This window comes from Clinocottus analis, unplaced genomic scaffold (genome assembly GCF_023055335.1).
Source record: "Clinocottus analis isolate CAN_PGR_092001 unplaced genomic scaffold, fCliAna1.0.p SCAF_22, whole genome shotgun sequence".
NCBI lineage: Eukaryota > Metazoa > Chordata > Actinopteri > Perciformes > Cottidae > Clinocottus > Clinocottus analis.
The window spans coordinates 5,305,129-5,432,500 of NW_027175954.1; the positions used below are offsets into that span (position 1 = coordinate 5,305,129).

The 127,372-nt window shown below is 42.1% G+C and overlaps 2 protein-coding genes across 2 annotated transcripts in view; one reads left to right on the forward strand and one right to left on the reverse strand.

The window, feature by feature from the left end:
• Positions 1-5,710: 5,710 nt before the first annotated feature.
• cntln (centlein, centrosomal protein) lies at positions 5,711-89,822 on the reverse strand. The gene is made up of 27 exons (XM_068589372.1): positions 89,485-89,822; positions 89,101-89,182; positions 86,030-86,118; positions 82,083-82,167; positions 78,280-78,414; positions 77,097-77,276; positions 74,914-75,047; positions 73,826-73,988; positions 72,976-73,221; positions 63,647-63,787; positions 59,244-59,363; positions 56,307-56,428; positions 52,616-52,732; positions 45,584-45,684; positions 42,866-42,963; positions 41,365-41,894; positions 38,253-38,328; positions 36,450-36,531; positions 35,820-36,091; positions 31,295-31,510; positions 29,892-29,989; positions 26,990-27,116; positions 26,591-26,728; positions 25,485-25,670; positions 20,236-20,433; positions 16,166-16,240; positions 5,711-6,559 (listed from the first exon to the last, which is right to left on the reverse strand). Exons 2-27 carry the CDS (start codon positions 89,173-89,175, stop codon positions 6,449-6,451), a joined length of 3,915 nt encoding a protein of 1,304 aa, XP_068445473.1. The 5' UTR covers positions 89,176-89,182; positions 89,485-89,822; the 3' UTR covers positions 5,711-6,448.
• Positions 89,823-99,081: 9,259 nt separating this feature from the next.
• bnc2 (basonuclin zinc finger protein 2) overlaps positions 99,082-127,372 on the forward strand; it is a 154,843-nt gene continuing 126,552 nt past the window's right edge. The window contains exon 1 of the mRNA XM_068589024.1: positions 99,082-99,160. Within this exon, the coding sequence (XP_068445125.1) occupies positions 99,158-99,160 (3 nt within the window). The 5' untranslated portion in view covers positions 99,082-99,157. The remainder of the gene's footprint in view (positions 99,161-127,372) is intronic.

The following is a 127,372-nucleotide window of genomic DNA, read 5'->3' on the forward strand; positions in this document are numbered from 1 at the left end:
ATCTGATGAACCACATATTTTGTATCCTCAGACGTGAAGCTGTGTGGTGTCTGAGCTCAATGGTCCCATGAGGCCCACATACCTTAACCTTTTGGAAATCCTCCCACGCCCATTTTAAGTCCCAGCATGCCCCATTCAGACAATCTTTTGGCATAAAATACGTAATTTTTACATTTTTAAACTGAACGACACAGTTTTTTGACTGAAACTCCTTTGTAACAGGCCAAGGCTTTTGTTTTATTGTGATTTTTGTTGCAGATTCTGATTCTTTAGGTCCTCATCTTTCCAAAAAGGTGTCTTATTGACCGCTCAAGGAGGCATTTTTGGGGAATCTGGCTCATATCATGCTGTATGTTCATAGTTACAATTAAAATATCTTTTAAAAGTGATTTTTTTTTTTTTGCAGATATACATTCTTTTCCCAAGACTTTGCTGAACAAATACATACAACAAACACAAGTATTGGAAATAATGTGTGGTTCCTACAAAAACTCCTACACAGGGGGAAAACACTCAAACGCGGAGAAAAAACCTCTAATACAGGAAAAAGGAGGTCTGGAGCCAAAATTGGTTACACAGTAAGTCACCTAAGTGCACACTCCTCATCGGAGACTAGACTGTGTGTTCATCTAAATCACCGATAAACTGGATAGGTCAACTCCCTCTCCCTCTTCTACCTCTGCAAAAGTAGAGAGCTAGTGTCTCCTTTGCCTCGGCTATGATGGAATCTGCAATTGGCCAGGTCATCCCCTCCAGCATCCTGGTATTTCATTTTCGTCGGGAGGCCGAGCAGAGTGACACTCTTTATTATTGACAACCCAATTATTGGGTTCCATACTTCCCTCTACTTTTATTTTTTTTAAAACAGGTACACTATTCAGATCAAGCACTGATCATGACCTCTACAATCTGTAAATCAAGACAGCAACATAAACTTCAGAGCTCTACCGACAGCAGCTTCATCAACTCTATCTTGTCCACAGTGTTACCAACAACATCCTAATATTCCTGGTTGAGGTCAACGGTTCTCCGCCACGAGTTCCCTTACTGAGTCGCCAGAACCTCTTTCAAGCCAGCCATCAATCATGGGCATACAGACAGGCGGTGCAGGCAGTGCGGCTGCACTAGGGCCTGTTGGCTGGGGGCAGAACCCATAAAGAGAGCGGGACCTCGAACAATATGAAGGCAGAAAATGGACCTCAGTGTTCATTGAAGAAGGTTAAACCATTTGGTATATATCTCTATCTTGGTTTTCACTTTTTTCAGCAGCAGTTCGTAGCAATCCAGGACAAAATCATGTGCTTATTCTATATAAACTCTAAAACATAACATTAAATAAAAACTTTAAATGAAATAAAAAATGTCTTAGTTTCTTTGGTATAAAAATAAATAAATCATATACAGATATGTAATGATGATTATTGGATAATATTAATGTTGTCAAATGTCAACTTTCTAGTTGATCATGTGACGAGACGATTCGGTTTAGGCGAAACATCTGTCAATACTGACAAGGTAAGCACATCTGCAAGACGAGCGAGCAGTCATGTGTGTGAGCTTCATAACTAACAACTAGTGTGCACAAGGGCCCATCATAATGTTGCGCACTGGAGTCCGTCGTAACAACCTTACGCCACTGAATTCAAGTTCCAACCCTCACGTATGATCATGAGCCACAAAAATGAGACCAGAGGTACACGTCTTCTTTGCAGGGCGACTGAGATCCTCATATTAAATGTCTGCTTTCACTCCTTTAAATTATCTTGCAAACATTAGCAAATTGTTATGTTTAGACTTTATTACACAAAAGCTGCAATTGTATCTGTGAGGAAAATGTGTGTGTAGGTGCAGATGGAAAAGCCAGGATGGGCCGGGGCAGCAGACCAGAGGTCATTTGTCACACATATGCCAGTTGTGTTACTGGAGACGAACCACTAACACACACCAGGCCATGGTCATGTGTTCATGTGTTTCATAATGCCTACCAATCCCCACGCCATCCCGCTCCACTCAAACATGCTAATGTACCTGTGCTCTGCTCTAATTGGTCCCAGTGATGCTCGCCCTGCTCCACCTGTGTTCATGGGAAGCCTCCAGTCAGTCCTGCAGTCAAGCCCCCGCCACTGTGTGCGAGCGTGCAGTGCTAATATTATGCAAACAAACACGTCTTTGTTGTTTGGCACTCTTTGCACCGACCCGCCACTGTGGAAGAAAGGGAGAAAGTAAGTAAAGGGAAAAGGAGAAAGGAATAAGGGGTGGGTGAATGGGGGGGGGGGTTGCTTGAATTCATTAGTGTGATTACCTGAGGTGTGCTACTTTACAGGGGGTAATCTGCCAGCCCGCTTCATACCCTCCAAACTTCAGCCAGTCCGCTAATGAGCGCTTGGAAAAGTTAGCCAAGGTGGAGAGGTGCTTTGAGGAGCTATACACCACAGACTAAGGTGTTATTATATATATGCTGGAGCGGAAAACAAAGGATGCTCTCTATATTAAAACAGCTAGGACCAATGAAGACTGATACAGTTTGAGCTGTTTATTGTGATTCTGAATGCACATAACAAAACGGTCCTCTGGATAGTGTGCCAATTGATGAACTCAGAGCCTCACAAAAAAAATCCCCGGTTTCGAAGCTCGGCATATCTGACAGCATGGAATCTCTGATAGCAATATAGTCCACCCGAGGATGACAGTGGGACTGACCTGTGGTATTAGGCGATACATCTTCTACACCGCTTGAGACAACATCCCAGATTAGACGTAAGGACACCAGAGGGTTCAGCTAGTCACATTCAAAGAGTCACTTCTCTCTGAGGTGATGTTGTGGACTGTAGCTTCTCTCTATGCTGTAAGAGAAGGTGGATTAGAGACCAGATCAACCTCTCTCCCATTCTTTTTTCCTCTCTTTTTTTCTCCCCAGGAGCTCAGGCCATGGCTTTAGAGAGACAGCCGCCATGAGCAAGGCTTAGGACAGTCCATGGGGACGGAGAAAGTGTGAGTGTCAAAGAACAAGAAAAGTGCAAGAACAGCTTGGTTACGATGGACAAGACAAAGAGACATCCAAAAAAGGAAGCCAGAGGAGATAAAATAAATAAATAAATATATATATATATCTATATATAGATATACCTATATCTATATATACACATATATATATGTGTGTGTATAGATCCTGTAACTATCCCCTTCCTCTTACCCTACGCCTCTGCTTTATCACACAGCATCAAAACATAGCTTTAGTCCCCTGAGTGGCTGGCCTTTTTATCTGCTCCCTAGCTTCCCACGGCGGGCCGCATCCACCCATAATCTGCTGCTGTTTCATGTCTGGAGTGCTGTAGAGGAGGATAAGGGACTTGTTGAAGTGAAGATCAATGAGGTTGTATACATAGCATATGTGCATCAGGAGAGTGTGATCCCTTTTTTCTTTTTAAGGTGGCATCTGATATAATGAAAAAGAAAATAATACATGGAAGCATTGAGGAATCACAGATTCTGTGATCTACAAGTAAAGAAAAATAATCAGGTTCTTGACAAAAATTCCACACAACAGTCAGAGATAAATACAAAAGCGTCATAAACTGAGCATCTACTTTTTGTTTCTGAACCTTCTCCCTGTGGATCAAACATGAAGGATAGACACAATGAAAACAGTAAACATGTTGCATTATACATTTGTCAAAAACACATTTGGCTGTATGTCACAAGTACCTTGTTATTGAGTGCCAAGTGTCTGCGCGTGTGAAATCAAAGCAGATTGGTACATTGGCAGCAATAGTCGGATGTGAAACTGTGTCAGTGAAGTAAGGGAGATCACCAGAGGCTGTTTTCTACTCACTCCACAGCTGGTTGACGAGATCTGCAAGGACTAATTGTGCATCAGATGGAGACTGCAGAGATTCTTGGTTTGGGCTTCGACTGTTCTTTGTACTGTGGGCTTCCCGCCTTCCCACCCAAGTGGCACGCACTCACACCAGACTGAGGGAACTTAAAAGTACCACAGAGAAGCCTTGGGACACGAACACACACGCAAATACAAGACAAACACACACGCATACACAAATCATCGATCGACCCCAAAGTCAACCCGTGACCCTGACCTCCTCTACCCCTCCAGGAGCAATGTCCTGCAGGAATCCGTGAAAAGAAGAAACAAATACAAGAAAGTTGGATTTGAAAAGAAGTCGGGGAGAGAGAAAGAGATAAAGACAGAGAGAAAAGAGAGCAAAAAATGACACCAAGTTGATTGTGTTGGAATGAATAAAAGGGGAAGAGAAGAAAACTTTGCATTTGGAACTACTGATCAAAGTGATTCCCACAGGAAAGCACTCTTAATGAGAGCTGTACAAAAAAAGAAGGGTGGAAGACAAGGAGTGTGAAAGAGAAGAAAAGAAGGGAACAGTATGCCATTCCTACACAGAAAATAAAGAGATGAATCATATACAGCGCCTAGTGGAAGACATGGTGTGTGTGTGTGTGTGTGTGTGTGTGTGTTGGGTGGGGGGTTGTTTGAAGGGTGTTTTCAAGATCGTTTTAACGTCTTCACTGAGGGAGCGTCAGAGGCAAGGCCAGGTTAATTAAACCCAAGGGAGTACCAGCTGAGGGGGCCCACATTTGAATATGTCATAGAAATAGCACGAGTGTGTCAGCCGAGGCCGGGGCTCGGCGAGCAAACATGTTGACTATGCATTACACGCTAAAAGGGAGAGAGAGAATTAGAGAGAGAGAGTCAGACAGCAAAGGGTGGGGGCGCCGACATAATTTGCGTGGCACCACTGCTTTACTCTTTTATACCCACAGCGCCACCGGATTTCTCTGAGTTATTAATGTTTGTCATTAGCCGCATTACCCTGGAGGACAGTGACTGGGGGAAAAAACTGCAGAAATTTATATGGGACAAATATTGACAATAGCTGGCTCCTGGGTATTGGAGAGGAAGAAAAGATGCAAACTATGTTAATGAATGGTAATTAACCACAAGGGTTTGTCTCTCCTGGATCCCAGCTAAATTGGTCCCCGAGTTGCAGCTAGAGACAGTCCTGGCCTAATCCTTTATTATAAAAAGATAAAGGAAAACGACATCATTAGCATATATTTGAGAAGGGAGGGGGGATTAAAAAGTGGAATTATTTCTTTTTAATTCCTGAACGGAGGATTCTTCACACCATTGTTAATTATACATAACACAAAGAAAAGGAGGAATGTGATGAAGAGGAAAACAAAAGCTAGGAGAGGTATAGAAGAAATACAAAAAAAATGTAAAAAAGCATGACTTGAAGGGAGGTGTGTGTGGTCTCTTGTGTAAGATTCCAACTCAAGGACAGAAGAGACCAGGATTATGGTTTAATATTTAAAATGAATAATACGAGTGGGAGGAAAAGGGAAACAGATAAAAGGGGTTGGAGGTAGTTATGTCAAGGATGTAACCACTCCTCTCATACACCCCTGTACTGGGCTGTGTGTGCTCATGTGGACCCTTGTTAATGATGCCAACAGCAGGGGTCACTTGTTACAGGCAGGAACCATGCCAACAGTCAGCTGTCAATCATGAGAGGTGTGAGCACCCTGCTGTCCACCAGAGCACCTTCAGTTACCATCACACTCTGACTGACAGTCCTTTGAACTGATGGGAAAATAAGAGAGACCATTTAAAAAATACGACCATGAAATTCAGAACAATAATGCCGTCTTTGAAGAACAAAATATAGACACAAAAAAAGAGGAAGTGGATTTTTATTTTGAAATTAGGAAAAGCTTTTCAGCAGACATCATGGATATTTAACATAATTAAGTAATACATTATCAACAAATAATTGTAATACTAGATCAGATGCTAGAACAAATTGTATACATCCACAAAATCATTTCTTTTAGTGCATTTGATGAAAATACTTCAGCGGGCTTCGATCCTTGCATATGTTCTCTCAGGGCAGTGCAGTGCTCTGTTAAATGGATCCAACTTTACAGTGAATATTCTGCTCTGTGCTGCACTCTTGACTTTCTCAAAGTGTTGACTTGGCATTGCTAGGTCAAGTCCCTGCATCCCGAGGTCCTTCAGGTGCCAAATAAATTAGGTGGAGAGGTAAAACAGAGCAAAAAAAAAAAAAAAAAGAGTCTAACTTAAACATTAAAGTAAGCATTTGCCTTATCACCCCAGGTCTGCGTTGAGAGTGGCTGCATTGTAAATTAGCTTGGCGCTAAAGGGCCCTGTCTGATAGACATAGTGCACTGAGCGCTAACACAGATGTCGAGGGCTCATTTACAAAAGCCAGGCTGCTGAGTTGAGCCAGTGGTCCAGAGTGAGTCGACAGCGCTTTTCTTACAAATATTGGTTCTGCTACCCCGGCTCAGCTTGGCTCAGCCCAGCTCCCACTGAGTAAGAACTGGGGAGGGAGAGAAGAAGGGAGGGAGAAAAAGAAGAGGATGACAGTTTTCCCAGCCTCAGCCCAGGGAGTCAGGCTTTTTCGCTGACTGGTGTTACGAGCGTGGCCAGCTCTTCTGTCAGCACTTTCCTCTCCTTCATCTTCACGCGCAGAGCCTCCATTAGCTGGCCGGCAGAGGGGATCTGCAAGGGAGGGAAAGGATAGAGAAAGGGTGTGGGGGCGGTGGTTGTAGGGGTTAGATAAAACGGGGAAAACACACAAATGCACCGCTTTTAAAAAGAGTCAGATTTTTGACACCTGGCAGCTTTTCAGAGAGCCTTTGTGCTGTTTTGTGAAACAACAGAACCTCAAATTGGGCCTGAGGACTTGTGAAACTTTTGAGGGACCGTCCATGTTGAGTGTTTGGACAAAGAAATTCACAAAACAGGTTACACAGCAGTAGCTTCAACACCTAATCCCACGCTTTACTTTTTCCCCCTGAGAGTCCCTTCTTAATCGGTGGTACAGTAATGTTAGATTGTTAAATAAATCAAATTTTTTAAATCTTTTTTTTTTATTTTTAAAACACTTGCATGATCATATGTACATCCAAACAGTTCTAGTTTACTATAGTAGATTCAATATTCAAGATATTTGTATTGGCATATGCACAGATAACAGGCAGTTCACTGTACAATGAAAAGCTTATTTTGCTAAGTCCCCTTATATAGTATAATTGTTTCTCTTGCTCATAGTGGCAATGAAGACGTCCCTTCTTGATTGAATTTAAATGTAAGAGAAAACCCTCTTAGTTCTGCGGAAAAAATGATTCTTAGATTCAAGCTAACAGTAGTCAGCAGTATGAGTCAGAATACTCCAGGGGGCATCTGCCAAATTCATCTTTTAAGAAAAATTAAATTCCCTCATTCTGTTACCTCCTCTCCACGGCACTATTTAAAACACTTCTGCATAAACTGTCCCACGTTTGTCCCACGACTCGTCCGTGTGCAGTGTCCAAAGGGTTTTAAACAGTAATATTTTAGGGAAAATGCTTGGTGGTACTTGCATAAATGAGACTTTGATTATGCTGCACGAGTTGTGTGAGAGTTTGTATACAAATGTTTTGATGTAGTTTTGCTGTTGGTGGCTCCCATCTATGTAAATTCATCAAGACCTTTTCCCGTTTTGATGCTTCGTTCACCGCGGAGACATCCGAGAAAAACATTTTCTTCCAGAACTAAAAAGGTAACATGGGATGAATTACAGACATATAAATGGTCAGTTTGTGGTTGAAGTATTCCTTTAAGAAAGAAACAAAAGGGGAAATGTGGTCAAAAATGGCTATAACGTTGGATCCCCACTCAATTTAACAAACCTCATAAGAGCGTCAGCTAAATTTGAGAATTAATTTTGCATTGAAAAAGGTCTGTGGATTTTGTCTCTCATCGTACTTTGTAATCGTGTCGGATGTCTCTTCCTGGCCATTAGAGACAAGGGGAATGATTACGGCGTCTTGCAATGTACATGCGGGTGCTGTGAGTCGTGTTCTGTGACAGAAGCACAAGAAAATGACAATCATTCCCCTTTTCTGGTGGGCTCATGACACACTCCCCTCTCTCCAGAGGGATACGTTGATCACTTTTCAGCAGAAACGCCTCAAGGCATAATTAAAACATCAAGAACATCACCGGGGACATTTAGAGCATTGTTGTGTTTTTATTGGGCTGTGTTTATGCTGGGAATGTGAGAGGATGGGAACTGATGTCCACTTAATCGTACAGCTTTATAAAGGTTGCGTATGAAGGACCTATATGTGTTTGGCAGGCTTCTCCTCTGAGTTCTGGCTAATTTTGTTTTTCCTCTGAATCAACACAAGGATTTTATGGTCATTAGGGCACCTGATCAAAGGCAGGCATTCAAAGGCAGGCATTCATACTGTATCACCCATAAATATTCACTTCAAGTTATGTGCAGCCTTTTACAAGCGCCTTTTTCATGCAAGGGAGACAAATTCATTCCCTGAGCAATTTTCTAAGTCACATGGCGTGAGATGAGATGTGGACTGGCCAAGCTGAAAATAGTGACTTCTATATCATAAAACTTTTGCTTTTTATCTCTTGAAAGAGAATGTGAAAACATAAGCTACTGAAACATACACAGAGAAAACAGGCTGACTCAAGTCTGAATTGCCGTAAAAAAAAAAAACTTCACTGAATAACACCTGCATCTGGGAATACAAGGTATTGTTGCTTTGAAGTGATTAACACAAACACATATTGGAATTAGGTCTGCAGCTGACATGTTTTAAGGACATTTGAAACTATCGTCTTATCAATTTCAAATACGTCCGGAGAGTAAGAAGCTCAGGAACTCAAACACAGGCGGTCCCCATGCCCCTTGACACATCTCTCCTCTTCATTAAAGGTAACAGGAGCAGAGAACACAAGGTCCCATGTGCCGTTTGTGTGTGTGTGTGTGTGTGTGTGCGTGTGTGCAGTGGGGAGTCAGTTCCAACAGCACTGGATGCATCAAACACACGGCGCTATTCCTCAGAGAACCACTACACTGAAGTAACTGCTGAGACATCTCCCTCTGCCTCTGTCCTTCAGGGAGAATTCACCCTCCCTGTCTCACGCACACATTCACATCGGCATGCACAATCTCCCAATCAGCTAATTGCACTTAGAGCCACTAACTATGCAAACAAACTAACTAAAATAGAGACACAGGCACAACACAAGGCTCTATGGGACAGCAAAGAGGGAGACTGGATCATTAAAAGTACTGATATGGGAATATGGGTAAACAACACTAACAGGTAAACATGGTCTAGATAAACCAAATGGAGTGTAATTTAAGTCTGAAACATATTAAACCTTATATACTTGTAATCTCTTTATTTGTAAGTATAAACTGGACATTCACTTTTTCTTAATCTTAGTCAGAGACGACAAGACACAAGAGAAAGAGAGAATAAGGGATGTTGCAGGATATGGTTGGCGTCTTAACCACATGTAAAATTATCCCCATCTTCATAAACCTTTATGAAGTTGATTTATGCCAAGTACATTGAGAAAATCTCTCTCTCTCGCTCTCTCTCTCGCTCTCTCTCTCGCTCTCTCTCTCGCTCTCTCTCTATACATACATACATACATACATACATATTCCCTATTGGTGTGTGACTTACATCAGCAGCTTTTGGCGCAGGGAAACACAAGCACTCACACACGGGCTCACGGACAGGCCGAGCAGCAGGACCATCCTTTCCATCCTTTCCATTCATCCAACAGCCACATTTGCTGGGGACCGATACCCTGCAGGATGGTTGGGGGTAAGCTGTAATGCAGCTGCTCGACTGGATCCCCTGGGCTGCTTAAGGCAGTGTTAGGAACTGGCACTAATGTTATGCTACAGTTGATTTAGCTGGGCCTCTGTCCCCTTTGGCAGAGCTAGCCAACACCAGCGCTAAGCAACGCTGCCGCTGTCTTGCAAGAGGCCCTGTCCCCTATGGCAACACTAAAAAAGCTACTGTAGCAATAAGCCATGCTAACTCACATCATTACTATTCAACAGGCCCTGCAGAGCAGACCTTTGTCTAGGTGTGATTTCATGAACATGTTTCAGAAGTGAACTGACAAGTAAAGCCACTGACACTGACAAGTGTGTGTGTGTGTGTGTGTGTGTGTGTGTGTGTGTGTGTGTGTGAAGACAAGAATAAGAGCTGCAAGCAAAAGGTGTTTTTATGAGCCAATTAAATGACATTGCTATTCTATAGCCTGAGGCACACCCCAAGGCGAGGTGCAGCTCAAAGTTGCAGCACTCCAGTGACCATTGTCTGGTAGTGGCATTACACACATCAACTTTTCTTTTTTCCTAAAAGATCGATCATCCCAGCTCTTTTGTCTTCTCCCTCAGAACAGGTTAGAGCAATTATTTCCAAGGGCCCAATTTGTGAGTAGATGTAAAGATCGTGTCAGGCTGCTGGGTATCTAAGTGGGTCCAAATGAAGGAGGGAGAATCAGTGAGCCTAACAGTGACAGAAGGGGCTGCTTCATTCAAATTTCTGCATGAAGTCATCATGTGACTACCAAGTGTTATTTCTCAGTTATTCACTGGTTAACCACCTTAATAATATAAATGTGACAGCCCCGTATAATTAGGTAGATGTTGCCTCTTGAAAAAAGTGACATTTGGCTCCTTCAAATGTCCTACACGAGTGACTAACTGTATACCTGTAACAACAGAGTACCTTACCGTGTATATTTTCTACTGTAGCAAACTGTCCTCTACTGGTTGATTTGATCATAACCATAAAAAAGTTAAGTTTAGGATCCAACTGTATGACAGGAGCATTATCAGAGTGGTGACTGATTCTTGCTATAAATTTTGGTCCCTGGCTGGTGAGCCGTCTCCAATCTAGGCCACTACTCAAGGTAAGGGAGAAGAAGTAGTTACAGTAGTTTTATTACAGTGGGGGGAAAAAACAGCTCTTTGATCTTTGATCTTCTCACTTTTGTTTGAAAATCAAATTTATCAAACGGGGGAATAACAACAACAACAGCATGATAAATAGATTAAAAGCCCAAGCACAAAGGCACCATACTAAAAAGTCTTGCATTTGATTATCTCTGATAATGAATATGTCACATTTGCAAAGAGGGGCTCAGGTAAGAAAATCACGAAAGCACCGGTAAGCCTATTCTCTCCCTCTCCCTCGTAATTACCTACTCCTGCAGCGGAGCAGATCCCTCTCTTTTCTCCCTTAAGGTCACTAGAGACTGATATGAAAGGGAATTGGACACTTGGGGCCACAAATACTGTAATTAAAAATCTCTCCTTTTCTTGATACGTTGTTTGGAAACATCATTTCAGTGTGCAACATGCATTTGTTAGGGATCTGACCTAAATACACCCTAGATTAAACACAGGAATGCACCGGGTCTTTGTTTCAGGTTCCTACTCATTAGGTGTGAAAATGAGATGATTCAGGCACGATTGGGGTATAAATATAGAAAGGTGATATCCATACAAAACAGGAGCAATCTTTAGGTGGATTCAGCAATCAAGAACACACCCGTGATTAACAGTAGGGCTCATTGGCCGAGGTAATGTACTGGGAAGCAGTTACAATCAACAAAAGTGTCTGTGCCTGCAGCAAACTGTCACCTATAAAGCAAGAAGGTGCTAAGAATTGTTGCCTCTCAATGTTTGTTCACTGATGTTTGGGAATTTAACACATCTCGTCATCCATTTAATGAGGAAATGTCTACTTTCATCATTAATTCTCTTCTTGTCGTAACATAAAGAGCGAAAGTCCACTATGCTCCAAAGGGTACAATCAGACCAGCAGTAACCTTAAAGCTCCGAAATAGCATCACGACTCAAGAATAATAGATTATTCACCCGGACTATTTGAAGTCATCTCCTGAAATGTGGTTAAGTAATCGCTCCAACAGTTTAATGGCTAAGAAACAGACGCAAAAGGCTGCATCTGCTTTTTCTATTAATGTGAAATGCAAGTTGAACAGTGTGCTCTGGTATTAGTAAAGTCTCCTCTGGGGGTCCCTCCCCCCTAATCCCTGCCACTGTTCCAGTGACATATTTACAGTACAAAGGCTGGTCCTCAGTCCCCTACACACACATACAAACACACTCACAGAGACAGAAAAAGACTGGCTGATTTAATTAGCCCAATCATTAAATAAGGCTTAATTAGAGTCACTTTCCTTCAGAGAGAAGTGTGGGACTCATAGCTTTTCCTTGTCATTACAGCAGCATAATGAGCCACACAACACAACACACTACTCATCACCCTCACAGCATCGTAACAATAGTAAACTTTCCCACTGCATTAGCACTGTAAGGCATGGAGCCTTTGATATCTTTAATACCACGGTTTAATGATGTAATGCCCTGGGGAACCACCAACATGATGAGAGGCTTTGACAAGAGGTGACATGAATAAAGTCTGTTATTTGAATTTAGATAAATGGTGCCATTAACATCATAGCAATAAGCAGCAGCAACACCTCCCCAAAGTTCAATAAGGTTTTGAAATTACAGGAAAATGTTCAGCCCTGTAGTCCATCCATAAACGCCTTTCATGTTTTATAACAAGTCCAGTCCAGATGGGTCTGGCCTGTCTCTACTACTGTCTTAATGTAATGTTCACCTGCTTGTTATAGTTTGGAGGCTGATAAGAAGTGATGCTTGTACGTCTCCCTCGGGTGTGATTGTGAAGTAAATATTAGCAGGCCCTCAGCGCCACCCCAAACCACTGTCCTCTCATAAAGAAATCAACAGAGTCAATGACTTTTTAAATGTTATTATGCTGTCATGAGGCTTGAGATGGGTCCGTGTGTGTGTACAAAATGAGTCTGAAAAATGATCTGGAGGGAACGTGTGTGTGTGTGTTTGCATTCATGTGCACACGCTTGCATGCACATGCTCCTCCTGTTCATTATTGGCCAGCAGCAGAAGCCAGTCATTTCCCTGTCTTCATAAAGACTTGGCCCATTAAATTCTACCTCCAGTCAATAATTAGGACTCCACAAATAAACCAAAGGCAATTAAATCAATGCTTCCCCGGGCCGGTGCCTGGACCCCATGGCCCACATGGACACTCCATCTTCTCCGCTGGCCTTATTCATGGTGGGTTGCGGTGGAGCCATACAGCACACCCCCTGGCCTGCTCATGATTATTAGATAGCACCGTCCCTCGATCCTGACTATGGAGCGCCGCTTATGGTGGCTCTCCACTGAGAGGCGTAGCGTTTGATTTCATTAACTCACCAGTAGAGGTGAGAGACGAGGAAATGAATGCAATGTTTCATTTGCCACTGCTTCAGCATGAAGGGAGCAGTAATTCAACGCATTCACACACACCGTTTGCCAATGTGTTGTGGATGTCTCTCTTTCTTGTTACGTTGACATGTGGCAGTGCACAACAGTGATGGTGAGCAACAGCCCACACACGGAGACACAGATGCACACATACATTCCACTCCTCAGCTCTTTCACATCTGCACACACACAGACACACACACGCAGAGTGAGTGATGGGTTTTCTATTGACAGGGCCACTGAGATAATAAAGTGCTGTCCCACTGGCAGCTCCATTAGGCACTGACAGTGACAAGATGAGGCTGTCGTGAGAGTGCACATGCACACACGAATACGTACACATTTCCAGAAATACACACCGATGGACACATCCTCATCCTCTTTCAGTGACAGCCAGCCAGTTAAGGACATGGATCTCTCTCTCATCTTTTCTTTCACTGGGTCTATTTCTGTCGCTGTGTCTTTTTAACCGAAGAAGTGTGTGTGTGTGTGTGTGTGTGAGAGTGCAGCTCAGGGGTAGGATCATATCACTATTAGGGGAGTGTGTTATTAGTGTCACAGGCAGGGTGACAGGCCAGGCCATTCCACTTCACAGATGTTCTGCTTGGTGAGCCTTTTATAAGCTATGACAGAAAGTAGAGAGGCAAAGGGGTTCCAGTATGAGAGTTCATGAAGTATATTCCCTCACTATGAAGACACTCACTTCTCAGCATCAGCAGACATTTGTAGTTCAGGCATGTTATCATCGAGGTCTTCAAGGCTTCACATTAGGAGATCTACCTTAATTAACCGACAGACAGGCACTAAGCGCGTCTTCATAGACCCTTCGCCTGGTCTCTCTCTTAGTATGTGAGATATCACACCAGCCCTGTCAGAAAAAAGACGAGCGACACATGCAGACACAGAGTCCGTTGTCCCCTTGATACAACAGCATGCTTTTAAAAAAACAGAAGAGATAGAGAGAAGATGAAAAATTAAAAATAAATAAATGAACAAAAAACAGAACAAGATGGACTTGAAAGGGGATAGAAAAAGTCTGTTGCGGGGAGGGGGGATGACTGCTGTGGTCCCAGCGGTCCCCACAGAGACCTCGGGGCGAGTCTCAGCCTTGTCATACTCCACTCTTCTCCTCCACTCCCCACATCAGCTCCTCCGCTCCCTCCCCTTCCACCACCCCTGTTCTGCCCACGGAAAACGTCGATAGCAGGCTGCTGGTGCCGAGGTCTCTGGTGGACACTAGCTCATTCTCCCGGCATCGACAGGCCCGCCAAATCAATATTTAGTTCCCCACTAACAAGCTGCCTCGGGGTCTGAGCCAGAGAGAGAGAGAGTAAGAGAAAGAGAGGGAGAGAGAGAGAGAGAGAAAGAGAGAGAGAGAGAGGGAGAGAGAGAGAGAAATGCAGGACAGTGGAGGATGGCAGAGAGAGACAGAGAACAGGGACTGAGAGCTGTCCAGCTAGAAGGGAAAAACATGGATTCAGTAGAGTGTGTGTGTGTGTGTGTGTGTGTGTGTGTGTGTGTGTGTGTGTGTGTGTGTGTGGGAGGGGGAGAGGAAGGTGGAAAGGTCAGAAGAAGATCTGGGGAACAAGAGAACAGTGTCTGGTGTGTGTCGTGGTGCGGAGGCGACGCATGAGTGCCTGCGGCAGCCGCTGACAAGAACACAGACAAGACACACATACACACAGTCGACACTCTCAATCATACACATATCACAGCGAGCAGACGTTGACAGCACTCGAGTAAAGCTCCAGCAGAGCACTCACAGATGAGTGGCTGTGCGCGCACACACACTCTCTCTCACTGCACTCTCTCTCACACACACACACACACACACACACACACACACACACACACACACACACACACACACACACACACACACACACACACACAGAGGCTATAGTTGCTTTTCTTTGTTTTATCCTTTACATCATTGCTTTTTTTTGGGAGCCTGGAGCAGGACACATTGGTGTGGGAATGAAAAAAGGGTGAAACTGGTGCCCAAAATTTTCTCGACTGACAAAGCAACACATCTTCAATGCTGGGCTAAAATAACATCCAAATAATTATGTAAATGCAAAGATAATGCATTCATTCAATGCTTCAATGGAAATAAAACTTTTTCCATTTAATTCAATTAATTGTTTCTTGATTATTATTATTATCTTCAACTAAATTATCGAACAAAAAATGACTTTTTGTGTAAAACATAAAACTTAACCTTGGTAACAATAACTTTTAAAGGAGCTGTATCTAAAAAGATGAATATTATTTTAGCAGCAAACAACTGTTAGCTATGAGTCCGCCGGCTTGCCAAAAACCCCTAATCTTGGTTCTTGCATCTTCAAAATTATACTGTATAGTTTATTAATATATAAATCTAACATCTGACCATGTGGAAAACAATCAAGAGAAACTACCCACTAATGATAAATGAAGAGAATAATATATATTGAAACAGTGGAGTGATAACCAAACCTAACCATTATCCTTTGTACTTCTATAAAGCACATATGATTATACTTTCACTTACATTCTTTTGGAAATAAAACCATGTTTTCTTGCAAGTTTTTTTTGGAGAATTTGTTGATTTTAATAATATTTCTGCTCGATTTCGATTCAGTCTCAGAAACTTTCAAAAGAAAAATCTTTGTGCAAGTTTTATGTTACCATTTGACACTGCAGACAACAGTTGTTCTACAAATCTACAACAAATCAGCAAAGAGCTTGCTCGGCCAATGACTCGCAATGTAAATTAAGTGAAAAAATAATTTCTGTATCCGTCCCTTGATTATTCCTTCGGGCTTTTCATTACGTTTTGAAAATGTACTTAGTAGCCCATAATCTTGTTAAAAAATAAAATGAACCGAAGAGAAGCAGCTAATATCTATTTTTTTTTTTTTACTCCTGCACACACACTAGAATCTAGTGTGTGTGCAGGAATGAGTAACCTTTGTGATCCTGACCTTCTGCTGAAGGATGTGGTTGAGGTGGTCCAGCCACTCCTGGTCACTTGGACTCGCTGAACGGGTCTCTGCTCCCTGCAAACACAACAGCAAAAACATTTTAATGACAGGATGGAGGATGCACAGAAAACCATGCCAACGCTGAGAGAGAATACCTCCAATAAATCCTAAGAATGTTAGCGTTTTGTACGGAGAGCAAATGTAACATTTCAAGTGAATCCGACAAAAGTCACTTGACGTTTCCAGAGAGAACCTGCTGCTGTATCTTTAGATTGGCCTCTGTGAGTATCCTGCTTAAGGGCAAAATTGTAGCATCACACCAGCCAGGACCTTGAGGCAGCTCTCTGGAGACTCAGTGGCGAGGTACGCCGGAATACGTTTGCATGCTACTCATGTATAAAGACCGAACAGAGTGGTAGCCTTGTTACTGCTAATGAACAGAAAGAAGAGCGACGGCGTGGCCATGTACACCTCAGCACTAATGCGTTACCTCTTCACTTCAAACCCCAGGTGTAGCTGCTGGAAATGATGTGACGAGCCTTGTACCGCCTCACAGGGAAGCGGGGAGGGCAAGAGGGGGAACAAAAGTGTGTGTGTGGCAGAATCTTAAAGTCCCTGCACTTGCAGACTGCCTGACCTAACAGGCTGCTCCTGTGACGTCTGGGACGGCAAGGGCTGTCCAATGCCAAAAGTCCACAAAGGGGCTCATGCAGACTTATGTGAACTTTAGAGTTCCCTTTAAGGTGGCGACCTCACCAGAGTGTGCTCTGAATATCACACAATATTCATAGCGCTAGTAATACTAGTCCGGCCGGGAAATGTTGACAACCCATACAACTAAAAAAAAGAGCTTTTCACAGTCATGGGAAGTGCGACCATGCCGATTAATCATTATATTACATCTATTATTTCATCTAAAGCAGCTGATGACACAAATGTCTCAAGTGTGAAGAAAATTCAGCACCATAAAAGTAATATAAAATACATCTCTATGTTCAATACATGGTGTATTTAATGCTCATTTGTCCTTTTTTTTAAAAATTCTTTTTTATTTTAACTCTACAGCCACAATAAAGATGTGTTGTACTAAACAAAGCAATGTGCCCCTTTCTTCTGAATAAAGCTCAAAACAATTTACAAAGATAGACAGCGACCAGGCTGGGACTGTTAAGATGTGGGCATTGGTTGTATCCATGGCAAATTAGTAAGGATGTCTTTCTCCCTGGTGTGCCCCAGCTTCCTGGAACCCTTCATGTGTTATCCTTGGTGGTAGCAGTTGGTCTCGGCTAATTTCAGTGCATGCCTAATTGTGCTTGGTGCTCTAAATAACTGAGAAAGTAGGTAGTGATCAGGGGCGGGAAGAGTGTGTGGTTGTTTTAGCAAGTGATAAAAAAGAGGGTGAGAGAGTGGGCCATTCTTGTGACTACTGCCCTCAAGCCAGGGGGGAACACGGTGTGTGAAACAGTGAATGTGCTTGAGAGGGAGTGTGCTGGCCCACCCTTGGTAGATATATAACAAAGCACTGACCCTCCATCAAACATTAGGTGCAAAACAAACTGGTCTGGCAATTACAGGCTTATTACATCTGGATCATTAACTCCACAACAAGTTGCCAGGGGAGCCCGGAGCTGCTCGGCCCTCTCTGGTCCTCTGTTACCCACTGTGGAATGGACAGAGGCAAATAACTGTGTGCAGCGCACTACATGTGTGGAGCACTTAAGTTTGAGCCCACTTTGATGCCTTCTTTGCATCTATATACATCCATCGCATTGATTTTGTGGGCTTGCATATATGTGTGTGGGTAAGAGAGCAGCTGTACATTTCTGTATGACTCTTTGAAAATCAATTATACATTAAAAAAAACAAAACACAAATGAATACAATCAACACGAAAAGATCATCTATTAGACAAAATTCTGAAAAAATATAACCACAACAAGGAATCATTCATAAAAGAAAGGTTTTATCGGCATTACATACAAGAGTACATTGATTTCAAAACCCACTACAATGTTAAAAACTTCTGCTCACATTGTTGGCATGCAAAATCTGCCAAACTAAAGAGATGTAGATATGTTGCCAATGGAGTATTCTCATTTAAAAGTAAAAGTGAAGACTGAAACCAAACCCTATTAAGCCGTGGGTTCTAATTCAGCACACTGGCATCGCACAACCCAGTGAATAAATGTATTCACTGTGGTATGTGTTGGACTTGTTGAAGACTGCTGGGACATCCTGATAACCTCGTGTCTCGTGACGTCCTCAAGTCCAAAAGAAATACACACAAATTGACAAGGGTTGTGAAAAAGGTCCGAACATTTCTTTGACTGAGGGGGGAAAAGATATCACATTTCTGAAACAAGTATGAGGAAACTTCAACTCTGTGCCAAACTTTCAAATTGAGTTGTAGGCAATATATTCACAACTAGAGAAGCATCGTGTGCACAGCTAAAGCAAAGTTAGAGTTCAGGGCGGACATGTAGCGAGTCAAAATAGGGCGCACTTGATTGTCTCTATAGAATAAACTATTAACGTCACTGTGACAAAAAACGTATGATTATCTGGTGAATGTGTGCCTTCTCGACAGTGCTGTGATTTAGGGATTAACTATCTGATTTAGTTGGTCCTAATGCAAATACCTGAGCTTTGGGTATTACCTGATACTGAGTACCAATCCAATACTCTTGTTTAATTGATAAGCTGTAGCCTCACCGTGTGGAAGTGACTGGGATCATTTTTCATCAGGTTTTACTTAAACATCACTTTCTGAACTTTGTAAAACATAATATAACTAACAAATACATGTACATAAATGTATAAAATGTGTATTTTATGAAAATAATGGTATCTCATACCAGATTGCCCCATTGTCACAGTACTCAATCCAACTATTTGAGTCAGTATCAGACCGACATTCGTATGACTATGGATGCATCTCTACTATGAATGTTCAATTAACGAAACAGGAAGAACACAGGCAGCATGTTAGGGCACCAAGCAGAACGCCATTAACCACCATTAATATGAGACAAGTGGTGTACACAGTGTTTTACAGGCAGATGTTTCAGCTCCAATGAGGGGGACTTTTTGTCAAGTGAGAAACTGTTCCCTGTCATCTCCTGGGTGGAGCTGAGCTGCAAAGGGCTAAAATTGGTTTCAAGTGTGAGTAAGTGCCTGCAGGGCCCTCTCTCATCTTGTGATAGATGGGAGGAAGTCCCCAGGGGTGGGTGGTTGATTGTAACATGGTATTGCTAATTGATGACATAGCTGGGTATGATCTATGGTAGAGAAAGGCCCCACCAAGTTGGAGAAAAGTGTGAAACTCTTACTTTGGCAAGCAGCCGATCGTCAATAGCAAAGATTTTCAGTTCAATGACTGCTTTCAGCCGGAAGAAAAGAGTTGTACTTACTCAACTTGTGCTGTATTAAATCTCATATCAAGTTGATAGGTGCTGAAAGTGTTGATGGGTTTTTGAGCTTGTCGAGAGCATGAACACCAGCTTTAAACATGAAGCCACATCCTCCTCTGTTGCACTGCAACTTACTTCTCAACTTATTAGTGACATATTTGAAGCTTTGGAGCTCTGATTGAGCTGCATGATTTGATGGATTGGTGTGAGAATATGTGGTGTGGCCTTTACAGTGCTGGACCTTGCTTACTTTCCATGATCCACCTACCCATCGATAAGAGATGGTGAGACAAAAGCAGAGCATTCTGTCCATCATCGGACGCTCATCAAAAGATACTTAGCACCAGCCCTTATAACCCTTCTGGTGGAAATCTTGCATCTGTCGCCAAATGATGGCCACAGTGATTCGAGCACCACATTTAGTCCCAATTGACCCAAAGATACCTCGAGGCTACAAGACGATATTGATGATATGTCTTGTCAGTCCTATGGTGCAATCACTAAGCTAAACTCCCTGAAAACTTTTAGCGCGTTTTGAAATTTTACAGCACATAAAATCTATTATAGCTATGTTGCATGCTCTGGGCATAATATAGACCTGATACAGATCCTCAAGTAAGCGTTTCTATAAAATGTTGACCCACTGTCCCTTGGCCTTACCTGGTCAGTGTCCATTATGTCTGCCAGATCATACTCTGACATATTGAGGATGGAGGCAGCGATGGTCTTGGCTTTGATCATGGACTTGGCTGAGAGGCGGCCCTGTGCTGCCACAGCATTGGCCTGCCTCAACCTCCTCCTCTTCATCAACTGCTGCTTGACCTCTTGAACGTCTAAAAGTATTTCACTGGCCAGGGCCTGAAGGGGGGGAGGAGAAGAAGGAATAAAAAAAAAGAGAGATGATGAAATGGATATAGAAAAACAAGAGGGATAGCTCTGGCTGGCCGATGAATAAATGAAATTGATCAAGCATGCGCCAGAGAGGCCTAGTACATTATGGAAGAATATTGAGTTTGACACACTCAGATTCTCTTCAGTTTCGCCTCACGCTCCCTTGTAGGAATGTGGACCTGAGGGTTTGTTGCCCTGTCGATTGAAAGCTGAGGGAACACAGCTTTGATACCAAACGTACCCCAAGTTTTGCTAAAATCTCCAAAGACAGAGAATCATGCATCAGAGGGAGAGAGACAGTGAGCTACTGAAAATACAGCCATTCATTTATTTATTTGCTTTCTGAATGTCTCTCAGTACAACAGCGCAGCATAGCACTGTTAATAATTAAGCTATGAGGGGCCGTTTCAAATGGTGCCCGAGTGAATGGCAAGCGAGACGAGGAAGGCCTGGGATGGCACAGTTGTCGGGCACTAAATGGGAGTTTGCGCTAAATACAGAGAGACAATTAAATGTTAAAACTGCCACTGTACACGAGAAAGTCAATAAAGTAAACTCCCCTTTGCTTCATTTTGAGCTTATTGATCGAGGCAATAATCTTCTGTATCATTCCCTTGTAAGCCTGCTGAAAAGCTGACCTTGGAATAGATGGTCAGATGAGAGAAAGCTAGAGACAGAAGAACTCACTGTACACAAAAACAAAATAAAAAAATGAATAAAGTACAATTTACTCTTGGACAGTACACAGTATAGCCAAGCAAGAGAGACGTACAGTGTGTACAAACATACGAAAACACTCAAGTGCATTACAGTAACAAGGGTAATCACACATAAACAATGTGGAATTGAGGCAAACACCTCCACTCCGCTCTCTTAATTTCACACAGGTGGACCAGGTGCTGTTTACAAAGCAAGTGGTGGTTCTCACAGGAGAGAAGGAAATGAGTGGTCGGAGGCTCGCAGCTGGAGTATGTGGAGCGTTGCTATTTGTCTGTTAGCAACATGAAATATACAAAAGCAGAGCAGAGACATTTAGAAATGCAAAGGAGGCATGTAGGAAAGCCAACAGGATCACATTATATAACGCCGATACGGATCACATATAGGTTATATACATTGACTTATAGAGCTAACACTATAAATACTTTAAAACAAGAAAAGTGGGAATTTTCTATTCAAGATGCTTTTGACCTTCTGGATAATAGAAGGGGGAGCAGTTTAATCATATTTAATTTTAAATCAAGTTTCAAATGTGGCTGACTAGGACGTTGTTGGTGTAAGGAAATCAGAATAGCACTAATTAAACAGGATGTATAAAAATCATAACCATCGTCAACCTCCTAATGAAGGAAGGCAGCTTCAGCTCTTTTTTGGTGATCTTACAGCTGTTTACCCTCAAGGAATACGCTGCTCATTAACTAACAGTCGGAGATCCTATTCTTTTATTTACAGCCTAATAGATATTCACTGTCACTATGCAAGGGTTACATTCAATTGACCTAAACCCTGCATGTGGAAGAATCCAGAAAGAGATTAAGGGGTGAATTTATCACTCATTCTGAGCCCTGGGAGAGACAAAGAGTGGGAGGGGGATATGCAAGCATTCACACACAAACACACACGCACAGACTCACACAAGCTATTCAATTGCATACATGGAAGGTGTTGCGTCTGTGTGCGTTTGCCAGGAGCTCTGAGCTCGACCAGTACACAATCACAATTGCCAGAGGAGCAATTTAAACAGGATGAGGATTAGGGCGAAGAGATGGGGATCAAATGAGCAGCAAAAATATATCCTCTTTAATAACTAGCTACCTCTGAACCTCTTCACACACATGAGGACACAAAGGGCTATTCGAAAACATGAAGAGCAGAGCGGGAGAAAAAAAAAAAGCTTTTATTTTGTTAGATTAGGCAGGCATGGCTGTAAAAATAAGAGAAGCTGTTTACTCTTGTTCACATACCCTACAACCTTGAGTAAGATCTTTATTTATGTACAGGTATATGGAAGGTACAGTATACTCTAAGGTAATCGCAGGTAAATGTGTTGTGACATTATTGTTGTATAGGTTACTTCATATCTGAGACCTACATCAAATTCCAGTAATTATAAAAAGAAAAAAACTAAAACGAGAACTCTGCACAATCCCCTACTTTCAGCAGGGATGACAAGCCACAATATTATTTACAAGAGAACTATTGGAACCTTTAGCATGTGTGTGTGTGTGTGTGTGTGTGTGTGTGTGTGTGTGTGTGTTGAGAAGTAGTCACTACATGCAGGGCCACTGTTTAGCAGTTCAATAGCAGTGCTTGCAGCCTGAGGCGTGTGCAGGGGCCAAAAGGTTTGCTGGCACACAATAAAAAATAAAAAAAATCTAAGGACAAAAAAAAACCAAGCTCATAAAGACACACACAGAAACATCTATACACACACGCGCGCGCAGCCCTCCGGTCCTGATCAATACATGACAAGAGTAAATCTCCTCCGGACGTCAGGCAGTCCAATCAAAGGGCTTGGTGTTCTTATAGGGAATCACAGGAGCCAGGGGGAGGCAAACAATGATGTGAATACTCAACAACAACACAATGGCCCCACCAGCCTTGGGTTATGGGAACGGAGGAAAGCAGTTATAAGAGCGTGAACTGTATTTCTATGCATTTTTAGACACGTGTACTTTCACTTGTAATACTATTTATAGGTTATTTGTAGGTTTCATGCATGTGTGTCTTTTCATAAATCCGTATGGTTATACTGTGGGAAAGAAATGAGAGGTTAAGAAGAAAGAAACTAGATAAAACACATCCTATCCACCTACAATTACCCTGATATGTAAGTGATCCATACAAGGACAAGAATAATGTCAGTAATTTCTTTAGGCGTGCGAGGACTAAAGATAATCACCATGAAACTGTGTCTGTGATCTGCCACTTGATTTATGGGTGTGTACAAATACACTTCCATCACTATCTATCTCTGCCAAGCTGTTTGCTCCTTTGATAGACAGGTGTCAGCTCAACAGAGTTGATGGACAGTCTTTATCAGTCTCTGCCAGACACACACGCAGACTGACACAGACACACAAACACACCTCAAGGTGATGGATTAGGCCTAGACAAAAACAATAGTGCGCATTCCCTGTTGGGCACACAGTATTCTCATAGTGGTGGCCTGTGTCTCCCTACGTGATAGAAGAAAGTGCAAATGCATAATGGCACATACACACATTGTTACAAATCAATCCATCCATCCATCTGCTGACATTTATGGGGGATCCGGTTCTGGTGTCTGCAGAGCAGGCCGAGGAAGGCAGTGCTGACGTCCTTCCCCCTAACCACATCTCCAAGCCGCTCCTGAGGGATCCTGAGACTTGCCCAGGCCAAGTGGGATGGGTTGAGGTTTTCTCCCAGTTGGACATTCCAAGAATTTGTCTGGAGCTGGAATTCTCTCAACTGGTTCCTTTTAATGCAACGTAGCAACGGTACAAATCTGGACTCCTTCCGTTAATCAAATGATCAAGGCTTCTTCTTTTGATCACTCCCTTGAACTAATGTGACTAATGTCATTTAAATTGAGAGCTTCGCCTTGAGGTTAAGTTCCCTCTGCACCACAACGATACTACCATACTGTTCTAGCTGTTCTACTATTTGCCTTTACCCATTTTGTCATTATATCCACATTACTAATACATATTTATAAAAAATATCCTCATGTAAATATTTTGTGACAGCACCAAAGCCTACACAATTGAGGTATTCAGGAATAAATATTGTGATTTTCTCCATATTGCCAAGCACTATCAAAAAGTAAAGAGTATCATAAATTCTAGGGCTGATTGGTGGCTCAATTAGATGTCAAAGCGTCAAAACATCCTGGAGCAACATAACAAGCTCCAATTTATCCTGATGGTTAAGCTTGTGCCTGGCATGGGTGAATGAGAGGCAAACTGTAAAGCAATTCATTTACTTCCACTTATGAACAAGCCTCTGAGGAACTTGGAACTTCTTCACGAGTGACAGTGACTCGCTCCCAGGCACAGGGGCCGATCCACTGAACCATTACCTTGGACATATAGTATAGGTGCTGATCCTCATTCTAACCAGTGTAAGCTGTACTGAAGCTCACTGTCTAAGAAAATACATCCTCTATAAAAGAAATCCTAAGGCCAAATGGACATGCTGCACTCCTTGGAATAAAACCAGTTATTGCAATCGCCCTAAATTAATCAAGACATCCCACAAGACATCACAACGCCTTCTAAGAGAAAACAATACATGCAAGTTGGATTGCTACCAATCTGCATGTAACAAGGCCCCGCCTCCTTTTACTGTGTCTTTCGACTGTTTGCCAGAGACAGAAGAGGAGAAGGATATTAAGCCGGTAAGTCAGCTAGCGGCTTGGCTGATATAGTTTAGTTGGTGAAGTGAATTGATAGAGCTATGGACTGATCTAACGTTGGTTTAATTTAAAACCTTTAAAAACCTGCAGAACTGATTCTGCCTGTGATTGCTGCGCTGCCCTAACTTCTGTGTCCTGTTAGAAAGGGTTAAAGTTTCAAAGCGAGGACACGGACTGGATGATGGCGTGGAAGCAACCAGTCAATCACAAGGGTGCCTCCTCCTAAAGCATACCCTGATTTGTTGCCTGTTTTACAATAAATAATAACATCATTTACTCAATGAACATTGTGCTGTATTGAAGAATACTTTAAACTAACAACCAGTTGGACCCTTTTATATCAGGTCACAAGGTACAAATCAAAAAAAAAAAATGGAAGAAATCAAAAAACAAAACATGTTTGGTATCAAATAAACATAAAAACCAGGGCTACAATAATATATAATCCCCATGTACAACCTCTAAACACAACTCAAACAATAAATAGGATTTAGGGTGAGGGATTATAGAGTTACTACCATAAACTCATGATTGAAATGTTCACTGCCAGTGAGAAGTAGAGTGATTTTCTCACAGAGATCTATACATCCAGACTTCTTTTTGCAACCCGTTGGTACAGTACCTTGATGAAAGAATGAAGCTGCTCCAGCTGGGAGAAGGCTAGGCTTAGCTGTCTCTGAATCCTGTCCAAGGCATGGGAGCTCTGCTGGGTCAACCCCTCCATTTGCTCAGTGGCTGTCTGTTCCAGTGCAGCCAGAGCCTGCTCACTGGCTCCCACTCGAGCCTGCAAGGCATGCATGCGCTGCTCCTGTAAAGAAACATTGCAGGCAGAACTGGTGAGCTGAAGGCAAACAATCTTTTGAAGAAAGTAGAGCGTCTCCATAGGTCTGAGAGACATTTGTGGCGATTGTAGAATTTGCAGACTCCTACTGGTAGTGTGTAATGAAAACAACATATAAAAGGGTTTTTCCATTGGCACTTTGCCGAATAAAACCATGCAACTTGATTGGCTGTTCCATTATCAGTTTTAGCGTGTTGAGTTGTGTTAACCGGTGACGACCCTCTTGATCCCCCTCAAACAAGTGCGTGTTGCGAGCCTCAACCTAGTCTGTGCAGGATACCAGAGAGAAAGACGTGTGTGTGATGTTGTGTATTCAGTTCTCAGTACATTTGTAGCTACTCACAGAATCTCTGTGGTTTGAAGTTTACTTTCTCTCCTGTGTTCCTGTTTGTACTTCATGTTTTATTTTACCGTTTGGCCTCTCAGCCGTATAGATGTAGTTGCATTAAGTTGCTGAAAATACAACATTTCTTAATTTTGCAGTTTTATAATGAAACCTTTTAAGCAACAAAATAAATGGGTGAATTCAATTGTGAAGAACTTATAGAAAATGAAATGTGTTTATCACCAGACTAGCAAAACTTTGTCCGTGGCTCTATTTTAATAGAAACAAGACTAATAATACGTCAGTATTAAGAGTGGAAATACAGGCTATAAGCTGCAAATATAACAACAAACGAAGCCAGCACGTTTGGAAAAGTAAATATAGGTACAACAGGCTTATTTTATTGTTAAACTGACATGAGATTCATTTTAAATATAATAATATTATTATTATGGGCCTATGAAAAGAATTTTGCCCACTCTGAGCTAATTGCTCAAAACTAAATTTAACATTTCTAAAACACAACAAATGCTTCATATGATATTACTCTAGTGAGAACTACCTTTTTTTCCAGGTCCTCCTTCAGTTTTTTACAGGATGTTTCATACTGGCTTTTCTCTCCGGTTGCTACATTCAGTCTCCTCTTCAGAGAATCAACAAAGGCCTTCCTGTTGGTGGCCTCCTCTAATAAAGTCTTCACCTGTGGAAAGTTGGAACAAAGATGCAAAGGTAGAAAATAAAGCTGAGCAATGGTGTGGAGGCACTGCAGTTCAGTTTCATTAGTTGATGTAACAGAAATCACAATTCATTATTTTCCTTTTAAATCATAGAGGAAATGCAGTACCCGGGATATGAGGAATACCGAGCATTACAACACCTCATTCTCTTTGTCATTCTACAAAGGAGCATCAAACGATGCTGTTGGGTGACATGATAATGGTGTCCACTGTATTTTGTGTACCTTCTTCTCCAGCTCCTCCACCTGTGCGCGGTAACTTTTCTCCATCTCCTGCAGGAACTTCAGTCTTGTCTTCAAGTCCTCCACCAGCTGCCGCTTCATGATCACATCTCGCTCCGTGTGGCTCGCCCTGGGAAACGCACGCGGTATAAAGAATAAATGAACGTGTATTTTTCAGATCACAGTCACATCGGTCGACTGTGTGAGGCACACACTCGCGTAAAGTAACAAACACAGACACACACTGAGACAGAAGCATGCACATACACACAAAGCTGGCAGGCGCAGTGTCCCCATGCAGTGCATCAGGCATGACAGCTCATTATGACAACTAAATACACTGGCATGCTGTTTGGGTAAGTGGAGGGGGGGATGTGAAATAAGGATGCATATATAATTCTAACTGGCATATATTAGAACAAGTGCTCTGGCGGGGAATGCCACACTAAGTGTGACTGGGGAGTCCTTTTGACAAACGGCGTTTCGAATCAGCAGTGACACTACTTGAAAGACTGTTAACAAGTATTTAAATGTTTATTATTTGCAGCTCAGCGTTACACCAGTCACATATAAAAACACGTCAGCGGGGGGACTTGGCTTGGGAAAGACTGATTATGGAGGAAATATGTTCTAAAAGATATTGTTTGTTTGTGTGCTGTACGCTGTGCTGATAATACTTCCCTAAAGAGAGGCAATGTCTCTGTATTGTAAGCTATTCATGTTGTAACTGTTGCAAACAAGCACCCTGTGTCACTTCCTATTTTGATAACTTGCCGTATTGACATGCTTAATATTCCAGCATCCGTGAGGCCTTGTACTAAATGGGCTCAGTATGTTTGTATGTTTTATTCTGTTTTCATAAAAGGCAAATATGAGGCATTTTTCATGGTTGTCTTTACCTTGGGGAATTAGAACAAATAGAATAAAGATCATAAGCATGCAGTTAATTAAAATGTTTTTTGCCGGGTTTTTTTTTATTTCAAAGATGTAGTGGATCTCTTAGCTCCCATACACATCATGGCTTGTGTGTTTTGAATAAACAGATGACGAAACGTTAGAGCAAATGCTTTCGTGTAAGTAAATGTCCCTGGCTCCCTAGGTGGATGAATGCCTGAGGGCAGACTGGCTAAATAAATGTGAGCTTGTCCTATTGGAGTGACATTAAATTAAATGAGAGGAGTCTAGCCTGGGGTCTTTGGGGGAAAGTAGCGCTGGCTGGTTACCCCATGGATTTGGCCATTAATGAGAAAACCCATATTGAACCTTTCAGATGACTGTCTGGTGTTGACTTAAAGACGGAGAGCAGCAATAATAGCTCCAGCCAGTTCCCTATGTCCCAATGCTAATGGCAATTAGATCGACAACATTTATTTTAGATGTTCTCGTCTTCTGCACCCCAAAAAGAATAGAGGATAAAAAAGAATGCAGGATATGTGGTGCTTCTGCCAGAGCGTGTGATCTCTATTTATGAGTGTTAGTGGATAGAGAGCCTCAAACTATATCCCAATCACTCACACGTTTGTTCCCTTTGTTCTGCGCTTGTTGGCAATATTGTTCATCAAACATGCGTGTATTGTAATGATAACAGTCAGTGGTCTGAACTGTGAGTGCATAAGAGAGAGCCAGAGCGCACATTTCTGTGTATGTTGTTAAGAATGAAGTACGGGTGGACGTTTCATGTGGCTGATAGACAACAGGGCTAAAGATGAAAGCAGTTGCTTCATAAATAAGGCAGTGCCATAGTGCCGGATATTGACTGAGGACATGCCGGTATACTTTGAAATTCATTTCTCCCCCCCCTCTTCTCTTCTTTAAGGCGAAGCAGCCTTGCTCCCTGTGTGTGTGTGCTGAGATGTATATTTCAGAGACGTCTAGACATGTCTTTCATTCTGAGAAGGGGTCCCTCCATGGAGGCAAATGGTGAGGTTGGCAAGAAAAGATGGCAAGTTACATGTGTGTGTGTGTGTGTGTGTGTGTGTGTGTGTGTGTGTGTGTGTGTGTGTGTGTGTGTGTGTGTGTGTGTGACACGAGCCAGAGGAGAGGCTAAGGCTGTCGTGGAAAGCTCAGGGATGTTCACTCTGTCTGGCTGTGATCCGCTGTGCTTTGGTCACACACAAACATGTACCCCCTGCGATAGTACACATGCCTTGGATGCATTATTGAGAATGGCAGGCAGAGGACACAGCATACTAGACAAAGAGAACGAGACGGAGGAAAGCCAAGTTGTTCTTTGTACCTTTCTCTCAGTTCAAAGTTTAGACGCTAATGCAGAATGATGATATACGCCTTTCTCAACACTGTTTAAATCTTGACAGTTTCCCTGAGTGAATTGTTTATAGCTATACATACTGACTTTGTAATGCAGCGATAGCTCCAGTAGGTGAACCATATAACTCATTAGGGCTTGTGGCCCACAGGCCAGAGTGATACTGTGTGGGTTTTAGTGTCATGGGCCAAAATGGTCCCTCCTGCGGCACACAAACAATCAATACACTGCTTTGATCAGCAGTCCGTATCAGCTACCCACATAAGTAACATCGCACTACATGATACACGAGACACCCACATGCTCACATGTGCATACACACCAATTCTGTCAGTAATTTTTATTCACTCGCTCATGAGATCTTGCATAATTTCACAAGTGATTTACGCAGAGGAGAAGCATGCCTAAGTGGAGTGCAGCAGACAGAGTGCTGCCACATGGTGGAATCAAACACTACAGATGGGAGCTGCAGAGAATGTGCAAACACTCAGACAGGCATCAAGGGAGACGGGAGAGACAAAGAAAGAGAGAAGGATGTAAAAAGAAAACACTAAAAGTAAGAACTGTTATGCTGTGAGAAAAAAAACACAAAGAGAAAGAAATAATACTAATGAAGAAGAAAAAAAGTGTGAAACTAACTTGTCCTGCAGCTGACGGAGCTTGTCCTCCTTCTCCTGGAGTTGGCCTCGCAGGGCTTTGTTAGCTGCCACCTGCCTTGTGACCTCCGCACTCGCACTCTGGGGGGAGGGCACACGGTGTGTGTGTTTGTTAATGTGTTGGCGTGTGCGATCGGGGTTGGGGGGAGGTTTTTGCGACACGGCTGATGACAGGTCAGGCACAGCATGCCTCCTCATTATAGTTACAGCGGGAGGGTAGAAGGTGCTAAAAGAGGTTAAAAGGAAAGCTGTATTTTTCAAAGTGGATGAGAAAAGGGGAGTAATAGCAAAAATAATAATGTATAGACTTAAATTACGGTTTTAATCTCAACGGGGACTATACTGTATATATGTGAAAAAATCCAACAGCAACAATTAATGTTTATTATTAAAATGTTTTTCTTGTTTTGATCTTTTATATCTTTGCATTGCGACATATTAATTAAGACACACGCCTCATGACAACAGCCTGACTTCTGATCACCCGTCTGATGGATATTTAAACGTGCATGTTCACTTTGATTTCAAGGGCCCCCGTGTCTCTTGTGGGAACTGTAACAGTACAAGCTTTTGACAATGTGCTCACTCACTGCGTGCACCCCCACAGTGCATCCCGTTTGCTGTCACCTGACATGACTTCCTTGGCTGTGTGTAATGACAGCCGCAATCTGCTCGGTGACACTGACGAGCTGGCTGCAGAGAGGAGGATAATACCGTGGTACCACTCACGCCTCATTCCCTATGATGTAGGGCACGTCTCTACTGCTATTCCCCATTTCTCATCTTTCTGACAGGTACCCCGTAATAAGATCAAATGATAAGAAATGCTAATTCATGTCGGAATCACATGCAATTTCAGGTGATGTTGAGTGTAGATTGGAAGGCTCAAGATTTTTTTTTATGCTGTATGATTTGAAAGTAAAAAACCTTGTTTCTTACAGAGTTTCTAATCTCCTTGATAAAATCTGGCAAGAGACAAGTGAGGTGTTAAAGTGACTGAATGCTATAAAATACCAGGGAACTGTTTTTTTCTGAATAAAAACATGACTGTCAAAAACGAAGAAAAGGGCATCAAGAAGAAAATTCACTGAAATGTGCAAAATTCATAACCATTACTTTCATACTTTTTTTCCTATTAACCTGCCTGTCTGGACAGAAATTAATTATTTTACAAATATCCTTTAAGCCATACAGCAATAAAACGTGTTTTCAATTCCTTGTTATTCATGGTATTATCTACTCAAGCTTCATAGCGCACAAAATTGGAAATGAACACAATCCTTAATACCATCATCCTATTAAGAGATTTATCTCATAAGGCGTGCACAATAAGACAAAGCATGCGGCCCGTTCATTAACACCAGACTTCTGCTCGTAACCACTAACCTTAAGTCTGGCTTGAAGTTGCTTGACCTCAGCCTCCAAGGGCTGGGGGTCCGGATTAGCGGGGGCGGGCATGGTCCTGCCCTGGCAGGAGCACTCTGCATGTACTGCAGCTGCTGGTACAGTTTGTTGGGGTAACGCGATCTGCCTCCACTGCTCCAGCTCCATCTTCAGAACCTTTTTCTGCTGCTCCTTACCAGCCAGGTCAGAGGTCAGCTTCTGCAACCGACAAGAGAGAATTGGTGGTCTAGGCTACTGCTAATGATACTTCAACTAAAAAGCTAAAAAAGTTTTGTCTGCTGTTATTAAACCAAATCTTTTTGGATGTCAAGTGTAACAGTAAAAAGTAAAGGGAGACATGAAATAATGCTATCAACCAAAAATCTCAGCTTTCTGTCCTCTCTCCTGTTGTAAAAAAAATACTTAATTTTAAATTCATATTACATGAATATGATAGACGCAGAGACAAAGTAAACACAATATGTTGGAAATACTGTATGCGTTAGCAGCAGGGGGCATGCGGGCTCTGCTTTAATAATATCTAGTCTGTGAGAAATCTTCTTTCTTTATGCTAATTAGGAGGCAGATGATGCCGTTGCCCGGTCAATAGGGCCTAATTCTCACTGTGATTGGCATGCATAATAAAGCCATCCTGCAGAATCAGAGAGCACTCTGGGACGAAGTGAGTTCAGTATTTTGGTGAGAGGATGGGTTTATAGTGATGAACAATAATGGCACAAGCTGATCATGTACAACATACAGTGTATCAACAATTCAAAACATAAGCATCCGAGGTGAACACTTGTAACCACATGTGAGCGGTGAAGCTAAAAAAAAAATCTCTTTGTCTGCTTATTAAGAAAATATGGGGCAAAAACACGTCTGTTTGGTTCAATACTGCCACAATTAGCTGACCTGGTATCATTTCAAACATCAAGAATACTTAATGGCACAAATAGGAGACATGATACACGATGCTGCACACATGGGGTAAATGCTGGAACACACACAGAGACACACGCACACACCAAAGTGAAACCACAGATTCCCAGGAGTTTGCTCTCTGCTCTGCATACATGGAGGTTATTGATATCTGGTTGCTGGCTGACACCTTTTAATAGAATCCCTCTTGTTTTAGGTTTCCTCTGCTCTGTTGAAGACGCACAAGCCACATCCCCGGGGACGGTGGGAGAGAACGAAGTAGGAGTGATAGAGTGGGAGAGAGAAAGAAGTGGAGAGTGAAGAGTGGGGCTCTGGCTGCAGCACCAGTGGTGCACGAATTAAGAACGGCATTGATGACAGTTCCTGTAATACAGGCTTTGATTTCACGGGGCATTTTCAGCCCTGGTGAGAGATGACACTGACATTGGCTGATTTACTGGCGGTCCATTAGGCTGGAAGAGAGGACACCTCTCTCTTTCTCCCATCGGAGCATGGGTCTTTCCAAGTGATACTCAATCAGTAGCAGGATAAATTAGCAAATGGACTGCTGTAATAGCCACATATACACATGCAAAAATCACAATGTAACAACATAAACAAACCCAGAAAGACACGAGTGTAATGTCTTATTGTATACGTTTCTCAAATCACTTTGTATGGCCTGTCGGCCAGGATATTTATGTGATTTGTTGTGCAAATATCATTAAAATTTAAATAATGTCTTGTTTTTTTTTTAAATTCAGAGGGTTGTGTCATGTTGCACCCACTAATCCTGTGATAATCCCAGCCCCTTACATGTTAGAGGAGGGTAGTGCACTCGACACGTCAAGAGATAAAGCTGCTAAATTTGCGAGGCAATGTCACAGTACACTGCAAAGTGAAGTAAACGGGGAAGTGATGAGTGAGTGAGGTAGATAATCCAAGCAACAAAATGATCCTGTATTTGGATGATACGCATGGCGAACACATTTAGTCAAGAGCCAGCCTTGGTAGAAATAGGAGGGCATGCTTCACCTGTCACCTGAGTTTATTAAGCTTCTTATGCCACCTTAGGGATAACTCAAGTTTGTTACAGGGTGGGTCTCATTTTTGTAGTTTTTGGACATTATTTCTATCGGTAATAATAACATTTAGAGCCAAGAATAGTTGTCATATTCCTAAATCTCAAAGTTAATAGTTGGAATCTAGGAATATGGCACATTACTAATAGAAAAACGGCTGGTCATACAATCTGGTTGACGGTAACGATTTTTACAAACACCAACAGGTTAGACAAACTTATATGAAAGAGAAAGCTAAGGTGGACATTGTAAACATCAATCATCGTTCACAGATTACCTTTATGTTTCAAATTTGATCTACAGTTTTTGCCGTCGTCGCGAGTGCAAGTTTCGATCAGCAATGATCATTACTGACAAAGCAGGGGACCTCACTTTAGCTTTTACCTCCAAATAAAGTGGTGTAGATATTCTGGCTCAAACTGTCTGATTGTCTGACTGTTCGATGGACTTTGTTGCAGTGATATTGCCATAGTCCCTAGATCTCAGCAATGGCATTGTAACTGAACCAAGTAATAATAAATAAAAATCATCCTTTGTGATTAATATATTAGAAAATAAGGTAAGAAAGCAGCTACACATTTCTGCACTGCGAGTTAAAAAAAATCAGGGTTACATTGGGTTGCTGATTAAGACATCTGTCAGGATACCGTTGTGCTGGGGACTTGGTGATTAAAGTTTCACCATGCTGTTGAACACATGTCCCCCCGTAGGCTGGGACATGGAGAGCTGAGTGCAGCATTACAAAGCACATCACACCTATCCAGCGCAGGTCTATTCCTCTCTCATGTTAAAGATTTGAAAGCAGCAACATGTTGTTTAAATAGCAGCTATTAAATGCAGTTATGAAGACGGTTAGAAATTCAAAATCCAAACTCATACAAAGACCACAGAGAGAAGGTAGGCTTAATAATGAAGGGATGTAAGGAAGGAAGCAACAAGGTAGGGACAGAATGGCTGAAACATCAGGAAAACATGAGGTCAACAGATTCATCGGTTTGAGATAAATGTGTGACAGACCTTTTTTTTTTTTAAATGTAAACTTTTATCAGTGACACTTTTCAGAAAGCATTCTCCAAATCATAAAAACTGACAAATGGGTTAGGAAAGGTGGACCACATCATTGCGGTCTCAGTGATTAGCTGATTTTGCAACAGGCGCAGAGAAGATGGTTTTGGTGAGTTTTTAGATTTAGAGTCTGTCGAGTTTGAACTAAGTGTGTTTTACAACGCCCTACTGCTGGAACAAAAATGGACAATTAATCTTCAATCAGCTTTTTCCTGCTCCAAACAAATTATATCGGCCTTTAAAACGCCACTATTGCTCGATCTCTGACAGCAACACAGACAAGTTTCTCAGAAAATGCCATGCTACTTCTCACATGATGGCCCCTGTGGAGGCTGTCCTAAGCCAATTACAGGCAGAGAGTTTTTGTTAGAAAGTTGGCAAGGACCGCCTGGAACAAGCCCAAAGTCCATCACCTCTTGCCCTTTCCAGAGAGGGCAACAAGACATGGCTTCAGCCAGTCAGTCGGCTCCAACTTTCTCTGGTGGAGTGGCATTAATACTGCAGGAGGGAAGAGGAAACAAACAGGAAGACAACAATTCCCTCTCTGTCCACTCATTCACAGTGCGTGTGTGTGTGTGTGTGTGTGTGTGTGTGTGTGTGTGTGTGTGTGTGTGTACATGTGCGGCTTTACTGCTGTGCCTGAGTCTAAGGTCTCGTTGGGCTTTAGCAATCAGATGCCTGGGTGGGAGCACAAGGGCCACTTCCTAGGTAGCAGTACTATGAGGGTTGGACTCTGACCTTTGTGTGTACAAGTCTAATATACTGCATCTGTACTATTCACTCAGTAAACATACAGACACATGCGCCTAATCAGACGTCCAGTGGGACCTTGCAGGTTGCTGCTATGTCTGAATCCACCAAAAGAAGTCTCCTGCCTGTCCGATTAACAACTGTACCTGTCTAGGTGTTAGTGTGTACAGTATGTGTGTGTGTGCATATGTTGGTTTGTACAAGGAAACCCTGGCAGGCAAGGTACTGTTTAGGGCCAAAGTGCTTGGTGTTTTATTTATAGTCTATACCAAGTCTAAGAGTTTCCTACCTGGAGGCAGGTACTAAATAACTAAATAAGTGTGTGGCAGTGGTCACCGTGTGTGTCAGCACACACAGGTGCTTGTATTTGGAGAAATGTAACTGTTAGTGACACAGATTGTTGTGGAGGACTGGCTCGTTGAAACATTCAGCGAGACGAGACAAGAGCAGGATCGGACAGAGGCAAAGAGAGAGAGAGGGAGATTTTTCGTCCTCGCTTCTGCTCCGTGGTGCTGATTCACAGACGAGGCTCGGCCTGTCAGCCACACTTATTAAGCATGATAAGTGCAAAGGACCTGCTGCTGCTGCACTCTCAGTCCTCAGCAAATACAAAAGAACCACACAAATAAAGATAAAGACAGTAAATTAACTTCCCAACACTTACAACCGGCTTTCTGATTTACTAATTTCCTTGTTTTTCCCCAAGTTACCTGAGTGAGCTGCTCGCTGCTGCAGAGTTTCTCAGTGAGGAAGTTGAGTTGTGCAGTGATCTTCTCATTGGCCCTTCGCAGCTCTCTGGCAGAAAGCAAAGCGTCTTTCCTGGCACTTCGCAGTATGTCAATGTGATGCTGTAGGGACTCTATGCGCTGCTGCAGAGAAGAGGAGGAGTAGTGCTGGGTCTTCATTAGCATCCTCTTCTTCCTCCTCCACCTCCTTTCCTCTCCACCCGTCCCTCGGTCCCAGGGCTCATGCTGTTCAACGTCTAACAGGAGGAAGTACACGCAGGCACCTCAGAGTTGACAAGTGCACCGAACAAATCCCTATTTAGAAGCTACTGGTGGGAGTTAACAGGCTTATGTAAAAGTGTCTCTGTGTATGCACAAGTGAAAACTGTGATATATTTAACTACTTGAATGATTAACATTTCCCATTTATAACCAATTCAGGAGTGTCAAGTTCTCAAAACAAAAAAACAAAGAAAAACAAAGCTTGTTAACTTCTTAAATACTTGTTTCCGATCGACAGCATGTACATACATTGAGTGTTCATCCTGCTTCAATTAATAGTCGATTAGGCTTTTGTAGTTTTGCATGGGTGCGAAAAAGGAAAACTCATGCTACCTTGGGCCAGAACATCGGGTTGTTTTCTGTTGGATTTTGCTGCCGGTGCCGCTGTGTGTGAGATCAGTGAACACTTGTAGGTCTGAAAAAAGAGAAAAGTGAGAGACGGAGATGAAAAGCAGCTGTTAGATGTAACACAACCAGTTGACATGTTGTGCTTCCTGAAACGCATGCTCATAATGACACCATGATCACAGGCCGTGCTCAGTTTAATGCGACAAGACGAATCACCCCACGCTTTAATAATTCACCTGAGCGCGTTCAATTGACTTCAACGCAAATGCTTCTCCGCACGGATATTATTTCTGACAGACGCTTGCAAATACCGCCTTTGTTCAATAAGGGCGGAAAACATGTGATGCACTCTTACAGTATGACTTGTGTGTGTGTGTAGTCATTTGCACGCATCAGTGTGTACTGGTGTGTGTATGTGTGACACCTCCCAAGCGCACCGCATCGTTTGTAGTGACATCAAAGGAAGGCACCCCCTCGACTGCCACCCCCCCTTCTTTTCTGCCTGTTTCCTTTGTATAAAGGGTCAGGTAGGAGTTGATCAGTGCCAGGTTTGATCACACAGTGCCTTGCAGAGAGAGGAGTGGGGGATGAACCCTTTGGTTTGTGACATAGCGTGTCGTGAGGGGCCAGGGCTGTCACAGAGATGAGCCCGGGAGGAGCTGATGGGCACATTTAGCGGATCTGGAGCAGTGAAACTTAAGGGGATCTGAGAGTGAGGGTCCTGACGGCTCCCTGCCTACATGTACAACAACAACCCTCTCTTCGTCTCCACCTTCTACCTAGCTCCCCTCCTCTTGAAAACAATACGCGAGGGAGACAGAATATCTTTAAAGGTCCCCTTCTTTTTCTACTTCTTCTCTCTTCTTGACGGACATATCTCTCTGGGGTTTGGAGCTGCCATGTCCTGCTATGAAGTAGTTTGATATGGACAAGAAAAGGGTCCAGGCCTATTGATTTTAATGGTGTGGAAAGGAGATGGGAAGAAGGAGCACCGACAACCACACATGGGCAAGACTTTGTGAATAGGGAGCAATGGGAGTCGAGATAACGCTCATCCGTATGCTGATTAATCACATAAACCTCTATAATTGTATTACCTCTACAGTAAACATTTGCCATTTAGTAGGCTTATGAGATGGAAAATGTAAAGTTGTAGTGGTATAAAAACGAAAGAAGAACACTCTTTTCACTGTCAACTCACTACAAAAATACATCATCTGCTCTCCGGTTTCTTTCCTACAACTCTAACAATCATCCTGTCAGAATAAATGAGGCGACATTGAGGACATTTTAGTAAATAGTACATTACTTGAATTATTGCACAATAAAACACAACACAGATTGTGTAGCTGTAAATTAAACTTAAATTAAATACAATTCTACTTGTAATTTTGTTTGGTAAGGTACATCTTAAAAATATGTATCCGTTTATTCTAAATATGCTGACTATCACATTGTTAACCTATCTTAAAATGTTGTATTGTAAATCAAGATCCAACTGTATTATTTTGAAAACTGTACGGATACAGCGTATGCTTCAATAACCGAGTTATAGTTTAAAATCAGTGTCAGGCTTCAGAAATAGTTTGTATGATAGTCTTAAACCACGGAAATAATGGCACAATTAAAACAAGCCTGTCACAGCTTGAACAAATTCTGGATGGGCTCTCGAGCTATTCATGAGCTGGATATTCACTTAAATCCTCCTAAAATGTTACTCTTACAGCCGTCTGCAAGGGAATATACACATGATATGACTGCAGAAGGGCATTATTTTTTTTTACTAACCATTTCGTTCGAGCGTCGTCTGGAAGGCGTTGTCCCTGTAGTCCCACTGTTGAGACTGTCCTCGTACTCTTCATCACTGCCCGTGTAGAGAAAAGTAAGAAGGGTTATTACAGGCCAGAAGTGGAACCCACAACCCTGCCTCTGGAACTACCACAACTGGACAAAAATCCAATTTACCTTTTATGGTTGATTTAGTTGGCATCAAGCAAAAATATGTGCATGCATCCCCCCCTCCTCTTCTTGCCTTCCAACAGAAAATCAATGTCCCATCCAATTTCTGAGCTGGAAGTGTAAATGTGGGTGTAAATTAAGTGAAAAGCTGCAGTGTCTGGTGCTGATGGTGAATGCATCAACATGTATGAGAGCGGCTGTGGCCTTCATTAGCCCTCTGTGTGTGACAGACGTGTGTGAGAGGCACGGCTGAGCGGAGCCAAGCAAAGTTGCATCTGATGGACACACGGCAAGGGCTTCCTGGGACACACATACACACACGCTGACACACACACACAGGTTTATTGACAGTGACCTTTGACGTGAAGGTGGAAGCCAGTGACATTTACGCTGGCTGGTTTATTAAGGTGGGGCCTCGGAGAAGCAGCGGAGGTAAAGACCACAGAGAGTGGATCTAACTGGAACATGACAGGGCTGTGGGGCTAGTTAGGGTTAAACCCGATCTGGAAGGGGCACAGGGACTTTCTGAAGATCACTGATCACCACCAAAGACCAGGGTTACAAGCGTTTGGTGAAAAATGAGACCTGTTTCATAGCAGTAAAGGCAGCTAAATCGGTCAGACTTAAATTGCGACTTGTGATCACAAGTCTAAAGTCGTCTTACTCATAATTTAAAAATACTTTTCTCCTAATTTCGCATCACAAGTCCTTAGTGAATATGAGGCCAATCAGACAACAGAAGTTATGGTAACTGCACCAGCAGTCCATCGTTTGCTGGGTGTGTTACTACGAGCAACCCAGTTCAGGATGTTGTGCAGTTACAACACATGCCTGTTCATTTAAAGCCTGGATGCAAAATAGTGTGGGTCAAAAAAGATTCATCGATATGGGATACATGGGGTGTGATGATTATAAAAATTAAGTGAATCATATGATTCATATGATTCCTGGACCGTCGCCAGATCTACCGTGTTGAACATTGATGGCCGCCAACATTAAAAAACACCGTCTTTTGAGAGATATACTACTTTTCACATTTTCAAGTTGAGAAAATGTACTTAGAAATTCTAAAAGAAGACAGACTGAGCTTGTTCTGGAGGCCCGTCACCTCAGCAAGACACTGTATACTGGTTTTCCCTTGTGAATTCTTTTCTTTTCTGTAAATTGTCATCTGATGAAGTGAAGTCCAAAGATCATTTTACCGCAATTGTGAACACACTAAATATTCCTACTCACAAAACAATTCAACATGTTTCCGAGCCATATTCCTCTTGCCCCCCTGCTCTCATTCTGTCCTCCTTAACAGAACTGCTGATCTGCTCAAAATGGTCAGCTGCCTCCAGCAGCTCAAAACTTGAGAGAGGGAGCCAGAGGCAGCGATAAAAAGGAGGGGAAAATAACAAAGACTTGTCAGTAGCCTTAACGAGTCTGACATCTTTATTTGACACTATTTAGGCCAAACCTCCTTAGGCAAAAATACTGTATTTCCGGGAGAGCCTACCAGACATATTGCTAAAGAAGACCGCTGTGAGATAAGAGACGCAGAAGGCTTTACAGTAACAAATCAGTTGACAGGTGCCTTAAATAAGACAACATCTCTGAAGGATTTACAGTAGCAAATCAGTTGACAGGTGCCTTAAATAAGACAACATCTCAGTTTAGACCCCTTCTTCACAAATCCACTTAGATCCTGCTCTCAGGTAAAGCTTACAGTATATTAGACTGCTGCTTATTAGCCACATGGAGAGGCATTAGGAAAGCAGGGCATAGCTGCACCCGGTCCCTGTTAAACAGCCTCATGTGGATTGAGATGGGGTGGATTAGAGCCTGATGAATTAGGTGGTGAAGAAATGGGGAGTTACTCGGATCGAGCAAAAAACGAGAGCGTATACAGGGAGGCATACGGGGAGAGAAAGTGAGGGGAAATAAATATCAGCGATAGCTCTGAGTGTTTGAAATCAAATCATTCCGACCATCACTCAATAAATGTTGGCTCAGTGGCTTTTTTGCATAAAACATACATGAAATAATTACTGTAGATGGTTCTTAATTTAGAGGGTGTTAAACAGCTTGTAGACATCTGGTACTGAGCCGAGTAGGGTCATTCAAAATTTATCCAACTAAATTAACGCGAGGAGAGGAAAGAGGAGGGTGGGTAAGATGGAAGGGAAGCGTGTGTGTGTGTGTGTGTGTGTGTGTGTGTGTGTGTGTGTGTGTGTGTGTGTGTGTGTGTGTGTCTGTGCTTAGAGGGCTTTATATGGGTGGTTGGAGGAAATAAGAGTAGCGCGCACACATTTGTGAATTGACATACCACAAGATATCCAACATGACTAGAAGCAGTGGTGGGGTTACCTTCTATACATGTATGCTGGTGTGTACGTGCGGAGGGTGGGGGGGGGCTTGGTACTTGCAGGGGGATCCTTAGCGCTGTCAAGGGGGGGGTTAGTGAATATGCAAAGGACCAGTAAATTAAATCAAACTGCCAAACTGTCAATTTCGAGGTAGCGTGACTAGTGCATGAAAATGGCATCACTGGAAGGTATCGGGGCTTTGGCGGCCCCCTTATCCCTGGGCTTTCCTGGCATCGGTTCAACTTTGTGTGGAGAGGTGGCTAATTTTGCATGCAAATTTCAGTCAATAAGCTCCAAGCAAGGCATCCCAGGATATTTCAAAGGATCTGACAGTAGTTTCCCCCTCCTCTCTCCTTCTCTCTATCATTCTTGCTCGCATTCTTCTTTTGGCTCCTGAATACCAACTAGACAGAAGATGAAATTCAATCACCCATTTGCTTACACTTTGCATATGCACGTTGTCCCCTCGATGCTGCGTGGGCCCCCCACATATCAGCCAACCCATTCGCTCTACTCCTACCACCAAAAAAATAATGAGGAGGGTGCCTGTGAGAATAAGTGCATCTGTGTGTGTGTGTGTGTATCATTACCTATCGACACTCATATCCTCCCACTCGTCCTTAGTGGGACTGGGGCTGCGGCCTTGCCAGCTGATGGCTTGATTGGGGCTGACTGTTCGGTGGCTGCGCTGGTGTAACGGACCTCTGAGTCGAGTTGTTTTGAATTTGACCTTGCAGCTAATGTTGCTTGGGATCCCACCTGCCTGTGCTGGCGCTGCTGCACGTTTCCTGTGGAAGTCCCTGGCTGCCCTGAGGATCCCTAGATCCTGTCTCAGCTTCAACACCTGATGATGAAGTTTGGTAGCCTCTTTTTGAGAGCTAGCCAGCCGGCCTTCTAAAGCCATGATCTCGGTGCGATGGCGCATCTCCTGGGCCTTGGCCTGGGCCTGGGCCTCCTCTTCACGGACAGCTTCCTGGGTTTGCACATGATCCAGGGAGGCTTGCAGTCTGCGGCACTTGTGGGCCAAGTCTTCCCTGGCCTCAAGTAGCTGCTCTTTCTCTTCCCTCAGCCCCTCGGTCTCCTCCACCAGGGACACCATCCTCCGCTCCAGCTGTTCTATCTGCAGAAGTCAGAGATATGGGGCCTCAGTGGAACAACATATTTAGTTTATTCCCTTGCATATCTGTTGTTTTTACCATAAATACTCAAAGTTCTGAACATGCTGCTCTTGGAATGCTAGTGAAAACAACATCATGCAAAGTTGTGAGTTCACCCTGTTATTGGTATCAGTATCTTGTGTGTTATCAAAGAAAATTACTATTGGAGGCCAGTTCCTCATTTGACCTGTGTGTGGTAGCATGCACACAGTGGTTTCCCTCCCCAGACATTTGCCAAGAGGGTGTGTGCCAATGAATATATGCTGTGTGGATAAACCTTTGAGGGTTATAACACCCTCCTCTCCAGCCTGGCAAGGTTATGGACATCTGACTGGCACCCCCGTACTCTGATCACCCTCATCAACCAGGAGCACTTAGTCTATTTGTTAGATCTTTGGTGGAGGCTGTTTAAGAGAACAGTGGATGCCTGCTGGGTTTGTGCCTCCAGGCAATTTTTCCCTTTTATTTGGTTCCCACTCTGCCTGCTGGTGAAGCCTGGTACCTTTCAGACAAAATTAGAAGACTATCCCCACCCTTGATGATTCACTGACATGAAGGTAGAAGGAGGAAGGAGAAGGGGGAACATTCAAATTCATGCAAGCGGGGCTTTTAAAAGAATGTGTGCAGAAACATGTGCAACCAACAAACAGCTGTGATTCAACATTTATGTTAAATTACCAACTGTTTTCTGGGATAACTTAATAAAATGTCCTCTGCTCCACCCCTACACTTGTTATTTGTCGTCATTTGTAGAATGTTTTTAACTGGGAGAAAAAAACTAGTTCTAAGATGAGACACAGAGTGAGAACACTTTGGAATCGTTCTTGATAAAGAAAAAAACTCTTTCTGAGAGGCATTGTGCTTAGTTATGGCTCTGTCGGGTTTCCTTTATTGGCAATGACAAAGACCACTTAGTGACGGCATAGTGCTGTACCTTTTTAAATGACTGTTCCATTCGCTCTGAAGAAACAGAAAGCTTTTTCGGTGTGCTGCTTTTGACCTGGCGCTCCTCCAGCACTTTGTGAAGCAATTCTGCAAAAGGGAACAAAGCTCGTTATTGTGACGCGACGTGTCAAACTCAGGCGGCTCAATCAATAGAATGATAATAAAGAGGGTACATTAAATCAATTAGCATTACTAAGGTCTAATTCACTTCCAAAGGTCCAGTTTCTTTTTTTCTTGCTTTGTCAATCAAATCAGAAGGAATGCAGGATCACCGTTGCTCTTGATGGAGTTGGACTTCTTCGCAGTGCTAAAACCCACCACCTGTTTCTAAAACCTTATCAAATAGCCTTTTTTCCTGCTGATTAACAGAAAGTGTTTTATTTAGTAGTCCACGTGGAAATAGGAAAACAGTTTTCAAAAGCACACACTGGTACATGCTATGTGCAACCTCTCTCGAGGGATCTGAAACAAACGAAGAGAAGTGCTTGAATCCCTCGTGAACACACAGCCCCAGGCTGCACTGCTTTGTAGTCCACTGTGTTTCCCCAATGGACAACTAATCTCTGCAGACTAACATGCTGCTTTATTCTGAGAACTTCAATAGTGGCCTTGGCAAACATATGATTTAGTCTTTATGATAACAACAGAATGAATGCAGCGCTTGGGGATTTGATGCAGACATATTCATGTGCGCATACACAATCCAACAAGCCCCAGTGTCACCGTTTGACAGTATAAACCTGCAAAAGTATCGGATCTGCTCACCTAGACGTAAAGGGCAACAGAAAACAATATCAAACTTCCTGGTTTTCACTCTTTCCTGTTAAACATTTATGACGGGACGACCAAAATAATTTGTACAATGAGGCTGGAAGCATTAAAAATTCAGCACCTTGACTTTTCAGGTCAGTTGATCTTTTGGAGAGCGAGTTGGCAAGAGAGGCCTTAGAAGGGAAAGCTAAGGAGTGGCGGGCTATGTTGTGAGGAGCTGCTGCTCCCTTGCTTTGCATTTGACGCTTTGCCCAGGGAAGTTTGTTACTTTGAATTAGCTGGCTCTTTTGTCTTCCCAGCATGTCACATCTAATCAGACACAGCACCAAATAGGACAGGAGGGCTGCTGTGTTCGCTGGGTACATAACCAGGTTGGAAGACAATTATCAGGCTCCAGTGCGGGTGGCTTGGGAGTTGGCACCTCAGCACTACCTTCATAAGAAGACGTGGTGGCTCCCTAGTCACCCACGGTTGGAGGAGGTCCTGGCACTGCGGCATACATTAACGTCCCTCCCACGTCTCCTCATGGGCTGCAGCACAAAGACCCTGTTCCTTTCATCTGCTGCCTTTCGTTAGTGTGATCCCGGGCGCGAGCTTTTCAACCCGCCATCCCTTTGATCGGGTCACAGAGGTTCTTTGGGAGCAAATGTTTTGGCCATTCACAATTTTCTTTTGTTAAGAATGTGGAGCTTACTTCCTATTGACTCTATACATATTAGTTTTAGTTCAGAAGTAAATATTGCAAATGATATTCACAACAATACAGCCTTAATTTCAGTACAAAATTAGAAGCACAGCTGATTTAAATTTATTCTTATTTTACACAGATTACGGTAGGATTACCGTCTCCAAAATCATTTTGACAAGTATATAAAACTGAAGTTGCAATCAACTGGCAGTGCCTCCATGACCTAACACATATCGCTAACTGTCTTTTATATCACTACATTTACTGTGAATGGTTTTGTATTATGCCAAGAGTGCAGTTTTTATACAGAGACACTGCACCTTTAACATTAGTGGTAATACAATCAAAAATAGCAGTACTGGAGAGCACATTGCATAAAGCCAATCTCTGCAGTAGGCATGGATTTTGTTAATGCTTGGAATTTTTACATGATAGAAACTGGAAAAGGATTTGTTCATCACAAAAGACACATATTGTCCGCCTTTTGTGTAACATTTAGATTCAGTGATTATTTGTCTCACAAGATGTGAAACTAAGTATGTCCTTGAGAATGAGCTCATTTCCTATTATTCCTGACTAGACTGTCAATAAGAGAGGATCCACTATTTTAATTAGTGGCATCCTTTAAATCACTTGCATCTCAACAGACACCATCATTGGTTGTGAAGAAAATTAAAGTGATAGAGACCAGATTTGTTATTGAACTAGTTAATTAGGGCAACAGTTGGTCAACGCCTGACAAAAGGTTGCAGATTGGATTAAAAGTGATGTGCTTTTCAACATCGGGAATGATATATGCAGACAAGAGGAACACTACTTGATCTCTCAATCAATTTGCAAGGACTTGATCAAGTCTTAATTGAGTTTTCATATTAATTCCACTGGGAGTTGTCTTATTAATTCTGCTCACTAATAGACATGGCCCAGAGGTAAAAGGTTGGCTTAAAGGTGCCGTCATTTAACCACTTCCAGGTGATATATCCAGTGCCTTTTTTTTATTTTTTATTTTTAAAATCTTTGTATTTTAAGACTGTGGCAAGAGCCTTGGCATTGTAGAGGATACAGTAAACTAATGCAAGAATAATTGCGTTCTCAAAATTTTGAATTTAAAACATTTAATTGAGGCAAAATATTTTCACACCAACAGAAAAGGAAGAAAAAAAGGAAATGGGGAAAAAAGGCTGAAGACACAAAGTGACTTCAAAGCGTCACGTGCCTTAAAAATGTATAAAGACAAAAAGGGTTCACCTTGGTGTTCGTTAGCAAGATACAAGTGCAGCTCCTTCACGGTGGCCCGGTCCATTGCAGCTTGGACCCGCACCACGTCCAGCTCCTCTTCTACGCCGGCTCTGCAGTTACACACATCGTTCACTTTTCTTTGCACAGCTCTTAATGTCAAATCTATTATTCTGCAAATATAAATGGCATAACAATATCTTAAATTGGTAAATATGAAACCACTGCCAACACAGGCATTGTATAACCAGTACCTTTCTGGATTCCCCTGCCGACTATCATTTATTAAAGAAACTTTTATAAAAACATTTTAACTTGAATCTTTTTCACTGGCTTTCTCTTCCAACAGAAAAGACGACATTATTAAGAATCAACTAATTAAAATGCTTTTTAATTCATCTGGAAATCAAAGTGACAAGCAACATGAAACGCCAAGGTAGAAAAGTACAGTGTGTGTCTGTGTGTGTGTGTGTGTGTGTGTGTGTGTGTGTGTGTGTGTGTGTGTGTGTGTGTGTATCATAACAGACAAACAGACTGGAAAGTGTGCCCAATTACCTCTCTGCAATTAGCTTGATTCCTGCTAAAGGCTAATTATGTGGAGCCATGCTCGAGACTTTGCACTTTCAAGTTATTATTAGGACCCCAACTGAAGTCTACTGAGGATACACACAAGCCCACTGAGACAACCACACCTGAAACACACACCTAATTTCCCTCCCCTCTGCTCCACAGAGTCAGAGTGAAACACTAGAAACAAGCTACTGCTACTGGTGGCATTCTTCCCTCAGTTAACCTCATTACAACACTGGGTCTTCCTTCTGGCTCACTTCTTAAAGGCATGCAATGAGTGCAGCAATGCACGATACACTCTGAAGGGTTTGAGGAGTTACAGGGCATTTGTGGCTATGGTGAACTATGATGAGCATGATGGCAATTAACTCTAACTAGACACCTGTTTCCACCAATCTAATTTTGAGAGATCAACCAAGAGATTTTTTCCATACGTATGCCAAGAAAATGACTTGGGAAAAGTTATCGCCATAGCACAGGGAAGAAAATTAATTAGCTTTTTAGCCCACACAGTCCAGTCGAGGCCTTGTCTAACGGCTGACCGCAGCTTAAATAAGTACACAAATGACTCTCCCTGAGGGAAGGAGGGGGGGGCGCGAGGAAGCAGATGGATATGTGTCGCTTCTCTATAGATTTTCCTCCATAAATGAACTCAAGTCGATGAGACACCGGCACTGCCTTATGTGTCCGGGCTGTTAATGGGACAAATGAGCTGAAATATGCAATATGTGAAATGAGCCTGTTCCATCTCATGTTTCTCTTTTATGCCGTTTGGGATGCTGATGGTATTGACGCTAAACCAGAGTTCATATGCAAAACATTCAATTTTGTTGAAAGATAAGCATACTTTGTTAGATGGAGAAGGGATTAGATTGCAGATGGGGCTCATTGGCCAGCGGCCTTTGGTTTCCCATCATAACAATTTGGAGCTAGAAGAGTATTGCTTCCTTATTCAGTAACATCCAGTTGTTGCAGTGTGTGCACAAGTCTCCCATAGAGTGGGAATTAGCAGAGCGTGGGATGTTGCAAGAACAATAATACAAATTTGGTGACTTATCTTCAATATCTGCCACGGTTATTTAGGGGAAGTAAAAATGAATAAAAAACTAAAACAATTAATACATTTAGACCTTGATGTTTAGGCCAGTTTGTATTTTTAAAACTGCCATTTTTCATTTGCTTTAGTTTTGTAAAGATCAATGATGTGAGTCACAATGTTACTGTGCTGAGAGTTTACATTTAGAACTATATTTAGAATTTAAAAGGATCTTACATTTTTGGGCTGGATTGATCAATAACATAAAATTCTCATTGTTGCCTCCTTGTGCGAGTGCATCACTTGCTAAACAGATGCTTACTCTCTTCAACCTATTGGGGTCACGATGACGAGAGAAGAGTAGCTTTGAGAATAAAAAAAAGACAAAACCTTTTTTCAAAACTCTTTTCACTATGTTAGACTAACCCCAGTTACCTGCAATTGATGTGATATGATACCATGTTTTCCTGTCATATCCTCGCTATCAGACAGGAGAAAAGGTTCTCGACAGCCACACCTTTTATAGCGCATGTCAAGTCTTTTCTTTTCTTTTTATCTGAATACTAAATCAAATGAATCGAATGAATTTTCAATTCCCTCTCAACTTGCCGCTTCACCTAAGGTAGAATAACACTCAGCAGGCATAAAAGCAAAATAAGTTTCTGTGCAGAAAGCAAACTAAAGGCACTAGACAGGTGTTACTTTTGGTAATGATGCGGTCTGCAATGTAAGTCTGTGTCTCGCGCCGCTCTTTTGGCCCCTTTTTTTTAAAAACATTTTCTCTCTTGTGCAACGCTAGAACTTCCGCCCTAAGCTATCCACTCCATGTCATTTGATCTTGTCTCTACCTGTGTTGCACCTAACACAGCTTAGAGCACAAACTGCCAGCCTCCATCCACAAGGGTCTACAACACAACATCATCTGCAGCCATTGTGCTTTCACAAGCCAGCATTCTCTCAGTTTCTTGCTCGGCACATAACAATACACAGGAACAACAGGGAATAGGGTGAGAAAGTGGGAAAAAAAACCTCTGGCATTTTTATAGCTGGGGAAAGAATCTTGTTTTGGGGTGTGTGTGGGGGGATTTCCCTCTGGTTAAACTCCGGCTAGAGGGCTGTTCATTCATGGAGGGAGTTTGGGTGGATAAGCCACCGCTGTCAGCAGAAATAGTGACTGGTGGAGTTTACATGGATCAGCTCTGTATTTTTGCTCTGGGCGAGCAGCAGCAACAATGAGTCTAAGAGTTAGGTTCTCCTGCCACAGGCCACTGATGTGAGCGGTAAATGGGGATTCATGTAATAACCACTGGTGGAAACAACCGATGTCCACAATATTCTCTGTTCAAGAGGTGTTCATCCTGCAAGGTATCCTTAATATGGAATAAAAGCAATTTAATAATGTTGTAATTATTAAACATGAGGAAAAACTAAAGTGATGCAGTTGATGACTATTCAAATATGAGAGAACATAGGCGCGCTACATTCTCTTGTCTACTGTATGTGTGAATAGTGTTTCTGAGCTTTGGTTCTTTGAAATAGTGTTCTTTGTGCTCAAATTTCATCTCATTATGGGACTACTTAAGAATTGATGGCGCACTGAAGCTTGCATCAGAATTATTAAGTGTAAAGCAAGTTTTTTGCCTAATAATTAATTTCCCAAATAATTAATGAAGAAAAAAACCTTAGTTGTCTAATTAAAAAACATGCATAAAACATTATGTTTGTGTGTGTGTTTGTGTGAGCAAATGTGTCCCTCCTCCAACTAAGCCCTGGTCCGGGGGGCAAAAGACTCTCATTACTTCTAATACCTTTTAGCAAATCAAGATGAAACGAAAAGAAATAGAGGAATATGAGGAACATCGGGGTAAAATGTATTAAACTTAATTAGTGTCAACGTCGCTTATTGGGGAGGTTCACGTTCGTAATGGTCACTCTCTATAGAGGAGCTTCCACTGCCGCGCAAATGATCTCAAAGGCTTTTTCCCCAGTAATCGCTAGCTAATTTATGCTTTGATGTCGTCGGAATATAGCATCTTAAGTCTGAGGGTGCACTGCATGTGTTTATTCTGTTTATGGTGCCTAAATAATCCCTGCCTCTTTTTACCAACAGACCTTTAACAACAATTAAGAAGCACAGACATGGAGTGCCGCAGACAGATGCATAATGAGGCAGATAAAATGATCCCAGTGCACATTTTCTTGCCCACCCTGCCCATAGTTGCTTGCCAGAGCTATCTACTACAACCAAATGGAAATCTCAATTGAAAATCAGCCTTGGTGTCAACTAGTTTAACTGTTTGTGTCCTTTGACTCAAACACACTGTAGCTGAGAGATATTGTAAACTGATGAAATGATGAGGTATAAGTCTTCATATGAGATCCTGTCAGTGCTTAATCACGTGACTATATAAAGGAGAAGCTATTTTAGTTGTGTGATTGTTTCCTGACTAAATAATGAAAGCAACAAAACTGCTATTTAATCTAGACAAATTTCACTTGGGTATTATCATTTCTAATCCACGTCAATTTCTGAGTTTCAAGCGACAGATATATATTAAAAGGTGCTCCAAAGTGTGACTTGTTTGGCACATGCGGCCAAACAGTCAAGTGTGTTGCTACAACATACTGGTAACTAAAAATAAAGACAATTATTTATAGTTTTTTTTGTCAAGAAAAATTCTACAGTGCCCATCACAGCTGTTACCGGACCTGAGAGGTCCAGCAATGTAATGTCTAATCCATGTGTACCTTAAACAGACCAAATAATGAGCATATCTTAACAATGTTCAAAGAGACACAAACCCACAAAACACATTATTAGCATCCTGCTAATAATTTTCGATCATTTTTTTGGAAAAGGGTTTCAAACAAAGAGCAAGTTGTTGCTTACTGCATCCCCAAGTCGTTGGGATGAGCTGCAGGAAGCCAGTAAATCTGCTAATAGAGCAGACAAACAGACCTGTCTCACCTTCTTGCTTATCCTCATTCTCAAGTACAGAGATTGGAGGGGGGCCTGGGCTTCATAAACACATCTTACCACCGTGGGGACCCACTGTGCAGGACTTATACAAGCAAAACGGTCATTTGGGCCTCACGATGGTGTTTTACAAGTGCTGTTTTTGGAGAAGGTGATAGGGAGCATCTGTGCACAATATGATGATATGACAATAAGGAGAAGCAAATGTGAGTCCTCTAAAGCCAGCCACTTGGCATTTAAAGCTTTATAAGGGGCCTTTATTTGGCCCTAAATTCTTCAGCTGTCAGGAGTTAATTACCCATTAGTGGATCATTGCTAACACTTATCTAGCATAACCTTCACAAGCACATTCATTATAACACGATCAACGTGCTGCAACTGTTTTCTCCAGTAGTGTCCTGGTAGTTGTGCTTTCACAAACTCTTGCTGTTGGTGCAGTGTGATGGACATACGTGTGCCTTTTTGTTGCTTCTCAACAGACATTTGCATTGCTGTTTGGTTAAGCTGGTATGGTATGGAATAGAGACGGCCAGTATGCTTTCCCTTCGTTCCAACACACTGAGCGAGCTGTGTGCAGATGTGTGCCCTGGAACGGAGAGTGTTTCTAAAGCCCAAGTTTAAAGACCCCAGCCAAGTTTACTTTGCATCAGCCACCCGGGTAAGAAGGAGCCCTGGGGGTGGGAAGGCAGGAGATGAGGTGGAGCTGGTCAGAGGCACATGAAGGAGATCAACACTAACCCTGGAGAACAGGCCGGTTACACAGCTAGGCATGAGGCAAGCCGCTCTCCGTCCCCTGTGGTTTCCCCTCGCAGGTCAGGTCCGAGGGCCCTATGTGTTCACAGTAGTCTGCCCCCCCCACCCCATCCCTCTTGCTCCACCCCCAGACCATCCAGTGCTCAACTCTGCTCAGCTCTAGTCGTGGCCGGGCAGGCAGGCAGGCAGACGGACGGACATCCCTTAACAGGCAGCATCGGCGGCACTAGGGCTGCTAGCCTGTAATTAGCTCGGACAGCTCAGGCTTGGAGAGAGGCAGCCGGGCTATATCATAATGAGCTCAGCTGGGATTAGGAGGACAGGGCAGGAGGGTGAGCAGAGGGGAAAACAGTAGAAGGGGGTGGGGGGCAAGTACCAGAATTCTGGCCTCAGCCTACTGCAGCATTACCGAGGGCCGGAGGGAGGCAACTGGGAAGACAAGGCGGAAGAGGAGAAGAGGAGGGTACAGAGGCATAGGATAGAGGAGGAAAGAGGTGAGGAGAGGTGAAGGCTAGGGGAGATGGGGAGAGGAAGACTGTGGCTTTAGGCCAAGCTTTGTGTAGCATCATAGAGGGTCAGTCTTAGTGGTACGGTTACAGGGGCTCCTCTAGATCAAACAAGACAGTGACTATACCACACCCAGAGACAGACTAAAAGAAAAAGACAGGAGGGAAGAACGATATAAGGAAAAACTAACTAACAAAGAAATTAATTAAATAAAAAAGCAGAAAAATTACACTGTAAGTAAAACTCCCAAAACAAGTATGTAAAGTATCTTATCGACACTCGATATATTTGGTATATCCCGAATATGCACGTTAGGATTGATAACATTGTGTGGAATATTATTGCATCTTATGAGCAGTCTCAACACAACTAATTATTATATATTTCCAGCTTTGTTGTAAAATTGCATTAACAGATGGACTCTTATGACGTGCATAATTATTTTCTGTTTATCTGGTTATTTTCTGTTTATCTGGTTGGCCCAGTGGGGTCAACTCTTTTCTATATTTGGCCGTGTGTCTGACATGACTGTGCTAAGCATTTCTACCTGTGACGTGGATAGCTGACCTTTGGGTTTGAACCTAAGTTCATCCATGACTGGACATGAACATGACACCCATGTACGTCCCACCCCCATGTGATGGGAGGGTATAAAGGTCTTACGTTTTCCTCAGAGAGTTGAAGAAATTCTGCAAACTGGCCAGGAAACTGTGCTTTTCTTTCTGTGGTTCGTGTCCAATAAATAATTTTGATAAATTGATCTTAGAGTCCAACCTCATTTGTGACCAGTCTGTTCCAACAACACTCACGTAACTACACCAGCATCAAGACTACAGTTTGTGATAAATGTTTCAATAAACATGCCCTCATTTCACAAAGACACCACCAGCAATTCTGATGATGCGATTGAACTTTGTGTACTCAAATTTGTGAATTTTTGGGCCGGAGTCTAATGATCTTGCTTTGGCCCCTGCTGGCTGCTAATGTTGTGAAGAGCTAAGTGGACGCTGCGAAGTTGCGTAGGGCACACTCAAATTGTAACACCCACAAACAAGTCAGGACAGTGGGAATGCTCGTTGGTATGCGTGTACTCATGTAAGACACGGAAGGAACTGTTTCAAAATGATGTATGCAGAGTCAAACGCACAGTGCCGGTATTATCTACGATTCAGCCACGCAACTTTGACAGCAGGCGACTTACTTTTCAATGGAGAGTTTCCTGGTGAGGTTTTTCAAGTAGGCCAGCTCATTCCACACGGCATCACTGTTCTCTTGTCTCAGCTGCCGCGGTTCTGCACGCCGCATTCTTCCACCTGGCCTGGACGCACAATATATAAGAAGACAAAAAGGTAGAAAATGTAGAGGCAAGCAAAGGCATAAATTGAAACCGATGGCCTCACTTAAATTTAGAGACACACACACACACACACACGTAAAGCAAACATACTAACAAGGGAAAATGGTTGGTACTGTATATCATCTTGCTGCCTCTGGCCAATTCACATAGGGGTAACAAGGCCCCTTAGTCTCACTCTGTTTTTGTTATTCAGCCATCTTTAGCAGTATTCAAATGAGCAGCCTTGACTTTGACATTTCAGTGGCAAATCATGTACACACGTATGCACGTCTGTGAAAGCCCAGGGCACTGCCCGTGTGGCAGGGCGTTGGACCATTCCCTGTGTGCCATGCAAATGTAGATAATGGCAAAAACACACTCGCAAACGAGGTCATTCAAATGTCTACACCTCACTTATGAATACTTAATGACACTTTGTGCTCAGTGGCTGCCCCCTCCATTGAACTTCACCCTTCAACTTACACACACAAACACATGTACACACTGTCCCTACTGCGCTCAACTGCGTCCCTGCTCACACCCAACTCATCAATCAGTGTTAGCCCAACACACTCAATTCCAATTAGCCTTTCCTTTGCGAACTAAAATGGCTTATAGTGAAAAATCCACAGATTGCAAAAGCAGTGGATGAGAATATAATTTTTCTCTCTCACACACACACACACACACACACACACACACACACACACACACACACACACTAGAGTTTCTCATTTTTACTCAATCAATGAGGTAGATTACTGGAAATGGATTGTGAGGGTCACTGCTATTGCAGAGGGCACCTTTTCCTGTGGTCATTATTGGCTATGTAGATACAGCCACACTCTGCTACTTAAACCTTGGTGCCTGGGAGTTGGAGGCTACTGAAGAACGGCAAATGTTTTCATTTAATACTGCTAATGCCCCTGTGAGCAATTTGGAGCCCTTGAAATTCTTCATAGTGTATGCGTGTGTGATTTTATATCTGTGTTATCTGTGGGCTCGGGTTAGTTTCCCAGAGTGCAAAAGCTACTTAACATATAATCTCACTGTATAGTCACAAAGATTGATACATTTTTACACACTCTACAGCAAACACACAATGCATTCAGCCTGAGCTATCGTAACACCGCACAGAGCTGTAAAAGTACATGCAATTTTACCCACAGCTCGGTTTTAATTCTCTCTGTGTGACTTTTAAGTATGTAGTGTATCAACTGCATTCCTTATGAAAGGTGTATGAAGCATTAGTAAGTCACGGTAAAGCTTTTTAAAGCATTTTAATTTGTTTATAGTGGGCCAAAAAGCTGTTGAACATGGAGCCATGAGAGAGCTATCTTCTTCAGGCCTCAGTGCTTTCTCCCCAATGGTATCCTAGTTTCCATTATTAAGCAGGAGGAAATAGAGAGAACTTTTCCGCGCTGCTGCGGCTAATTGCTCTGATTCAGGGGGAATCTGTTTATGGGCGCAACTTTGATCAGAGTACGGATGCTTTAATAACCTTTAATTTTATTTGCTCACCCTCATCATCCCCAGTCTGATTAAAAAACTTTTTCCTTCCTTAATATGAATAAGAAGTTGGCTTTTTCCCCCCTCTCCTTCATGCCATTTTGGGAAAATATTGTGGTAATGGTGAATGACAGGATGGTTTCACTGGGACGAGCCAAATATGCACCACCTGCATTCTGATGAGCCACAATCTGCTTTGTGATTGGCTGGGAGTTCTATCTTGAGTGGGACAGGTTATCACGCACACTGGTGACGTCACTCAGCAGCTATCTGTACAGCAGCCAATTGTTTAATGCCATACTTAATTCTGCTTATGAGAGGTGAATATTGATATATGGTAAACCAAAATCTGGGAAGGATAGAAAAATTACATTCATACATCTTAGTTGACATAACCTGTGTACTGTATATAATAGACGTAAGCATTTTAAAGTACAGGCGTGTGTGTGTGTGTGTGTGTGTGTGTGTGTGTGTGTGTGTGTGTGTGTGTGTGTGTGTGTGTGTGTGTGTGTGTGTGTGTGTGTGTGTGTGTGCATGCGTCAGGTTACAGTGGGGGTGGGGTGGAAGGCAGAGAAAAGGGAAATGAAAACGACCCCCTGCATCTTTCCAAAAATGCAACAACACAGCATGGAAGCTACAAGGAAATCCCTAACAAGCTTGAAATGCAATGAGACCCGATGCCTATCCCCACTGACTTGTTAGGGCTCTGATTTCCCAGCACTAATGGGAGTATTTAAGTCATTTTCTATTGTCTCTCATTCAGGATGGCATTACCCCAGTGGGTTTAACAGCTATTTGAGGATGGGGCTTAATGCCAAATGAATGCCAGGATCATAACATTGAGTGACTGGTTGGTGCCATGCAGGGCTCTGACTGAAAAGGGCAAAGCTGCCTATTGCATCAATTTTATGTCAAATCAGTCATGAAATACAAATACGCTGACACTACAAACGTATTATTATGGATTTGTTTGTCTTCTCAGTGCTTTACTCTTAACCACAGCCTTGTGTTCTCCTCATCAAGGCACCACAGCCTTTCTTTGCTAACCTGCTAACATGCTGAACAGCAGCACAACTGGTATTGACTCTGAGAGTGCTCTCTCTCTACAACTCTCTGTCTTTGTTCCCACTGTCTCAGACACATGCTGTTGAGCCGCGCTGAGCTGACATGAGCCGAGTCGAGCCTAGCGCTGAACACGCTCTCTCTCTCACTCCACTTTCACACGGGCTCACATTGCACTGCTGTTTTCTTTAATTAACCCGGTGAGAAAACAGCTGACGGGGTCAACACTTTGCTCCCGTGCGGCCACCAAACATATGCACCTTTAGTTACATTTTAAAATCGACTCAATGACGCTGCTGGAGAAAAGAAACAGAGACAGAAAAAGTAGGGAAAAGGCTCGGGGAGAGAACGGAGAGAAAAGACCGATATATTAATGACATTTTCCAGCACATTTTGCGCTTTGTTTAAAAATCCTGTGGTTCCTGTTGAAGATAACGGGTCGAGGCAGGAAATGGACCCTCCTCTCCCCTCCTCCTCTCTCTGCAGGCCTTCTCAAACACCTTGCACCCCCCAGGACCAGACACCTCCAGCCTCTGGCTCTCACATTCTAATGAACGCTGGGGGAGAAGAGACGCAGAAGCGCGCACACACTTGGCACAAAAAGGCCCAAATTGACTGGGCTTAAAACCTCAGAGCATTTCAAAGGCAAAGGAAGGAATGTTTTCCACTTTCCCAAATCCAGCAATCAGGTCTTGTCAGACAACATGTGGAGAGCAATGAGTCCCTAAGACGCTTTGTGAATGGTTTCAGAGGGTTGTAGCATTTCACAAGGGTTTTTAACATAAGGCAAGGTGAGGGTGCTTTGAAACGTCTCTCACTGCCTGCTGCCGGGTGAAGCTAGGTGTTATCCAAGTTACTTCATGTGTGCAGAGTACCTTTGTGGTTTATGAATTAAATGTGTGTACACCAACAGGTCCTGTGAATGGAGTGAGTGTTCAGTATTCATTGTGGCACATCTATTCACTTGTGTAGACTGTTTACTCACAAGCCATTTGATTTCTCCATCTCTTTCAGCTGGCCTCGGACTGTCTTGTAGTGGGTTTGAATCATACACAGGCGTTCACGGCGTGCGTCATGAGCCCTCTTCAGCTCTTCAGCCTCCTCCATCTGTAGGGCACAGCGACAAGATCTTTTTTTTTCTCCTGAAGTCATATGTGTGAAATGAAACATAACTTAACTGAAATAGAGAGTCCGCTTCATTTACACTGGCACAGCAGTGTGTCAGGGAAGCTGAGAAAAGCCCCTCACCGGCTACATATTTAAACTGGTCTGCAGCTGAAACACCTTTTCCTGACAGGAACGAGCAGGTTCAGATTCTTTTCTCTCTTGGCTTTCCTCTTTGACAAGAGCTTCCACTCTCACTGGGCAACTGAGACATCATTAAGCGACGACATTTACACAAAGAGTCAATGGGGTCACAGAACACCGAGCAGGCGCACACGCACACTTTAACCAGCAAAGAAACACACTCGCTGGAGTTACCAACTGATGACCAGCACGAGTTGTGTTGATGGGGGCTGTGGCGGTGGGTTTGTTGCTGACACTGTTGTTGACAGCTATTAAAACACTGTGAGATTGGGCTCCAGCTTTAAAGAGGGAGTGAGAGAAGACAACATATAGATTTCTCTTGTCAGGGGCACCCCTCTTCCCCATCACACTGACCTTAACAGCGAGGGCGGCGGAGAAAACACTTTCAAAAGGTAGGACAAACAGAGGTGGAAAGAGAGCAAACGAAGAGAGAAAGACAGCTCATGAAAATAGAGAAAGGAGAAAGAGAGACAACAGAGAAATTAGAAAGAGAAAGAAAAGAGAGAGAGCAAAGCAAAAGAGAAAATGAAAGGAAGAGTGCAGGACAGGTTTCTGCTTGAGTGGCCAGGGCTAGGGAGAGTTGTCGAGCGCCTTCTGAAGGGAAGGAGCTTGTTTACTGCTGATATGACACGGCTGCCCTGCAGAGAGGGAAATGCGAGCCCTCAGCCCTGTTATTATTAACAAGGACAAAGAGAACAGAGAGCGCACAAACATGCACTAGACACACAACAGGTGCACACTCACTCACACACACGGTGCACATTCACACTGCCACTGTGACAAGTATGGATTTTCCCTTGTGCGGATTATTCACAGAGGACATCTGCAAGACATCCTCGGCCCCTTCGAGCTGCCCCCAACCTCTCAAAAACAAGGCTCTAATGAAAGGGGCCAGACCCGAGTAGTGTTAACTGGTGGATCTCGGAGCTGGAGGAGGACACAGAAGAATTGAGGCTGACTGATGGGGGGAGCGGGGGCAGGATGGAGCAAGTGGCAGGGCATTAGCCACATCATGGCTTCTCAGGCTCCTTACAGAGCTTCCCCTGGGCAGCCCAGTTCTGGTCATCAGGCCACAGACCCTTGCCCACAGATCAATACACCCCCTTACTCAGCCAGCGTACACGTCTGTGGACGTTCTCAAGCTGAAAAATAATTACACAGCAACAGCTACTGTTTACTTGAAAGTGTGCGGAGTAAGGAAGTAAGAAAAAAAAGAGGCCATTATTATGAGAATTGTTTGTTTGTCTGCTGCTGTTAGCTGCTAAGGTCAAAATGTCAATGGTACAGGCTGGCGTACCCAATTTGAAAGGCATTCTTTTGGAAATAATTAGATAGGATCAACTGGAGAACAACAGACTGGTCAGAGTGAAGTGCTGTACTGGAAGATCCTGGAGGTGAGGTCTCAGCGAGAGCTGATGGGGGGCATTTTTCTCAATGCCACATCCAAGCAAAAGGACATGACCACTAAATCATGCTCTGAACTAATGCTCTCAATAATGTGACCACAGATGTGAGTTGCCAATCACAGTTTTTCTGTGCATACCTTTGCTAAATGCCCCTCAACTGGCAGACACATAAATGGCACCATTAACTAAGACATCCATGCGTGTCGTCTGAATCTACGTTGAGCATTAACGTCTGACTAGTTGTCTGCCAGTGATATAATTCAGACACTTCAGATCTGACAAGAAAATGATGCCTAATGTGTTTCTGAGATTGTGTTCAAAGGGATTTAACCTCTACATAATCACTCACTCACTGGTCAGCCAGAAATACGGAAAGGGTAAAGACAAAGAGGACGGCGAGGGGGAAAGCAGAAAACGTACATTATTGATCAAATAAAATAGAGAAAGTCTCATTTTGAGTCCTAAAAACAAACACAAGAGAGAGGGGTGTTTTGTTTGCACAAAGTTTGAGAGAGGAAAAAAATGTGGGAATAAAGAATAGTGGGAGAACGACGTCGTAGAGCACGTGAAGGTTAAAAAAGACAATAAAACAGATTTGTTTTAAGGGAAACCCTGCTGCATCCACTTTCACCTGAGCCGCTCCTCTCCTGCTGCTTCACTGCCTACGCTCTGTTTATGTGCGCACACATATGTATTTGTATGTGTGTGTGAAAGACACTGTCAGAGAAGGTCATGGAGGAAACAGTAGCAGCGGTAGTGCAATTGAACGCTTTGGAGACTGTGACTCTTACAGGGCTGCAAACCATTCTACAAGCCAGCGGCTGATACTAGCAATCAAATGTAAGATAGTGGCCGGAGCAACAAGCAGCGCCACTACGCCGGTCTCCACACTAGCAGCTGGATACCACTGTGTCATGTGGGGGAAACATTGAGGCAGAAAATCCAGGCCTCGGTGAGACTCACAAGGACACGAGCTGATGCAGGATTGTGAAGAGGAAACATTTGGATCTTTTATACTCTGTGCGGGTTTCTACTCGTGGCAAACCAACATTCTCAAAGCTCCTCAAAGTTGCAGGATACAAAGGACATAAAGTTAGAATATACACCCCTCTCCCAAAAAACAAGAAAAGAAAAGAGGATTGATTGATTCATGTAGATAGGGGAAGGAGAGGATATAATGTGCATTCATCTATGTTAGCTATAGTTACCTTCAATTCCAGAAGCTTCTCAAGGTCTTGAATCCTGTGTTCTGCACCTCTTCTCTTCCTGCTAACCAGCTCCACACTGCTGGCTGGGGACAAAGACCTGGATCGCTGCATCGGTGCACCCTGGGACAGGTAAGCAAAGAAGCACTGGCGTGAGAACTTGAGCACACTTTCCTTTCACAGACAGGCACAAACCCATGCAACAATTAACATCTGGAGAAACACTGAGTGAATGCCAATAATGGAATCAGCCATGTTCTTTCCATTCCCCTCTCACCTTGAGTAAAACATGAACATTGTCTTCTTCAGCGCACACATATGCACACACAAACAGACATGCTATCGGAGGAATAAAGCAAGCTGGCTGGAGCAGCAGTCCGCTGAAGAGAGGAGGTTCAGTTGTGTGTGTATGGGTGTGTGTTAGTGTGTATGTATTTGGAAGTGGGAGTTGCAAGCTGAGAGCGGCAAAGGTTTCTCCCTGCGACTGGCTAATGAGTATGTTCATTTCCATTTACATTGTTTCTTTGACAATAATGATGTCCCATTAGGGGAGACTAAAGGGGCTATAGATTCCAGAATGTGCTGGGCTTCATTACAAGAGGTGGGCAGGGAGGCCGCTCTAATTGCTCTACTAGGGGCCTCCAGGTTACACTTGATAGGACAACTGGAAGAGCCGCCGATTAGAGGAGGAGGGGGGGTGAAGTTTGCTCTCCAGCCTCTTCTGTAGAAATAAATAAAGAAGTGGAGAAGCGCTGGGGCCACGCTGTAGAAAAGCAGTGGGAACAATATGCTAGTGGAATATGAATATGGGAGGAGAGCAGGCCCCATGCGGTGGCTGGCAGAGCTGACCAGATGGCAGGCTAAAATATGCAATGCGACTAAACGTACAACAGTCCTTGGGCAGGAGTGGTTGAAGAGTGCAGGAGGAGGTGGTGGGGGTGGAGTGAGGAGGTATATGATAAGATGGTGGATAAATAAGCGCCCTCCCTGAAAAAATGGGTTCTTTTGGCTTCGTTGTCTATTAAAGTTTGGGGTTGAATAAAACTACAGAGGAAAGGGCAAGTGCATTTTAATAACACAGGTACCTGTGTTCCTTTCAAAATAATCCATGCATCAACCACGGGGGGAAGCAGGTTTAGCGGAGTAAGAGTCACTCGTAAAGTAGTTTAAACTGCAACACAACAAACTGTGAGGATTCGTGTGGGCAGCTGATTGAAGAACACAGTCAACAATGGCATTTCACTGCTCTGCTTACTGCATTACATCTACAATGTACCTCATGTGTGGGGATATAAATGTAATACTGCACAGGAGAGGGGAACTCTGTCATTTACAATTATAACCATAAAAGTCTTAATGGCAATACAAGTCACAGCGCATGAGGTATGATATTGTAAAAAATATAAATATACATGTATATATAATAATGATGATAACAAAAATAAATACACACGTATGTCTGTTTCCCAGTGACATGTGTATTCAGATGTTATCACTATTATTAGATTTGTAAAACAATTTGCCTGTGACAAACATTTTTAGCATACCAGTGTGTTTGGGAATGTGCCTCAAGGCTACAGTTGACTGCAGTGACCTGGAGGGCCCGGTTCTGCTATCTTGCTTGCATGGGTGCCAACCATGTGTTCTGCCGCTGCCTTAATGACTCTATGCAACTAATTAGCAGATTGATCTGCATATTTCTGATGAGTGGCAGGCCAACTGGCTTAGCCTCTACGTGCATGGGGAAAACTAAGAGGCCAAAAAGGGAATCCAAATCAACTAAAAGTCCTGAACTCTGAAGTAACGAGGACTAACTTTAAAGTATGACTTATTGAGGATGAATTCTAAACATGTTTTCAAATAGAAGTACACGCTGGGAAGGATTTTAACAATGTGCTGAATATCCCATTGTAGCTGTTCCTTTGTGTATGAGAAGCAGATGATATTCACTGCTGCGTGCTTTGTCTTCAGTCGTACACGGAAAGATGACATGGTGACACTGACAAATGACTGAGATTTGCTGCAGATGTTATCTCTGGTCCAGTTGGACGCAGGGACACAAGAAACATGAATGCCTTCTGCTTGTATGAGAAGGTCCGTGTTATGACAATGTTGTTTATGTTCTACAAGATAGGCCTGAAAGATTAAAAAAAAAAGCAGATAACACGAGGCAAAGAAAGATGTGCCCGCTGTCAAGCTCGGCAGCTGGTTGGCGGCCATGACCTGACCCGTGCATTGCACCCTGTAACAACTCTGTAAACATGAAAGTTCAATGCAGATGGAGGGGAGGAGGGCATCCAGTGCGGGGGAAATGAGGAGAGAGGCCCGAGTCTGTATGCGAGAAAGAGTAAAACTCTCAAAGAAGAAACATTTCATCGACTGCCTCCCTCCTCCAACATCTCTCTTCTCTCCATCTGCCAGGGAGAGGGGTCACTGTTATCAATGGGCTTCTTTATGATTGCATCAACACGTCATGTGTGCGTCTGGAGCTCTCAAAGCTGAACTCGTTCAGGTTCCCGGGAATGTCGTACACACACACACAAGTACAGGACAGGACGCATACAGACCTATGTCAAAGTGTAAAAACATGGATGCACACATAACACAAAGCAAATGTATTCCATTAAACTAAGAACCCCATTATAAGGAGTATAAGAATTCAAAAGACCAAGATGCACTGCAAAACACATGACAAATGTTAGAGCCATTAGCCTAAGAATATACAACTACAGTGAACCCACACTAAGGACAGAGCACACAAACAAAGATGCTGTGAAACCAAATAAATGTGTGCCAAGCTTGCAGTGGCACAAATAATATTCAGAGAAATGCCACTGAATACGACCCATGAGGTAGCCATGGTGGAACGAGCCAAAAGGCTACGATCAACGACTTTTATGAGACAAAATGAAAGTCTACACAACTGACAGACACTGGAAAATGAGAAGAGCCGACGAGAAGAGGCCCAACATATAAAGAGCTACATACAAAGAGTAAAACACAGAAGTCTGGCTAGCTGAGGAACTTCAGTGATCTTCACAGAAAGAGAAAAGGGGGGCGGGACGCTTCATGAGATACCAAGCCGGGTACGACAGAGAGCTACAAAGGTTTGATTCTAAATTGAACTACATCATGCTCATAGCGGTCCGCTGAAATATAGTAAAATGATTTCTTAAATATATTACTAACATCATTTATATATTCTCCATGCTTTTTAATTAAATGTAACTTTTAATAATCATTGATACGTTTTCCTCTATTACTCTCACTATTATTCCGATTCAAAGAAAATCAGTTTATGTTGCAAAACGTGAGTCATGTACCACTTTGAACTGCGCGTCACCTCAGTGTATAGCCACATTTCACTTCAGGCACTTAGAGAAAGCTGCAAATTGTGTCCTGGGTGGTAGCAGTGGGCTGCACAGAAGGCTCATTTCATCCGTTTTTGACCTTGCAGACTGGTATTATTGTTTAAATGGAGTGTAATGAAGTAGAACAGGTTTATGGTTTCTTTGGAGCATCATCATATTTGGATATTAAGCAGCCAACAGAGACACCTACTCAAAATGTTCACATATTTAATAACAATAAGGTTGTGATGATTTATTTAGTTGGCATGTTGCTTACTTACCTAAAGCTAATAACCTCAGGTATTACAAATAGTTTGACCTTGCGGAAAGAGGGAGAATCAGGTATTGGCTGAAAAGGTGAATATGTCACTGGTGGCTGCTTGAGTAAAGATTCATACCGTAGCAAGAATCTAAATCATTAATAGTCGGTGCGAAATAACAGATTATGTGTTTGTGTGTGTTTCTGTTCGTGCAAGCGTGTGCGAGTGCAAACACAACAGAGCCTCCAGAAAAGAGGAGCACATTGAATAATGTCAATACTGTTTATTTTGTACAAAATAATTACATTACATGTATAAACTGCCTGAACTGAAGCACCTCCATTGGAGCTATAATGAGGACATCTGTATAGATTTAAACAATGTGTCTTCAGGCCAGCTTTAGACTGAGTGAGGCCATCTCGAAACATGCCCTGCCAAACTTATGAGTGGAATACTGAGAAGATCAAAAGCTCCTTTCGTGTTCATAATGTACTGTTGAAGCGGTAAATTAGCTAGTGCCTGAGCCCAAGGCATGCGTGAAACCAGCAGCACACGCCGGTCTGGTCACAGTAGGAGGGGCATCTGTGTGTATGTGTGTGTTGGAGAGTTCAGGACAAAGGTTGGCAGAAGCAAGGTCTGACAAATCACATGATTCTCAACAGACCATTTCCCTCATATCCTTTCTCTATGGCTTTGATCTAATCCGAGCAAAGTAGTATTGGGTAAGTGTGGGCATGTTAGCCACTCACCCACGTGCTATCTTTGACCCAATTGGCTGTAGTGTGTGCTAACCTACCTGCTGTCCTCTGACGGAACTGGTGGACCTCTGATGAAGGGTCTGATCGTCTGGCCTGGGATCAGACCCTCGGCTGGGGGCCCAGTCAGAACCAAGGCTTGACCTCTGAGCTGCAGCATCAACCTGCTCTGACACCACTGCCTGAAAGAAAAGAGACAAGCGCGTCTGTATTTGTGAGTGAGTAAGACTGGCGTATAGGTGGAGAAAACAACAGAAAAGGGACTAAACTAAATTTGAATCGATTCCTCTTCGTCGATTCGTCAACTGATCTGTCGTTTTGGTCGGAATCAACTATGATTTCTGTCGTCCATTAGTCGTTTATATGCTTTTCTCTTGCTGATTCACTTTTTTTCCGAGAAACTTATGAGCACATCTCTGGTGAACACAAGATTTAAAGCTGTGCTTTTGTGTGATTCTTGAGGGGAAGAACCTAAGCCCGGCTCAGACTACAGGAGTTTTAAAATCTTAACCGATTTTGAAATTGGGTTGCATCAAACACAGAAGGAGAATCTTCGCAGATGTTTCTCTCTCGAATCCTAAACAAACATACATTACAGGATCTGAAAAAAATTGTGCATCACACACACTACAGGTTATTATGAAGAAGATCGGGCTAGAGGGAGCAACACACCACACCATCTCACTGGGAAGCAGTTGTAAGCACAATAGATAGGCTGTGAGAACTTTCTAATAATACTGTTATCATCCAGATTCTCCTAAATTTCAAACATGTTTGAAATTATTGGATTGCCCCAATGGGGCTGCAAATTGGTTTGGAAGGTTTAGGACTGGGTCTGGAAACCAGTCGACGACAACCCTAGAATCCAAAGTTACGAAAACTTGGCTTGCTGGGGAGTTCTCATTTTGTGAAGCGCATTGAACTTTAATCATATCATAAATAGTAAAGGCAAAACATAAGCTTAGAAACAAGTTGTGGGTACAATCCAGACAACAGATGGTGAAATTGACGTCAGACAAGTCTTCTCTGTACTTTCAGAAAATTGAAGATTAAGCTTTTTCATTTGGATAGTTTATAGTTTCCTCTTATGATTACAAAATATAGTAAAGTATAGAGAAATCTAGAGTGCTGCAGATATCAGTTTGAGGGAGAGATAAGCCCACTATCAGATCACAAAAATGCTCAAGTCTTCACAAACTAGTGGGCGACCGAGCAGCCCGTATTTCTACCTTTGATTGAGTCAACGGCAAAATTAATTCAGGGAAATGAAGGAAAATCACAAGCTGCCAGATTCTCAAGTAGTTCAATAGCCTTACGCTTGCAATAATGGACGTACACGGGACATTTTCATATGCCGAAGTCAATAACAAGATGTGTCATATGGCAGTGGGACAGGTAAATACCACCCCCAGCATTGTGGTGTGTGTGCCTTAATGGCCCATCTATTTATCAGTGTCTATTAGCCGGTGTCGAGCAGCATCTGCACACCTCTGCACACAGCGGGGACTACCAAAACAAACTGAGGGGGACAATGATAAAGCAGACGACCCGCCTACAGCCGAGCAGAGACTCACACATTCATATTGCATATTCCACACTGTATCTGTGCAAGTATTGAGTTTATAATGTCAGCTAAATATGTGCTGCTACTTATTAAAAGTTCAAACAGCTCTTACTGGTGAAGTGTGTACAGAAAGGACAACTTTGACAGGGACAGGCTGTATTCTCTTTTTGATACACACACCGTTTGTCTAAGCATAGCTGATGCCCAAGTCCTTTATCTTGAAGTTAACACTCACACACATACACCTTGACTCCGTCAGCTTACTGCGTTAATTCTCGCCTTTCTTTGTTTAAGTCCTTGTGAAACACACACACACACAGATAAAACAGCCTCGCCTGCTGCTAACAACAACATGTCTACTAAACACATCAAATCAAAGGTTGTGTTTGACTGGGAGGACAGGTAATGAAGAAAACCACACAGGATGTCATCACCTTTTTTCCAACGAGTCCTGATTGCATTATCAGAAACCTGGCATCTGGGCGTGACCTTGTTAACTGCCAGGGTAATCAACTTTAACCAAAGGGGAGGAGAGGGGATGATAAATTATTAGTGAGGAAGATTTTGTTCATGTTTTATTAAATTGGCCTGTCAAAGGGGGTTGGTCAAATTATCTGGGGCCTCGTTTATTGGAGACCGGCCATATTGGCGCATCTGTTACAATTATTTATAATTTTCCAGGCAGTCAGGAGGACGGACTGGGTTTTTCGGCATCGGCCACATAAAGCAATTTAGAAATGAACTGATGCGGGAGTGTCTGAGTTTTTTTCCTCCCACAATTTCTCCATCCCCATCCTGGTTTTCATCCAGAAAACAAAAATTGTGAAACTTTGAGAGAGTAAAGGAGCAAGAATACAAAAGGGAAAGAAATAAACATATAACAAGCAGCTGAGTGAGAGCAATGGACTGGGAGAGAGCATGCGATTAAAAGAGAAAAAGAGAGCATGCAGGTGCAGTGAAAAAAAAAAGAGCAGGAGATTGTGGGGAGCTGAGGGAAGGAGGGGAAAAAAAAGAAGAAGAAGAAAAAAGCCAGTCTTGGTAATTACTGAACACGATTAGGTTCTTGGGGGAACTTGTCTGGCACTCGCGGCCCTAACTGCTGAGGATGCGGCAGGCAGGACCATATGGAGGGAGGCTTGTGATTGTGCTCCCTGAAGCTCGTGACCCGTCTGCTGCCGAGCCCTTGAGCTGAATGTGAAATGAGACTTGCCAGGCCTAATGTTCTACACATGCACCATTTATGCCACAAAACAAATCTGATCACTGTTAATTATGGTGCAGCTCTAATCAGGAGGGCCCCCCCTCACCCCCCCCGCCCGCCACACACGCACAGACACACGACTACATGCATACACAAATACATGCTCGCACATCTGTGGAGTGACAGCATTTGGGAAAATTATTGGATAGGGTTCAGAAGGGGATACAAGGTGCGTGCTCCCCTCCACTGGGTCAGGTGCACTTTGCATTCAAGATGGTGGTTCTTCAAAAGGATGTGTGTGAGTGTGTGTGTGCATATATGTATGATCATGTGTGATAACCGGTAGTGCAGTGAAGAGGAACTTTATAGAAGGACAGCACACAGTGAGTAGGATGAAGAGCGCATGCATGTTTTTGTGTGCGTGCGAACAGGCGGAGTCCTCCCACACAGCCTGTTTGACCCGAGTGTATGTGCTTGAACGAGTGAGCGCATGTGTCTGCAGCGGCACATGGCTGTGCTTCATTAATGAGGCGAGCTGTGCTACACAGAGGTTCTCGTCTAATGAGAGCGGTTGAGCTGGTAAAACACACCACTGGAGTCCATGTCATTAGTATGTCTCTGGCCCTGGACATGGCCCAGATCCAAAAACACGCTCATACACAAACTCATGTTGACAACACTGATAACACTAATAACACACTCGGCATACATTGATCAGGCAGACGTAGCATTAGAAGTCATGAAACATTTATCAGACTATAATTCTAAAACAGTATTTGAATGTATAATCTTTACACAATGTTTTCATTACGGAAGGATGACTGATATGTCTGAGGAGGAAAGGAATATGTAAATACAAGCAGCAGGTTGCACTACATTTTTCACATACTTCAAGGGAGGTCCTGACAGTTGATTTAAAGGAGTGCCATTCCAGATGGAGAAAAAACTGAGGAGCAGCCAAAGTCAAAACAAGACCCACGGGAAAGACAATTCCAAAATATCTGACTTATAAAAGATTTCCATCACATTTTACTGAAACATCGGCAGACACTAAAAGCGGCCTCTATCTTTCTGCTGCTCTGTACTGTGAACACAAAAGAACCCTCTGCCTGCCTCCAGTCTGTTTGTTGAGCTCTTGGTTGAAAAATGTATTTCCACGTTTCTTTGTATCATTCATTATTTTCACTTGATGGTTGCTATTAATATTGATGATCAAAAGAAATGCCTCACCTCAGCCAAATGTGACCCTGCAAAGCGATGGGTGCATTTATGAGCACATGTGTGTGCAACTAGCACTTTAATTATACATCTAAAAGTGTTCAGATTGGCTTACATCAATAAACAGCCGGAAGCAGATGCTTGAAAAAAAAGAAAACATCTCAACAAGCTATGGGAGATGCACAATCAGGGCTTCTTTCGATTTATAAAAAAAAAGAAAACAGAAAAAAAGTCTGGCCACTTTGGGAAATTATGTTTCCGTGCTTGAGATTCAGTCTTTAAAACCCAAATGAGGTACTTGTGCGTTAACGGCATTTCATGTATTGTATGTTAAAACTAGGGCCGGGCAAAGTTGAACAAATTTAACTGATTAATCGCATTATGTGCCTAATTCAATAATTAAGTAAAAACTAGTGTAATGCGCACTTTTAAAGTAATGTTATCAGAACAATATAACAGGCACTATATATATATATATATATATATATATATATATATATATATATATATATATATATATATATATATATATGTATAATCCACTTCAGTTCAGTTTTTCTCCCTTAGTGAGAAAAGTCCAGCCTGTGTTGGGCTTAAACAAGTGCACTGAAGTCTGGTTGAATGGGGTGGAGATGTGAAGGACAGCTGACAGGTATCTCAGTGGCGGCTTTGCGCGATTAATTTTCAATCTGGATGCGGAGACTGCAGCGCGAGGCTCCTGTGAGACTGACCGCCTGTGAGACTGCCCGCCTCTGAGCGCTTTGTGAGGCGGAGGGTTTCACGGCAGCACCCACTGCTCGTTGAGAACCGAAACTACATAAAAATACGTGCTTCAGTCTGTTGGCAACACTATTCAGTCGGTGAGGCTGCGTAAGCGCGAGCACACATACGTAAACGTACGTGATTGCTGCATTGCAGGTGCATGATTCCTCCATCCTTTGCGGAAAGTTATCAAAATGATGAGAATTAGTCATTTAATGGTGTGAAAAAAAGGTCCTTTTCATAGAAGACATTTTGACATACTAGGAATAGAACTGATGTTACTCCTGAGATATATATATATATATATATATATATATATATATATATATATATATATATATATATATATATATATATATATATATATATATATATATATATATGATGGCTCTGGTGTAGTTAAGGGTACCAGTGAGAGTGAGTCATCATGCACAATACCATGACCATAAAACTAAAGCAGTAAGAGGGAATTCATCCAATATTATAAGACAATAGCTTACTGTGATAAGTCAAAATGTTCTTAGGGAAAAAAAATCTATTGAACATTAAAACAAAAGTTGCAGTATACCTTTAAAATACACAGGGCTTCTTTCAGTTATATTTCTATGAAACTTTTCTGGAGTGAATTAAACTGCCTAATTTTCCCTTTCCAATGCTGATGAGCGAATAACCAGCACTTTGAACGACTGCCCACACAATTAACAACTTATCACCCATTTACTATGGTGAAGGTTCCAGAAAGCCCGAGGTCTGCTATGGATTCTAATGTTGGTCTTTAATCACCGCACAGCTCTGACAATAGCCAAACACTAGGCTATTATAAATATTTTACATTTGTCCACTAATGAGGACTCTCTTCCCTGCCTCTACATTGTAATGGTGACCACCCAACCTGGCAGTTTGTTTCTGCATCTCATCGGTGTCGGGGTCACCCAGGTGCCTGATGATCCGCCAGGCCCTACAGCTAGAAGATCAGGGCATGGGGCCATCTCCAGGCTGACATTATGGAGATATCGCACTGCTCTCAGTACGCACACGCACTCATGCACACACACACACACACACACACGATTACAGTGCGAGTAGGGCTGAAACCATTAGTTGATTTGTGGACTAACCAACAACCAATTGAAGGTATTTATAACCGATCTCTGATTCCAGCTTTTCCAATATGACGATTCGCTTTAATGTATGAGATATATATATACATACATACATACATACATATATATACATATATATACATATATATATATATATATATATATACATATACATATATATATATACATATATATATATATATATATATATATATATATATATATACATATACATATATATATATACATATATATATATACATATATATATATATATATATATATATATATATATATATATATATATATATATATATATATACATACATACATACATACATACATACATACATATATATATATATAAATTATATTACACTGAATTATTTTTTGCTGTGGCCATCTGATGTGCATTTTCCATTTTTTTTACACTACGTGACAAATCATAAAAACAATCAACCGATTAATTAATTTTTATAATTAAAAAATAAAAATGAAAGTAAGGTATATATATATATATATATATATATATATATATATATATATATATATATATATTTGTGAAGCTGTAACATTTTGAATGGTGCTAAATTTGATATCCAAAGCATAATATAGCAAAAAAGAACTACTTGGTTTGTAAAGGTGGCGCATGCAGGTTGAGAGCCATGTAGAGGCAACAGATATGCTCTGAAGTCCGAATAGAAAACCTTTAACCTAGTGCTGACCTTGTAGATCAAATGATATAGGAGGTAACATTATCCGAAAAGCATAGCATGACTCACATTAACTTAAAACAAGCAGAACTGTAGCTTTACGCCTCAGTAATGTCTTCTTAAGCTTCCTGCAAAGAGTTAACTTGACATAAGACAGAAGAGAACAGACAGTCAATCTTGGAGCACAGCATGGAAGTATAACACACAATGGGTGTTATTCCTCTCACCCACCCTCCTTCTTTATTCCTGCTCCCCCCAAAAAAGAACCGCTGTGGGAGGGGGGTTCAAAGCCGTCGCTCTGGTCTATATTCAAATGAGCGCTGCATCTCCCTCCTGCGCTCCCGTTGTGATCAGTACTTTGATCACCTCCAATGGTAACTTCCACCAAAACATTTAAAACTAAAATCAAATCTGCCTTAACAACCTGAGCATTAGAATTTAACAGGTGTTCGGGAGGAAGTTGTTACAAAATTTGCGATTATATGCTCGGATACACACACCTTTAGTCAAACACACACCTACGCAGACACACGCATACACATATACGCACAATCTGTCAGGAAAATTACAGAGTGGGAAACAGAAAGCCCTCCTGACTGAGTGCTATACCTTGGGATACCTGATCTGTTCACTTTGATGTCAGTGGGTAAGAAAGTTAAAGAAACAAAATCAGCAAGACAGCAGCTACATGTGTTCCGTAAACAAAAGTTTATAACAATTCTTAGCATAGGTTACTTATTATGTACACAGTATTTTTTTGTAATTACATCTCAGCTCTGGAAATAACTGTGTGATGACTTTGTTTTTTAACTGGGTGGGGAAGAGATATGGGGTGGAATTCATGTTCAGTGTGATCAAATAAAACACACACATATGTATATATACACACCATTCATGCATCTATTCATGCGTGCATGCCCACACTACACACACACACCACCACTAACTGCATCTTCTCGAAATGTAGTATTAATTACTGGGGGAACCACTACAGTACTGTATTTAATTACTGACTAAATGATCCATTTATAGTTCACCGCTGGTTAAATTAACAGGGTTGAGTGAGAAAGGGCGATTGTAACTCACTTAACATTTGAGCTGATATCTTTTAACTTTCAGTCTGGGGGCAGCACTGTCAGAAAATATCAACCAATCAAATTAAACAATTACAGTCTGTGGAGGCACAGAAATTACTGAACTGCTGCAGAAATATTATCTTCCGCTGCGTCAGCTACGGCGTGGTTTTATCTGCAATAAGCCGTAGTCTAAACTGAAGTTAAAACCATACCGAGGAAACAAATTAAGACTATATTACAGTAAAAGGTGCAATGTCCTACAATGTTGATGGAATGAGCTTGTGTGGATATAGATACCTGTTACTATTCTAGTCTTTGACACTGTGTGGTCCATGAACCACCTATCACCATATCATTAGGAGTTGTTAAAGCCCACTTAAAATGTGGCTGCAGCATTAACTTAGTTTATATTAGAGCCTCTTTTGCCTCGGGGGGACGGTTCAAAGGTACTGAGAAAAAGCCAAACCCCTGCTGACTGACAGATGTGGAACTGTAACTCCAACTTCATCTTCAGAAACATAACTAGGCTCCAATTAAATCACCTCTCTTATCTATCTTTGCTTACCGACGGGACTGTGTTAAAAGGACTTCCAGGTACTTGGGTGGGTGGATAGAAAGAAGATAGATGAAGTGAGTAAGTCAAAGAGTGCACGCGTGTGCCCAGAACAGAGAGCTGGAGAAGATCATAAAGTTGACATGAAAGATGCTGGTGCTAAGAGAGATGCGAGTGTCAAGGGTGAATATAGCGATATTAAGAGAGTGATTCTCAGTTAAAGACCACCGCCACAGGCCATGCTGGGGCTTGTCAGTCATTGCTGTGCGTACTAATCCACCTACACATTGCTACCTCTGTACCGTGGGACAATTTGACACTATCTCCAAACGAAGTATCATTATATATTGTGTTCATAATGTAGGAAAAAGCTACATACATTATGCAGGGCATCATACGCATACGTATGTTGTTTTCCACACCCACATAAATGCATAATGCATATGAACTATAAATAAGTTTAACAGCTTAGAGTATAGCATCATGGAGAAAAACTGGCTGTGAGGGACTGGATAAACTCGAAAAGGATAGGGCCTCTGTAGGTGGAGATGGTGAAGATTTAAGTTCTTTTCATGTGCAAAAGGACAAAAACTAAACAAAAATATGGAATATTTGCTGCCGATTATCTGCATTCCAATCTTTCACACCAAGGCTGACACAAATTCATAACATTGACATTCAAACTATTATTTTTATTACCTTACAAAAACATTGCGTGCAACAAATCCTCTCTCTCCCACTAATTTTTTCAGTGAAAATGCATTCAAAAAAGACAAATGTTTTTACCTATGTTTAATCTAGTATTCTGCGTAAATGCATATTTTTGGGATATCCTTTCAAAATCAAAATGATAAGTGTAGTAAAAAAAAAACATGTTTGCTCTTCGTCTTGCCAGCTTGCATGTATCTGTACTGAGTGTATGTTTACCCCTCTTCTGTAGGCTACGCACCATCTCACGCAAGAACAACTACCAGATTGTTGTTGTTGTTAAAGAGGACACTCATTTACAAGATCTATATTCTTATTGTGAAACAACCAACTGCACTACAAAATTAAAAAAAAAGAATTAAATTTGGTGTGGTTATGCTCATGTAGATAGATAAGACTTGAATATTTTAATTGATCTATTTGCACAAACTTTTCGTGTTGGGTTTGTAAAGACATGAAGAGGGGTGCTTACCTTAAAGTTGGTTTGCCTATTTGGTGAGGGGTGTTGCTGCGGTTGTTGTTGCTGCTGTTGCTGCTGCTGCTGCAGTTGTTGCTGCAGTTGTGTCTGTTCCTGCTGCTGCTGTTGTAGCTGGGCCTGGAGTTGCAGGATGTGCTGGTCCTTTTGAGCCAGTAGGCAGCTGAGCTTCTGGTGACTCTCACGGAGGTTGCCCTCACTCGACACCAGGGCCTGATAGCACTGACTCAACTCCTTGTACAGCTGTCAACAAACACAAATAGGACAACGGGTTGCAGAAGCAGGCCAGGAGGGGAAGTGAAGGTGGAATGGGTCACGTCAAACCGAGATGTGACGTCAAACGGAGGAAGATGAGACAAAATCACTCACGAGATTGGGTGACATGAAGACTGACATGGGTTTTCATATGGGGATGTTTTTTCAGTTCATAGTAAAAGGAAAGGCATGCAAATAAGTAGAAAAAAAGGAAAAATAGAGGATTTTTATTAAAAAAAATAAACATAAAGAAGAATATAATGTTCCTTTAAATTCACGTTTTATGACCCTTAATTGCTCCAGATGTCTCCACTGACCCCCTCCCTGTGTCGTGCTGAGTATGATACAGTGGTATAGTCATCAGATAGTGGGGTGGTAGGTTGAGAACCCATTCACAGTAACAGGATACAGTGAGAAAAATCCTTCTTTTCTGGCACTAGTCAAATAATTGTAGGTTACAGCTAGCTTGGAAATAAATCACCACAGCGGGTGACGCCTGAATGGAGGGCAGCAAAGTGGTTCTAGTAATGATGAGTTTGAGCTTTGGCATGTTTGTGTGTTTGTGTGTGTTTGTGTCAGTGTGTGTGTGTACCTTCTGATAGGAGGTGTTGTCAGCAGTATGTGCCTCTTCTTGGTTCCTCAGGACTTTCTGAGTGTCTAGGTTAAGTCCTTCCAGTTGCTTGATCAGATGGCTCTGCTCTGCTGCGTGCTCTGTACTGTGTCGGTACAGGGTCTGCACCTCTGCAAACTCACAACTACACACAGGCAACATGTTCAATACATTCACACTGTACATGCACCGTGACTGTGACTTATGTGTAAACACATTGTTTATCAATACACAATAGAGCAGTACTGGCTTTTATTTCTCCTTTAATAGCCTGAAATAACACACCCAGGTTTTGAATGTAAATGAAGATATAAAGATATAGAAAGGTTATAACTTTCTAAAAGTGTGTGAGGAAGCCAGAGAACTTAAATTATTGTTACTAGTATTATTTCTTCAGATTTTATAATTCAATTAAAAAGGTGTAAAATGGGTTAAAAAATATCAGAACACTGTAAAATAAATTAGCAATATTGGGTTGAACCCAGAACAATGACAAGCTTATTCAATCTTTCTTAAAGTTTCTCTTAAAATAGCAATATCAGCATTAACATTTATTTCAGTTTTTATTTTTTTGTGTCCCGTGGAATTACCAGAAAGTGCTCCACTAACTAATGAGGATATCTTTATTCACAAACCTAAAACCTAAAGAATGGTCTCTGGCCCTTATGTGACTGACATGGTGAGTGCCTCTGGCATTAAGACAGAAAAGTAGTTTAAAAAAAGGTTGAGATTACAAGTAAGGCTCCTACGGTTCTCACAGTTTTTATCATATCGACTAAAGCTTAGCCAAAGCCTGCAATGTTTCCGTTTTCTACTTCTTTTAAAGCACATCCACTATGCAGGGCTTATCAAGTGGCTTTAGGTGAGCCAGAGTGGAAGAAATCTGTGTCACCCCCAAGCCTCCCAGTGTAGAGAGCAATATAGCAACTGCTCTATACAGCAACCGATGTGAAAGAATCTATACGTCTCAGCGCAGGACAGATGCGTACTTCCTTCAACTAATGAAATGACTGGTACAACGAAACAAACACTGAGGTGTATTGGGCAATTCTTAAGTTGGAAGGGCTCACCGAAGTTGATTGAGTTGCCCCTCTTTTGCTGCTACCTCCCTCTCTTTGGTAGTAAGCCTAGCCGTTAGGCTGCAACTGTTGCTCTGCGAGCTGGACAACTCCTGCCATGCCTTGTGTAGTTCCGCCTCCAACTCCTGGTGTAGAAGAGTAACAACGGTTTAGTTATACGTTTGCAGTGATTGAGGACTGTAGGCTGCAAAATGCAGCACAGACGGGTGAGGTTGCTGCTTACTGCCCTGGAATCAAAAAGGTTTTATTTCACAATGTGACAATGTAAATGTTAGATATCGAACAGCCTCTATCGGATACTGTCCGTGCTGCACGCGTTTCAGCCATGTTATTCTGTTGTCCGTCTCTCATCTGATGGAACAGATACTCTTCTATTTTAATCCAGACAGTTGTCTACACTAGCTGCGTAACACTTCACATTTCTTACAATTTACACATGCAACTACATTGATTGTGCATTAGGGTGTAAGAAATGTCAAAACACTTTTGAGACTCAACAGATCCAGTGACAGACAGTCGTTGGACTGCTGCTGCTGCTGCTGTGCTGCTTTTGCTGTGCAGCAGGTGTAGACAAGGTGTTAGTGACAGCTTTTTCTTAATAAGAAAAACACATTTGAGCAGGGCAGGGTGCACTGCATCAAACATACAAAGGTCTCCAAATACGTTAATGGTAATTAAAAAGCGTTCCACATTGCCAGAATGAAACATATGCAAGATTAATTAGTCTTCAGCAATTACAAGAAAGGAGATGAAAAGATGCTATAATACTTGTGTGTGCATAAAAAAGCATAAAAAAAGTTTGCTGTCTATACATGGGAGGAAAAAATACAAAAAACACCTTACTAGCCTATGGTTCCCCTACAGGAGAACTCGCAATGTTTCGATTCAAAGAGAATGTTTATGTCATTGTCAAGCAATGACATAAACATTTCTCAAGTGTCTAAATAAGTTAACATAAAAAGAGGATCACTACGGTTGTATTATCTTTAGGGCTATCACATTGTGTTTCTTTCATTTTGTCCACCCTCTGTGGGTGTACCGTTACTATACATGCACTGGAATAAATTGTAAATTCCTAGACAAAATCTTTGCTATGTAAAACAAATTGGCATGATGTATCCACCGCACACCCGATGATCTCCATCTCCATCTCTCACATCAATGTATGATACAAAACAAGTAGGAACAGGTAGGTGTGTTAGGCTGTGATGGATGTGCATAGACTAGTTGCTGGGCTCCATCTTGTCCAAGTGTAATTACTCTGCCCTGACTTATTTAAGACTTCCTGTCTGACTTCATTTGACTAGCGTAGCAATGTGTTTCATAACAATCAGTCTATGAGGAAGGGGCAGAATGTGAGGCTCTTCTGCTGCTCCTCTGTCCTCACACTCTAGTATTGGCAGGCAGCTGATTTCTGTCAGGGAATGGCAAAAGGCGGCCGTAATGAAACCTTCGCAGGACTTTGATTGTGATTTGAGCCGTCACTGCATCCCCCTTACCCAACCAATCTTGTAAAGATGTATGAGCTTTGATGTACACATAAATTGTGAATGACTTCTGAAAGTTGGCACGAGAGTGGTCATGCTTTCCTGACTTCTCGCTCTCGAATGTAATGCACATTATATTTCTTGATTATATCATTATGTACTTACTAAACATTACTGAGTACTTATAGGTACATTTCCACTCTCTTCCACTTCCCATTCAACCTTGTGGTTCATGTATAAAATAACATCACTGCTGTCACTGACTAACCACTGTATTTCTCAAGTCCACAGAGATGGAAAATATTGATTGATACCAATGACTAGAGCAATGGCCAGATTCTGAAAATGACCTGGGAGAGAATAAATCACTCATAACAACTACCAACACAAGAAAAGGACTTCACAAAAGTTCTTTTCACTTGTGGTCAGCCAAATTAATTTTTTTACCCCACACAAGGAAGCTGTCCTCCATGTTGAATAATAATGTTTCCTTCCTTTGAAATATAGTCCCTGCATATTTAAATTGTGTGCTTTGTAAAAAATATGTCTTTTTATATTCACATGCTGATGAGGAAAGGGGATGAGGGATCAGAGAGTTCAAGGTGTGCGGAAGAAAAGGAAAGCTTGAGGACGGTGCCCTTCCTGTACAACTATGTGTGTCTGAATGGACTTGTCCCGTGTTCATACCTTGACTCTGTTCTGGGCAGCATCCCTCTGGCCTTTTTGGCTGTTGGCCTGCCTCTCTTTCTCCTCCAGGTCAGCTTGCAGGGCGGCACAGCGGGAGGTTAATCCCCCTTTCTCCTCCTCTAGAGCCTGCACCACCTGCCGCTCCTCCTCCTCTCTCCTCCTCCACTCCGTCTTCATTTCCTAGATAAGAGAGGTGTGTGTGTGTAAGGAGGAGAGTGGGGGGTCATGAGGGCCAAATAAACAATGGTGGCGGAAGGAGAGGAATAGAAAAAGTAGCAATTCAAACTGAGAAAATGAAAGGAGAAAGATGGAGAAGTAGAAAAAGAGAAGCAACCCATGGGGTTGAGGCTGAAATGAATATGTAAACAGTGGACCGACTTTGCTGCGGGAGCCCCCTGCATGAGCCGCTGATTGGCCAAGGTCACCTGTGCTGTATGACTGCGCGCACACGGCCAGATGTTGGCTGGTGCGGGCCGGGCCGTGCCGCAAGAGCTGGTCTCATGCAGGTATAGGGGCCAGTGTGTCTGCTTTAATGACAGGCTCCTAATGAGAATTGTGCTTGCAGCAAGACCCATTAGACTCAACCTAGGTCTTCTTTGATGCTGTCCCCCACAATTTCTCGCCATGAGACCTCACCAAGACTGTGTAAGGACCATTCCTTTATCAATTAATCATAGCCAGGTCCCAACTAAGCATAATTAGGGAGAAGCCACACCATCACATGAACACTTTTCACTTCCCCCCACTGAACCAGTCATTAAGTATTTATCCGAAAGTTAACAGGCTGCTTTCCTTTCTCTCCCTCTATCTCTCTCGCAGATGCACGGGCACACGGGCACACGGGCACACGTACACACACACACACACACACACACACACACACACACACACACACACACACACACACACACACACACACACACACATTCCAGCTGTTAAGTATTCTGTGTTGTCAGTAGCAAGAAGGAAAGCTGAAAGCAAGAAAGGGTGAGATAAAGCTATGGTGAAAAGCGAGAGGAGAAGACACAAAGACACGGAATTTGTGTTCAGGAGGGCTGAGCAATCCTCTTTCTCTTCTAAATGATTCAATTGCCACAGGCGACTTGTCCTGTTCACTGCCACACAGAACAGAGACTTTTTGACTCTGAGGCCCAGACCGCCACGGAAAATGAGTTCCACCAACCTTAAGTTCCTGACTGTTATTGACCAGTTGTTCACGCAGAGCTGTCAGCTCCTTCTTCATTAAAACACTCTCCTCATCCACTGTCGTCCTCCTCAGTCCCATGTTGATAATCTCCTGCTGCTGCCCTGTCACTTTCTGTGGCGGACAGCGACACAGAGAAAAGAAGAAAACAAATGCCCCAGGTTTCATTATGGATTTAAGACTTGAAATACTGTTATCAAATACCAGACCAGTTCAAATGCCAGACCAGTTCTGAATAACAAAAACCAATGTGTTTCAGCCATAAAGTACTGTACTACCTGTTCCAATGTTGTCTATATCAGTGCGCACTCAAATTAACAGGTGATTTAAATTGCACGACCGTTAGTTGTCATTTCAAACATGTGTAGCGGAGGGTTTCTCTTGGGCCTAGACTTGTATAATAATAAAATAAAAACATGCAGCTACGCTGACAAGACGGCAACCAGTTTTTTCTTGTCTCCCTTTTCACTCGAACAAATCCTCCTCTCCTCTTTTTCTGTTTCCCCCTCCACAATAAAAGCCCTCGCTGTTTATGTACACAATATAATAGCTTACACATGTTGTAAATTTTGAAATGACTTTTTATACAGTCACACATTGATGGCTTATAATCAGGAGCGCAGACTAGTTAACACTGAGCGAGCAGTCATAACCCTTGAACAGTACATTATTGACGATACAGTACTGCCTCTCTTCCCTTATTGCTTAATTATGTTCTTGATTGTTCAATCTATTATGCCTAAGAAAACAATGACAAATGCCTGTTGCAATTCCTAGAGCTAAAGGTGATGTTTGTAAATGTCTTGTTTTGTACAACTGACAATCACAAAGACCTTTGTTTTAAAAAAAAAAACAATTACTTGATCGATTTTGAAAGTGACTAATTAATAATTCACGAGTCGATTAATCCACAACGCTGAAGAGAGAGCTAACACATACTATTAAGATGTAACTTTTGAGTCGGAAAATATTATGCTTCTCTCTACCTCCTTCTGCTGACATGGATCATGGTTATCTGAATCACGATCCATGCTATTGCCTACTACCCATTATAGGAATAATTTCAGTGATATTCATTGAATGTGCTGTAACTCCGCTACGTTGTTCATTCTATACGCATGACACCTATTGCTTCTGTCCATCCGGGGAGAGGGATCCTCCTCTGTTGCTCTCCCGAAGGTTTGTGAGGTCCCGGGACAGGAATGCCGGATGTGTACAGATTGTAAATCCCTCCGAAGAAAATGTATTATTTGTGATTTTGGGCTCTACTAAATAAACTGATGAACAATTCAATGTTTCGTAAGGTTCATCAAACTAGACCGGGCCAGCAGAAATTGTTCAATTATGTTAATTACCATCCACTTCAGATGGTGGTATATGTTCACGTCATGTTTTTTTGGCAGCCTTTGTGGCGTTAGTAGAAGGAGGCTGGCCTATTAACACTGCATCAGCTGGGGTTTGGTTTTGGCTGGTAATCCACAGCCTTCTGTGGGTACACCCACCTCTCAAATAACACTGTGCTTTGGGATGCAATTAATTGCCATGTTGAGGGAAATCGCTCAGATATATCCAGATAGTGGATTTAGCGTTCCTCGCTGCTCCTAGCTCGCCGTGGTAAGAACAGAGGGGGCTTTAATAGAGATTTATACTGGAGAGCAGAAAATAAATTCAAACGTTGATAATGAGGTAGGCAAGAACAATTTGAACCCCAGTAGTGCTCAATTGATAGAGCAGGGAAAAAGGGGGATTCCGCCAAGTTAAGAGGTCTAGGAAAGAAAGATTAGCATTTGAAAATTCCCAGTGCTGTTCAAAAATGAAAGCTAATTATGTTACAAAAATGGAAAGGAGTAGCAAGGGAAAGCATATAGAAAAAGAGGTGGAAGATAAAAAAAAAAAAGAAGGCTAGAGAAGAAAAAAAAGTTGGAGAATGGAGATATCAAGGGGAGTGTTGGATCCTGTGTGGACTCAGTGGACCGTCACATCTCCAAAAAAAAAAAGAGAGGAAAAACCAATTAATCACTTTTTGGGTGCGTAAGGCTCAAGACTGGATGAGATGATGACAGTCAGGGCCGAATGACACTGCGCAGAGTTCAGAGCTCTTAATGAGATTCTCAAATAACTTGTAAGTTTCATGAACAACAGTCTGAGGGGAGAACAAGACCATTTCAAAACGCATTTAAAAAAAAAACAAGCATGCAAGAATGAAAATGGAAGAATTCTTTGACAACATATTATTGGCTTTTCAGTAAAAAAAAAAAAAAAAAAAAAAACACTTTGGAAATCTTCAGATCAGCGGATTAGACATAGATAGTTTGGATTATGAGTAATGACTCAAAAAAGATTGATTTGCAAAGAAAATGGTCCAGATGTGTGGTTACTTATTAGATGGCTGTGGACAGTTTTCTGCCTGCCTGCCTGCCAGACATTATTTTAAGGTACAAATAACAGTTACATTATTGCAGATCAACACAATAAACAGTTCACCAAAGCCTTGTTGAAATCAAGCAGACTTCAGTGAGATGGTATAACATTTAGAATTTGGAGTGTGCCCTTCTTGCATGTAAAAAAGGAAAGCATTTGATTTCTAAAGTGGCATTCACAATACAATGTAATACATTTTCTTCTGCATAGTATGTAATAACAGGCCTTTATTATGGAGAGAAAATAAATAGAACATGCTTTATTACTTTCCCACCCTACATACATGCTATTGCTAGAAAGACAACTTTAATCACAGTGAAGATATTGCAATTCTAATATACTCACTGCCAAGTGTCTCACCCATCTTATGTTCTTTTTTTGTGTACAGTGAGTTGTTCTCTATAGAGCAGCCTATTTTCTTGGCTGTTGGAGCATTGTGGATAACATCTAATCTCGAGGCTATACAATTAAAGTTTTGAGAGATATTCTTCCCTGTTGGCTGTTGATACATCAGTCATTTAAACTTTTTAGTGTTATATTAAACAAGGCACATCTTTATGGCACTTCTCATTTATTGCACTTTTCTGGACATAATCAAATTTGTGGGCGACTTGTTTTTTTTTGTTTTTTTTATCGGTCCAATATCGTAAAACTGAAGGAATTGGCACTATGTGCATCTTGTGAGAAAAAGTAGACTATGTTGACTGATTGCACTCTTTTACTGCCCTCAAACTAAAGGCCCAAATAATACAGAAAATAAATAAAGTTTGATATAATCACATATCTTGTGCTCTTATGAGTTAATATTATAGGTACTGTATTGACTGGATGAAGATGGCTAAGGAGGGTGATTTGAAAAAACACTGGCAAGCTGATGACTCCATTACAGCCAGTCACATCAGGAATGAACATGATTCTGGATGAGGAACGCTAATGAAGGAGGCTGACAGATGCTTCAGTGAGGGGATTATGATGATTTGGAGTAAATTACATTAGTAATGTCATTATTGTCAGCCATTATACCATCAAGAAATATTGCATAAAGCGTGGCGTGAAGGAAAACAGGTAGAGAAAGAGAGAAAGAGTTTAAAGGTGCAAGTTTAGAGATTGGGAGCATTTCAATTGCCTCACAACGGCTCATGACGAACAGTGTGAACAGCGCTAACAGTGCAAACTATGAAAGTGCTGACAGAGCTTAACGTGTTTACGGACCGTGTTATAAACTGTAACTGCTGTATTGAAGCAGTGCAGCACCTGTGAGCTAACCAGTTGGGCAAAAGCCCCAACATGCACTAGAAGCCCCCCGCTCCCCCCCTTCAATGTGTCTCAGCTCTAGGTCTGTGAGGCAAACAGTACTCTACCTGTTCCAGCTCCTGTATCTTGTAGTCTTTGGACTGGAGGATTTCCAACACTTTTCTGTCTTTGATCTCCGCTTTGTGCTTCTCACTGAAACAGAGAGAGAAAAGAAAAACAAATCGGCATGTGTCCATAGTCATCTACAACAGTGGTACCCGACCACCGGGCCACGGCCCGCTACCGGTCCGTGGGTCCCTTGGTTCCGGGCCGCACAGAAAGAATGAATGAAAAGGTCGGGAAAATATATTTTATTTGGAAAAATGAAAGTTTTCACAGGAATTTTGGCTTGGGAATTTTGAAAAAAAGAAATGTGTAAAAGTAAAAGAAAAGTTTTTCGCAAAAGCATATAACAGGGAACTTAAATGTAGTTGAGAACAAGACTATGTACACCTAGCTCAGCTGGACCCTGAATGCAGCTGGTTGGGAACATCGTCTGCCAGAAACATAAACGTAAACACAAAACGTTCTGTTGTTTTTGACGTTTTTGTCATCAGTGTTGCGTCTGAACGTTTCAGCCCGATGCCTGGCAAGTGTGAGAGGCCAAGAGCGGTATTGCAGACAGAGAGAGATTTCAATTACAGCTGCAACATATTGAACAAAATAACTGAACTAGTTCATTTTTTGGAGCTGTGAACTTAGTTCAAATTTTGAATTATGGACTATGAACTGAACTAGTTCATGTAGAAAGTGAACTTTCCCAACACTGTTTGTCATTAGCATATTGATTACTTGGTAAACTGAAGCCACGTTAATTTTAATACCAAGTTTATTTGTATACGGTAGACTTTTTACAGCAGTGAGAGTAGGACGTATGTATGTCCACACAAAAGTACACCATCATCTCGATTTTTTGCGGCTTTCGGAATGTCAAAAAGTCATTTTTAAAAGTTGTATTATAAATGTTTGCAAGTATGTCTGTTTATGACAAGGTAAATACAGTTAAATTACCCCAAAATTTCCAGTTAATTCCTATTAATTCCCGTATATTCCCGTATATTCCCGTTTATTTCCGTTTATTCCCGTGGAAAGTTTCCAACTTTGAATATTCCCGGAATTTTGCAACCCTACTCTTGACACATGTCACACCGACTAATAACATGCGTTGTCAATCACATCACGCGATGCTACTCGGCCAATCAAATATGTGCATTCCGATATGTATCGCATTCGACTCGAGTGAGATAAACACACATGTGAGGGACGGGAAGAGAGCTGACAGTCGGAGAGAATGTAAGTCAGAGAAGTTATTTCACATGGCGGTGGAATGTGGTCAGCAAGACCAGAGCCTTCAACCCAGAATGATGGGCAGGTTTATATGTTCAGTCTTCTCAAAGGCAGTTCAAAACCAGTGTATGTGTCATGTTCAGAGGCCGTGGCGATTTTTAAAAGAGGTTATGTGAAGCGCCACCACGAGACAAAGCACACATCTTTTGAGCAAACGCTCACATCTAAAATAAAGGCACATAGAAATAAACCTAAAAACCAAATATGATGTTAATTCATTGCCCAATAATGATGTTAACAGAGAGGAGAACAGAGCTGAAACAAGTGGTTTCCATAACTACAGAGATAGTCCCTGCACACACAATTGTCTCTTTTAAATATGAGAAGAATAAAAAACCGTGGCTTTTTGGGGTGACATCACTTCACACCTGAATTAACTGAATTTGAAGCTGCAGGACATTTTCTCTTTACTAAAATTCAGTACTTCCATGCACATTTAAAAAAAAAAGTTTTTTGTAATCCAGTCCTTACTTTACTTGCAATTTATTTATTATTAGAGTAATTATTCGCATGATTTTTCTGCAATTTTTCAGCTGTTAAACTCTACAACTGGCGTAATGACAATGTTCACCTACTTGACAAATAAACAATAACCCTTTACATATAAGTGATTAGTCTTTCAATTCTTTTCATATAATGTTTATAAACAATATTCTTTAAGAAAAGAATTAACAATGTAAATAAAGACATAAATATAGAGTAATACAGAATAACAATTATAACAATGTGAGCTACTGTATTATCCTGCTGCTGCACCAAACTCTGAACTTTCTCCTTCAGCCCACTAAGCCTCTTTTATCATAATGAACTTTTAGGGAGACAAAAAAAAGGCATCAATTGGGGACCTGTTTGTTTCAACTGCTATAGGCCACCAGGGGCCACCTATTCCCCCCACTCATCCCTTGCTCCTTCTATACTTCCCATCTGCGAGGCCTTTTCTCTGGTTTCTTTGCCTCTTCTGATCAGCCTTCTCCCCTGGTAGACACCAAAATAAGTATCTGATGTCCCTGGAGGAGCTGGGACGCAGGCTGGCCTAGCTACATCTCCTTGTATATTGGGCTGTGTTCACCATGTCCTGAGCAACCAACCAATCACTCTACAAGATCCACATAGGAAGGGGAGGGGAGACTGAATGGCGGTTCCCAGTAGGCACCTGCGCTTGACTGGAGTCGACACAATTACCATGTCAATATCCTCCTGCGCATCAGGTGATACAATACACATACACTCTCTGGGTGCATGTTCCCCCACGAGTCTCAGCGGACCAACCTACTTTGATGAGTTTCCTGTGGGGCTATAAAGGAACTGAAGAGGGTGTGGAGAAGGAATGAGACGCATAAGTACTAAGGAACTCTTGACTCGGTGCTACACTGTGTTTTACCCCTATTAAGGGTCTCCTAACAACTGAGAAACCTCAAAATGTATGTGATATGTATATGATAGTGAAAATATTGTTTTAAGAAACCCTTAAAAGAGTTTAAAGTCAATGAAACGGTATTAAACAAAGCTTTTTTATTTATTTCAACATATGCAAGTGCAAATAATAACTGGTGTTCAAACTGCAGTAGTGGCACCATCAAAGACAATTTAAAGTAAGGATGCACCGATACCGTTATCAGGTGCCGCATCCAATATTGTGCTCATACACTCATACTTGTAAAAAAAACAACTCCAATACGACCTGATATCACTTTACAGCGATGTGACATTAGCCAACACGATTAGTGGTCAAAGTGCCTATTAAGCTTCCCAGTCACAATGATAACCTGATGCACCAACAGGTTAATTCCATAATTGACTGACATCCGCGGTGCATTCACACAACAGGCCCCAACCACGTCAGCTATCCGGGAGAGTTAGCAGCCACGACTTTGTGTGCATTATTGTAGAAAGTGGACCCATTCAACTACATTAGTCTCTACCACAGCAATTAGCGAGGCTGATAGCTTGGCGTAACATTAGCGAGTGTCCGGTACTGTAACAGTTATGAAGGTAGCGGTGCAGTGTGTGTAGAGTTTACTTTTGGCACTGAATTAATGTTACAACTCGCTGAGACCCAAGTGTCTTTGTCTTAATTTTAAGTACTGATTAAATGAAGAGGGTGAGCCCCGAAATTAGCGACAACTCTGGCTTAGCATGACCTTTAAGGTCGACCAGAAAGGAGGTGGTGACCTTTACTTGTGACCTTTACGAGTATTGGTGCCTCCCTGATATAAAGTCAAATATTTTTTCCCTAAACAGGAATAATATGTTTAATTTATCCAAGTGTGCATCAAGTGGGGAAAGGCCTGAGCCTCTGCTCTGTTCTGAAAGTTCCCATGCCACTATGTTTGGCTCAGCTTAGCTACCCTGCAAAAGAGGTTATATTCAATCTCACAATTTATCCGATAAAGACAAGTATTTGGCAGGAGTGTTTCAACTGTCCAGAATGGGTGCGGTGGAGGAGTGTTTTCATTAAAAGGGTTTCCATGGTTGAACTGCTAGACCGGGGATAAGGAGGCTTAAATCAGCATCTGCACCAGATTCCGTCGTAACCCCAGTAGAACGGCCAAGGTGCCTTTAACACCCCTTGAACGACTTTCACACATATTTCTCTTCACTTGTGAGATAAAGGAATTTTCAGCTACTGAGCCTCTCAGGTAGCAATTTGAAAGATGAATCTACTCACCGCTCAACCACCAAACTGACAGCCTGGGTCAGGTCGGGATTTGCCACTTGCAGGCGTTTCCATAGGGACCACACAAACTCCTTGTCTGCCTGTGAAAATAAAAGAATCAGCAAGTCAACAGCAGATTTTCTTAATTGAGATAGATCATAGACTCAAAATGCAATGAGGCCTACAGCACATCTTCACTCACAGAAAAATCAAACAAGAAATCGGATGCTCAATGACATCATCAATAATTTAAATATCTTGTACAAAATAGTTTTGATCTGGCCTGCCCTCTCTAATCATAAGCCTCTCATAACAGGAATTTTCCTCGCTGAGATGTGACCTTCGACTCAAGGGGAGCCAACATTGACACTTGTCATTATGCACTATTTATGACTGGGGAGAGCTGGGATCCAAATCAAAACACAGCAGTCGAGCTTGCATTTTCTTTATTAATCAGTTGCGCTGTGGATATGTTTTCCACTACAGCTCCAAAGTAACTAGCCCCAAAGAAACTCAAAACTGATGACAGGGAGAGTCATCTTCAAGTAGAAAACCCAGCCAGCCCCTGACACATTTCCAATTCAAATTGTCTCGCTGTTTTTTCAAACATTTTTAAACTACATTACATTTAATGAGGGACATCTAAAAACTACATTTTCTGACATTAAAAGACAGAATTATACCAAATCGACTTAATATAAAATTATCTGATAAATTATGTTCACATCATCATAAGATAAAAGTCATCCCTCCCACTGGAATCTACTGGTCTCCAATTAGTATATGAATTTTAACCCCCTTTTCAAAAGTGTCTAATCAATTATTTACTAAAATGGCAGAAGCAAACCTTGATAAGACCATGAGCTGAACACATAAGTGGAAGGACTGTAGATCTGTGTCTCTGTATGCATCTCTGTATGCATCTGTGTGTGCATGTGTGTGTATACAGAGTGAGAGCAGGATGGAGGATAGAGATCTCATCAAATCAGGCCCTGCAATGCAGTTAACGATGAAATTAAGCAGTGTGGATGACTTGAAATAGGTGGTCTCCCCCTGCTTGGCCTTTGGCTGCCATTAGCTGTTCCACAGACAAGTGTTCAGTGAGGACCCTCATCAAGAGCTCTCCTTTGCCATATGTGTATTTAAAGATGTATTGAATTTGTGTTTGATGGTGTCTGAATTATTAATTTTGAATCTAGACACTGCAACACCATGGGCTAAACATACCAAAGAAAGTATCTGGAATTCAGCCACATATTAATAAAATTAGCATGGTCTAGTAGGAACATTTGCTGGCCGACAGATGAGACTCTTTGTAGTTAATGGCTGTCCTGAAGTACATCTTGCAAGAGACTTAAGACATCAATGGTATTCAAATGCCACTATTTAAATTGTACACTTCACAACTAAAGGTTCCCATTAGATAGACAGAATCACTGATGTTCTATGCTCGACAAGACCACCAAGGATGACTGCGAGGTTCCATGTAGGGCAGCACTAACTTTCTGAAGTGAACAAAGTATCACAGGTAAACTAGAAAGTACCATAACGCAGCGCTCTAAAAGTAAAATTCAATATTTTAACACAGATGTTACAGTGTTAAAGTGATCTTATTTGCTTGACAAAATGTGTGGAGGACAAAGGCCTACTCTGTTCTATGAATAAATAAGTGATGCACAACAGTTGTTGGTAGTTGGGTGAGCAAACACTTCTAATTATACAATTCCTTTTCTTGCCCCAACACTTAAAACACTGTAGAAAACATTTAACAAGAAAGAAAAAATATATGTCGACAACAAAGTGTTTCATAAATCCTAATTGTAAAATGTAAAAAAGGACTCATACATATATGACTGCTATTGGTGAGTATGTTTTATTGTGAAGAGATCCTTTTAGCTTACGATTAGGCATATTTAGTTTAGCGAATTGGAAGAAAATAATGATGTTTTTTTGGTTTATTGAATCACGTAGGTGCATGCATAGAATTGCACTACACAGGTTTGTAAGGATGCCTGGTGTCTGAAGGCATATATATATTCCTAAAGTCCTTTTTTTCTGAGTAAACTTCAAAATTCAAACATTATACCAAATAAATTTGGTAACACGCACACATGTGGTTATTGCCCAACAGCACCACAACAAATGTTCCTACCCTATGTGCCAAGTTGTATCTAAAGTCTAATAAAAACTCCAATGTAACACATCGTCTGCTGAACCCCACAGCTGTCTGTCTACCTGTAAAACAAGGTACTGTGAATATGCAAAGTGAAAGATGCTGGGTGAAGTTCACTCATGTTATTAGGCACCACCTGGTGGCGAGTATGCAAGGACACCCTCTGTCAGGAAAGATTCTCAAATCTGCTTGGGAGCTTTTTCTCGGTCTATATGTTTGCATTGATTTAGAGAGATAGAGAAATGGGGAATATTTGCTGAACAGTATTTACATAAAGTATGGTCAGACTTTTGCAGCGACACAGCAATGTCAACTAAACAATTAAAATATGCTTTATGCAATTAAAAAAAAAATCTACTCATCTTTAAACTAAAGTAACTAACTTCCTGATGATTGGTATGCTTTTTCAATGACTGGTACTTGATAATCCTCAACCTAAAAACTATAACCATGAGTCCACCCTTATGAGTTGAAATTAGTGAAGGTGGAACCGATCTTAGGTAAATCATAAGGCTTTTTCAAAATCAAATATATCAAATTAATTAGGATGCCGAAAGGTTTGGAATTCAATAATAGTCATGTTCTGATAGAAATGACAAATAGTGGGGAAAAAACAGCTTTTCACACATGATGTACTGCAAAGGTGTAAGTGTACATGTGCAGTCAGACAAAATACACCATACACTTGTGGTAATATATGATCAAGAATTTTTTTTCTTTTCTTTTTGTATACTAGTTCAGTGTGATGAATTTCACTTATTGTTTCATCTGGCTTATAAAACAAGTTAAATAATCACACTTGTGTTGAGTAAATTGGCAGACATCACTGATTGCATGTCACTATTGTGTTCCTAAGTTATAAGGACGCAAGCTTTCATCGTTAGAGTGTCAAGCACATACTCATACATACCTGGCATTGCATTAACTCATCTGATAAACTCATCACCTGCTCCTCCAGGATGCGAGTGTCGTCTTTGGAGGACATGTTGTGACTGAAGGAGGCAAAAATAACAACTGAGGACAGTTTGGACATTTTGAAAACGTGTGGCAGTGAATAAAGACACAGATAGCTAGCACGCTACCAGTATGTAAGCATGTTCGTATTCACGCGGCGGTGCCCACTTTTGATATCTTATCTTTTTGAAAGCGATATCGAGTGGGGATTTGTATCTTTAATCGGACGTTAGCTAACGTTAGTTAACTTAACTTCCGTGTCTTCACATTGTCAGGATGAAACAGTCTGGCTCAATAGACACTCTTTAGGAAACGATTAACTCCACAGCTTGCATCTTACCTGTTTCGATAACTTCCCAACCAGCCAGATGTCAACACTGTAGCAGCACTTCACTAAAACATCACAGTGCTACTGGACGTTAGCTATCTTAGCTAACGTTAGCCACTTAACGCTAGTTAACAAACAACCTTATATTCCGTTTATCGTCTGCCGTTGACAGCCTTCCGCGTTAAGTTAGAACAACGGCACTGCGTGATTCAACTATAGAGTTTAATCCTCCATTAAATTGACTGTTTGGAGAGGTTTGTAAATAACCAAAACAAACTTTCGCAATGAATCGCAGCGTTGTCAATAGATACCGAAACGCTTTCCTGTTTCAAACAAGCCCGCTGTTTTTCCTTCCTGTCCTGGCTCCGCGTCGTCACCGTAATCACGTCATTTTACGGCGGCTACAGTTGACGTACGGCAGAGTGATCCGAACGGTTTTCAAAGACGAGTCTGGGTAACGTGAGGAGTCCTTATGGTTCTTTTAGGCGGTCCTTAACAAAAAACAAAGAATAACTTTCACACTTTTCACGCTCCCACATGTTTTTTTTTCTTACACAAAATGATCTTATGTACAATATAAGCCTAATACCCATTGCATACATTGTTTACACAATAATAATTGTTAAAAATATTTGTTTACCTTCTTCATCACAACAGGAAGCATAAACAAACAATACTATTTTGTGCATGCATGGTTAGATGCAATTAAACACCTCCAGTTTTCCAAGAACAGCATCTGTCCTTGCTATCCACTGCACACACAGTATAAAAATAATTTAAAAAATAATCTGAAAAGAAGGCCAAGGATATATTGTTTTATTTAACTTTTTGTGGAATATTAAAATAAAACATGTTTATTTTATTGTTGTATTTTATTCTATTTCTTAAATTGGTATATGTTTCTTAAATTGGTATATGTTTTTGAAGCTATAGTGACAAAACACATTTCACTGCACATTGTGTTATGTATGTAACAAAAAAGTGATTTAATTTTAATTTTATAAAGCCCAGAGAGCGTGACTTAAAATCCTGGCGGTGACTCCTTCAACCAGCTCAGGCCCCCCACTGGGTTCTTAAGAGACACATTTTAGCTGACATAGACCAACTCTGAGCAACGATTTAGATCAAGACCAAACTACCATGGGTCAAATCTATTGGCTCTAAATTATATATAAAAACTCATATGAGAAAGAATTCTTAATCATTTGAGGATGAAGAATATGCTTCAGTATATGCAATGATTAATTTGTTTTCTCTTCTCACTTTTAGTCTTATCCAAGCTTTCCATCCACAAGCTGTTTAGAATCTTGAATCCACTTAATTCAATGTTTTGGAGTGTATGAGAAAAATATAAAAATGAATGATGTTATCACTGTAATTGGGAAAATCACATGACATTTGATACATTTATATTTTTATACATTGTCATGAAATCCAACTTCAATAAAAACAAAATTTGCACTTATATCTTTAAGGGTATGTTGTCCAATTGATAAAAAAAAATATGTCAGCGCTTAATAGATTACATTTAAAGGATTTTAAGTTGTTAAAGGATTTGGAGTTTGACAAGCATAAGAAGAACACATAGGCCAAAAGATAAAAGAATAAAATCAAAGTTATAGATGTCACAAAAATCCACCAGAGAATTATGACTGTGTGTCAGAATTACAGTAACGTTAATATAACATGGCAACATATCATAGGGAGAGGTGTTGTGTGGCTTTTGTGCTATGCCGACACACACACACACACACACACACACACACACACACACACACACACACACACACACGCACGCACACACACACACACACACACACACACACACACACACACACACACACACACACACACACACTACATAGAGTGAGGGTTCCCTTGAGTCTGCAAGTGCTGTTTTACAAGCCTATAAATCCCTGCTTGTATATCAAAGCTCAACAGCCACACGAAAGACAGCGAAGAAAAATGACAGTGAGATATGATATTGATCTTTAAATAGCAGTTTATGTTTAAAATGTTGTTATTCTTATAATAGACACACTTTCCTCGCCCCTGTTGATATTTGCCTGATTTTATACGTTTTTAATGGTCTGCAGTAAGGTCAAAAACATTATGCACAATACATTTTGAATCTCTGAATCCTCACTGGGGGGCTTTGAGATCTGGATGCAAACGAGGGAAAATGAACGAAGATGCGTGTTCGACATCTGTTTTGCTGGTGAGACAAGACAACTCCATATTGTGTGGCTAATGTACTTAAGTGTCCAGCCAGATTTAGAGCACAGGGTGAGAGAGGAAAATTAAGAAATATGAGGACTGGCACTCCTCTTCAGTCAGACAAATGTTGGTTCATCTGCTCCTTGCTTCACACACACACACACACACACACACACACACACACACACACACACACACACACACACACACACACACACACACACACACACACACACACACGCACGCACGCACACACAGAAAGAGTAAAGATGCAATTGACTTAGCATGATTAGGCTGTTCCTTGACCCACGAACACTGCCTCTCATTAAGATCCTCATTTGCGGAACAATTTTAGAAGCAGTAGACTGGTACATAATGCGCAACATCTGCCTGCCCCCTGTTTCTTGTTCAGATGCACAACGGACACATGGTATCTATGAATAAGTCCCCCCTCCCCCCCCCTCTCTCTCTTCATGACAATCATGCATCTGCAACAGGGTTTTTAGTCTGGTTCCTGCAGTTACACCTTCATCTTCAGGTCAAAAGTCATTTGAAAAATTCACTTATAAGAAACCTTGAAAGGGATTAATTACATACAGTAAGGGGCATATCATATGGCAGAATACGGTCCATAGAAAGTCAAATTAACACAATTCTCTCTGAGGAAGCTGGTAACTCAAAGGGTTCATTTTTTAACCATCCCCTCTTTCATCATCAAGTGCGTGTAATTTGGCCCCAGACATTTCCAGTTGCTTGCATGTTCTACCCAGGCATGTTCCACCATGTTTTGACAGTGCCTGCTGCTGCTGCTCTTTCCTGAATCTGAAGCAGACTGTATCTCCTTCTTTTAAGTGTTTGTTGTCTGTCCCACTAATGACAGATTAATCCAGATCTGAGAGCATTCTATGTAGATAAAAGGCAGATCTCCGCCAAGCACTCTTTCATATCACCAATGATGTGCTTCCAGTAAAAAATGTTTAAAAAAAAACATTTTCTCACACTCAACTTTTGTCATTTTCTGATCCCGCTTCTTTCATCTAAATGCTTTTATTTGAATGCTGTATATGAATTCGGTATAAATCAGTCTGTCACTTCCACTGTGACAAATAAAATGTATGTGAAATTGTGTTTTTTTTTTCTTCTTCTGTTACAGTTTTTTTTACAGTTACAGTTATTTGTCCATTAAAACTTCCTCTTGGGGCAAGATTACACTGCTTGGGCAAATTATGCATGTAGATACGTGTCATTGAGATCAAACACTGCAAAATCACACCGTAAGCTTCTTCAAGTTAGTTTTCCTGAAATTTCTCATACATACTCAAAATTTAAATTGCTCTAATGGAGTCAAATATGTTGCAGAATTGGCATGCAGCTCAACATTCTTCAAGAAATGCACTGTTAAGAGATGTGAGACAAGAAATGGAATGTAAATGTGTTGATTTTCTGAAATTAGGTGACCCACAGTTACTGTATAAAGGAGCACCGCTGTCACAAGAATAATTCATAGGCCAACTTTATTAAATGTTATTTTGATAACACATTTCATTTCCTACTTAGAACCAGTCTGGGTTTATAAATAATCTTTAATTCAACACCAGATTATTAGGTTATACTGGCAGTCTTGAGAACTAGGGGGTTGTGACTGAAATGTGACCGACCCAAGATTTATATAAATTTGAAGTATAAATAAATAAATCTATTGACATAAATTATAACTCAAAGGATGTTTTTACTGTAGGTTGTTGGTATGGTCTGTTGTTTGGAGAGAGATGGTACTTTCTTGTCATAATCATATAATTCACAATACAGCTAGATTAAACAGATTGTTTTGTTTTGACATACGCTGTCATTAAAGGCTTCTTCACTTGATGCCACAGAATATGACTGAGTCAGACGTATAGCTGCAAATACCAACATTACAGGACTAAATGTAAACCGACCCTTGTTTGAAGATGTCTCTGTGGGCCTCTCGTGTCTAATTGCCCAACAGTTAATATGTGAAGAGCCACCCCTTGAAACAAGACAGCTCTTGCTTTGACAATCCCAATAAGCATGCCTGTCTCAATTCTGCTCGGCCTCAGCGGAGTCACAGGGAAGTTTATGTGCTCGGCAGCCTTTAATCTACTGGGGGAAAAAAGTGACACAGAATTGTGATCATGCAAATGCAACCGCATGAAAAATTCAAGAGCCAAATGACAAGCCCCCGTGTGCCGATGCTGACAGAGGAAGGAAGGGAGGCACGTCCCGGGGAAAAAAACATCACACTCCATGGAGAATTGTGAAAGCACAGTCTCCGCCTGACGCCTCAGGTAAGTGGGGATATTCTCTGCATTAATGCGGCCTAGCTTTGATGCGGAGGGTGGAAAGAACCTGAGAACTGCAGGAGATGACAATAGCTACTAAAGAGTCACAAGTCCCCTGCTTTAAAGGAACATTGATTTGACAAATGCCAGTTGGGATGTCAAACCTGCACAGTGTTTAGTAGAACATCACCCCCGCTGCATGGAAATGAGGCAGGCCGCAACATGTGGGTCTTTGAACACAGTCGCTTTGTAGCGTGGCTGATGACTCAATTGGTTGGATGTCTAATGTTTTTTTCTTGAATACGATTTGATTATAATAAACTGTTAGCACACTGAGTGCAAGTTGAAATGGGCCGTGACAAATCTTTGAAATTGCTCACTAAATGAATGTTCAATCGTTGACATTTTGTTTGTACACATTTCTATTCAAGCGATGCCCTGAGGAGGGATATTATGTCTTTTGCTGGAGTCAGGGGAATTATCAGCCACTCTTGACCTCAAGCATGAGCCATCCTCATGCTGAATCCTGTGAGACCTTGGACTGCCTTACAAAACCCCAGGACAGAGAAACCATTGATTACCAGTCTTCCCTCCTTCCAGCCCTCAGACACACAATATCTGTGCACCTAAATCAGACAACTCTAGTTCAAAACCTTCCCTCATCATAAACCTTACACACTCTCTCCGCCGTCACGTGCATTCCTGAATGCATGGCATGTGATGTCGCTGACCTTGCATAAGCCCCCCCCACCGCCTGCTCTCCCCCTCCTCAACCACCACCACATGCTGTGTGCACAAGCCCCCTTGTTAGTGTCCTAACCCAGCCCCAATGAGATGGCACGGACCTCTGTTTGACTCTCATCTGATGACCTTCTGGTCCTATCCTCAACAGACAAGAGCTCTCATAAAGGAGGAATTGATCCATGCTCTTCGAGGCAGCCGAGTGGATGTGCACGTGTTCGTGTGTGTCCACAGTGCCATGAACCTCACTCGGGGCTCACCCAACTGGTGTGCCATCCTAACCCCGGTTTGCTCCCTCAGGATGTGTGGGAAAAAGAAGTCAGGCTATTTCCCTTGGGCTCCTACTAGACAGCCTGTCCTTTGCTTGGTGAAAGGGTAAATTAAGGTGGTGAGGTTGTATTTAAGTTCATATTTCCCTCGTGTATAAGAGAGGAGACCAAGGACATGGGACATTGATCGCCCTGAGTAATCATTGTCCAGTCGAAAAAACTGCTTTTAGATGATAAAAGTATTGGTCTATTTCTAGCATGTGTGCTTCGTTCCTTTGGAGTTAGATCTGTTTTTGTATAGTTGTATTTTAGTGTTGCTCAGTGAATATTTTTCTCCTCGCATTAGAAAACAGGACATCCGAATGATCCGCTGTTTAACCTTTTTGCTTCTCCAAATTGAGGCTTGAAGAAAAGAGGGTGTTGTTTAATACAAAGACTGTATGAAGACCTCGAAGACAAATTTGTGATTTTGGGCCATGAAAAGAAATTGGACTCGACATGATAGAAGCACATAACTTAACATAACGAGAAAATACCAAGTTACAACTAGAAAATTTCGCAAGAAATTTTGAAAGTGTGGCTACTACTGCCGTAAGTAAATACTAAATGTTGTTCGCTGCCAAAGAGTTCAATTCATACTGTATGGAAATCTGAAACCAAGGTTTTCAGACAGTTGGTCATGTGGCTGAAGTCACACTTAATAAGTGTGATATTTATATGGTTTCAGAAATATCACATCACAGGTAGTAATGAGTAGGAGTAACAAAGAAACACAACGCCATCAATTGCTTCCTGATTTGTGAAGACAACTTAAAAGTATGAGCCAGTCCTTTGAAAAGTCTCAACGGTTCTTAGGGATGTTTAACTGACTTTTCTGGACCTGCCTATGCTTTAGCAGCGACTGGAACTTAACGAACAGGAGGACCTCTGTGGATTTTATGGATCCGTGAGTGTGGCGTACCCGCTGCTGATGCTCTTCCCAGAAGGCAGAACACTTCAGTCGCAAGTTCAATAGCTCATTATCATTGGTCCCGCTGGATAATTAGTGAACAGTGGGATTCTGTCACAGGGACAAATAAACATGTACGCTCTTTCTCTATCAAGCTGCCTTTAAAGGTTCTCGATACAATATTCAGAGCATTATCATAGCAGCAAACAACCAATGTAACGATTTATGGAGTAATGTTGCCCTGATCAGGCAATGAAGGCGCTCTCCCTGTGTGTGTGTGTGTGTGTGTGGGGGGGGGTTGTAACATTTTACAGGTGAAAAACATACTTGCCAGTGCTCTCTTGTTGAGAAACTATGTGATGGAGGTTATTTTTTCTCACTCTGTACAGAGACAGGCTACGTCGTGAACGCAGACCATCCCAATCACTGGTTATGTGCCTAAAACAGTGGACTAAAATGGGAGCACATCTGTTCCGTCAGCAGCAAGATGAACAATTGATAAAGCAGCGAAAACGTATCCTGAGTTAACGTATCCTGACATTACCGCAATTTATATTTTTCCACTGCAATTTCATATGACTTATTTATTGGCTGACATTAACTCTGACACGGATATATCTGTAGAAGGGCACTCGGAGAGCAGACCTCGCCGCCAAGGCCGTTTCCATAAGTAAAACATTTATGTATTTACCACGTGATCATTTAGAAATGTGTCAAACCTTTCCAACAGGTTTCATGAAAATCATGTCAGTATTTTTTTCTTATTCCAGCTGACAAACGAACAAACAAACAAAACAAAAACAAACATAAAAACATCTAGTAATATTGCCCAATTATTGTCTCCAGTACAGAGGGCTATGCTCCATTTTGGATAAAAATGAAAAGGACAATTTGTTTGATTGGACATTTGTTGAATTAACCAGTACATAGTTATTGTTGTGTGTGCGCCATAATCAAAAAATAGCATATAGATGTTACTCTGACATCAAAAGCAATTTGCCTGTCAGCATGCTACACCTTTACAGATGTTGCTGTAAAGGGTTGAATGGGTCACTGTTCTCTGTTTTCTGGGTGTGTTGAGGAACCAAAAGCATGGTTTTGGTTATATGTTAACAGAATTAACGTTTCCCCACATGTATTTGTTGTTGCAAACTATTGTAAATATTATTTATAAGCGATGAGGCTGGACTTGGCTTTGATCTAAACCTTAATTTCTAAATGAACCTTTTGCTTCAACAACGATAAGCTGCGGGGATGATTGACCTGCTCATGCAGCCCACCCAGCAATACAGAAGCACAATTCTTTCAACAATTATCAGCCAAAGAAATAGCTGGAAGCTGAAAAGACAGAATATTGCTACACACCCACTATCATAACTATGCTATCGCACATCTTGTGTGGAGAGATGTTTTTAATCTGATAGTTCGGCAAAAGCAAAGAAAATACGGGTCATGTTTTGCTTTGATGTGCAGTTAATGTCACATTACTCATCCACAGCCCCCGGGATCTATACGGTTAATCAACACTGCTGAATAAAAAACATTTCCTGACTTAAATTACAGCAGCATCAAAGCATTTGAAGTCGACGCAAAATGATTCAAGCCATCCTTTAAAGGCTTTTTGTTTCCTCGCTCACATAAGTATAATATCTCCTTTAATTAGCAATGTCTGCCATGACAAACAGGCATATGGTCCTCGCTCTCCCACAGCTTTGGCCAAGGAATGAATATGCATATCCTGGGACCTCAGTAGCTTGTTACCCTGGAATGAATTCTACACAAGCCTAATCCCTGATCTATTATTTACCCCCTGACCAAACAGGCAAGTGGGGCTTCCAGACGCTTGACTGGGATTCTGCTGCCTCTCTCACCCCAGTGGAGGAGTGAGGCGGAGTAGGGCTGTGTGTCTCTCTTTCTGCTCCACTCTACACACACACACATGCACACACGCACGCACGCACGCCCCTCACTCCTTCAACTCTTCACTCTCGAGATGCCTCAGTCAAATGTTGAGTAAATCCTCATAAAAACAAGCCTTCAATGAAATTTTAATGAGCGTGCCCACTTCTGAGGCATGTGAGGGACACAACTTAGTGTCACATCCCTGCAGTACACAGAGAAACCATCAACTATTTCCAACTGCCTCTAAACACGTGGGCGTGCGTGCGGGAGTATGTGCGCGCGCAGGAGGCGTGCGTGTACTTTACCCGCGAGGGCAGAGAAAGTGAAAAAAAAAAAAGTTTTTCGTTGATGAAATGCAGCTTGTACCCACAAAAGTTAACACAGCGTTTCAAAAATGGCAGGAAATAAAAAAAAAACGTGTATTTATGCTGTACTATTTACTGTTAGACTGCAATTGACATACTCTCTCATAGGTGTTGTTTAAAATATAGATTTTTTTTGACCACAATACCCCGAACTAAATATCACAGGATCCTCGCTGCTTTTCAAGTGCTGCTGTGCGCTGTGCTCGCGCGTCTCTTTGCCGATGCCTCATCTCGGGGCTGTTGGGTTTTGCCACATTCTGTCGCACAAAGATGTTACTCTTCCTCCTGACACAACATCGTAAATCAGCTCATCGGGCACAGGAACTATGTGGACCCACGGTCACTCGGGTTACAGTCACACACGGCGTGTAAAAACCCTGGTCTGAGTGCACAGCAGTGTGTGTGTCTCCAGCCCGGACCGTCCGCTGCTCTCCTCGGCGCACTGCGCTGACTCTGCAGAAGGAAACCATCGGGGGAGTGTGGGAAGGCGTTTTTTTTTTTGTGTGTGGCGTTTTTCCTCAAGGTAGGACAAGAAGTTACAACATAGCTTCTGGTTGTCAGCCATCCTTATCTCCTAGTTGACTTCTTTAGTGTACGGACGAGTGGGACAGATTGTCGTGTTCGTGCGTTCGTCACCGTGAGACCGGCGCGTTTCCAAACGTCTTGACGCGCGTTTTTTTTTTTCTCGGTGGAGAAGCTCGGGCACAGTGATTCTCGGGATAAAAAGAGTGAGTTTTCCCGTGTTGCATACTAAAAAAGAACTGTCATAAACGTCGATGATACGTTTGTGACAGGAACACCGACGTCGATTCAGCTCCGCGCGCGCAGTATTGAAGAGGAGAAGGTTCCCCGCTTGAGGGCGAAATCAGACTTTTTTGAGGACGCCAAGTTTTGAAAAGTGCCAGGAGTCCCGGGGTCTGTCAGTTACAACATGCAGCAATGGTAAATATGATTTTTCTGCTCGTGCTAACTTAAGTTATTAACATCAAACACGAATAAGTTATGGAGTTGCTTTTCTTTTCTTCTTTTACAACTTCTCTGCTCGTCTGTCATCTGCACTCATCGGAGCTGCAAAAAAGTTAACAAAGTCTTTATGAGTGCTTTATTTCCCACACGTGTTTCTTGTCATATATCTACACATGGCTGGCTATGTTTATATGTCTGCATTTAAAAGAAAACATGTTTCTTCTGCTTGTGGTGCTCTTTTTCTTTCTTCTCTCTTGGTCTTACACAATCAACAGTATCAATCATTGCAGCATTTTAAAGCATCTTAAGGCCATCATCACAAATGAGACCAAGAATAACACTAAATGTATATTAACAAAATATCACTTTAATTAATAGTTTTCACACCCTCACAGTGCTCTCTTCTCTCTAAAGATGAATTAAACATGTTTATTTTATATTAGGGGATAAGTCAGTCATTTGAGATCATAAACAAAATGGTTGGATTCTTCACATTATATTTGTGTCGTAAGTCACTTGGTGCTACGTGAAGATTTGGGCCTTCACACCTACAAACACAAGCAAATCACTGAATGCAATTCAATGCAACTTAGTGCATGACTTCAGATAGCAAGCATACATAAACAGGGCTGATAGAAATGTCTATTATGTGTTTATTTAAAAAATGCGAGCAGGCTTCATTTCATAGCTGGCAGCAACATTTCTGAAGTTATTTTTCAGGCCTAAAATCCCTCTGACGAAAATGCGGCTTCACCTTTTTGCAGAATTCCTTCTTGGACTGCATACTATTTTTCTGCAACAATTTATTGATTTCCTGAAATATTCACTACACTTTTTTCCCAGTGATATTTGGTTTGTGTGTGAAGCCTTTTACCTTATACAAAAACAGGCACGTTTGGCCGTGTTAGAAGTCAATGCAAACAACAGCTTTCTGTCATTTAAATTGCTGCCTTTTACACAAAATGTGACAGCTTTGTTAAATACACTTGATTCAGTGCCCTGGACCTCTAAAGGAAACCCAGGGAGCTCTTGTCCAACAGTGGCAGTGAAACAAACGCAGAAGAGGCATTTCATGTCTGTGGAAGACATTTCAGTGTGGACATATCTGAACGCTTCGGGAGACAGGGAAGACAGAGGGAGACGAGTAGAAAAAGAGAAACAGCGAGAGAGAGAGAGAGATTGAGATGAATGGCCCCACTTAAAAGCACCACAAAAGTACCTTCACACTTATGTCAGTGAGATGTGTTTGAGATTAATGTTTAGCACAGTATTTTGGCCTGGTCTGAGTGTGTCAGGGATGTTTCATGAGCCTGTGTTGGTGCTGCGACTACACTGAAGAATGCCAATTTACATTCCTGGAGTGTCATTTCATTACTTTTATCTCCATGCTGCTCTCTCCCTGCCAGACCAGTCAGGGGTCTGTCCAATTCAAATGTCCTTTGCCGCACAAATCACACAAGCTAAAATGCCAGTATTTGTTTTTGCATGTGTGTGTGTTTCTGTCTCTCTCGATAAGAATACACTCATTACATTCTTAGAGTCAATGGCAGAGAATAAGTGCTGTTGTATTGCTGCTGGAAAATATATAAACCCCCCTAAAAAAAAAAAAGGTGACAGAATAAAAGCTTGGACAACAAAACTCCACATAAAATAATGGAGAAAATGTCAAGGCAAATGTCCTCATTATGCACCGAACACATTCTGCCTATAGCGCTGTTACGTGAGGTTAAAGAAAAAGTTAAAGTTGTCAGCGAGGCTGCAACTAGGTCGTGATTCCTCTGGGTCTGTGGGAATCAGAGAGGGGAGAGTGTGTGAGAGCGTGTGTGTGTGTGTGTGGAGGAGAGGGGGAATGGGGGGGGGGAGCCACTGGTTAGTCGGTTCAATAATCTGCTGGACAGGTAGGCCTATGACGCCCCCCTTAGAGAGGCTGCTAATGAAGAGAAAGGCTGCTTAGTGTTGCTCCGCTCTGACCCCAGCACCCCTCCCTGTCCCCCCTGCTGGCTTCCTCTGATTACTGCTCACATGGAGAACTCTTTCTTCCTCTCCTCTATCCTCTTTATTTCCCGTGGTTTTCTTACTTTCTCGCTCCCTGCCTTTTTATTTGAGGAGAATGGGTGCTAAGTGTATGAAGGAACCATTGATAACCCTTTCGGTACATTTATTAATTTTCTTTTCTTTTTTTTTCATCCAATTACGTACTTTCTTTTTTCTCATATTATATGTGATTAATGAAAGGAGATAATCACCACTTGACCTTAATGTTCAGACCCACTTTCTGTGCAATTTTAGTCATGACGAGGTTGCACTCTAATGTTTAGAGTTTAACCCCGCTGGTGAAAAGAAATATGTGGAAGCGCGGAGCGGGAGGAAAAAACAAACAAACAAAATTGTATTTTAGATTAAGGGAAAGATGTACTTTCACTTATAGGCGTGTATATGTTCAGCCTCAAGAACATCAAAGCAGCATTCATGCTTTAGTGGGTCATTGCAGCATCTACAGTACATGGCTCTGCTCCTCTCCATCTGTCCTCAGACCCAATAATCTCTCGAGTGACTGATAGTGTGTGTTGGCAGTGACAGAAAAGGTAATATTTTGAAAGAGGGAGTGGGGTCATATACCTAGAGGTGGCTTGAGATGGAAATCTTTGAGCAAGACCCTGTAACCGAAGCTGCAGGCTGCAGCGACTAAACAGAGACACTGTGAAATGTTCAAACAAATTGGATGGCAGGAGTCCTAATTTAATAAAGAGCACAGTGTGAGACATACTTGATTTAAAACAATATACATAAAGTAGACATAATTACATTTTTTTGGACTTCGGCAAACAAAGTAAGAAACTGAATCTTCACACACTCAAACTCTTGAAAACTATCTGGTTTCCTCTGAATACATTATGAAATTTGGTCTGTGGCCCTGTGATTCTTGAGTTTGAAAAAAGACACACGTCGCAGAACAAGGAGAATAGGTAATGAATAAGGTTAACATCTGTTATGACATGAACATTTAAGATGTGTTTAGTCTTGCACTATCGTACAGATTGATATCTCTAAGTGTTTTTATCTGCTAAACTAGAGCATTTTCTCTGTAGTGTGAATATAGATCACTCTTAGAAATGGCAAGTAAATGAGATTAAAACGCGGCTCAGTGCTACAAGCTGTGTTTGAACTGTAAGCTGATACTTGTACTTACATGTGTTGCATTTTTTGTGTCATTTTCTTTTTTGTTCGGGCTTCATTTCACATGCTAATCCAAACACTATCATACTCCTGAAGGAAGGCATCAGGAACACTTTGGTCTTCGTTCTTGAACACACCCAGTGTGTGCAGAAGCCACACACTCCCTCAGCCCTTATTTGTTTAAAGTGAGAAATGATAGAACAGATTTTGCACAACTCAGCTTTTAGAAAATACACCCACTGCTGCATTTTTCTGTCTACCTAGACGCGGTCGGTCATGATTCTTACATTTTCAGCTGTAATTTGGGGTGGCCTTAATTGATTCGGTCCAGAACTAATTACCGACAACTGTGTAAAATAAACACTTCAGTGTCACTGGGTGGCAACTGTCCGATCGGGAGGGAAATTACATTTCACTTGTAATCCATATGTTCTTCGGCAGGACTGGAATATAATTCATGTCGACGCTATAGAAATACCAGAGACGCTGGACTTGTGTAACGAACAGGAGTATAGTTGTAACCAAATGGCTCAGTTGGGAGGTATAGGGTTATGTGGTATAATTTATATTTTATAGCTCCCTCCTGCACTGACTGCACTCCAGAATAAAGTTGTTCGATTTTGTTCCATGAACAGTGAGTGAGAAAATCTGGGATTTCACTTGTGATGGAAACTCCAGACACCACTTTGTTCCTTGCTTTCTTCTTGTATTTTTTATTTTCCTGTTGAGTCTCATTTCTTGCTTTCAGATAAAAAAGACACCTAACTGCTGCTGTTTCAATACATTCCACATATGTGGATGTTTGTTTGTAAGTGTCTTTTATTTTGTGGGTGTGTGCATTAGTGGCCCATGCCTCAGTGACTCAAACAGCATGGAAAGATCTCCTCAGGCCATACAGAATGATTTGATCAAAAGAGAATAATTTGCCCTAAAGGTGTCTTTTCTCTTCCCTCCAAAGAAGCTAGTGGAAGAAATCTGATATGACAAGATAAGTGGTGGCTCATGAAAAATTCCTGAGGACTGAGACGTAGCATGTTGACTTTGGAATTATTGCCCTGAGTGTCTAGTTCGTTGCTGGTAACAGTGCCTGACAATGTTATTTTTTACCCGAGTAGCCTTTGAAAGGATTCCGAAGAGTCTCTATCCCGATTGCTCTAATTTAAAACCTGTTAATGCACTTGTCCATGGAAGGACTGTAACAGTTGTTTTGAACATCATACCTTCAACCAGGTCTGTAGGCTTGTCCGTTTACTCTGGCGGGACAGGGCGCTGAGTTCCCTGGACTGGTTAAGCCAATCAGGATAAGCCTAATAGCCGTCTAACCCCAGTGACGGTTGGAGATATGGCCGTCGTACAGAAGTCCAGTTTCCAAACGTTCCAAACGTTTTAAACTTTCCGCCCTATTTCAGCAACTGAAAAGGCAGTGCAACAAATGAGATGATTAACTGTGATCGAGTGTTTTCTGACGCAGTGCTCCTCTTCCTGCCCTTGTCTAGCTCTGGCATCAGGTGACGTGCAGTATGTAGATGTTGGTGGCAACGGTGATAGCATTGGAGTAGGCAGGCTGGATTTGGGCCAACAGATCTGGGATTCCACATCTTATTCCACCACTCCTGCAATAGTTTGCACCTCTGTCCATCCGTCTCACATCAACGCTGACATTGGTAAGCAGGGAGACACTTCCTTGTCCTTGTCTGTGACCTCTAAGTAGCCGGTGTCCTCCTTTTACCCTATATATCTTTTATTTCCAACAGTCACAAACTTTAATAATTTAATTATTCTTGTACATATTTCAATCAATTGTGATATTTCAATTGGAAGTATCTTTTGTGTGTTTTTCTGTCAGTTAGACGCAACAAAACTTGCTCAACAGAAGTGGTCTTTCCCAATAGTTAAAGTGGGGGTGGGAGGTAGTGTAAAAGACCAGTCAGGACCAGTTTGCATTGCCTTGGCTTCTCCCTCCTACTGCTGTTGTGTCCTGTTGGTGTCACAGCAAAGACTGAAGCGTCTGTATTTCAGCCATGTCGTCCCCTACAGAGCAACTTCTGTTTGAAAGGCTGAAACAAACAAACAAGTTGTAACTCAGTTCACAGTGGACAGGTGAAACCCTCAACCTGTGTCTCCAGGAAACATTTCTAAGTCTGTCCTGAATGGCTAAAACATTACATGGAAATTCCATTATGGTAGTTCACAGGAGTGATTTGGCAAGCTCATAGAGACCATTAGTGGACTCTTGGTGCACTCATGTAACAGGGGTGACAGTGCGTTACCCTTGTTTTATCACAAACAAATTACTTTAACATTGCTGCATACAATTTCTTAAAGTACACTGTACATTACCCAGTCCATTCAGACATCCATTAGGAAATTTCAACCACTGCAAAAAATCTTCATGCAAGACTTTGGAAATTCCTGGTATAAACCGAAAGTTAGAAGTTTCTTATTGTTATTACGTAATAAAGAGAATGGTGAAGTCTAATTCTAGTATAATATAACTGTGTAATCAATCTCCAGCTATTGTGAAATGTAATATTTCATTATATTTCAAATGTTTAAAAAAAAAAAGCGTTCCAGTCTGGAAAGGCAGAGGACAGAGGCTCGTAAAGAATGTCACTCAGGATGTATTTAGGTGCTCAGTTAACGGTTTTGTTTATAGTTGAGCATTCAAGTGTACATCCTTTCCCTGGTACATTTAAAAGTTGTTTTCATGTTGTGGTACCTTATCAAATACAAAAGGCAACTGAAGACAGGTGTTTGGATTTCTGCGTCAGAACTATACAATAAATCATACTTAGATTTTAAGTTAAATGCTGTGTGTTCTTTGAACTATTTTTCATACTTGTGACACTGTTTTTAGTGACGATTTTCAGATATCCAGATTTTCCGATATCAGATATGCTCGTTCAATCAACTCAGCTGTCTTTTCAGGCAGACTAACAACTTGCATTATTATTATGCTATTTATGTGTGAAGGAGTTAGCGTGTTGATGAATAGTAACCAATGAATGAATCCCATTGATACTGGATCAAGAGAGAAAAGCGGTCACCTTGGTTTCTTAAGACTTTACTTTCATAAAGTTCCATCTTCCAATGAGTGTTATCTGAATATACTGAAATGGTTCATGCAGTTTCGTCTCTTTATCTTTGTATGAATGATGTCATTAACTGGTTAAAACTTTTAGAAGGTTTTTGAAGGACGTCAGTGCATTGTGTATATGAACATTTCCATGTATTCACATGCCCAGTGGAATCTGTGCAAATAACAATGAGGCTGTAAACCCGATAGCAGCAGTCGTTTCAGAAAATCCTCCAATATGACGTTCACTTGACAAAGCCCTCTAGTGGCCATAAGACATGCGCGCTTTGGCTAACAAGCAGGCAGCGACAACCGATGGCGCTGTAACTAAAAATTACGTTCTTATGAGGAGGTAATGTGAGCACTGAAGTTTGCCAATTCGCATTTTTCTTTTAAATCAAACGAATATGCCAGTCTGCTCTTTCGCCGGATGTTCCCCGATAGCCAGATCGCAGCACAATTTGCGTGTGGCAAAATCAAATGCTCATATCTTTGCTAGTCTGGGCTCACTCCCCACTTCAAGAGTCTATATAGACCAAGATTTCACTAAATGTTTGGTCATGGAAATTTGGTTTAAAGTCATGGAAATCCATTGGTCAAACTGTGTAAAAACCCTGCTAATAGAGCTCCATAGTGTCATGACCTTGACTATGACGATCGTGAAACAATTAAGGTCCTCTACCCTTTATGAGGTAGTAATTGTATCTTCCCCATCTGGCAGTAAAGCTAACTACAACATCAATGTCGACGTACGCCTTCAGGTTAGCTCGAAGCATCTCCCCCAGTAGTACTCTCTTCAAGTCTTCCCATTCACGTATTGAACGCGCTCTGGACGAATATTACCAATAACAACATGTCCAACAGCAAAAATGTGACATCCTTGTCTGCTGTTAGTCCCGCCCCCTTTTTTTTTTATTGCTCTCCAACAAGTAAAAGCTATACCAAAAGAGATCAGTCTGTCCACCACTTCTTTTTTATCTAGATCATCTAATCCAGAGACATTTCTTGTATACCTTCCGCCATACTACTAGCTGCTGCTCTGGTCTCATTCGCCTTACTAACCTCTACAGCTCTTGCTAGTTAACGTTAAATGCATCACCTCCAGTGGGCCTTGACGGGTAAGTTGCCACAGAAACCACAATGCCGGTATACATCAAAATACAGAGAGAGCTTTCCCTGGGCAGCGATATGCTTGAACCACCTTGAATGTAACACACTTAATTTATATGTAAAAAAACCCAAACTCCAGCTTTAACTTAAGTACAAATTTTTAACCCAAATCATTGGCTTTCCCTAACCCCAATCATCACTCATACAACCTTTTCCCCAACTGTGACTTTTTAACAGTGTTGTAAGGCAGTGATGACTTATGAAATCATGATAGCTGACCTGCTCAGCACTCAATGTAGTATGCATCTACATTCATTTTCTTTGCACAGGGTCTTGACCTCCTGGTGTGGTAGGACCAGATGGATTCACTCTGTAGAATAGTGTGGATTCAATCTCATAGAAACTTCCTCTTTCAGTCTGATGCCTAAAATGAAACCTCACCATAACTTTTGCATCTTTGACTCCATATCTACATCTCAATCAATGTCACACACTCCAAGTGATATGCAGGTTTAATTGATCATGCTACATCTGTTCACTGTTCTGTAGCATGCAATACATCATCATGAACCTGGATGTTAGAAGTCCTATCCTGTGATTGTTGGTGACAAAGTTGTTATTTACGGTGATAATCATAGTAATTTAGCAGTCTAAGGATGATGGGCTTAAGTGTGTCTGTTTGGTCCTTAGTTCACTTTTCCTGTTCAAGGGAAACCATGTGAAGGGCACATCTGTATATGTGTGTCAATGCCTGTGTTGATGTGATTGTGTCCGTGTGTTTTCACATGCAGTTATGTTTTTTGCAGCTGAGGGGAAATCTGCTGACAGGTAGTGTGTCAGGAGGGGGACAGTGGCGCTTTTGAGACAAGACACAAGAGACGAGTCTCAGAGAGAGGGAGAGAGAAAGAGGCCCTCTTTCATGTGACTCTGCATTCCACCAAGGCACAGGCAGAGAGAGGCACAAGACGAGACATGCGTCCCCCCCCTCGTCATTCCCTCTGCCTCCTCCCCCACTGCTCTCGCCCTCACCTTCCCCTCCAGCCTCCACCCTTACTCTCTACCAGTGACCTTAACATTTATCAAAAAAACCCATGCTGGAATTCCTCTTAAGCATCTGTGTTCTGGCGGGAGAGTCAGACGTACACACATACATGACACACATGAATGTGCGCACACACCTTGTCGCAGACCAATCTGTTTTGCATATTGTGGCGCTGTGGAGGGGCTGTCCTTGTTGTTCCCCGAGCTGAAGGAGGCTGGCCTCCAGACACTCACACACAAAAACATGGACACATGCTTGCACACACATTTTCTCCTCCTTCTTGTTTCTTTATTGTACCTCCTGTCACTTAGTCCTATTCATTTAACCTTTCATTAGAGCCAGCAGACAGCCCTGTGTGTGTCTGCACAGCTTCAGGAACAATGCCAAAAAAAGCCCCACTGTCACAGTTATTAGATTCCTCTGGCCCCCCTTTACCCCGGCAACTCAATATTAAGAGAGGGAAAGTGAAAGAGGGAAGGCAGGAGGGGTAAAAGAGGGAAAAGGGGTTGCATGGTTGACGCTGCATAGCGTACAACTTTTTGTGGCGAAGGATCCTCTCCACTTGTCAAGGACATGTGCCACATGTTGATAGTAGACAGGTCTCAGGCAGAACAAGGACGGGAATGTTGACCACCACAGAAAAGAGACACAGAGGGGAGACTATGACTGTCTTGTGCTGTGGCAGGCGGCACTTTTCAGTTAAACTGAAAACACAAACAGTTTGAGTTGGAGTCTGAGCTGAAGCTGATCGGTGGCATCGATGACGAGCGTTAAGAACTAATACCCAACCTTCCTGCTGATGGTCCAGTTTACTTATGTAGGGCCTTCATAAGCATAAGCATCACTATTAAGTTGAGATTGTTTCATAACTAAATAAAAGTTTCTTACAGTAACTTTAAACAGAATAGTGAAAACGGTGCTAATAGGGAGTAAACCCCCAAATTATTATTATTTTTCATTTTTTACTATCATCCTACTAACGAGGTACTGATAACATATTGAACAGAGCAATTGTGAACTTTTAACATTGAGGGTGTCTTAATGTAGCATTGAATTGGGTGATGGTACCATGAAACAATTGAAGTAATCAGTATAGTAACATTTCCCTTTAACCAAAAACAAGTGCTGCCAGTTCCTAACTATAACAAAGTTTACCAATGCTGTAGTCACCTCAAGTGGACATTGTACTTCTTGATTGGAAAAGAATGCCTTATACCTTAACTATCAACATTTTTGCAAGATATGTTAAATAAAAACATTTCCTCCTTATGACAGTTTTTAGTTTTCCTCCAATTCTCAGCTATTTCTGGTTACAATGTGCACGAGTACTCTGAACACGGTGATTAAACGCCTTTGGATCTGCTTCGATGAATGCTGTGCTGCCTCTCTGGTAACTCTTAGGAAAGCCTCGTGCCGTCCACTGAAGCTCAGTGAAGCTGTGTTTCGGTCAGTCCAGCCCAGTCAGCAGACAGCGGACAGTGATGCTCCTCCAGTAATACATTAGCTGAAATGGATCAAGGCCTGGAGTGGAAATGCATTGGTCACTCTGGTGGGGGGCAATGAATCGCTCACCAGTCATTGCAGATTGAGCTAGTGCACACACACACACACACACACACACACACACACACACACACTGGCACACGCACGTACACACATTTTCCCCGCCCTGAAGACAGCGGGCCAGAAACATAGCAACAGTCTGAACCCTAACCATCAGGCAGTGGTCTTGATGAAGTCCATCTCTCACTTCTGTCACCCCTCTGCTCCGAACCTTCCCTCTCTCCCCCCTCTGAGGCCACCACTCGCTCTGTGAGACTGACTCTTTATTATCCTCTTCCCGTCACTTAGTTAGAGCTGCGACCAGCAGTCTGTCTCTTGTCTGTCCTCTCTGTCATCCCCTTTTCCACCCTCTCCCTCTGCCTCGAGGCTGTCGATCCACCTGTCTGCCCCACATCTCTCTAATTCTCTGATTGGACTCCCATTCCTCTCAGGGCTGTAATTGATGGTGATGTTATTGTGTCCAGTTCTCTGGCCCTAAAGCTGTTCCTTCAGGTCAGCACTACTCCACCATTGAAGACATGCTGGGAATAGGGGTCGACAGTGAAAACCTTGTTTCTTTTTTTGTGTGCATGTTCTTGTATGTGTGAATACTTGAGAGTGTTAAGACCAGGGTTATCCATTTGCCTTGTCTGTTTAAGCAATCAAAATGCACTTGATTGGTTTAAAAAATGTTCTTCAAAATTCACAAAGATCTTGCCCTTCAAGCTTTAACTATTTTGTCATTTTGAATAAGTGACAGTATTTTTTTTTACCAAGTTCCTGTGCGAGTGTAATGTTTGCCCTTGGTCACCATAGAAATGCACAAAGTGACTATGATTGTATTCTTTGTTTGGTGGTGCTTTCTTGTAGCATATTTTGACTGAATTCCCAACTATTTTACAAAGTAATTTCCAAGTGAGGTATTTTTTAAAGTTCCCTGAAGAAAAGAAAATCTCTACCTGTTCAGCGTTTATTTTATTTAGCTTTTTTTTCTTACTCGTCACCTGTAAGAAAATACAGGTAACAAGGTCTTCAGCCTGAATGATACGTTACCTGTCTATGTGTATTCACATTTACCCACCTTAGTTTTTTACATATTTTTGCTTTTACTATAAAGATGCTTGTTGGAGAAATGGCAAATCTTACTTTGTACCAGTATTCAGCCACAGTAATTGGTAAAAAGAACAGATATATAGTTTAATTTATCTGAGCTTTTTCTCTTTCTTTTTATGTTTGTCCCCATCTCTTTTTTCTCTCTCTCTCTTTCTTTCTCTTACTCTGAGTCCATCCCCAGCATGGACCTTGTATTTATTACCCTCTAAGTAATCACTTTGCTTTCTCTTTTGATAGACTGTTATTGCTCTAACTAGCCGTGGTCCCTATAGGTATTTGGAGGCTTTCCAGTTTTATTAGACAAAGGCCTCATTATTCAAGGCCAGCATTAAGACCACCATTAGATCCATTTGCCCCCTAGTCACATGTATCCAGTTGCAGCCAATTCATATTATAGCACACTTAGTATTTACAACACAAACATGCTCATTCCCTCTTGTCAAAGTTAAATATAGACAATATTGAGTAAGCTTCGCCACTTTGTGAGAGGTAGTTGTGAAGATGGCTCTGCTCTTCTCTACTAAAAAATAGTCTTTGCACACATTACATACATATGTCAAAAATCAATGTCTGGTACCTTGATAGTTGTTTTTTTTTTAGTTGAAGTGAAGTTTAGTTGTAAATTATAGGTATTGTGCATATGTTTTTCAATTTTAGTAAAAGGAATAAAACAGGTTTGGGACATATAGGGGACAAATCTAAATGGTGTTAATGTTGACACTTTACAAAGCCCTCTGTGTTGCTCTCTGTTTTCTTAAGAGCTTAGCATCTATTAAGAAAACAGAGAACACATCATTTTTGTTTTCCGCACTTAATTACTTTGGTTGTTTGCGCTCCACCTTTTCTGCTACTGTGGATAGCAACCGCAAATAAGTTACGTTAATACTCTTTGGTTATTGGGGATGGTGTCCAGGGAAAACTAAAGCTCTATGTTTTGGTTTTGCAGTGGTTGATGCACTTCCTGCTCGCCAGAAATCAACCCTTCGATCGATTGTCGAAGGGAGATCGTACCCGGTGGCATACAGAACTGCATCCTGAAATTTGCGCTAAGAGGGAATCAGTTGGATCCAGATGGTTTCGTTATTCTTAAGACCTCATTTTGTACAAGAGATGGCTCCAAAAACCTGGTGTTAAACAGACACAGGTGCTGAAATATTAAAGACCAGTGTATTGATCAGCTCCAACATTATTGGTTTATTTAATGTTTTTTTTTAAACGTTTTAGTGACATATATTATCAGACTGCAGAATCTCCTGTGCTCTCTGGGGTTGTGGACTGTCTCAACTACACACACTCAAGCACACACAATTAAACAACAAGGACCGAAGTCAGTGAAGAAACAGTGTAATGAACCAGGTAAAGACAACTCAAAGATTACTCAAGTTGACAACAACTACACTTGTTATCAGCAATATTTTGTCGCATTACAATTGAAAAGTACTTGCCATGCTAACTAGCCTAGTTTGCTAATATTAGCAATGATTCCAACAAAACTAGCCTTTTTGTTTTGGTAATGTTATGTCTATATCTGCTGAGTCACTGGTTGCGGCTAGCAAATGTTCATGGGCTCTCTTACTCGTGCACATGTGAGATGCCCCCATTGATGAAACATCTCAGATATCAAAACCACATTATAAGAGATACAAGAAGGAGAAAGGACCACGATCCAAAAGTTTGATCATGGGCATGAAGTAACCACCAGTTTCGATCTAAAGCATCGTCGCACCTTGTGTTCAGTCTTTCATGGTCCTAACAAGAGATGCATTGTGACTTTCTCTTCGGGCCTGGGGGATTCAAAAGCTAAACAAACAGACACTGAACTTGTGGTGGAGAGTCAAAGAGATTTAAGGTGCCCCAGTTTTGATTTCTTCCATTTATTTGTTGCAGCTTTTTAATTTCTTTGCAGCCACCTGTGTGTCCAATATGGTGCTCAGACTCCTAATCGATGGCCCCTTATTGGGTTTCTGCGTTTGGTCAAATATCTCATCGCTTTCTGGCCCCTCAGGCAACAACATCCAAACTAATAAGAAATCTCCCCAGTCTCTTGGGTTGGTTCAACAGATGAAAAAAATGATTAGTGCAGAGATAGTATGTATCTGTGACTGAAAACAGATTTTCAACAAGTTTGTCAAGTTAGAACTAAAACCTCCAACAGAGAAGTTGACACGCTGACTGATGAGGAGGATGCTGATATACGTCCACACTGAGCTGGTTTAATTTCAAAGAGTATATTTTCAAACAAAGTTTTACACACCCAAAAACTGAGCTTTTCAAAAATATTCTCCAGAGTCGATACATCTAAAAAAGGCTTGTTTGGATGGGGGGAAAAAAGCTTCTCCCAAACACTGATGTAAATCTGTGAAGCCAACTTTCTCCTCCTTCTAAGTGCTTGTTTTGGACGCCAACAGCTGATCAAATAATACAAGTGTTCTGTATCCATGTTGAAGTTACCAGACAAGTTTGCATGAGTGAAATACTAATTGTATTCATAGTCTAAGTAAAGTAGTGCAGTTATAAGCTGCAATCGCATCAATATTTGTTTTCTTATTCACTTTGACAGCATTAACAGCCATCTGAAAGTTGTTATTTGCTGTACTGAAAAACAAAATAAGTTCATTTTATTTATACAGCCCAAAATCACAAATTTGCCTTTAGGGGCAGTGAGTGTTAGCGATAGGTCACCGGTCTGTGACTCAATCTTTGTAAGATTTATAGTTTGCAGACAAGAGAGTTTGGAAGAAGAGAGTTTGACGATTTCTTTTCATTTTTTTTATTCCAGTGTGGAAAGGGAAACGCATTACATATTATTGGTGTTTTCTGATTTTTGATGTTACAGTGGATATGGTGTCAGACAGCTGTGTCTGCTGCTTTATTGTGGCAACGTCGCAAATTGGTCACAGCAATTGTTTCATGGCTGGTTCCTTTGAATGTAGCCTATTGTACCTGAAGGGGTTAAGTGTTTTAGATATTTCGTGTGTTAACGCTGGTGGGAAGTACATCTCGGACATGGATGTCGCCAAATACAACTTCATGCCAAAGGTGTTTTAAATCATTTGTGGTAAAGAGATAAGCAAATGCACATAGTTAGGACCACACAGCTGTGTTAAATGTTAGGACCCTCACTGAATTAGTATACTTTAACTCTAACTACACCCAGTAAAAACTACTGGATGTGTCCTAAACAAGAAGATTTACTTTGATCTCATCTTCTTTCTGAACTCTAAAACGCCAAAACTTAACTACATTTTCTCAATAAAAACCTACGTAAAGAATGAAATCTTGCCAAAATGTCCCATCGTCTTAAATTTGAAAAGTTACATTGTCTCTCACAAATATACAGTAGCACACACATTTATGCACCCACAGACAGGATTTCACACACACACCGCATAAAATAAAGGTTCTCTCTAAAAGTTGCTAAACATGCAATGAGGGTTGGGGTAAGAGAGAGAGAGTATAACGCATTAATGTACGACAGTAACACAACATCTACAGTATCTGAATCTATATCTACATGATTTATATATCTTCTGTAGACACATAGATAAACAGAGTGTGTGTAAGACAGTGTGTTTTTGTTTGTGTGTGTGTGTGCACAAAGAGGAAGAGAGAGAGTGCCACTTTGGAGTAAAGCTGTCATTACTCCGGCTGGCGCACTCCCTCATAAATACTGATAATGAGATGTTTTCAGCAGGCTAATCATTTGCCAATGTAGAAGTAGGTAATGTGAGAGGAACGCTCTTTCCTCTACTTCTGTCTGGAGATGACACTCCAGATTTTATTTAGCTTGATTCTATTTAGATCCCCTGACAGCACAAGAGAAAAGAATAGACTTCCTTATATTATGCTCTGTGGCTATTGAAGAAAAAGAGAAAAGTTTTGTGGAATCAGAACTGCTTGAAGCGAGCAAAGAAACAAACAGAGGTTAAGCCCAAAATCTCCCTCCATATACTTTTTTATAGGCACGAAAAGTTGTAATTTAGACTACATTTGATAAATTAATTATGTTTGTTTTTAAGATACACTTGTTTTTCATTGTCTTAAGTAGTTTTTATATGAACCTTTAAAACAACACATTTTATGTAACTTTTATTTATTATTTACTTTTTTGCTGTGAAACAATTTGACCATGGTACGGTCTGTTTCACTAAATTGGATTTAGTTTGCATTCATACAAAGGTTTTGATAACACACATAAGCCCTATTGATTTATTTGCAATTTGCGAGCGACAATCACTCTTGAAACAGCAAGATGCTGCGTTTTGGGGTCTATGGTAAGATTGCAAATCACTTTTTGGAAATGGGCCTCTTATTTGGTGGCGAAACCACAATATGAGCGGTTGTATATTGAGGGCCAAGGCCGCCACCACCTTTAATGACTTTGACACCTGACACTTCAGTCCGCATCCAGCCTTCTACAGACGGTCGACATTGTTCCTTTAAACCACGACAACCAAAATCCTTCCCAACAGCAGGTCAGAAAACAGATGTTTTTGCTTTGAAAGTCACTGGCGAACCATGTCATGACCTGACGATAGGATCAGAAGCGGACGGTCGTGTCTTGAGGGTAAGCTCTCACAAGATGGTTCAGCTTAGGCATCCACCTTGGGTAACCATCTTGACATCACATTTACATACAACCTGTTCAGGTTGTAGGATTTGTGGTGTTCAGCCGTTAATGTCCAATTTTTTTTGTGACAAACCTTGAATGTCACAACATTTTCTTTAAAAAGTATAGACACTATAGCATATGGTGTTTGTGTGAGGGTCTGGGCATTCAGCGCTTTGATCTCATCCTTTTCACCAACAGATTCACTGTGTGACGTCCTAATCGAGTTTGGGAGTTTCCCTCCCCAGGTCGACCAAGTGAAGGGCTCTCTGCTCTCGACCCCTGGCTTAGAATGAACTCATATCTCTGGAAGCATTCCCAGGATAAAATAAACAAGAACATGCCTTTGAAAAGCAGCCATTGACACTCCACTATATATATCTTTCCTATGGGCCATCACTCTAATGGGTGTTCCCTTGGCAGCTCTATGAAAGCACTGTGCAGCATGTCATCTTCCGCCGGCCATTAACCGGCATCCTTGATCATTTTAATAGTCCCTCCATACTGCAGCTCTCCGACTCCACAGTGATTGGACAAACACGGGTGTCCCTTGTGATATGAGAGGAATACATTGAGGAGCTACTGTGGTTTTCCATGGCCTCGCTGTGTATTGTTTACTGGGTCTGCTTGATTGCCCTCTGTCCAAATCAGAGGGTACAGGCAGGCAGGGCAGGGGTCTACAGGGACACACTGTGTTGTGGACTGTCCCAACGTGCTAAGAATATTCACTCAAGCCATGGCTTGGAGGGGCTACCCATCCATAGCTCAGTAAACACACACAAACACACACATAGTAAGAGCCATACATTTGTGCACCAGGGACTATATGGCCATGCATAAATGCTGGGGTGTGCGTTTGAGACTGTGTGTGGTAGGAAACCATGTCTGTCTCCACGTCACAGATAATTACCCCCTGTGTGACTCTGCTCCTCACAGTGGGAAAACACAGCAGACCCTCCTCATTGGCAGTAGCGCTACAGCTGCGACATAACACCAACCATATGCTATTTGAAATGAAACACTAGTTAGATACAGTTTGAATACATGCATGCATATTTTCCTCCGGACTTTTCTTTTCTTTATTTTTTTTCCAAGTCTTTTTTCTCTCTGACCATATAGCTCGAGGTCATATAGCTCATTGCCAGTGTCAGCCACTTCCATAAAGATAGAAAAAAAGAGCTGCTTTTCTCTGTTGTAATCTTCACCCGTCTCTGATTTTTATCTGTTAATCCCTTGCTTTAAACTCATAATTAAGCTAATTAGACACTCTATCTTACTACAATTGCACCTCATTGGCCATAGAGTGAAAACATTCTAAGAGCAAGGTTACATCTCTGAGTTAGAATTTGATAAACGCTAAAGGCCAACACAGTCATTCAAGCTTTAAATACTTTTAAAGGAATGCTTTTGCTTTAATCTGCTGTGCAGATATTTTCAGAGGCGTGTTTTTTTTAATTTTTTTTTAAACCTCGTGGAATTCATGTTTCACAGTCGTGGTTTCAGAGCAGGTCTCGTCCTGAAGGTCACCTTCGCTAACCTTGCAAACCAGGAGGGTAGCTTATCAGAGCAAAGCACATTAAGACAAATTTGGCTGTTTTCCATCGTACAAAATGAAGCAAAGGAAGGATTAAAGCAAGCTAGAACAATATCGACTTTTACAAAATTCTGGTTTGCAGTCATTCTTTTGGTGACCAGAAGATGATTAGACATTGTGCTGTCTATCACACAGCGAGAGAGAGAGAGAGAGAGAGAGAGAGAGAGAGAGAGAGAGAGAGAGAGAGAGAGAGAGAGAGAGAGAGAGAGAGAGTAAGGTGAAAGAAAGGCATAAGAGAAAAGCAACAAAGTAGGAGTGTTTTTTTACAGAAATGTTTGGAAAATTATTTTTTGTGAAGAAATCCATCTTTTTCCTTGGTGACAGCTAATGCAAGTTACGGATCAGATGTCTTTAAACAAAACATAATCGGTATTGGAACTGCCAATGCCTCAACATGATCAAGAAAGTACCGTCTAGTGGGAATCACTGCTCACATTAGCAAGCTGGGATTCCACTTTCGGGGTGAAAGCTAGTTAACCGAGGGTCTTCGCACCACTAGCCCTGAAATGTCCGTCAACTGCTGCCGTGGGAAAAGGCCCGAGGCCCAAACGTTAAACACCGGTTCCACAAACACGTCCAAAAAGATTGTTTATCCTCTTTTGAAAAATACGTTAAAGTTCGATACAGCAGAGTGACACTCTTTATCTTTTCTATTCAAAAAATATATATATTAACAAAATGGCTTTTTACCCACGATTGTGTCTTGTGGTCTTAAATTTGCGGAAGCTGACTGAAATAAGATTTGATTATCACAGAAAGATGTTAAGGGAATTCAATCTTTCTGTTTGTTTGTGCGTGTAAAAGTTTTGACCCTGTCTCTGAGGGTTGCGGTGACTTGATGTTGTTTAGACTCATCTCCCTGCCTTCTCCCCCCCTGGAGACCCGTCTTAGTAGCAATCCCAGCATCCTGTTCACTGCTCCGTTGCATCCATATCTCACTAATGATCATGGGAGTGGACAGCTGCTTAATGCAGTCGTGTCATCAGAGCAGCTTTCTGATAGCAGCTCCATTGCACTTGACGGGAGTCAAATGCATCTGGTGCACACAAGCCCCCCACATTTAGCAGATCGGCTAATGTGGTTTCGGAACACCTCGATAAAGGTGTATTAGATGTGTCCCGTATCACAGTTGCACTCCATGATTACAAGACATATCATTTGGAGTGTATGATTACAGACAGGGTTCATTATCATTTTTCGCTGCTTATAACGCTATCAAATTTAAAAGTGTTGCTCTCAATTATATTACGAATGTGTGTCATAAATGATTATTACATTAGAGGGGAACTTTCTGTTTAACTTTCCGAAAATCAAAAAAACATGTGCTGCAGTTACTCCCCTTTCCCCCCCCCCCCACGCTTGACATACTCACGGTTTGGTGACTGCTTGGCGACCCATCATGCACCAGAGGGGTGCCCCCTCGGCCAGCTCTAGTCACCTGATCGCAGTATATGCAGTTGTCCAATCATGCGCTCTCTCTCTCTCTCACACTCCGCTGGAGCGCTCCTGTCCGGTGCAGCTAAAATAACAGCAGAGCAGTTGGAATAATACAAGTTTCATACAAGAGTGTGAGAGGAAAGGTAGACCCGCTCAAGGTGAACATGTGGCTTGTTTTCCACATGTGTGTGTGTGTGTGTGTTTGTTTCCAAAACTTACTCGAAAAGGACACTTTACTCTAATCACAAAAAAACACATTTCTCATATACCTCTGGCGTCCTCTAGTTATGCATATAGTTTGCAATTATTCTGAAGGAAATTTGGCTTGCAGGCAGGCATTAAAGACAGAGATCACAGGAGGGTTTTATTTACTGGAACCAAAACAAGCCACTGGACATGACATTAATGAAGTAAAACACTGATAAAATAGAAGAGCGTTGCACACCTTTTTACGAGCATCAGTATTTGACTGAGAGCTTGTTATCAATCACTGGGGTTTTACTTGTCAAAGCTTTGAGATATCCGCTGCGACCCCAATATAACGGAGACAGACCTGGGAGAGCTAACTGGAAGCAGAGTCCCATTAAACTACTGATAGAGAGAGCATATCAGGGACACTATGTCTGGAAAGATTTTCTACTGTTGAATTGGTTTTCAATGTAATTATTCTGTGGTTTGAGCACCACAGAAAAGTTCCATTCAGCTCTATTGTGGCAAAAATCTCAAACCTTAAAACATGGGCAAATAAAACCACAAATATCCACATAGCTGCATATCCTACGAGGTAAATGAGAAAATGTGAATATGTTTTTTTGTAATTCAAGTGAACCCACCCTTTAAATCTGTCAGAGAGTAAATGCTAGAGATTATGTGTACTTATGACCACCACAACTCCTCACTCATCTCAGAACCCTGTCCGTCTTTCAATTTGGGTGCCTCTGTCTTTCCTTCTCCTTCCTTTCCTTTCTCTCCTCCTCCCATCCTCCCTTCTTGCAGTTCATATTTCAGTTTGCTCCCAGGAGCTCGCAGGTCTGTGCCAGACGGAAATTCGCTGAGGCTGCAGGAGCCCCCTTGGAGGCCACATGGAGGAGGGACAGGAGGGGAACAATCAGGCCCAGTCCTCCCTTGCTATCCCTCTCTCTCCATGTACTTTTTTCTCCCTTTCACCCCTTCTTATTTTCTCTTTCTCCCTTACTCTTGTTTCCTCTTTCGCCGTCTCTGTCTGTCTCCTCTGTATCCAGCCTGCCAGGCTACACAGGTCCTCAGGGTGACTTGCTCTTGGCTCGGGTCCCTTAGCACAGAGCCCACCCCCTTTTCCTCCTTCATCCACTGCACCCCCATCCCTCCTCCCCCACTCCCCCCAACCCCCAACAACTCCTCCTCCTCCTTTTACTCCTGTCCTCCTCTCCCTCCACTCTCCTCCTTCCTTCTCCAGCACTCTCCCCGGGGGGAAGACGGTGAGGCCATCCAGTCCCGAGCTGTCCATCAGTGAGGGTGTTTACTTGCAGCGTGACAGGCCGACACATCTGGAGCGCATATTCACTAGTGTTCACACTTTTTCTCTCTTTTACTTTTTGCTGCCCTTCTATGTATCCTAATGCTGCCACTTGGAACATTTTTCCACTTCATTTTGGGGCCCTTTTGTCATCGTTATGGCGAGCCCACCTCTAACTTTTTGTACACTCACTAGAAGCGAACACACACACACACACACACACACACGCGCACGCACACACACAACGACATGCACATGCAGAGATTTGTTTTAGTCCATTTTCCCCTCTTTCTTTCATCCCTCCAGTGGTTTTTCTGTTGCATGACAGAAATTGGAGTTAACCACCAGCCGGGGTGGGCTGGCCGGGTAGGCAGAGCGGTGATCGCGATGGGGGCAAAAGTCAGCCTTCTCTCATCCAGTTCTCCCTCTTCCTCTATCTGTATCCCGATCTCTTTGCCTGTTCCCTTTTTTCCCCCTCTCTTTTCAGTAAGTGCAAACTAATTACAGCAGCTCCTGCGCTCCTTTTTGGAAACCCATGACTACTGGTCTAATGAAGTGACACTCTTACTTCATCCAGTGTCTCTCTACCCCCTCGCTCACTCATCCTCCCACCCCCATCTCCTATACCCTGCATCCCACCCAACCACCCACCCACCCGGTCTGTTTTCCCAACATTCCTGTGCTGGTGTGTGACTGTGATGGCTTGTCATCTCGCAGGAATGTCCTGCTCTCCCACCTCGTCCCCCCGATTTGGCGTGAAGCATTTGCTCCTGGTTTCCGACTCTGCACATGTACACACAGACACACACACACACACAGGCACACACTTGAAAAAATGTGTTCATGCAGATGGTGTCCATTGGGCTGCATACCTACTCTTGGCGTGCGGCCACAACAAGCACAGCCATTCTCAGATAGTCCCCAGCTTGTTTTTCAACTGTAGAAAATGTGCACTAAGTTATTTTATCTTATGTTGCCGGTTGTAAAAAAGAACCATTTACTCTCTATGTTAAACCCGAGGAATTCTTATAATTGCAGTAATGGGCAAATACACTCTACCTTTTGATACTTCTTTCATGCAGTTTCATATTTACACTATATTGTGAATACACAAAAACACAATTTCCAGCTCATAAATTGAGGTTGCACCGTATTGTGCTAAATAAATTGTGAACACGATTATTTGCAAAATGTATCAAATGATGAGATTTAAAAAAAAAATCAAATTCAACATCGTGAACATTTTCCAGTTCCACATAAATCCTCCATTCAATACATTTGAGTATATTCTGTAATATGAAGCACATGTGACATCAAGACAAGTTTTAGCTTATAGAGCGACACATAATTACTTTTTTCTCGTCCAGGCATGTTTTATACTCCCTTGCCTACATACGGTGAGGACTTATCAGAGGCCTAATGGCACAGAGGAACATGCTACACTCAATGACCCGAGGAAACACTTTTAAAGAAAGGCAATAAGGGAGAATATTTCCAGTGCGTTTGCATTCGTGTGTGTGTGTGTGTGTGTGTGTGTGAGAGTGAGTGAGTGAGCTCAAGCGACATAGTCTACTGACTGGCATCATCCTCTGGAACAAGTCTGGCTCCTCCTAGATCTGGTGGACGTGTGTGTGCATGTGTGGTATTATTTGTGTGTGTGTGTGCGTGTGTGAATGTGTAGGAGATATCACCGGGCTCTCATGTTTATTCAGCTCAACGCCTGGATGACCAGGACTTATCCGCCGTCCTGATTACCCTGCCTGGCCTGCCACCATTAATCCTTCAGAGACCTCAGGCCCCTTAAACAGCCCTATCTATACACGCACAAGCAGAAACACACACAGAAAGCCACACATGCATGTTCGGCGTGCATATACAGTGTGTGTGTGTATATATATATATATATATATATATATATATATATATATATATATATATATGTATTGTTTTAATTTTTTCCTCCTATTTATCAGCGTGTCTTTGTGTGTATGTGTGTGTGTTTATTTGTGTGTGCGCTCTGCCATTTGGGCCTCCAGGAAACTGCAGGCATCTCTCTTGGTCCCTTGTTCTTTTATTTCCCAGTGAATTATGTGTGTTTTTGTGTGTGTGTGTGTGTGTGTGTGTGCGTGTGTGTGTGTGTGTGTGTGTGTGTGCGTGTGTGCGTGTGTGCGTGTGTGTGTGTGTGTGTGTGTGTAAGAGAGAGAGAGAGAGAAAAAACGTGGCAAGTCTAATTTCTGCCACAGTATTTTCTTTATCATCTCTTGTAAATCTCTGTGAAGACTCCCATAATTATGTTTTATGTTGAGTAAAGATTACTGTATTGTAGCTATTTTCCCATAACAACCATATTTTTCTTCTTTTTTTTGCTAAGAGGCCTGTTGGAGCAAACTGAGTGTGCGAGCATGTGTCTGCTATTGTGCATGAGTGTGCGTTCATGTGTATTCAGGACACCAGAGTTCTTTTCAGTAATAGTCACAGGGCCAAGACATAATATTGACCATGGCTGTGTTCCCTATTCTGGTTTTGCCTATAATAAATGATGCAGATTGGAAAAGTAGAAACACATTTGGGCTGATAAGTAGCCTTTGGAGCTGGCTCGCCATGCCATTGAGGAGGGAGGGGGCTCTCTTTTCTCACTTCGCCTCAATTTTAAAGTTTTGCAGTGACTCAAGGGCAGAGATGCTGTGTGTGTGTGTGTGTGTGTGTGAGTGAGTGAGAGGTTTTAACTGTGGTCTGTGTACGTTTAGAGCGAGCGGGTGGTGAGGGTGTTTGGACTCTGTAGGAATGACGACAACGTGTGATGCCAAGACCCATTTGAATATATACACAGTAGGGAACCCTCTCATTATAAACAGGAGCTCATTCTCATGGGTGTGCGTGTGTGCACATAAAAACACTTAGAGGATGGGGACAAAGCACTGGAACTAGTACAACTGTAATAAGAACATTGCTAAGTTCATATCTTGAGGCTAAGGAAAACAAAGCTAAAGTTGAAAACTGTGTGTGTGTTGGAAGGATATCTGTTTTAATGTGATCTCCCCCCCCCCACCCATTGCCATTTTAAATGGTCTCCATGAGATAAAAAACGCCTGTTGACACACACAGTTGCTTTTTCACTCATTGTTTGTCTCCCTCTACCTTTCCACCTTCTTCCCGTCTTTAGCTCTTTCATTTATATTGGGTGGGACCACTTGACCACCTGAGCAGACACTCACATACACATGCACAGACACACACACACACACACTGAATCGTCTCCTCTGACTCCTTCCCCTTCTCTGACATCGCTTCGTCTCTCCCTCCTGTCCCTGTCTTCTCCTTTTTTTCCCATAACAAATAACAGCGTAGAATTCCCCTTGCTTCTCTCCTGGGGAATTTTCATTACCGCCCTGTCCCCCTGCCCAGAAGGACTCCCCGCCTTGAACTGTTCAACAGCTGCGGTGTGGACACTCTCTTCCAAAACAGGCCCACTGTTCACAAACACCCGCCGGACCGAGGGTGGGGACTCTGTGTCAACCCCCTCGGCTCCAGAGACAGAGCTTCTCTTGCATGTAGCCCATCCCGGGGCCCTCTCACCTGGGGAGAGAGAGGCCTGACGCTGGGCCCTCACCTCTCCTTGTAGTAGATTAAGAACAGCTTTCACTGGGCTCTTGTGCAGGCAGCCTTGTCTCACTCACAACTTGTCAAAATCTCCAGCTTCGGTGCTCCACGATATCTGATACGAACGTACCGGGGCACCCTTTACCGTTTATATCAGACACATTGTGCTTTCAACAAACTGTGATTGAAACCCATCGGTGTAATTATTAGAGGGTCAGAGTAACTAATGTAGTAGATGAGATGAAGACCATATTTTGTGGGTAAGAAAGCCGGACGTATGTCTCATACAAACACGCCTTTCAAATTGGAGATTGTCATCATGTTTTGAGTAAAGCCAAGTCATTGTTGATTTCTTTTACCTTTGTGCTGTTACTTAACTTACATACTTAACACCTAACCAAGTACTGTCGTCTGTAAGTAAACCTAAAAACTGTGTAAACATATGTTGGGATATTGTTTTGAAAAGAGACTGTAAGTAACAAGCAAAAAATGACACAACTGAGTGGAAAGTTGCAAAAAGGTAATGATGGCTAGAATTACAGACACAGTTACAGACAGACAGACAGACAAACAGGCAGGCAGACAGACAGACAGACAGATAAATAGGTAGATCTCTGCCCTTTGCGAGAGTAAGACGCAGCGCTGTAATCAAAGGCGATTAGTCATCACATGCTGTGACGCCCCACAGTCAAATGCAAAGCAGCTTGAATTAAAACACACTTCATTTGAATAGATGAAACCAGCCTACATGGGAGATGAGTCGCCTTGTATCCATGCACGCCGAGCGACATGTATTTCTGTCAGATCAGCAGAATGTGATTTGTTGGCCGGAGGAGTTTTTCATAAAGGTGGAAGTGTGTTTGTTGGCTTCTCTGAGAACTCAACACCTTGTGTGTGTGTGTGTGTGTGTGTGTGTGTGTGTGTGTGTGTGTGTGTGTGTGTGTGTGTGTGTGTGTGTGTGTGTGCGTGCGTGTGTGTGTGTGTGTTTTTCCTATCCCATCCTATCTCAAGTCTTTTTTGGAAGAAGTTAGGAACATTTGGCAGCAATCATAATGGAAGTCCCCAGCACTTGTCCACAGCCCTGTGTGTGTGTGTGTGTATTTGTGTGTGTATGAGTGTGTCCGTGCATGTAGGAAACGGCCCATTTGAATGTACTAGAGCTAGGATGGGATCAGTGTGTGGGAGGTATTTTGTTCATACACCAAATATGAGATTATTAAGGAGCAGACAATGTCTGACCACAGGAACACAGCCTGTTCCCATCTTACACGAGTGTCACAGTTCGCTTGTGTACTTAAAGGGACAGTTCACTGCAAAATGGAAACGTAATCATAGCTTCAAGCGTTACTTCTCGTCTTACCACCATGTCCGTTAAAGCTCACTGAAGCGCCATTCTTTAATCACAACTTTCTCCCAACATTACTAAAGTGTTATCTTTACTGCACAAACATTAAACATAACACAAAGAACAACACAATACAACAGAAGAATATAACAAAAAATCATAAATACTGGATTTTTGTTTTAATCCTGATGTGACAGGGTGTTCCCCTTCTATGAGGGTTTGAGAAGAGACAGTACATTGGTTTTCATCCAGGTGTAGTGTAAGATTCAACCAACTTTCCAGAAACTATACAAGGAAAAAGCTACATAATGCACATTTCCATCCTCTACTGTCATAATATGAATATTAGGCGTAGTGTCCATTGAGATAAAGAGCTGGTGAAACTAATCTTCCAGTTAGGTGCCAGTAAACTTTTGCAGAAGACAATAAGATGTAATTCAAACATTGGCCAGTCGAATCTCAAACAATGGAAGCATCAATGTTTACTTCACGTGTCCATTTAAGGAACGTTACAAGTTCGTCATTGCGCCACAAAGATCTGACGTCCGTCATGTGCCTCATGTGTCATTATTTATTTACCAAGTCTTCTTCCAACGTATGATGCATTTATACTTTAGCCAAGTGCTGAAACCTTTTGCTGATATTTGGACTCTTTCTGAACATTTCTGTGCTTCCACCCAGTTAAGTATCACGCGTAAAAAAACCCACCAGTTTTGACTTACTGTGACTATTAGTTGACGGAGGTTTGAGTAAATAATTCAACCATTTTCTTCATCATAAAACTTACTGTTTGAGCACAGTACACTTTCCTTTTGGACATACTCTAATCCTGGGTGAAGTTATGTGTAAAGGATCGACTCAGAAGCCAGTGGGAGGCACAGCTATGTCGTGAAATGGTTCCCTCGGTTGGGAGACACCTGGCCTGAGTGGAGGAGCTCGAAACACAATAAGGCTGCTGCTCCTGACCTCTGCCCCCCTCTTCTCCCTCTCCCTCTCTGTACTCTTCTCTTCACTGTTTTGCCGCTGTCCCCCCCGTCTGTCCACATTCCATTCACCAGGATACCTCTCCATCCTGTCCCAGAGGAGTGTGTGTCCGTCTGTGTGTATGTGAGTGTGTTGAAGGAGGAGGCCTACAGGTCTTGCCTCTGGTCACTTTATTAAAGTGTGTTTTAATTTACTCCTGTGCTCCTGTGAGCCCCTGCGTCCTGACACACACACACACACACACACACACACACACACACACACACACACACACACACACACACACACACACACACACACACACAGACACACACACAGCAGCCTCTCCTGAGACATGGCTTATTAACTCCACTCCTGTCTGTCAGAGAAGGGGGGGCAATACTTTCATACCACATTCCTCAGTACGGTTTGGTCACGTTGATTTAAGAAATCATTTTAATGCAGTCACATAGACAAGAGACACACGCTGTCCTAAGGATGAACAACACACAACTTCCTGTCAACATGCCTGGCGATAGGCACAGACACATAACCCATAAACATGCTGACATGTATAGTTATATGGCCCTCCACGGAGTCTTTGTTGGGTCAGACCCTGAACTCAGCCAAAGAGCAGCAGCTTTTGTTATCCTAACAATTACCATGGTGATAATTGGTTAAATACACCTTCGCAATAATCACTATGTTTGCCATTGCGATTACTTAATGCGATTTACGTGTCTTCAGAGAGACAAAGGAAAAGAAAAAGCAACCTCAATGGATTCGAAGAAAACTACCAAAAACATTTTTGTTTTTCGTAATTGACAAAGTTTTACCACCTTCATATATCTCTATACTGCTGTATATCTTTATCTTCCATCTCTTCCATAATTGATGTGTCTCACAGGGCACTGTATATCTTTCCCTGAGTCTCAGTATTAAATATGGAGGGAGCTGGAGTCTGTCTCAAAGGAAGGGAGAGGAGTCATGTTGGGCTATCCTAAGGTCCTGGTGTGTGATGCTAGGGCCTCGGGCCCTCAACCTAGTCTCACAGCAGAGGCTTCAGGGCACAGCCAGAGGGGATTTTCTGTGTGCGTTTGCAGCTGTGTGCTTGTGTGTGTGACACTGAGTTTCTAGCTGGGACTCTCTCGGGCCTAAGCAGCATAAAATGGGCTGCGTGCGGTGCGTGGTTTCATCTGTATATATTTGTGTATGCGCGTGACTCTGTGTCACCATGGCGATGTGTGTGTCCTCCGCTGTATGTAGAGTGACTGAACTGGCCTGCTTTACATGTGTCACTTGTGAGTAGCTTGTGAAAAATGTATTAAGAGGGCCAGCTGGGGTAAGAAAGGGCCGGGGGAGTGAGATAGAGGGGGGGAGGCAGTATGGGGCACAGCTGTAGGGGATTAATGCCCAGAGTGGAAGAGCTGGAGCCCAGGAATGTTCCCCAGCACCCCCTCAAGAGGGAGGTGAAGAGGGAGGGAGCGCAAGGAAAAGACAAGGGCACCGGCCTCAGATGTGTCCTGTACTGCACAATCTTTAGGTATGATTGTTGGAGAAAAGGAGGCGGTGGGGGCGGGATTTCATCTTTGTCAGTCTCGTTCACTGTCTCAATCTCACCGTCGCCACCTCCAACCCCCCCTCTCTCTCTCTCTCTCTCTCTCTCTCTTCCTCGGGTGCTTTGGCAGTGATCAGGCTTAGGTCACAAGACTTTTCTCCGAGCCGTTCCTCCTTGCCGTGTCACATTCTTTGTCTTGTGAGCGCCGTAATTTATGGACGGACACAGGAAGCGTGTGTGCGGGTAATTGTAGGGTTATGGTCAAGAGCGAGGAGAGGGGCATCTATCAGACGTCCCGCGGCTGTCACTAAAATGTCAATACATGTTTTCAACCTCATGATGGCTTTCCCCTGAATGGTGGCCTCAAGCTATGATGAACATAAATTGAACAGGCTGTGTCTCCGAGCTAGAAAGTCTGGTTGATCACAACTCAGGATGTTTGACTTTTCACTCCCTCTTGGAGGAGTTTGCTGGGTGGTGTTGTGGCAGATTTTTTTTTTCTTTCCCTTCATAGCTGTGCCCTCCAT

Coding starts and splice junctions, on each gene's coding strand:
- cntln (XM_068589372.1), bottom strand. CDS start 89,175: ATGTCCTCCAAAGACGACACTCGCATCCTGGAGGAGCAGGTGATGAGT. Junction 63,788..72,975: donor ATAGGCAAACCAACTTTAAG/GTAAGCACCCCT, acceptor CTTTTCTTTCAG/GCAGTGGTGTCAGAGCAGGT. Junction 20,434..25,484: donor AGCTTCATTCTTTCATCAAG/GTACTGTACCAA, acceptor CCCCCCCTTCAG/GCCCTGGCCAGTGAAATACT.